Source organism: Tiliqua scincoides, chromosome 10 (genome assembly GCF_035046505.1).
Source record: "Tiliqua scincoides isolate rTilSci1 chromosome 10, rTilSci1.hap2, whole genome shotgun sequence".
In the NCBI taxonomy this organism is placed as follows: Eukaryota; Metazoa; Chordata; class Lepidosauria; order Squamata; family Scincidae; genus Tiliqua; species Tiliqua scincoides.
The window spans coordinates 17,279,424-17,423,602 of NC_089830.1; the positions used below are offsets into that span (position 1 = coordinate 17,279,424).

General features: G+C 44.5%; 2 protein-coding genes and 1 pseudogene across 5 annotated transcripts in view; 1 reads left to right on the plus strand and 2 right to left on the minus strand.

Annotated features, from left to right (window-relative positions):
• The first annotated feature begins 16,479 nt into the window (after window positions 1-16,479).
• Window positions 16,480-16,599, plus strand: LOC136662106 (5S ribosomal RNA; annotated as a pseudogene).
• A 20,539-nt stretch (window positions 16,600-37,138) lies between these two features.
• Window positions 37,139-111,413, minus strand: LOC136661365 (lethal(3)malignant brain tumor-like protein 4). 4 transcript variants are annotated; one of them, XM_066638558.1, is made up of 22 exons: window positions 111,250-111,413; window positions 88,792-88,955; window positions 84,115-84,271; window positions 82,951-83,059; window positions 78,499-78,646; window positions 78,078-78,132; window positions 76,953-77,041; window positions 73,013-73,117; window positions 72,336-72,465; window positions 71,347-71,438; window positions 66,517-66,668; window positions 64,511-64,587; window positions 62,885-62,970; window positions 62,064-62,174; window positions 58,228-58,342; window positions 58,017-58,116; window positions 55,951-56,115; window positions 54,596-54,730; window positions 52,878-52,939; window positions 50,901-51,067; window positions 45,942-46,004; window positions 37,139-39,624 (listed from the first exon to the last, which is right to left on the minus strand). In XM_066638558.1, the coding sequence occupies exons 2-22, from the start codon at window positions 88,906-88,908 to the stop codon at window positions 39,496-39,498; spliced, it is 2,364 nt and encodes a 787-aa protein (XP_066494655.1). In that variant the 5' UTR covers window positions 88,909-88,955; window positions 111,250-111,413; the 3' UTR covers window positions 37,139-39,495. The 4 variants fall into 4 exon arrangements, with proteins under 4 accessions (XP_066494655.1, XP_066494654.1, XP_066494657.1 ...); XM_066638557.1 differs by having other exon boundaries at window positions 72,336-72,471; XM_066638560.1 differs by lacking the exon at window positions 88,792-88,955 and having other exon boundaries at window positions 72,336-72,471.
• Window positions 111,414-126,622: 15,209 nt separating this feature from the next.
• The window catches only part of SRSF4 (serine and arginine rich splicing factor 4), a 20,029-nt gene continuing 2,472 nt past the window's right edge, over window positions 126,623-144,179 (minus strand). Inside the window, exons 2-6 of the mRNA XM_066638687.1 lie at window positions 134,920-135,062; window positions 133,835-133,947; window positions 131,115-131,329; window positions 129,682-129,771; window positions 126,623-128,016 (exon numbers count right to left, since the gene is read on the minus strand). Coding sequence (XP_066494784.1) covers window positions 127,227-128,016; window positions 129,682-129,771; window positions 131,115-131,329; window positions 133,835-133,947; window positions 134,920-135,062 — 1,351 coding nt within the window. The 3' untranslated portion in view covers window positions 126,623-127,226. The remainder of the gene's footprint in view (window positions 128,017-129,681; window positions 129,772-131,114; window positions 131,330-133,834; window positions 133,948-134,919; window positions 135,063-144,179) is intronic.

The window sequence follows — 144,179 nt, forward strand, 5'->3', positions numbered from 1 at the left end:
TGATACTGTAATTTATTCTGTATGGTCTGGTACAAGAGGAGGTTCGTCATGGGAGCTACACAATGAGCTCTCGCGCAGGTGACACAGTGACACCTCTGCATAGAAGCCTTCTAGCCTACCACGCTCGTCTCCTCTCTTCCACACTTCCTCTTCTGCTCCATTCTCATCTTCCTTTTCGAAAGCAAAGAGTGCCACGGGGGGGGGGGCAATTTGGTGTAGCAAGGTACCAAGTAATAGGGGATTACATTTGGTGCACTGCCTTCAGTGCTGGAAGGTCTTGGGTCAGAAGGAGATAGGGGGTGAGGGAGAAAGCATGCATCTGGTGTGGGGTGGTGGAGAGAAGGCGTCTCCCATGGCTCTCTGATTGAATCAGTAGATGGATGGGGGATCTGAGTGTGTTGGCATTCACCAACCAAAGACATTGGCTGGAGGCCTCTCATTTACCGCAGTGTTTTTGCCACCCTGAGCTTGGCAGCTGATGGGGCAAATAGCTCAGCTGTTCAAGTGACTGTCTGCCTCATTTTGCTGAAGAGGAATGCAAGTATTTTGGTTTACCAGCCAAAAGATAGGGGAGGGGGGAGAATTTCAGCCACACAGGAGACAATCACTCCAATTTCTTAACCGCTGTGTAAAAAAGACAACACAAAAAAAGAAAAGCGACGAGCCAAATCTTCCACTGCTCCATCTATACATCAGCACCAGGATGCGCTGAAGGTGAGTGACACCAAATCGATATGGGAAGAGCCATAGGAGGTTGGTGTGTTTCCCAAAAGGCTGTTTATTGGCATTCTCTTTAACCTAGAGACAGATGGCAGTTCTTGCAGAGAGGCTGAGAAGAGGGGTGATACTGCTCTATGGTATGAACACACCTCATCAGGGCAAAGAAGGGCCTTAGCTGAATGGTAGGTCACATGCTTTGCATGCAAGAGGTCCCATCCCTGGTGTGCCAGGTAGGGAAAAACACGGAGCACCATTGTCAGTCAGCCTTGACTATAGTGAACTGCACAAGCCAAAGAGCTGGTTCAAACGGCACTCCTGGATTCCTAGCAGGTGTCGTGTATTGCAAAAAGCAGCAAAGTTGTTGGGGCTGGTCCATGCAGTTGTCTACCAGTGGTGTTCTAAGAAAGCATACCATAATGTCTGCCTCCAGCCTTACTGTGTCCCCATAAACATCTTCCTGATCTCATAGCATCACCCAAAATCTTAGGACCATGAACGCCCCTCCCCCCATAATTTACTCATCTTGGCATCCAAAGAGCGCCACTGCCACATACATGAAGTGCTTGTGAAACTGTAGAAACAGGAAGATGTGGTAGGATGAGCCACTGCCAAATCAGATTAGATTTTAGTTGCATCGTTCTTGCCTTAAATCGTAGCCTTCTCATTGCTGGCAGAATTGTCATCATCTGTCGTGTTTCCCCTCTCCCCTGCACGGCTCCTTGTGCTCTGTCTCTGGAGTTGGCCCAGCGGCTTATGCTGATTATATAAGGTTAACTTTATTAGTAATTTGCTGCCCGGAAACCAGAGGCTGCATTCAAGATGGACAAGGTTCCCGGGATTGTATTCTGTAAATTAGAAATTCCCAGGGGGGAAGCAGTTAAGTCGATATGCAAGAAGCCTTGAGTATCCTTAGTGACAGCTGCTGGTCTGATGGCAGATAGCCATGTAATCAGTGGTGCAGTCATGTGGCATGGGGGGAAAAGAAGAGGAGAAGGAGGAACACCTGCCAATCAGCTGGCACCCTGAGCCAGGATTTTGATTGCGAGGATCTGTGGTCCTGTATAGCTGCTTCCACATAAGCATAAGTGTTATGTACTACTGTAGGTGACATTCAGAGGTGACAGAATGAGTGTTGCACTGTTCACAGACATAGTAAAGGGAAGGGGTTCTCATTGGAACCCCTTTCAACTCATTGGAACCCCTTTCAACCCCTTTCAACCCAGCCAGGGGTTCTGGTTGTGGGGTCAACCAGTTCTGGTTGTGAGTAGGGTAGGTGAAAGCAGGGCTGGTCTTGGGAGCAATAGGACCAAATTGGAAATTTTTATTTTTATTTTTTTATTTTGCCCCAGGTTCACAGCCCAGGTCTGTAGAATCTTAGAGATAGAAATGAAATCCATTATAGACTTTATATCTCTCTGGTAGAACGGAAAGCCATCAAAACGTGCTCTTAAAAAGTACATGTGGGTTAATGGACCCAATGGATCGAAGCTCATTTTAATATAAAATTTCAGAGAATGTTTACGCTGTTCTATAATTAACACATGTAATTCAAGTATAGTAAAAAAAAAATCTTTCAAACTCTAAACAGTGTGCACTTCTGGCTTTTTAAGAATTCAGAAGAAAATTAAAATCGTTGCTGCTCTCTGCAAAACCTGCAGTGAGGTGTCTGTTGCAATGTGTTGTGTGTGTGTGTGTTTGACAAGGCTAGATTTGATTTCCTTTGCACAGGGCCCCCTTAGGCACAGGGCCCAATCGGGGGCAATTAGTCCAGTGGGCTTAAAGTCAGCTCTGATTTGGAAGGCAGATCCTGCTTTTCCCCCCGTTCTTCTCAGCAGTGCATCCAACTCTCCCAGCCACTGAAAACAGGCAGAATTTCCAGCACCTTATTAGGGGACACCCTGCAGCTAAGCAAACACCTCCCATTGTCAACCCATCCACAAGGCCAACTGACAGCCCAATCCTGAGCTTCCCGGCTCCTGTGGGAGTAGTGGTGTCAATGTGGCTACTGCTGTATCCAGCAGGCACCAGGAAGCAGCTGGAGATCTCCTCAGGGGATGGGGACTTCCCTCCCCTTCCCCTGAGGAAAGCCCCAAGCTCCACAATGGGGCTTCTCAAGTCTGTGCTGGCTGTTTTGCTTTATGCCAAATAAAGGTTTTGTTGACTGTTGACTGACTGGCTGTTTTGCCAGCGCAGAGAGACTCTGTGTCATGCTGGAAGGCCCGACACATAGGTCAGGATATGGTGGAGCAGAGCACTGCCAATCCCGCCCCAACCCTGGTCTGCCAAATCCCAATCCACTGGGCCTTGTGCCCACTGGCTAATTAGCTTCCCTTGTTAAACTCACAAGTGCAGCAGGCAAAAGTCAGAGTCCAGTCCCAGTCCAATAAGGGCAGATTGCCAAAGCAGAGTCCAGAAACGATATGCCAGGTCACAGTCCAAGGTCCAAACTCCAGTCAGGTCAGGTCTCCTCTGGATCAGGTAGCGTCTCCCTCTGGGTCAGGGTAGCCTTTGGTCCTTCTGAAGCTGCCTTTTATCCTTGGATGTCTCATAATCCAAAATGCAGCTCAGCTGTGAGCTACCTTGCTAGCCCCTTGTTAAGTCCAAATTAGGCTCAGCTGAGCCATCTCTTCAGTCCATGTCCATTCAAAGTCCCATCAAGGTCAAATGAAGCTCAGGTGTCCATCAGAGTCCCATTGGCCTTGATTGATTACAGCTGTGGAGCCAGCCCTGCCCTTCCCAGAGCTGTCAACCAGCTGTCAAAACATGGAATCACTGTCAACACCACATCATCCACCTGATGATCTTCTGATCTTCCATTACAGCCCTCCCTGGTCCTCCTCCCTCCCCACACTCTGCCCTTGTTACTCCCTTCCCTGCCACCCAAAGGCCGCACAACAGCCCAGCAGTTGAACCCCCAGCTGTTGAACCTTCCTTTTCCTGCCAGTGCTGGGCCTAGCACCAGACTGGAATGGGCCCAGCACCAGCGCTCCACTACGGAGCTCTGGGTTCCATAAATGTGTTTTACAGTACATTTATGGCACCCAGCGCCGGCATACGGGCTCAGTGCCGACACTGGCCAAGTTCAGGATTGGGATCTGAGGCACTTGCCTCAGGAGGAAGATTGGGGGGGGGCACCCTGCCTGCCTGCCTGCCTCCACCCGTCTTCCCACTTCATGGACTCAAAAAAAAGAGAAGGGAATAGAGGGGGAAAAGGAGTGGATGAGAGTGGAGGACTGGTGCATCTCCTCATATGAAGATAATATCAAATGTGCAAACATGACAGGTTTACAAGCCGTGTCCATGTGAGACATGGTTAGCTGTAGACGTCCTTGCAGGAAATTGTGAGTGAAGGCTTCTCCTTGGGGCCAGAAGCTTACCCACCCCCACAGCCTTTTGAAACCTCCTGGCCCAGGACTCCAAGGGAGTCACGTAGGCGCAATTCTACTCTCTGTGTGGTGGCCAGTCGTTGGGAAACAAAACCCTACCCAGGCTCACAGCAGCCAGTGGGCAGAGTAATATCCATTATTAATAGGAGGCGTAATTGAGTCATGTGTTTTCTACAGGCAGCACAAGGTATTTCATGTCTGTTTGGTTTCAGATAATTCTATTATTTATTTGTAGATAAATGTTCATGCTATGGCCAAAAAGAAAGGTGTGGGGGGGGGGGGGAATACATACCCCAAATGTCATCCAAATATCAATGTGTTCCAAGGGTGAGATTAAAATGATTTACTCTTACATGTTGTGGTTCTATTTTTTGCAAGGGCTGCTCATTTTCTGTTCCTCACAGAATGCCCAGAAATTTTTCCTGTGCATTTTGCAAGCACAGAGTGAGACTCTTTACCTAATGAGATGGCTAAAATGACCACGTTCTCCACTTAATCGGTACATGCTGCCAAGCGGGGTCCAGTAAATGTATACCCGGGGAGCCTACACATCTGTAAGGCTGCAGCTGCCCTGCAGAACTCAGACATATCAGTTCTCAGTTGAGTCGATAGGCAAGAAGACTTGATCTTTCTTAGTGACAGCTGCTGGTCTCATTTACAGGCCAAATCCAGAGCAACTCCCCGCATGGTGATACAACTGGAGAGCGTGGTACCTGCTGAATCCAGTGGGGAGTTTCAGCCTCTGGAGGCCTCCTTGGGTAAGGGAACATTTATTCCCTAAGTCCCTGCCCTTCCTACAGTATCTAATTGGATCTGTGCCAGCTATATTGCTGGCACAAGTCCACTGGGAAGGGGATTAGGATATTGGTGCATGCTCCTGCTAATATCGCCCCTTCCTGGTCCCGATACATGCTCTTCCCTGGCCACATTGCCGGTGGCTGGAAAAGCAGCCTTTAACTCATCAATTCAGGTTGGCTCTCCTCAGTGGCATACTGGGGGGTGCAATATACACCAGGTGACGCGCATAGGGGGTTGACACCACTACTCACCAAAATTTTTAAAATCTTGGTATTTTTGAATAATGCCATCATGTTATATATCAATCAATGTGTAATATCATTCAGAATACAACAAAACAAATCACGTTGAAATATCTCTATTCTATCAAAAGTTATAGCCGAAAAACCCAGCGGGGCAGAGCAACGTACATTGCCACGCCCACAGCCTGGGGCATTGCCACACCCACTCCATCATAAGGGCGAGGCACTGGCTTCCTGCACTGGGCGGTGCAACCCCTAGTGACACCATTGGCTCTGCTCTCTTTGCAAAAGGTTTATTTCTGTGGTGCTGCACTCCCAGCTACTTTGATCCTTAATTTGTTATAATGCAAAGCAACTGCTAACAAAACCTGCTTTCTGTTGCTTTTCCATCTTGCAAATTTAGCCGATCAATCCATCCATGCTCAGATGATGAACAGGCTGTTTCTTGAATCGACAGCCCTTAAATAGAATTGTGGTTGCAGTGTGTGCTTCAATTATTCGGACATAACCCATGCAAGGAAAAGAGGCTGCAAACTGGTTTACAGGGATCAATGTATCAAGTTGCCAGGGGCAGGTTCTGGTGCAAATCCTTTTCCTGGGCTCCCCAGGTTGCACAGTTTGCACGGGATTTTGCTGCCTATACTGAGGATTTAAGGGTCACCCTGGCCAGATGGACCCTCTTACGTGCACAGCTCTGATGCCATCTCCAGCTCAGCAGATGTATGTGCCCAGCTAGATCCATCACTCCTCATCCTCCTGCTCCCTTGGTTCAAACATGAAGAGGACAGAGGAGAAAATGGAGGAGAAAGCATGGCACATTGGTAACACTCTAGCGCACTCCTCCTCTCTTCATCATACATCCTTTCCTACTCTTTTCCCCTCTTCCTTTTCAGATCTAGAGGGTGGGAGGAAAAGCAGCAGAGGCGGGCAGGAGGCAGCCAGGGGGGGGGGCTGCCAATTCATGCCTGAGGGATTCAAAGGGCTTCAATGGGCCTCCTGGCTGGACTGGCTCTGAGCCAAATCAGTGTATTAAGGAGAGTTTGGCCCACAATAAATCTTTAAGGAACTGCAGCCTTTAAAGTCTTTAAGATTCCACAGCTCTTCTTGGTGTGTATGTGTTTGCTCTTAAACACTAACATGATTACTCCATCTGGATTTTATTTGCCTCTTCCATGTTTCTTTTTAAAGGAATATTACCTTTATTTTTCTTTCCTTTGGGTTTTTTTTTTGTTTCTTTGTTATCAGGGCCGGCTCATCTATGAGGCCAACTGAGGCATTTGCTTCAGCAAGAGCTTGATGTGGGGCACCCGCTTCCACCTGTTCACTTGCCTCTCCTGCTCCTCTGTATCTTGTTCCTTGGACTGGAGAATGAAGAGGGGGCAACATGGAAGAGGAAGTGAGGAGAAAAGGAGTGGCATCTGATGCTCTGATCTACCCTTTCCCCTCCTCCACACTTTGTTGTCACACTTTTCCCCTCTTCCTTTTTCAATCTAGGGAGTGTGAGGTGAGAACATCACCAGGTAAAGGGGAGAGACATTTGGCATCCTGTCTTTGGCACTCGGGTGCCTTGGGCCAGCTTGCTGTGTACAGTCTGACCCCTTTAAAAAAAACCCTACTGAATAAAGGAAACAGGAGATCTGAAAATCACTACTTGAAGTTCCATCCTATGCAAGCTGAAAAGGCAGTAACTCCCATTGAACTCAGGTGGGCTCAGCGACAAAGCTAGAGGCCATAAGAACATAAGAACAGCCCCACTGGATCAGGCCATAGGCCCATCTAGTCCAGCTTCCTGTATCTCACAGCGGCCCACCAAATGCCCCAGGGAGCACACAAGATAATATGAGACCTCATCCTGGTGCCCTCCCTTGCATCTGGCATTCTGACATAGCCCATTTCTAAAATCAGGAGGTTGCGCATACACATCATGGCTTGTACCCCGTAATGGACTTTTCCTCCAGAAACTTGTCCAATCCCCTTTTAAAGGCATCCAGGCCAGACGCCATCACCACATCCTGTGGCAAGGAGTTCCACAGACCAACCACACGCTGAGTAAAGGCCCTGGAGCCTGGGTTGGCAATGCTGAGTTTGGAGATGTTGTGATGTCATGCAACACCACAATGTCAATTCTGGGTTCGCTCCAAAGTGGTGGCTTCGCAATTTGGCTGCTTCCTCTTTCTTTGGTGGGTCTCTCCAGGGGCAATTCTGTTGCTGTCACCACTTCTCAGTGCTTTGATGGCTTCCTGATTGGGAAGCCACATAAACACTAAGAAGTGGTGGTGGCCATTTTGGCTGGACCTCGTGTGGCACTCCCTCATGTGGCACTTTGGTGTAGTGCCCAGGGTGTGCTGCCCCCTTGCCACTGGGTGGATTTACTTTTGAGTACATTTTCTGAGGATAGTGCTGACAAGCGTGCTCAAGTTTTTGGGCCCTTGCAAAATTTGTGCAGACTGATTTTTATCCAGACCTCTCCTGTCTTCTGGGCAAACGCTGTGTGAGAGGACTGAGGGCGGGCGGTTCTGTGACAGAGCAGATTCCTTCAGTGTGTTCCTTCCACTCAAGCACGTTTGCAAGGGATTAGGTTGTCGTTTTGTATCGGTGCGTGCTGCGGCTCTGCTAGAAACACTCCATTCTGCAGAAAGCCAGGACTGACCTCTGTTTCTGTCAGTTAATTAATTAAGTGGAAGGTGCTTGCTTAACCGGGACACGCACATTTTTGCTGCATCCCAGGCAGCCTGCATCAGTCATTTCTCAAGGATAGAGCCTGAGTCACAGCTCTGGCAATGAAGCAACAGGTCTGATATAGCCTCCTGGCACTAAGATCAAGTTAGGGAAAAGCAACCATGAGTAAGCAAGGCTGGGTGGGAAACTTGCTCTCTTCCATTTAGATATGGTTGGCAACCTTCAGTCTATGGTATAAGCCTACAGCACCCGGTATGCCCAAGCGGTCTCCCGTCCAAGTACTAACCAGGCCTGACCCTGCTTAGCTTCCGAGATCAGGCATGTGCAGGGTATTATTTTTGCCACTTTTTTCATTATAAAGGAACCAAAAAAAGGAAGGACTGTTTCTTTAAAAAGGAAGTACTGCAATCCCATATAGCCTACCCCGGGAGAAAGTTCCACTGAAGTTCCTTTACTTTGGGTAGACATACATAGGCTTGTGCAGTCGGCGTAGCTCCAATCAGTGGAGTAGCTAAGGGGAGTGCAGGGGTGGTAACTGCATCAGATAGCAAGCTTTGGGGGGGGCAACAGGTTGAGTCTGACACTAGTGGCCAAAACTGTGAAAACCTTAGTAATTTTGAATAACGCCATCATGTTATATATCAATAGAAAGGCAACTGAGTGCAGAATACAACGAAACAAACCACACTAAAATAACTGTATTCTGTCAAAAGTTCTGGCCAATTAACAAGAACACTTATTTATTTATTTATTTAATTTAACTTTGATTTCATTGTGGGAGGGGCTACAAAATCTTCTTTGACCCTGGGTAGCAGATGCCTTAACTACATTACTGGTTTCAACTCAAATATATGAACAATCCATAAATGTAGGACTTCTAAAAATCAGTGATATCAGAATAACCAGCAGCAAGAAGAAAAAAAATCTCCGCAAAAGGAGAGACACAGTCAATCAAAAATGCCTCGTGGAAAAGGAATCTTTTGTCATTCTTATGAAAAACATAAATAGGGGTGGTACAGACGTCATCTGACAGGAGGGCTGGCCCATCCAGGAGGCCAACTGAAGCAGCTGCCTCAGGCAGCAGATTTCTGGCCACCTATTTACTCCCAATGCTCCTCCTTCTCCAGGGGAACCGAGAGGAGTTGGAGGGGAGTGCTGATCAAGAACATTTGAGAGTGGGAGGAGCAGAGGCTGGGACATTATCAGATGGGGGGAAGCATTTGGCATGCTACCTCAAGCATCAGGAGGTCTTGGGCTGGCCCTGCCTGGCAGGGAATTTCTCAGGCTAGGTGCCACACTGGAAAAGGTCGTCCCTTGTGTCATAAGAACATAAGAACAGCCCCACTGGATCAGGCCATAGGCCCATCTAGTCCAGCTTCCTGTACCTCACAGCGGCCCACCAAATGCCCCAGGGAGCACACCAGATAACAAGAGACCTGCAAGGCCTCCTGGGAATTGTAGTTAAGAACATAAGAACAGCCCCACTGGATCAGGCCATAGGCCCATCTAGTCCAGCTTCCTGTACCTCACAGCGGCCCACCAAATGCCCCAGGGAGCACACCAGATAACAAGAGACCTGCAAGGCCTCCTGGGAATTGTAATTAAGAACATAAGAACAGCCCCACTGGCTCAGGCCATAGGCCCATCTAGTCCAGTTTCCTGTACCTCACAGCGGCCCATCAAATGCCCCAGGGAGCACACCAGATAACAAGAGACCTCATCCTGGTGCCCTCCCTTGCACCAGGATGGTCAACACCAACCAAGTCTCTGAGGATGATGGAACACATAGAAGAACCTTCCCAGATGATCTCAGGAGACAGGACAGTCTCATGGGGGGAGAACCAGGCCTTTAAGAACGGAGGCCCTAAACTGTATAGAGCAGGGGTGTCCAAAGTTTTTGGCAGGAGGGCCACATCATCTCTCTGACACTGTGTCGGGGGCCTGGGAAAAAAAGAATTAATTTACATTGAAAGTTTAAATAAATTTACATAAGTTTACATAAATGAATATATTAAGATGAACTTATATGAGTGAATGAAGGTCTTGAAATAGCTTAAGGCCTATAAAAAGCCTTGCACAAAGCAAGGCTGGCCTTTCCTTTGCTGCTGCTACTGCATCACAGACATGAAACAGTAAGCAGTGGAGGAAACCCTCGTCCCACAGCTCATGCAAGAGGTCAAACAATTGCCCTCAGGCTGAGAGCAGTTGCATCAGGCCAGTGCAGGCTCCAACAAATCTCTAGAGGCTCATTGGAGACTGGGGGCTCCCTGAGGGCCGCATTGAGAGGCCTCGAGGGCCGCAAGTGGCCTCAGGGCCGGGGTTTGGGCACCCCTGGTATAGAGTATTAGAGGTATCACTTAGCACTGTGAATCATACCCAGGAAAGAACGGTCAGGCAGATTATTTAGCAAAGGGGTGACTTAGGCATCACCATGCCAAAATATATGGAACGGGGGGGGGGGGCTGAATTTTCTGAGCAGGGTGTGGTGTGCTGCTAGAGCTAAAATGGGGAACTCACAAAGACCTGTGCACCAGAGCTACAGATTGGAGCATCTCTCTAGGTCAGTGATTTTCAACTTTTTTCATCTCATGGCACACTGGCAAGGTGTTAAAATGGTCAAGGCACACCATCAGTTTTTTGGGCAATTGACAAGGCACACCGCACTGCCAGCATCCCCCACATCCCCAATGGCCCTACTAATATATGACCCTCCCCCAAACTCCTGTGGCACACCTGCAGACTATTCAGGGCACACCAATGTGCCGTGGCAAACAGTGGTTGAAAATCGCTGCTCTAGGCTGTGAAGGGCCCCATGTGCATGGGGAAAGGCTCCACTCACTCTGGGTGATCATTCACTGTCTTGAACTGGAACAGGCTATGAAGGCTTCCTCTTCAGATTGGAACTTGACTTGGGTGCTGATATTTCTTGCTGGCTCCAACTCGTGGCTTCCGCTCTTCTCTTACCACCCCCTGCCCTGGCTTGTGTTCCCAGCTCTCACATGATGGTTGTGTAGTACTGACTTAGTACAGTACTGACTTAGGGGAGCAGTGAGTGCCTCCAGAGGAAATTCCCCCATCATGTTATTAGGGCCAAGCTATACACTGAGCATTAAAAACACCGTTTATTTTTACATATGTCTTCATTTATGTAAATCGCAGCTGGGATGAGGGTACTGGATTGGGGCAGTGGGCAGAGAGGTTCGTTCTTTGCCCTGCAGTACTCCCCAGGACTGATCCAATTCCTCACAAAGACCTTTGGTTCCCCTGCCAACCCCCTGATATCACATTGGGAGCTAAAGCTGATACCAGTACTGAGAGATGGTTGGCACTAGCCCTGCAGGGAAGGGCTCGCTCTCTCTCTCTCTCTCTCTCTCTCACACACACACACACACACACACACACAGGCACATCAGATTGCTTATATATATATGTTTTATATATGTATATATATATATATATGTTTTCATACCATGACATCAGTGTGCATGGCACTTGACAATAGCAGAGAAGGCAGGTCCCTGCCCCAACGAGTTTACAATCGGTCATGTATGAATTGAAAAGTTGCACAATTCCTGGAAATGAAAAGCTTGAGTCAAAAGTACAGGTGTTGTGTGAGAAGGAGCTCTGTCCATGGTCTCAGGTGCTAGATGGACGTTTTCCCTCAGGGGTGGAAGAAGAATCAGGTTTCTGCATTCAAGGGATCTGTCTGCCTGCCTGCCTGCCTGTCTGCCTGTCTGTCTGCCATAGCAGGATTTACTTGGTACAAGTTGGCCACTGAAAACATGTGCCAGTCTTTCCCACGGGGGCCACGTACATGAAGCTCTCCTGCCTCCTGAAATATAGAGCAATCATAGCTTTTCCCAGGAGGAAAAAGGACCTTCGCTTTGTCCTCCGGTTGATTTATTTACACACTTCACACGGCCATGTCTTTCCATAAGGAGGCTGTCGAAAGAAGGCCATAAAAAAAAGGGTTGGCATGAATGGGGATGAGAAGAACTAACTGGGCAATGTTTCAGTGTCAACTCACCCCACTCTGGGGGCAGCCTGGCATGTGCTGCTGGGCTCAGAGAGCCACAGGGCAGAGTTTCTGCTTGCGCAGGGCTGTATCCACATCTCATCACTTCATTGCTTCCCAGACCCGTGTTTCTCCCTCTGAAAGGGGCACAGTAGGGGGAAGGCATTGCTTCCTTATTTTTTTGTACCACACCACCCCTGTCCCTTCCCACAGCCTACATCATGGAAAATGCTTCCAGGTTCCAGAAGAGACCACTGGCAGGCCTCCATCGCACAGCAGATTCCCCACTGCTCATGCCAGAGGCAGGCGGAGAACTGAACACAGTGTTCCTTCTGCCCTCGTCCTGCCGGGCTGGCTCATCGACCCTAGAGGTATCGTTGCCAGCCCGCTCTGGTTGACCCCTTATCGTGCCCCCTTAAGGTATTTTGGGTTGTTTGAGATTCAGAAACTCCTGCTGACAGCCTGCTTCTCAGATGTGCTACTTTAAACCCCACTGAGACAGGAGAAGATGTTATTGCCAGAAGGAAAATCTCTGCATCTCAAGGCTGCCAGTGAGCTCGGACATTCTCAAGCCACACACACAACACAGAGATCTTGCTGAAAGGCAGCTTTTCAGCAGCAGTTTTCATATTTAGCAGGAGGAGAGCAACAGTCACTCTTCCACAAGGATGTAGTAGCAGAGGAGTAGAACTCTGCAACTTTTACTACAGTAGGAGCATCATCAGAAGTGCTCAGGTGCGGCTATCAAACTTTTTTAGCTAAGAAGCAGCTTCAGGTTCAGTAGGACGGAAATTGAGAAAGCTGCTTAGGGCAATAACTTCCAAACTTTTTAGCACCGGAACCCAATTTTTAAAGTGGCACTCCAGTGGTACCCACCTAGCTGTATGAGCCTTAAAAAATTTCACTTTACCAGCTGCTCAAAGCAGCTTATCCTTTTTTTATCCTTTCTTACTATGAAATGGCCCACCTTCTGGAACATTTGTTGAGACCCATATTCATTGGATCAGGACCATTCTGATGGCTTTGCAGTCCCCTTTGCCTGGCCTTTGATAAAAACTGAGGCATGTTTACCTTGTCATGAGTAAACATGCACATGTGGCTCAGTTTCACTTTTCATAGGGCTCAACACATTTTCCTTATCAACTATCAGCTTATCGGTTTCTTTCAATAATCAAGTTGAGACCCACTGGTGGGTCCCGACCCTCCGTTTGGGAAACACTGGCCTAGGGCCATTTGTTAACAAGCAGGCCACCATCTTTCCTAAGGGAGAAACCTGTATTCAGCTCATGTTACATTAAGGCTACACCCCTGTGCATATTTACTTAGCAAATTGACCTAGTAAAATAGGATTAAGTCCTGTTGAGCACAATGGGACCTGAGTAACACATGAAGAGGCTGGCACTCTACTTTGCATATTTACTTCCACATTTTTCAGCAAAAGCACATACTTAAGATAATATCCAGTTCCTGCCCTTCTTTGGCAACCTCTGTAATTTGACTGGGCTTGATCCTTTTTGCCTGCACTGGGTTCAGATTCTGCGCTTCCCACTGGCTACCATGCCATGGTTGTGTTCAATGCTGTGGCGTAGCTAGAGGGGGTGCAAAGCATTAGGTTTTGCAGGTGCCTGAGTGTGCTATGGAAGCGACCCTCCCCCTTCCCTTTGTAGTCATTCCAAAGAGGAGGGGGAAGGGCCACTTGCACGGTGCGCTTATGTGCCGGCAAAACTTAATGCATTGCATCCCCTCTACTATTCCACTGGTCTGATGTGATGGAAAACACCACCATTGAACGAATGTGGATTCTTCTTACCTGTTGGAATCCAGCTTGTTCCTCACTATTGATCTGTCGTGAAAATCCCAGCAAGAAACAAATTGCCTCTCACTGTGACAAAACCAGAAAGTATTAACCTGGACCACATCCACTTGGCAACTCGAAACAGAGCTCTAAACAGAGTCATTCCTTTTCCCCCTCTGGGGCCAGCCTGATTGTCTTCATTCTGTGCTGCCCAGTAATGGCAGAATTGAATCGCAGCAAAAGCCTGGTAATGAATTGGACATTTCCACTTAACCGTCCTGCACTGTTCAATGGAATCGTGCTTCAAAAGACCACTTTGTCTGCGCAGTTGGCCGCCACCTTCCATGCTCACTGTATAGATTTTAGTTTAGCTAAGTATGTTTGCTTTGACAACAACTGCAGCAGGGAATTAAGGGCCCAATCCTGAGTTCTCACCGCTGGCACTCCACCAGTGATGAGTGCTGCAAACGTGCCATAAAGCACTTTCGTGGCCCTCAACGATGGTCCAATGCTCAGTGCTAGCTGGCGCTGGACTAGCAACTCTGCTACTCCACAGTCGCCCAAACCGCTGGATGGCGAAGAGGTAGGTGGGGACATGAGGGGGGGCGGAGAAGAGGCATTCCAGGGCAGGTGGAGGCAGAGAGAGGACGAGGCAAGCCTGGGGGAGGGAATGGGGTGGCAGGGCAGCGGGACTGGAGGAGCTCCGCTCCTCTGCGTCCAGAGCCGCTGTGTCAGGCTGTGGGTTCGACATGGAGGCTCTCAATTCTACAGCAGCCCAGGGTTGCCACAGAATTGAGCAGCCCCCATTGTGGGGCTACTTGCCTTACCTGGGGGAAGGAAACAAAAATCCCCTTTTCCTGAGGTACCCCCAGCACTGCCCAGTTAGCGCTCAGGATGCTGCAGCAGCCCCACACTCCGGGCAGCATAGGATTGGGCTGCCTGGCTATCATGTAGGCCACCAGGGGGGGGGAATCCCTCAGTGGTCCCTTTCCTTTCTTATTCGCCTTGCCTTTGTCCTCATTCCATGTAATTTGTTGGGCTAATAATGGAGCTCTGGGTCAATTGAGTTCTATGTGTTTCAAGTGCCTGTAACAAACAATACAAGGACATGCTATATATTAATTAAGAGCTCTAAACAGACCAAAGGTTTGCCATGCCAAAGGTTTGTCTAGTCTTCCCACTGGCTACCATGCCATGGTTGTGTTCAATGCTGTGGCGTAGCTAGAGGGGGTGCAAAGCATTAGGTTTTGCAGGTGCCTGAGTGTGCTATGGAAGCGACCCTCCCCCTTCCCTTTGTAGTCATTCCAAAGAGGAGGGGGAAGGGCCACTTGCACGGTGCGCTTATGTGCCGGCAAAACTTAATGCATTGCATCCCCTCTACTATTCCACTGGTCTGATGTGATGGAAAACACCACCATTGAACGAATGTGGATTCTTCTTACCTGTTGGAATCCAGCTTGTTCCTCACTATTGATCTGTCGTGAAAATCCCAGCAAGAAACAAATTGCCTCTCACTGTGACAAAACCAGAAAGTATTAACCTGGACCACATCCACTTGGCAACTCGAAACAGAGCTCTAAACAGAGTCATTCCTTTTCCCCCTCTGGGGCCAGCCTGATTGTCTTCATTCTGTGCTGCCCAGTAATGGCAGAATTGAATCGCAGCAAAAGCCTGGTAATGAATTGGACATTTCCACTTAACCGTCCTGCACTGTTCAATGGAATCGTGCTTCAAAAGACCACTTTGTCTGCGCAGTTGGCCGCCACCTTCCATGCTCACTGTATAGATTTTAGTTTAGCTAAGTATGTTTGCTTTGACAACAACTGCAGCAGGGAATTAAGGGCCCAATCCTGAGTTCTCACCGCTGGCACTCCACCAGTGATGAGTGCTGCAAACGTGCCATAAAGCACTTTCGTGGCCCTCAACGATGGTCCAATGCTCAGTGCTAGCTGGCGCTGGACTAGCAACTCTGCTACTCCACAGTCGCCCAAACCGCTGGATGGCGAAGAGGTAGGTGGGGACATGAGGGGGGGCGGAGAAGAGGCATTCCAGGGCAGGTGGAGGCAGAGAGAGGACGAGGCAAGCCTGGGGGAGGGAATGGGGTGGCAGGGCAGCGGGACTGGAGGAGCTCCGCTCCTCTGCGTCCAGAGCCGCTGTGTCAGGCTGTGGGTTCGACATGGAGGCTCTCAATTCTACAGCAGCCCAGGGTTGCCACAGAATTGAGCAGCCCCCATTGTGGGGCTACTTGCCTTACCTGGGGGAAGGAAACAAAAATCCCCTTTTCCTGAGGTACCCCCAGCACTGCCCAGTTAGCGCTCAGGATGCTGCAGCAGCCCCACACTCCGGGCAGCATAGGATTGGGCTGCCTGGCTATCATGTAGGCCACCAGGGGGGGGGAATCCCTCAGTGGTCCCTTTCCTTTCTTATTCGCCTTGCCTTTGTCCTCATTCCATGTAATTTGTTGGGCTAATAATGGAGCTCTGGGTCAATTGAGTTCTATGTGTTTCAAGTGCCTGTAACAAACAATACAAGGACATGCTATATATTAATTAAGAGCTCTAAACAGACCAAAGGTTTGCCATGCCAAAGGTTTGTCTAGTCTTGTTCCCACAATGGTCCATTAGCTGCCTCTGGAAAAACCCACAAGAGGGGGATGAAGGCAGTGGCGTCACTAGCAGGGTGCAGGGGGTGTGGGCCGCACTATGTGACGTGCACAGGGGGTGACACTACTATCGGCCAAAATTTTGAAAATCTTGGTATTTTTGAATAATGCTACATACCAGCTGGTGTGTAATTTCATGCAGAATTCAATGAAACAAACCACATTGAAATATCTCTATTCTATCAAACAGCAACTGTTACCCTGCAGATGCCCGATCTCGTCTGATCTTGGAAGCTAAGCAGGGTCAGGCCTGGTTAGTACTTGGATGGGAGACCGCCTGGGAATACCGGGTGCTGTAGGCTTATACCATTATCTCGGAAGCTAAGCAGGGCCAGGCCTGGTTAGTACTTGGATGGGAGACTGCCTGGGAATACCGGGTGCTGTAGGCTTATATCATGATCTCGGAAGCTAAGCAGGGCCAGGCCTGGTTAGTACTTGGATGGGAGACCGCCTGGGAATACCGGGTGCTGTAGGTTTATACCATAGTCTTTCGAGACTGAAGGTTGCCAACCATTCTATCAAAAGTTATAGCCAAAAAACCAGCAGGGGCAGGACAATGGTACATCACTGTGCCCACTGCCCAGGTCATTGCCCCACCCACTGTATGGGAGGCCTCCTGCACTAGCTTCCCGCACCATGTGACACAGTCATGCCACTGAATGAAGGCATGCTTCTCTCCCATCATGGTTTTCCTGCAGACCACCACTGAAACCAGAGCTAGTGCAAGGCCATTATAACGCTCAGAGACCTCCCCTCTACAAATAAGTCAAATACCCCTTTAAAGCCCTCCAAGCTTGGGGCCATCTCTTTGCTCCCCGCTCCATAAAAGGACCTGTCCTCTTCTTCCTGAGTGCTAAATTTACTCAAGAACCTGTGTCGAGGGAGTTGGTCAACAGCTTTTTTGACAATCAAAGTGTACATTGCCAATGAGAATCACTCATATCGACATGCCTGTTGACACTCTAAGAGTGCAGTCCTATGCACTTTTATTCAGAGGTAAGTCCCTGTGATGTTGATCTGCAAGTCACTGCAAGTCACCTGCAAGTCACCTGTTGACCTGCAAGTCACTTGCAGGGAGACCTGTAGCTCTAAAGCAAGGGTGTCCAAAGTTTTTGGCAGGAGGGCCACATCATCTATCTGACACTGTGTCAGGGGCCAGTGCAAAAAAAGAATTAATTTACATTTAAAATTTGAATAAATTTACATAAATGAAAATATTAAAGATGAACTTATATGAATGAATGAAGGTTTTGCAATAGCTCGAGGCCTGTAAAAAGCCTTGCACAAAGCAAGGCTGGCCTTTCCTTTGCTGCCGCTACTGCATCACAGATGTGAAACAATAAGCAGTGGAGGGAGCCCTCGTCCCACAGCTCACGCAAGGGGTCAAACAGTTGCCATCACGCTGAGAGCAGTTGTGTTGGGCCAGTGTGGGCTCCAACAAATCTCCAGAGGGCCAGAGGCTCATTGGAGACTGGGGGCTCCCTGAGGACCGCATTGAGAGGCCTCGAGGGCCGCAAGTGGCCCAGGGCCGGGGTTTGGGCACCCCTGCTCTAAAGCATCACTCACAAATAAGCTGCAGAAGTCAGGAAACAACTATAAAAGGATGAGCTGTAAGCGCAGATTTCAAGGATAGGGCAGAACTTGGAATGAATGGATGACCCCAGATGATCCTGCTGTCTCCATTTACCAGTTTTTTAAAAATCTGCCCCTGGTAAATCATTGTCCCCATTTTGTCCTCCTTTTTGCCTTTGGGGGATGCTTTTTTTTAATATCATCAGCGTCAGTTGCTAGAACTGTCATTCATCTGGGTTCAGCTCCTTCCCCAGGTCCTTGCACATTAAAATCTCTATGAGTGTGGAATAAACAGTGAGCCTCTCTTCTCTCAAATGCATGTGCAAGAACACTAAGGCATCATGGAGCACATGGGCAATCATTTCCCATTAGAGGTGGCTGCTAAGATATACAGTATTTTGATCTGTGGTACGACATTGCCAGACCACTTATGTAGATTGTTCCACACGCTGCTTTCTACTGCTGCTGCAAGTGATGGGAAGTTCCAGGGGCAGAAATCTGACCAGATTCTGGCTTCTTTCAGAAGAGAGATCACTGGAGGTTTCCAAAGTCATTGTCAATATTTGCTTTATTGACAACTGGACAGTTGGAGCCTTGGATGGAAGTGGCTAGCACGGAACTCCTTAGAAGGTTACAGCAGCTCCCCAGAGAACACTCCAAAGTGTGCACTCTCTCTCTCTCTCTCTCTCTCTCTCTCTCCCAGGAGCTGCTAAAAAACTGTCTCTTTTGTTACATACCCACATCTTCCTCCTGGAGGGTAGGGGAGGAAGGATGGGCCACTTTTTTATCACATTACCCCACCGAGAGGGTTCCTCGTCCACCTACCAGGGAGCATCCTGGACCATTAACAGATGTATCCACAGCTCAGTGGAAGAATAGATGCTTTGCATGCAGAAGGCACCGGTTTCAATTCCTGGCATCTCCCAGATAGGCTGGGAAACATTCCTATCTGAGAGCCACTGTCACTGTATATAATAATAATAATAATAATAATAATAATAATAATAATAATAATAATAATAATAATAATAATAATAATAATAATAATAATACATGTATATATACCGCCTTTCTTGGTCACCTATTGTATTGGCAACCTTCAGTCTCAAAAGACTATGGTATCGCGCTCTGAAAGGTGGTTCTGGCACAGCGTCTAGTGTGGCTGAAAAGGCCAATCCGGGAGTGACAATCCCTTCCACACCGGGAGCAAGTGCAGTCTGTCCCTGGTCTGTCTCCCTGGCTATGGGCCCTCCCTCTCTGCCTCTTAGCCTCAGACTGTTGGCAAAGTGTCTCTTCAAACTGGGAAAGGCCATGCTGCACAGTCTGCCTCCAAGCGGGCCGCTCAGAGGCCAGGGTTTCCCACTTGTTGAGGTCCATCCCTAAGGCCTTCAGATCCCTCTTGCAGATGTCCTTGTATCGCAGCTGTGGACTACCTGTAGGGCGCTTTCCTTGCACGAGTTCTCCATAGAGGAGATCCTTTGGGATCCGGCCATCATCCATTCTCACGACATGACCAAGCCAACGCAGGCGTCTCTGTTTCATCAGTGAATACATGCTAGGGATTCCAGCATGTTCCAGGACTGTGTTGTTTGGAACTTTGTCCTGCCAGGTGATGCCGAGGATGCGTCGGAGGCAGCGCATGTGGAAAGCGCTCAGTTTCCTCTCCTGTTGTGAGCGAAGAGTCCATGACTCGCTGCAGTACAGAAGTGTACTCAGGACGCAAGCTCTGTAGACCTGGATCTTGGTATGTTCCGTCAGCTTCTTGTTGGACCAGACTCTCTTTGTGAGTCTGGAAAACGTGGTAGCTGCTTTACCGATGCGCTTGTTTAGCTCGGTATTGAGAGAATGAGTGTCGGAGATCGTTGAGCCAAGGTACACAAAGTCATGGTCACCTATACATATATATATATATATGTATTTATATATATACATATATAAATAATACATGTATTTATATACCGCCTTTCTTGGTCGTCAGATTTCTCAAGGCGGTTTACATGGGCAGGCTGTTCTAAATCCCCGTAGGGATTTTTACAATCGAAGAAAGGTTCTTTCTTTCAAGAACCACAACACTGCAGATGGATATTTTTGATCTGCTATCACATTCTGGCCTCCGATTTCCTCCCACGCAAGCTGACAAGCAGCTCCTTCATCTCTCACATGGAGGGCAGCCAAGACGCTTCTTCGCTCACACCAAAGAGCAGGTGGAATAACACGGCTCAGCTTGTCAGCTGCTTCAAGGTCTCACCATTCACGGTGCCGGTGGCCTCGAACTCGCGACCTGTGGATGTTATCTTTGGCAAACGGAGGCTCTACCCGCTAGACCAGACCTCCTGCCTAGATATAGATTTATATAGCTTTGGTTCATTATTTGGGGAGGGCAACAGCTCAGTGGTAGGGCAGCTGCTCTGCTTGAAGAGCATCTCCTGTTCAATCTCTGACACCCCCAAGTAGGCAGAGAAAAATTCCTGTCTGAAAATCTGGAGAGGTGCTGCCTGTCAGTGTTGACAACACCAATCCATTGAGTTCAGGATTTCCAACTCGGACTAGTAGCAGCAGTTCCTATACTCCAGGGATTCGTTCTGTTGTCAAATGCCAGGCACACTGGCTGGGCAACGCGTTAGGCCAAGCCCCAGTGCCAGGGCTCATTCACAGCATCACTTTCCCAGTTCATAATGTCACCCTGAACCATAAAAGCTACCAAACCTAGGGCTTAAATCATAGAATCATAGAGCTGGAGGGCCCGTCTTCATTGGGCACCTTTTGGAGATGTTCTAGAGAGGATTTTCCTGCTTCCACCAGGGGGTTGGACTAGATGGGGCCTCTCTAGAGCATCTCCAAAAGGTGCCTCTGCTTGAAGAGCTCCAGCAAACACGAGGAACAAGTTCTTGCAAAATAAAAGGCTACTGCATGTGAGAGATGGAGTGGAGCCTTTCGCAACGTGTTGTGATGGTGGTGGTAGTAGGTGCGGGTTCTCAGGTAGTAATCCTTAGTATAGGATGTAGGGTTATTAAAAGCATGTCCTTATTTTTATTTGTGAAATGTTGGAGAGTATGCTTTCCCCTTACCTGGTGATGCATCAAACTCTGTTCCTCCCTGGATTGGAAAAGGAGGAAGGAGACAGAGTAGAAGAGGAAGCATGGAGGAGAGGAGAGGAGTCTCCTCTCTATTCACTCCCTTTTCCATTCCATTCAGCTCTTCATTTTCCAACCTAGGAAGTGGGAAGAACAGCAGGAGCAGTGAAGGCAGGTAGTGAAGGCAAAAGTGGGAGTCCTGCCAATCTGCTGTCTGCCATCTGCTGTCTGAGGCTGCTGTCTCAATTGGCCTCATGGGCGGGCCAGCCCTGTATCCTATATCTCTCTGAACACAGGCATGCCTTTCCTGGCCATCCCCTAGTTGGAAAGGTTTCTGATCCATGTTATATGAGGACACCTCCTAGGGATAATTGTTCCCATATGACAGCAACTGTGGGATACTTGACCAGGCACAGCACCTTGGAAAGCCGTTGCCATCTTCTCTGCATAATGAATCACACTTAATGAATCACACATTCAGGATGTAGTTGCCCACCGACCCCTTTGGATTCTGTTGGCCTGCCTCATTCTCCTTGCGAACTTAATAAAAACAGACCCTCTTTGGAGTCTGCCACAAACAGGGGGAATAAAAAGTGAGCTATGAGCTGCTTCAAGGACTCCAAGGATGCAGATTTCCAGATGGCATCCATTTTTAAATAGCATCTGGTTCCAAGAGTCAGAGGCTGAGCCATAAACAGCAATTGAGTGGGGGCCTGGAAGTCAGAACCAGAAAAAAAAAAATCAAGAACTGAACCAGGAAGACTTATCATTGCCCAACCTTCTAGTTATTAGCTCTGGGCATTGCCTTAAACCCAATGCCAGGCTCCTTCACAGCACCACCATCCAAGTTCATAATATCATCTTGAACCAAAAACAAACCAAACCAAAATACAACTCTGAACTTGAGGTTTAAATCATAGAATTGTGGACTTGGAAGGGGTCTTCAAGGTCATCTAGTCCACCCCCCCACTGGAAGCCAGAAAATCCTCTCTAGAGCAAAATTGGCCTGTTGAGCCTCTGCTTGAAGAGCTCCAGCAAGCATGAGGAACAAGTGATTGCAGAATACATGGCTACAGGATGGGGAAGGTGGAGCTTTCTGCCATATTTCCACCCAAGTAAAGTCTCAGTCCAAAGAGGAAGCTTTTACGGCCCTTCCTGTTGAGGAGAGCAAATGGCCAGCTTGGGTAGGCAGAGTCACGTTACAATCTGGGGCCCTTTCCTGTCTAAGATGATCCTCCAACCTGAAGTCTCTAGGACTCACATATGGGTCAGCTGTGCAAAGTGCTGAATACTTTTTTCCCCATGAATCGGAGCAGAATACAAAGCAAAAATGTCTTGATTTCCTTGCATGAATGAGTGCCAAATCCCCAAACACATGTTCTCTTTTCCACCCAATGATCCACACTTTATTTCCCTGTTGCCTGTCTTGTTTGTAAAAAATAAATACCTTTGTGAAGGGCAATCATTCCCACAGTCTTCCTCACTGCAAACCAAAGAGACTGCTATTATTCTCCATGAATGTAAGGAACAGGTTCAAAGTGTTTGACTCAATTACCAAAGTGCTTTATTATTATTATTATTATTATTAAAGACAGAGCCTGAACTTTCTTTTGTACCTTGGAGGAGGGCAGAAGAAAGGCCTGCGGGCGCCAGGATGCTGTGAACATACAGCTTCATGTAGGATTGCTGAAATGAATCATTTATTGAGAATCTACCTGTGCACCGTCCCTTGTTCAACTTGGGTTTGTGCTTGTTTCATTCAGCTTGTCATCAGACTCCCTGTAGTCTATTAGGAACCAGGCCACCTGTTAAGCCTGATATTATCTACCTCATACTGTGTATGAAACATGATACCATAGTCCTGAGCAGTGGCTCATTTAATATAAGCATCAATGGCATCCTTTAATTGACATATGGAATAGCCTCTTAGGAGTCACCTGGTCTATCCAGCTCAGCCAACACTGACAGTGGCTCCCGTTTTCTGACGGGTGACTTTCCCAACCCTAGTTGGAGCTGTAAGGATATTTTATTTTAACCAAGAAGCTCAGAGTGGTTCACATGGTTCCTTCCCTCCTTTGGTCCTCATAACAACTCTGTGAGGTAGGAGCTGGGATTTGAACCTGGATCTTCCAGAACCAAGTTCAACTCCTGAACCACTAAATCATCCTGGTTCTCATTACCACTCAGCTATATCCGATTCTTCAGTCCAACTCCTCTAAGCCCAGTACACCATCCTGGAACCTTCCGTGTGTAGTGAGCTACACCCTTTCTCAATTAGATTCCAAAGCCTTTTCTTTTGAAAGAAGCATAAGGGAAACAAATATATCCGATTAAAAAACATTTTGGATCTCCCAGTAGAGGACTCTGTTCATGTTTGGGCTTTCATGTGCTGAATATTCAAGCATTTGTCTCAATATATACAAATCAAACTAGGTTCCCTTAAAAAAAAAGAGGTTTCCACTGATTCGGCCTTTTCCAAATCACAATCCAGGCCTAAGAACAAAACAATCAGCACATAGTGAGACATCTGTAGTGGAAACACGAAAGATCCCTTGAGGAGACAGGGTGTGATGTCAACAGTGGCCCCTTGCTCTGACAGGTATAGGAAGCAAGGGGTTAACACCAAGGCCTTAGATTGCAGTGAGTGTGCTGCACTGCTGCAGCTGCTTAGAGGCAGCAAGGCCCCAAGGAATAAAAGCAGCACCTGCAGGAGGGAGAGTTTTGTGGGTAGCAGAAGGAAAGGTTGGAGGAAGGAGAGAGAAGACTGGCTGATGGACTCGCTGGCTGGTGGACTGACTAACAGAGTGAGGGACTAATGGACTGGTTGACCAATGGGCTAAGTAATTGACCGGTTGACTGACGGGCAAATGAACTACTGAGGATTGCTGGAATGGGGACAGCTGGAGACTGCTGGGTGGTGGAGAGCTGCGGGGGCACTACTGTATCCAGAAGAGCTGTTGCTTTGAGAACAAGGAGGAGGGACCCTGCAGCTCCACAGGCAAGCCACTTACTGTTTACCTTCCCCTTAGCACTGATGATCAATAGTAGTTTTCTGTACTGCTAGAGTGAGCTGGGTTTAAGCCAGGGGAACTAATTAGCTTAAAGTGGGCAGAACTTCTCTAGGTAAGGCTTGGAATAGGAATTTGGCATATCTGACCACTCTTTTTTTTTTAGAATCCTCTCTTCAGTCCAGTAAGTCTTCAGTAAGTTCTGGGACAGAGTGACCAATGCAGTGCACTCGAAATGCAGGCCTGGATCAGAGGGAAGGGCTCCATCACAAACACAGCGTCAGCCTCATGGATGGTTTGGCCCCGTGCAAATCCTCCCAAATGGAGGTGCTGGTGCTCAACTATCAGAACATAATGCAATTCACAATCCTTGCCATTAGGTGGCAGCAGTGCAAGGGAAACACATTTGCCAGCTTTCGGGGGACAAGATATCATCTTTTCAGTTTCTGAGCTGTATAAACTAGTGTTTCTCAAACTGTGGGTCAGGACCCACTAGGTGGGTAGCGATCCAATTTCAGGCGGGTTCCCATTCATTTCAATATTTTATTTTTAATATATTAGACTTGATGCTACCATGGTCTGTGACTGCATTTGGGGAAATGTTACAGACCTGTACTTTTAACAAGCTACTATGTATATGGGACTCGTCAGCCTAGGAAGGCAGCTCATCTAAGAGAAGGAAACTCTGACCTCAAACCTCCACTGCCTTGTGGCTACATCCAGTTCTGGAAAAGGCTTCAGGAGTCAACCTCGAGGCAAAATCAAGAGCCGGAGTCCCTTAGGCAGTTCATGGCTGAACACAGTCACGTTCTGGCAACTCCTGCGACGCCGCTGGAACCAACCGTATTGGCTTCTGCCTTTCCATTGGACCATTCCAGCGACGTGGAGAGGGGGGATTTGCTGCATGGGTAACAGCCTATCCTCCATACCTTCTTTACCCAGGCTTCGCGCACTGGAGAGGACACTCCCAGCCACACTAGACGCTGTGTCAGAACCACCTTTCAGAGCGCGATACCATAGTCTTTCGAGACTGAAGGTTGCCAATACCATGTATATAGTTTTAACACTGATCGTAAGTGGGACTTACTCCTGGGTATGCATGAGTAGGATCGCAGCCTAGGATTATAAAAATTTTTCCTGCTTGATAATGTTACTTCCAATCATGACATCACTTCTGGTGGGTCCTGACAGATTCTCATTCTAAAAAGTGGGTCCCAGTGGTAAATGTGTGAGAACCACTGGTATAAACCATTCTGTGGATTTTTTTTCATGTTGAAAAGTGGGGTGTAATTATTTTCCATCATCATTATCTTAGTTTAGCAGAGTGACAGAACATGACCTTGGCAAGAGATGGTGACAAGGTCAAGAAAGCAAGCAACAGGAGCGCAAGTCAATTTCATAGTGTGGTTTATGAAACCGCAGTCTTTTTAGTGTCTCCCACAATCCTGCTTTTGGTTGTCATAAAACCCCCAAAGCCATTCAGCACATCAAGGCGGGAGTTGAACGTTGGGCTGGGGGGAGCAGGACTGAAACCAACCTTGACTCCTCCGGAATCATGCAATAAGACAAAAACACCAACATTCTAGTTGCACAGATGCTCAAGTGAGATGAGATCAGCTGAATGCAAGCCATGCTCCTTGTTATTAGAGTGGCATAAAAAAAAATCACTAACTTAAGAAATTATTTTCTGCTTTTAATTCCTGGTTCATAATCTGGGCTGCTGTCCTTGGCCTAATTTGTTCTGCATGTGTATGAGCTTTTTTTTTTAATTGACTGCTTTAAAATATAGTTGCTGTATTTATTTCCTGGCGTTATCCCATCATGGAGGTCCAAGTCGCATATACTGAGATTGGAGGCAAACTGCCCATTCAGCCACTGACTGGCTGAAAATCTGTTTAGCATAACTGCAGCACAGTTAACAGTCAGACTGCATTACTACACATGCTGAGAAACCTACTTTAAATCTGAGCTTATCAGAATGTGCATAAGAGCCGTTTGGACGGAACAATTAAGGGAACTGGCCTGAATGCACCAGGGTGTGAGGGAAAGGGCCAGGTTGCACATGTTGGGAGTGTGGGGCTGGTTCAGAGTTTAATATATTGTCCGAATTAGCAGCAAAATATGAGAAAAACTCTTGAAGGCTTCGTTCCTACATCTCTGTGCATCACTACTGCAGTGCCCAACCAAAGGAGAGGCAGAGAACAGAGCAAGCACAGACTACAGAAAACCAAGAGTGCGTCCTTAACATCCACAGATATTTTGAGTAGCAAATGGAACATTTAAAGCCTTAAAACAAAAATGAAAGCACATGGGTAATGGTAGGCGCGAAACCATTGTTGAAGACCAACTGCTTGTCACAGTGTTACTCAGACTGTGGGTTGGGATTGACTAGGTGGGCTGCTAGCCAATTTCAGGTGGGTTCCCATTCATTTCCATGTGTATTTTATTTTTAATATATTAGACTCCCTGCTGCCATGGTATTTGACTGTATTTGGGGAAATGTTACAGATCTGTACTTTGAAGCGGCTACTACGTATATGCTTTAACAATAATAGTAAATGGGACGTATTCCCAGGTAAATGTGGATAGGATTGCAGCCTTTGGGGGATGTTTGGGAATTTTTTTTTTTTTTAACAGATCAGGAACTGCTTTAGAAAGTTGGGAGGGTTCTTCTTTATTTTAAATACATTTTAAAATGTATACTTATGGCAACACAATCCTGAGCTGCTCGGTGCGTGGGGCTGCCGCAGCACAAGAATGGCTGCCGCAACATCCAACGCACAACCAGGCAGCCCATGGTAACTCCTTGGGGGAAGGAGACTTTCACAGCCCCGTAATGGGGCAATATGATTCTACGGCAGCTCTGGAGCTGCCCCAGAATCGGAGAGTCCCATGTCGGACTGCGCAGTCCCACATAGGGCTCAGGATCTGGTGGAGCTCTTCCCTCCCTCCCTGCTCCCTCTCCCACCACACCACCTCTCCCTGCCTTCCCCCACCCTGGAACACCTTCTCCCTGCCTCCTCCCACACCGTCACTCACCTCACTGCTGCGAATTGGTCTGGGGGACCACCAGGCGGTAGAACATGTGCCCAGTGCCAGAGCTAGCCCAGCTCAGGCTTGTGCTGGGCAACTTCTGGTGCTGGGTGGATGGTAAAGGCTCACATGGCATGCTTGTACCAGTGTGTGCTGGTGGTCAGCCAGCGCATAGGGCTCTGGATCAGATCCTTAATTAGATTTGATTTTGTCATATGGGGGTGTTAAAATTTTTTCTGCTTATGTCAGTTCCAGCTATGACATCACCTCCAGGTTAATGACATCACTTCTGGTGTGTTCAAACAGATTGTCATTCTAAAAAGTGCTAAAATGTTTAAGAACCACTGGCTTGGCATACACAAGGTAGACAAGACTGAAATCCTTGACTGAACCAAAATAGTTTTGATGCAGATGCAGTCAAGCTTTTGAAGGCCCAATCCTGTCCAGCTTTCTAGCCCCTTTGCACCCGCAATGCATCTCCGAAGTAAGGGAACATACATTCCCATACCTTGAGGAAGCCTCCATGACTACCCTCCTGCCCACAGGCTGCAGCGCACACCCTGATGGCATGGCTGCATCAGCACTGGAATGCTGAATATCATTGGGACCTCACAGTGCAATCTTAACACTGCCCTGAGCTAGCACAAGTCCCTTGTACCAGCTCACAAGTGTTGCAAACGTGCGGTAAAGCAATTTCACACCTACTCTGGAGCAGGCTACACCAATGCACTGACATGAGCTGGCCTAGCAGAGCTGGACCTGTAGTGGGATAGGATGAGTCTGTGCCGGCCCAGGCAGGCTGGCACAGGGAGTGGGAGAGAGTGGTGGGAGGGAGGAATGGAGGTGGAGAGGGGCATTTTAGGACAGGAGGAAGGTGGCCCAGGGTGGATTGGGCCTAGGACTGACCAGGCCCAAACTCCCAGCCCAAACAGTATTGCAGTGTTCCATGGGCCACTCAGATTTGCGCCCTTGAAATCTTGGGTGCAGATCTGAGTAGCCCCATTGGACTGCCTGGGGCATTTCTTGGGGTATAAAATCTCCTTTCCTCCAATAAAATCCCCTTCCTCCAAGTTGTGCCCCAGCCTGTACCAAACCTGCACCGGATACAGCTCAGGCCAGTCAGCCTTCTGTTCCAGCATGTCACAAAACTCGTTATCAGGTACCAAGGAGCACATTGGTTGTGGTTGAATTGAATGGGGTTTTTTTGGGGGGGGGGGAACTCCACCAAAGTCTGACTTTGATAATATCATTGAATGGAAAAATTGAATACCAGCTGGGTATCCTTTGGCCAGACCTCCTGGGTTATGTTCACAAGGCGCCTGCTTTCTCCAACATGCTTTTAATTATATAGTGGCTTATTTTTTAAAAAAGTGATATAATTATGTCAGCCTTGTGCTGCAGTGGAAAATGCAATCACGTGATTGTGTTTGCTGTGCTTTTTTTATGGAGAATATTTTATAAACACACAAAAAGCCCCCCCATGAATAAGCATTAAAAATCATACTTATAGCATGCCTGGTAGTTATTTTCTTTTTTAAAAAAAAATCCCACTGGTGCCACTGGTGAGTATGTTTGCTCGTACTTCCATTCATTCCTGCCTGTGTGGTCTAGAACAGAGTGTCAAACAAGGCCTGTGGGTCAAATGTGGCCCCCAGAAGCTATTTGTCAGGTCCCCATTTATAATTGCCTCTCCCGTTAGGATAATTGGGCTTTCTCATATCTTGAAAATATGAACAAGATTTGCACATTTTCCCTTGTCATTTGCAGCTCATGAGTTCCTGTGTGAAAACAAAGTGCTTATTTCTGACCATTGTTTGCTTGATGATGTCAATTTCTGCTTAATGATGTCACTTCCGGCCCTCAGCAAGTACCGTGGCTGCTAACTTCAGCCCTCTGTATGGAACAAGTTTGACACCCCTGGTCTAGAAGGAATGCAAAGCTAGCCTATGCTGCACCAGTGGGCAAGAGTTTAAGATGCATGCGCGCTGTGCATTGCCGTCGCTACCCAGAATGGCTCTGGTGTTGAGTGGGAGGGGCTTCTTCCATGGCATGATGCGGTTCCTGCAATACTTATCCCATCCCCTTGTAGCTATGCTTCTGGGCAGTGGTTCTTGGATAGCAGAGGAAATGGGGGTGTTTTATGCAGCACCAGTGGGTCCATAAGCCATTGCAACAAAGCCAAGGGAAGACAGATGTATGGAAGAAGACAAAGACAACCCAAGGGCTCCATGACCTAGCTTTTATACCTTCAATTCCTGCAGGGAAGCACAGAGACTTTTGTGGGATGAACCCACCAGAGATCTTTCTTTTGCGCCTTGATGGCCCTTGATGGTCCATTCCTGGCTCAGGGTGGTCCTTGATGGTCCATTCCTGGCTCAGGGTGGCCCTTGATGGTCCATTCCTGGCTGTTCCTGCCAACAAATTTCTCAGTGGCTTTGAAAGTCAGTGCTTCCATTAGAATGCAGTTCTTGATTGCATTTAGGCCATGTTGCTGGTTAGGGAAGCTAAGATTAGTGACATCTTTTGCGTCACTCACAACTTCATTAACTTGAAGTTATGAAGATTCCACGATGTGGCTTGTTCACAGGTTCAGAATAAGCTGTGTGAGCAAAGTGCAAGGAATTTTCCAGAAGAAAAAAAGGCAAGGCTTTTCTTAGGCCTGCCAGTTGGGGTGGGGTATGGGGTGGGTGTGTGGGTGTTTGCACTGCAAAAACCACTATTTGGCTTCTTCCTTAAGACCTGAGACCTCCTGCCATCAGCCCAATTCAAAATAGCCTAATACCGGCCTGGGTCATGCACTCCTTCCATGCGTTGTGTATGCACAAACAGCATGTCAGGAAATGCTAGCTGGAGATCATATGATTTCCTTCTTTCTTTCTCTCTGAGCCCTTTAAGTGTAAAAAACTAGGTGTATCTATTTAAAGATAAAAGAAAAATGTAAAGGTTGATTATGATCGCTTTGTTCCATAACTAAGGATTAGTAAAATATAAACAGGACAGGAGGCTGCAAGGAGAACTTCCATAGGAATTTGCTGCAGTATTGGAGGAAATTAAAATGAAAGAGGGGGGAAAAAAAAATCCCAAGCCTTCTTGCTGCTCCTGGTGTGAGTTACATAATGTCCTCATCTATATTTTATAAGAGAAATATAAAATTGCCTCTGTATTTTTAAAAAAAGACTCGTGCTAAAACTGATAACGTTGGCTTATGCTAGGTTTTGACCCAAATTCAGGATGCTTCATTTATTGGAAGTGTAAATTATCTGGTTTTATCTAGCACTGGGGAATTTGCAGTCCTTTATTTTTAAAATGGATTTCTAGTACAAAACAATGACATCTTACACAGCAGTCATAAAATTGATAGCCAGCTTCTCCTTGGCTAATTCATTGTTCTTTCTCTTTCCCTTCCCACACCTCCTAACGATGCCATTGGTTGAGCTGCAGTGATGTCGTGAAATGTTCACAAACGTGATCGGGGGGCCAGTAAGGAGCAACCAAATGTGTGCAAACAGGTTAGCTCTTGTGAAGCTCCCTCGGTAAATTGCAGCTCTCCCCGCCTTTCTGTGGGTGCTCGCTACAGCATTGCACTGAACATGGAGGTCCGCAACTCTATTCCCTGATTTACTTACTATTTATTCATGTAAAATATTTATGTCCCACCTCTCCACCCCGGAGATTCATAAGGCGATTAACAATTTTAAAACACAAAGTCACAGCAACGCTGATGCTGCAGTTGACAACCGAATTTAGAACGGCAGCACCTCCTGATCCGTTTAAAGGGACTGAGCGAGGTGAGTGGGTGACAAAGTGGATTGATGCACTTTTGTGGAGAGGTGCCAGCAGGCTTGGGGTCCCCCCTGTTGCTCAGCTTGTGCTTCATGGGTAGGTTGACCACATATATGAGTACGCAGGGATGCTGATTATGCAAACAGATGCAGAGCTGGGATAGAAGGAGAAATTAAAATACCCAAAGACGGTGAGAACCAATTAAATTTAGTCAGCTGGCTTGGAAGCAATAATCTGAGGTTGGTTATCCCCAAAGAAACCATCTTTTCCAATTTCAGCTGTACTGCATAATCACTCTGAAGCCCAGTGCAGTCAGCAGGGTTTACTTCTGAGTAAGCCTGTGGGAATGGGTTGCGGTTCAATGGAGAGCCACTGCCTCTCAGTGCAGATTGTCCTATCTGAATGAGAAGTGTTTTCTGTGAGGATTTGTTGGAGTGTGATGTACTTTGCATTTTTTAATCCCATCCTTAAATACTAATGAGGTGCTCATCATCACCATCATCCAGTAAAAGCAATTCCCCTCTTGGTCAACAGAAACAGTGAACTCTGCACCCTCTGCAGAACAGAAAAAGGTAGCTGGACCTTGGAAAGGGCTCTTCTGCTCAGAGGTGACATGAGGGTTTGCATCACCTGGTGTGAGAGATTCATTGTGTCACAACCCCCTCCCCCCCCAGTGATGGTCTTCCTCCTGTACCAGACCATACAGGATAAATTACAATATCCTATGCACAGCCTTAATGCGGTGGCATCACTAGGGTTGGTGTAACCCCCATTCACTTTATTATTTTTAACACAGAACAGTACAGGTCCTCCAACAAATCAGAAGCTAACAAAAAAAAACCAGTGAGCAACTTGACAACTGAAAAGAGTTCAAATATTAGCTCTGATCTATGGAAATGAGAGCTGACTCATACTAACCCTTTATGGATTCCCTGCTGCGTCGTAATAACACTTCATTGGCTCTTGGAACATTCAGACTCGTTGGTTAGTTTTGAGTTAAGCAAAACCACTTTTTTGTTGCATAAGGCAGTTTTCTTTTTCTGGTGAATTGGCCATAGCTTTTGATAGAATACAGATACTCCAACCTGGTTTGTTTCATTACATTCTGCATGAAATCACTTTTCCAATGATGGCGTTATTCATAAACGGAAGTTTTCCAAAAGGTTTCCAAAATTTTGGGCACTAGTGGTGTCACATACACACACCCCTGAAGATGTCTCCCAGTGCGGTCTGCACAAACCCCCCCCCTGTGATGCCACTGCTTCCGTTGACAGTGGAATCAAACAGCCCCTAAGCAGGAGGCCAGAGTAGCTTTGAGTATCTCTAACGAGTATGTCTGATTGCTTAGCATATCCTTTCGTGCATTCAACACTTTTGCCCCCTCGTTTTAATGCCCAGAACCAGGAGATGGTCCCATCCCAGAACTGATGCAGTCATTGCCCCCTGCTCCTGAAATGCACCCATCGTCTCACCCAAGGGCAACTGCAGGGCACTGTCAGGCAGCTGTGATGATAGCAGGAACTATTGACAGCTGTTTATGTAACATCCTAAGGGCTTCTTATTTAGCCCTTGACCTTTTTTCTACATACAAGAGGTTTTGTCCCAGCTGCCAAGCGCTGCTCTGATTTATGCAGATTTAGACGCCTCTTTTCTGACAGATTCAGAGCAGTTTACAATCAATCACACAAACAAGGCATTTCTGATGGAAAGTGACACATCGTGCAGCTCTTCCTTTCGGTGGGCGCTCCTTATAGCCTGGCTTCTTTCTGTGATTTGGCTTCTTTCGTTTGCGCCTGTTTTTTGAACGCCCCCAGAGATTCGGTTTGCAGCCTTGAAACTGCCAGCTCAAAATGATCCCTAAATAGATACTACCTGGAGGTGGACGTTGCTTTCGTAATATGGAGTTCTAGTGCCTGGCTGGGAAGCTGGAGAGAGCCAAGGCTGCTGTTGAAGCTTCAGACGAGTATTCACAGCCAGGTTGATCTCCTTCCTATTCCCTTACCTGGTGGTCCTCTGGGTGTTCAAAAATCAAAATGCCTCTATAGATACAATGGCACGCACCATTATTTGCACTTACAGCCAAGAGACTATACAGGACTGGGCAGAGTAGATAAAGACATACAGTGCCAGCATCAAGTCCTCCCTGGTGCCTTCACTTCTCCGTGTGATGGATTAGATGCAGCGACTGCCACAAATACTGGGAACATCCAGGTGGGCCCTCTGATGGGCAAAGGACCTCAGCCAGTTCCCAGCCTAGTGAACCCCTGAAGATATGTGATGCACAAAGGGCTCCTTCACCATCATACCCAGGCATCAAAGCAAACAGCCAAATGTTTCTGCAAGTGCATCATTAGGAATTCCCTGGAGAGCTATCACGGAGCTTGGAGACAATGTCTAGACACATTTGGACAAAAGCCCAGAATTTGGCAGGCCTAACTCCACAGGCAAAGCTTGTGGATGCCAGTTGTCTTTTGGTAGAGAAGTTACACTGCACTCCCTGCTCTTGGAAAGGTCTTCCGCCTTGATTTAGTTCATGGTTTTGATGTTGGGAGCAGTAGGTGTCACCACCCCCAGGTCACACAACATCCCCTCACTCATCCAAAGCAATGCATGGCACCTGAAAGTGGTTTGGCAATGATGTGGTGTCGTTACATCATCGCAGCACCACTCAAGTGCTTCCATGGAGGGGTACCATTTGCAGCCATTTGAGGCCTGGGGTGGTGTCACCCAGGGACTTATCCTGGGCAGCGATCCACAGCGGGGGGAAAGGAGGCTAAAGGAGGGCAAGTTGAAGGAGGGGGAGCCCAGCCCCAGGGAACCCTCAGGGGAATGCCCTGTGGGGACAAGGAGCCAGCCAGAGAGGGTAAGGCTCCTGGGCCATCACTACAGCCATCCTACTCACCCATTGGGCGGGGCAGGGGCCTCCCCAGAAACATGGCAGCCCGGGTGCAGCTACCCCTTTCAACAGGTAGGGCAGGGCCTGCAGGAGAAGGACTTGAGATCTCAGGAGATCTCGGGGCCAGGAAGTGGCGGGGCTAGAAGGGCTGCCCTGGAGGGTAAGAGGAGACCAGGCAGTCAAAGGAGGAGGAAGCACCTTCCTGAGCTCCAGGAGGGAGGAGCTAGAGAAGGCAAAAGAGAGGAGGAAGACCGTGCCTCTTGCAGCTTGGAGGCAGACACAGCCAGGAGGCAGCCACAGGCTGGCCAAGGCCAGAGACTACGGCTCAGAGAAGGGAGAGTCTCCCCAGGACTATGGGAGAACTCATCTCTGGTGCTAGCTGGGCCTAGTTGGTAGTTAGCAGGGCCTCGCAGGGAAGAAGACCTTATGTTGCCTATCTATGGTCACCACAGAACCTTGGAAGGGTATAGGTTTAACAGATGCAGAAGTAAAAAATGAGACCTGGGAAGTAGACTTTTTCAGGGGTTCATAGGGAGCCCATCTGGGGTGCTGGGGGAGTTTCACAATTACCCGAGGATACAGATTTCTGTGGCTGCTCCTATTTTTAGTAGCAAGAAGGAGACTTGATTCTAATGTGGGGGTAAAGATGGAGCAATGCCCCAGCACACAAGGTCTCAACCTGGAAAGAGAGGCCAAACGGTGTCTCATACAGAGACAACATGTGTTTCAAAATGTATTTTATTCATATTACAGAGCAAAGTGAAATGTTGCTATTCAAGGTCTTTCAAGGCCTTTCCAAAAGCAAGTCAGAAAACAGCAAAATCATTTCAGATGCCAAAGTTCAGCCCTTCTCTGCTTCGCACGCATCTCTAATTCAAGTAATGGGTTGCTGCAAAAATAAACTCACCATCACATGACGGACTGTCAAAAACTTTTAAAGCTTTTTCTGGCAGAAATCTCTTACTAGGGCGTGGAAGCAAGACACCCAGGAAATCTCGCCGCCAAAGTAGCAAATCCCCTGGGCTGAATATTTGTGCTTTCCTTGTAACAATCTTGCTGTTGCTGTCACCGATTGCTTCCGCGAGGCTCTGATTATGATTCATTACCCGGAGCAGAAATCTACTACTGTTAGATTAGGAGGATGATGGTTTGTGATGGCATGGAAAAATTTTTAAGCTTCCTTGTTGGGGGGAGGGGGAGAGGTGGAGAGAAAGAAAATAAAACCAAACTTCGTTTTCTAAAAATAAAGAATAAAAGTCAGGAGTGCATAAAAATGCGGTAGTCAGAATGGAGAACTCCCTCCCTCTCTTTGCTTTGCTGGTCCATGAACAGCCATCCTTAAATCATGTCACTTATGAAGTGACGAATTTCATCTCTCAGGTATGAGTTAATAAAAAACAGCTATTCTTTTAGACAGGAAGTCAGTCGGGCTGCCATGAGAACCTTGGAATCAATCAGAGCTCATATGTGTTTGTTCTCCCCCACCCGTTAAAATGCATAAGGGATTCAAAAGGAAAGGTTTGGAATCTGACACATACGCTTGCAGAGACAAGAATCCATCTGCATTTTCAGAAGGCTTGCGTCATGTTAAATGGTTGGAACTAAAAGCATAATTGATACGCTTGCAAAAAAAAATGAAAAAGAAAAACAATAAACACTGTTATTAAACACAAGTCATCCACTTCCATTTAACATCCGTCTCCTGCCTGTGGTCATTGGGTTAAGAGACGATGGGTCAAGCTGCTTCTAAGTCCCTTGGGATGCTCATGTCCTTTTCAACTATGCTACAAATGTGCTGCCAGGAAGGATCTCCAGCTAGAAGATCAGGGTTAATTCGATTCTATGTAGATGTGGAAAGAATAAGAATTAAGCAATAGACCAAAAGGCTGACTTGGCAAAACTATGAGCAGCAGAAGACTAGAACAAATGAAAATATTCCTTCTTATCCCTCTTGGATGCTCGACCTCCTGCTTTATCACTTACACAGTGGCAGGTTCATTTTCACTCCTGCTCCACTCCATGCCTGAGATGCTCCAGTGGCGATGATTTTGCTCTTGGTTTTGAACAGCCAAGTTGTATATCTAGATTTGGGCTGCTGCTTTTATGTTTTAAAGTACGACTTTATTTTAATGGCGTACACATACATTTTTTCCCCTCTACAGACTCAGGAGTCTAGTTAAAAAGGACTTTTGGGATAGACAGAATAAATGGAAAGTGAGCACAAAGTCCTCTAACTTAAAACATGGAATTGGTTTTGTACCCATAATGTCATCATTCATATAATTTCATTGGCATCACCAGGAGAGGGAGGATTGTACACTGAGCATGGATGAGAAGGCCTACTTTTTGGTGGATGAATATGGCATTTGGCTGCTGAGCCCTTCATAACTCAGCACTGGCAGGCCCACGAAGTTGAATTAACAAACACACACACTGTATTTCCCCACCTTTACACCAGGATGTGCTTGGAATATCACCAGTAGCCCTTGGAGACTACCTTGGCTGAGCTGCAACCTCCATGAATCTCAAAGAACTGTGAACAGTCAGCTAGAGCAAAAGCAGCAACAGAAGGGCTTCTATCCAAGGAAATTTGGTCACAGTTAAGCCCCATTGAAATTAATGAGACTGAAGTGTGTAACAATTAACAGCCTTATCTCACTGATTTTAGTGGTACTAAGTCACATCTAGGGTGCTTAGATGCAACCTAAGGACATCCAGGGCTGTTTTCCTATTGAGGAGGCTGTACTCCCATTTTTCTTTGCAATAGACACTTTCATGCCACGTTTTCATGCCACTCTGTTGGGGTGCTCCCAAGTCAAGAAGCCAGAATGGGGGAAAATGCCTCCGAGTCCAAGAACCTGGAGTAAAATCCAATCCTATTTCTGCAGCTCCTGCTCAAATAGTTCTGTTTTGTGACCTATTTGAGCAGGAGCTGCAGAAATAGGATTGGATTTTGCTCCAGGTTCTTGGACTCGGAGGCATTTCCCCCCATTATGGCTTCTTGACTTGGGAGCACCCCAACAGGGTGGCATGAAAACGTGGCATGAAAGTATTCAGGAAACAGAAATCCTGAATACTTTTAAGTACGTACATTAATGTGCCTCTTGCAGTTGCATTTTGCATAGGTGCAGCTTCCATTTGTCAAACAGCTTTCTGCCCTACAAAAGGTGCCCTAGTACAATTCTCCTTACCTGTTCAAAGTATATCCAGAGAAAGTTAAGATGAATATGCTCTTTGGCAATTATCCCCTTACCGCATTTGAAATGTCATTTTTGAAAAATGCTGACCTCAACCAGCACCACAAAGCTGCACAGAATCCCTTTTTTTACAGTAATCATCCATATGGTACCCCATCCTCTGTTGCCTGGCACAAGTATTAATAGAGATTCTCTCTATCCCCTTCACTCAGTGAAGACTCTTCTGTGCAGAAGGCTTAAAGTCCTTCTTATACAAAAATAGAACACTATGAGACATATTGCCTCTGCAGATTTATTCAAGTGCTGTTCAGACTCAGCAGCCTGGACTGTGCACTCCTTACAAGTTTTATGTCATCTTGACTTTAGGAAAGTTACGGAGACACTTAGGAAGCTGGAGGTCAAACATGGAGACTTGGATGTGATGGGGATGCAACCAGAACCCAATGTTCACAGCAATGTCGTATAATTGCTTATAGGGCAGTTTAAAATGGGATACTTTAAGAGGAAGACCCCACTGAGCAACAGAAAAAAGAAGCTGGCTGTTGTTCGCTCCCCCTTTTCTTGTTGATGATGGATAACAACAGAGCAGCAGTCTTGTTATGGCATCCAGGAGACATCTTTCATTCACTCATGTTGAAACAATTACCAGCCCTGCCTATACTTTACATTTAATGGACATGAGGCCTGGTAAGTTCTGGTCTGGGTAAAAAGTGCCTCAAGCACCAGACTCAGTTCGTTGTCTGCTGTACTACTGTATGCTAGTGTATTAGTGGTCCCTTAGACATGCATGCAACAGACAAGAGTGTTTATATGGTAACATTCACATTCCTCAGTCCCAGCCCAAGACTTTCTAGTACCTGAGGCAGTGTATCAAATGCCCTGCATTCTATTACTGCTCCTCCGCCTCACATTTCCTAGATTTGAGAAAGAACACTGTGAAAGTGGAAGACAAGAGACACTCTAGCCCCCGTTTCTCCTCTCCTTCATACTTCCTCTATTCTTCCATTTCCTAGAGTTGAGAAGGAAAAGGACACAGTGAAAGAGGAAGTGTGGAGGGCAGGAGACACTCTAGCCCCCATTTCTTCTCTCTTCCATACTTCCTCTATTCTTCCATTTTAAATCCAGGGAGCTGCTAGCACAAGGGCAGCATCTTCTTGGACAAACTAATTTTCTTTCCTGAAGAAAGTTGATGTCTTTCCTGAAGCTTGCTGGCCCAAGTACCAACTAGATTGCTCTATTTTCAGATTCTTACAGCAGAAGTCTTGAATTTTTTTTTCTCCATTTCTTTATGGTGTATTTCAGCTACAGCTTCCACAGAACTGTCTCCTACACAGTAAAGCAGGAAGGTATCCTTCAGAAAGCCAAGTATAGCATTTGGAGGGAAAATCTCCAATCTCTTAAAGCTGCAAGTCTTCTGTGGGTCCACTCTGTGGGTACAAGTGCGTATACTGAAAGTTTGGAGCGTCAAGTGTTATTGATCTGCACCCTCAGTGGGACTTGGATAGAATCCAAGGCTTACTGAAGTGAACAGAGGATGCAGTGCTTAGTGGACTGAATGCTTACTTGCTTTCTTCTTAAAATCCTAACTAGATTAAATTATAAACCAGCAGTGCTTTCAGAGCAGGATGCTCTGATTATATCCAAGCTTCCTTACCAAAAAGAAAACAAACTCTTGACAGAGGTCTGAATGCAGACCCCCCACTCACCCAAATTTCCATCTTGCAATGAATTGCAAGAAGCATTTTTAACACAGTCCCATAGTTTTCTCCTTGCCTCTCAGTTTTTCATGCAGTTCATCCAGACAACTTCTTCACCCAAATGATTAACCTATCTTTTTATCAGAGTCTTTACTACCATTTCCAGCAGCCTTTATTAAACTTGTTGGAATCAAACCTTTTAAACGCTGCAATTACACAGCTTGCAGTGCAGTGTAATAATCTCACATCAACACTAAGAGAAACGGAATTCACCATGCCCCCATTCCAACTCCCACCCAATACTGCTGGACAAAATGCCAGTATTTGGATTAACTGAGAGAAGACAGAGCAAGGTTTAAAACAAGTGTGCAAAAACACACAGTCCTTTGGTTCCGCTGATGAGGAATTCAAAAGCACAGCATTGGAAGAATCCCTCTTCCCCCCCCCCTTTGTTCTCTTAAACCCAAATTTTGGGGCACACAGAAGACATCAATTATGCCAGCGACAGTTTGGGTTCTCTTTTTAGGCACTATTAACAGAAAAGCTGGTTTGCTTGAGTTTGGGTACTCACCAGCAGCAATACCCAGAATTCCTCTTATAACTGAAGGAGTTGTGTCAAGATCTTCACAAAAGATCCATATAACCATACCCAAATGCAATTAAGAAAAAATATATATACATATATATTTCATCTCTTCCTAGAAGGGAAGCCACCACATGTCTATACAAATGGCAGAAGGGACTGTATTTTTCCCAGCAGTCTTTCAGAAGGTTCCACCCGAGTCAGTTTGAAACTGGGTTAGGCCACTGCCTTTACAAGGTCCCAGCCTAGTCTATATTTGGTCACAGGGTTCTCTGCTGCCGAGCTGCTCCTGAGAGGCCTTTCTCAGTTCTGAACTTGCCACCCCACAGCTCAGCTTTGTCACAGAGGAGTTGCCTCAGTCGTCTTCTGCAGTTTTGAACATGAGGATGGCATTATATATTTTCAAGGCAGGCCCCAGCTTGATACTCAGGATCTTAACAATGTCCGACTGGTTCAGGAGAAGGAAGGCTTCACCATCTATTTGCTGTGGACAGAATAAAGAAAACAGAGTCAATGCGATACAGAGGAAAGGGTGGCCATTCTAGCTTCTGTACAAGTAAAATTAACCTCGGAAGACAAGGGCCTCAAAGGGCAGGCAGTTACAGTGTAGCTGTTACACCCCTGGCCATTCCCCCCTCCCCAGCATCCTTGCAATGTGCCTCAAACGTTTCTGCTTGTCACCTATTTCTACAAAGTTATGCACTCAAAAGATTTGTGGGGAAGCATTTAACAGCAATAAAAACGACCTAAAATGGTGTGGTATGGTTGCAGTTCAGTGGCAGGTCGCCTAACTTGCAGGCAGGACCCAGACGTAGTCCCTAAGGAACCCCATCAGCACAGCTTTCACCTGCAATACACCATCGTCCACCTCCAGTGACACTGATTCCACCAGCAAAAAACAGCAGGTAGATGGAAAAGGAGTATTTTTGCATTTTGTGCTGACTCGTGAGACGGACCAATGGTCTGATGCAAGGTAAGACAGCTTCATGAATTCATTGGTTTGTGTCCACCAAGAGAAGCACAGAAGTCTAAGGAAGAAGACAAAGCCATGTCTACCCCCACCCCCTTAAATTAAGCAAGATGCTGTCCAAGAGACAAGCTCCTTTTTGCTTGGTGCAGTCATGTACCATGTGATTTGAACTGAATGACACATGGAGAAACATAAGGATGCCAAATTCCTGCCTTGGCCTGTGCAAGGTACAGCACAGCTTGCACTGTGCAAACTTGAGAGGAATAGAGGTGATACTGACATCTCCCATCTCAACCACATATCTTGCTTTTCTCTTGCTCACCGATCTCTTGCCTCTGGCTGGGGATCTGCCTGCTTTGACTTTGCTCTTGCAGGAGCCATTCCTATACATCTGGAGTTCCCCAGAACTTTTCATTGTACAAGGCTCACTTCCATGATGTGGATGTCCATTCACACTGGCTGTGAATTGTACATAAAGAGATGCCAGGCTGAAGGGGGGGCCTGAACTTCTCCCACAAGAAGACTCAAGCTCCTGTCTTCCAGGTCTGCATGTAGTCTTCCTACTCTTGGGGCCACTGCCTCAGTGCCACTCTATCCATATTCCCATGCAAAACAGTTATTTCCCCAATGGGGATGCCCATAATGTTACTTGAACACTGTCCTGAAAACAATGTTCTGAAGATTGTTCTGTTCTACATGCAGAGACGGGAGGCCTGCAAATGCCTCTGACAGCCTCCTTGGCCATTGTATGAGGGAAAAGGAGAGAGAATCATGTACGTTCCATCAGCTTGCATTTGTGATTGGTGCTTTCAATGTGTCATTGCTAGGGAAGATTTCTGACACTGTGATAGATAAGGGACTGCACAGTTGCTAAGGTCTCTGTGGAAAGTCTGTTCCTGTGGTGACATTTGTTTTTCTTGAAATATTGTTAGCGTACTATTGAAGTGCCCACTAAGGAAACACAGGAAGGGTAACAGACATCTTGCTTAGATCAGGCTGTCAAATCTTTCACAGAAACTATAATCCTGACACCTCCCTAGGTTCCATGCTATACTGTAACTGAATCCAATCCTGTGCACATAAAAGTCAAATAACTCCAGGTTCTTCTCTTGCCTCCACTTGTATCCCCTCCTTCTGTTGTCTCCCTTGTGTCTATTTCTGGATGGTGAACACTCTGAGAAGGAACACTTACTGCACATTAGAAAGCATGATGCACAAAAATGGCACTATAAAAATCATCATCATCATGACTTCATAGCTGCAAAGAATCAATTTGCAGAAGTACAAAAGGCAATGAGCAGAATGCTCCTGGCATTCCTTCCTTTACCACACAAATTCATAGCACTTATACCTAAATGCTGCCTATTTAAAACTGATTATGTTGGACTGGGTTTGGTCCAACATAGTCAACTATAGATATAGTCACTGCCTTGGTTTTCCATCTGTATAAGGGAATATTAATAAATATTGTTTTCCAGACTAGGGATACTAAGGAAGTTAAAAGTCTTCATTCTCAGAGACTATGAGAGTGATATAGATAAGCACTTCTATAAAATATTAACATAGAAATAATGATTTGACAATCTTTATCCAATAAAAAGACACAGTGGGAATCTACTGCAGTTTAATATACTAGTGGTCTAGAGCTTCATGCTTCCCCAAATGAGAGCTTATGCAAATGTAGCTAAGGAGGATGAAAGTTTTGTACTGACTGACAAAAAAATATTTCTATGTGCATCAACAAGTTGGACTCTAGCAAGTAGCTAAATTGAATGCTTGTCTAATTATACAGGCATCGATACACCTGTTCAGCCGTTTCTTACTTCAAATCTGGTATTCACATTATCCTATAGGAAGTCACTTTAGGAACCACTAAGCTCTTTGGTTCCTATAATTGGGAAAGAGGTAAAACAAAGTGAGTGGAAAGGGAGCATGGGAGCTATTGAGATGCTCTGTGTGGCCCAGTGAATCTGACCTTTCTACCTGTTCTCTCTGTGATCCTTGTGGGGTGTGGCCCTAACCTTTTATCCTTCCCTTCTCCTCTGAACACTTCCTCTTGTCCTCTGACCACTGACCTGTTAAGATGGCGCACACCAGGGCTCTGATGCCCAGGCCATCTTGAGCACAAGGCATGCAGGGCGAGGCAGCTCCAGGCCTTGCCATCTCTAAGTAATAGCTGAACCTCTGATCCTAATCAGATGCTGTAAATATACACTCAATGGAACTGTAAGTGAGTAACTTCTTTTTTGCAATTTTAACAAGCCATTGCCTCTTTGTCTTTTTTTATTGATTAGCAGTCAGCCAGGTAAGGGACACAGCTGCAGGATTACAGGGGCTGCAGAAGTATGCCTTGGTGCAATCTGAACACTTTTCATTCTAGTGTGAGCCTAAATGTGATGATGCTAATTTTCTGCATGATTTTCTATATTTAAAATTTTTTAGAGAGACTAAGGAGCGTGTTTGGTTTTCCATATTACTGTATCTAGCTGCTGATGTCACCCGGGTGGGTAGACCTGGGCTCCAAAGACTTTTCAAGCTGTCTCCACCCTGTTTTGTCCCTCCCTGCCCCCATTCTGCTTGCCTGTCACACCCCCACTGTTTCACCCCTCCCCCTTTGGAAAGGTGCCCAAAAGAAACTTTGTACCCCCTGATAAAATTCCACTCAGAGGCCCTACCCTACAAAAAGCGGTTAACAAATTTCCCCCGTTGCACAAGTGTCTTACCTGTCTCTGACTGCAACCCTCCTGTCACTGTCTTCTGTGCTGTCTGCAAATGCTAACAGGAAATAGGAAGTGCTAACAGGAAGCGTTGTGTGATTTTCAGCCCTCAACCCACTTCCTGTTAGTACTTTCTGCTTCCAGTCAGCGCTTGCAGACAGCACCAAGACAGAATGATGGGGAGGAATTTGTGAACCACAGGTAAGTGAAACAGCAGATACAGGACCTACGGATATGGTGGGGGGCTACTGTATTGCAAAAGGTTTGTGGAGGCCTTTAATTCTCGTTCATATCTATTAGCTACGAGGCCAGATCTGAAGGTTCCACATGAACCTGCCAGACTTCATCAGAGGTCCTGTTTTGAGTGTCCCCATCTTCTGAGGTGAGATAGACAGTGGCTACAAAAGACAACCTTCTCATGGTGTCACATGAGACTCCCTCCTGATGTCCATTCATTGCAAGAAAACAAAGTAAGAGCAAATGACATTTCCACAGAGACCTTAACATTGCAGCCACCCACCAATCACAAGGTCTCAGACAACCACCACAGCAACCACCCAAGAAAAGTGCCAACCAAGGTGACAAATGCAGAGCTGGTAGGTAACTAGTAGAGATTAATGACTGGTAGGTGTCAAGCAAAAACAGTTTAATATATTAACCAAGGCTTTTAGTAGTATTTTAATTAACAACTAATAGAATAATCTTTTCTGCTGTTTTGCTGATGCTTATTTTATTGGATTTTTGTTGCTTTTATGGTTTAGCAATGCCATTTTAATAATACTGAAGCTTGCCTTGAGGATTTAGAGATGAAAGGCAGAAGAAAATCTATTTTAAAAGGAGAAGGCAGCAGTAGTTTCTTGAGTGGTCATCTCTGCAGACACATATAGTGGAGTTCTGTGTAAGTGCAGAACCTGACCACTTGTGACTGCAGAGACTATGAAAAATAATGAATAAATATCTATTCTAGCAAGACCTCTTCTGAAAGTGGCCCAGATGCAAGATCCACTCTTTGGCTATAGCTCACTAGCAGCTTTGCTCAATCAAGCTGGCTTCTTTTTAACATAGCTTGCACAATTTATTCGTTTTTAAACCATGGCCATTTAGTAAACAAACTTCAAAGAAAAATTAAAATGCAGCCACCCATCTTCTGAGAATTACTTTCCTAAAAGCAATCTGGGCAGCTCAACTACTGCTAATGGCCTATTATAGCAGAATTCAGCATTTCTGTCACCTATGACTTTTTCCTAGCCAAGCCTAACAAAGATGATGTCATTAAAATTGGTTTAATTCAACCCAGTCTGGCTGATAGCCTGATGAGAAATGTACCTATTTCAGGTCAGGAGAGGAATCTGGGGACTTACAGCCACACACACAAAGATCTAGATCTTTGCTAATAGGGCTAAGAAATGCCTTTCATGCAGAGGTTCTCTTATATTTTTCAGGGGAAGAGTAAATGTCCCTATTTTCCCCAACATAGCGTCTTTTCCATGGATATTTGCTGGTGTTCCTTTTTTTTTTTTTTAAGATTTTGAGCCCTCTGAGGGACAGAGAATTATATTTGCATTTATTTTGCTATATAAACTGCTTTGTGGACTTTTGTGGAAAAGCAATATAAAAATATTTTTAATAGTAATAATATTCTACATTTCTGGGGCCTACGACATTACCAGGACCTAGTTTAAAACTTGCCAGTGGAAATTTACTTACAATTTACCCAACTTTACACACCAACACACATGCACACATTCTAATCTGAATTAAAACCAGGTGGGACCAGCTGTCATACATGACCCCCAATGCCACTTAGAGCATTAAAAACTTTACCAGCAGAACGTTTTACTTGTTGGTTCTGCAAACATTCAGAATAGTTTTCTTCTGCTTCCCCAGATGGTAATAATTGCTGTGGAGCTGCACAGAGTTTTATGGATGACAGGCACCTCAGTAATCTTAAAGACTGCTCAAATTTTAGCAGAAAGCCTAGGGTGGGGAGGCGGGACGTAATATAAGAGGAAAACTCACAACCTCCAAAGCAACAGGCCCATTAGAAAGGCCTTCCCTTGGGGCTAGAAGGTTACAGCCAATCTTGAATTGTGACTTATTGCTTGAGTGAATAAGCTGAAGCATTGAGACCCTTTGGCAGAGACACATGATTTAGAATTTCACATTTTAAGCTAATTTAGTGCAGTGGTTCCCAAACTTCCAAGGAGAAGTGTGGGAACCACTAAGTCTCCAGGATTGCGCTGCTGCCAGGGACAAAAGGGGTTTTACACTTAACCACCTGTGGTGGCCGCTGGGGGTGTGTGGTGAGCCCCAAAAGCACCTCCTGCAGGGCTCCCCAAACCTTAGAAAAGTTAAAAATAGTGATTGGAAACCATTTCTGGTTTTGATCAAAAACTGGAAGTGGTTTCCAATCACTATTTTTAACTTTACTAAGGTTTGGGGAGCCCTGCAGAGGTGTTTGCAGGACTCCCCACACTCCCTGGAGGCCAGCACAGGCAGAGGTAAGTGAAACCCCCTCTTTCCCTGGCAGCGGCGCAATCCTGGGGACTGTGGCACTGCTTTCCCCCCTTAGGGGGCCATGGACAAGTGCTTCCCAGGCTGGCAGATCACAACCCACCAGTTGGGAAACACATTTAGTGATATCACATTTAGTGATACAAAAATGGATCCAAAAGTCAAAGAGAGACTGGTAAGGATCCTCTCTGGTGCTGAATATAGCAGTAGATGCAGTAGGAGAAAGACATAATTATTTGGCTACATGACCCATGTGCTGCTTTGTTGCTGTTTTGGTTTTCATTTTGCATGAAGAGATGTGGTGTGTGTGCGCACGCGCACATTTTAAAAAGTGGGTCGAGAAGGGAGTTACTGATGATACATAGGTGCAGGAAGACACCTCCCTCTAAAGGGGAGGCACATAATGTGAATATATGACTTCCACTATGGTGGGGAGATGTGGGTAGCAGGAGAACCATTCTGTAAGAGACTATTGCTTACTTTGGTCCTTTGGTTAAGTACAACACAGATAATTCTAAAGGTTATTTCTTGCATCTCCCAGGAACAGATAGCAAGATGCTATGATTTGCCATTTACCTTACAAAGACAAGACTGACCTACCTCTTGTCGGAACAGTGCAGCCTGATCCTTGCAACCAGGCAGACGCTGCACAAAGCCAGCCACCTAAACAAGCAACAGAAACAGTAGGTGTAAATATTAAATAGACCAACCAGCAACTCAATAAAAGCACTTTCTGCAAACCAAACTGGGACTGTATTACCAAGAGAGGTCATGTAGCACATCAGGAGAGGATGTCATTATTGGGACTTACTTGCAGCACCAGTAAAGCACAGTCCAGTTCATAAGGAGCAGTCCTGGATTCCTTAGGTGATACTCACAGGGTGGTGCTCATGGGAAAACAATCTCCCCATGTTCAGCATTTGTCACTTTAAAAAATGCTGATCTCATGGGGTCCTCAGCAGAGGGGCCAAGACCACTGGCATGCTTTTGCTCTCCCTCATCACATGGCTGCATGTCTATGGGGTTATGCCGAATCCTGACCCTGTTCCCGGGTGGTGCGGAGCACCCTCTAGCTGCTTTGTTCTACTCAGATTTGCATCACTGCCTGGTGGCTCGGATCTGAGTAGATGCATTGGGACCAGTGCAGCGCGACATAGGGGAAGGGGAAAGTTTTCCCCTTGCCTTGAGTTGCGCTTCTGGTCCCAGACGTGCACTGGATGCAGAGCCAGCCCGCCAGCAAGCAAGTTAGGATTGCACCCTAAAAGATTAATCCCAGGAAGAAAAGGAAATCTTGTTCTGACAGATCGCAAAACTCGCTGTGACCCACACGTCACCAATATGGGGCTATTAAGGGCGCAGTCCTAATCCCTTATGTCAGTGCTTTCCAGCACTGGCATAGCGGTGCCAATGGGACATGTGCTGCATCCTGCAGTTGGGTGTCACTCACGGAAGCCTCCTCAAAGTAAGGGAAAGTTTGTTCCCTTACCTCAGAGCTGCATTGCCCTTATGTCACTACTGTAAAACACTGACATAAGGGGTTAGGATTGCGCCCTAAATTTATCAGAAGCAGACTCGGTCGTCCCACCATGAACAAACCTGGTAATTTATACATGGGGATAAGGAACAATCTTGCGAGGCCCACATAAGAAGCAGAAGGGACAAAGCTGACATGTTGCCACAGAACAAGCTGGTAGGGGGCAAGATCGGGTTTAAACTGATAATACTAATTTTGAGAACAGTCTATTGTACATCCTATTAAGATCCATTAATGGTCAGTTAGGACACCTGGCAAAGTACTAAAGTGCAGGGAGGTGAAAACCACAATTTGGGAGGTATTTTTAAATACATTCCATTCTACTGCAGTTGCTGCCAGTAACACAGAAAAGCCACTAAGTCCACCCAGCAAGTGTTTTAAATTATGTTCCTTTGCAATCAAAAAAGTGGGTTCTTTATCAGCACAAACCATGACAGGATTTGACAGAACCTTTCTGAAACTCTGCAAATGGGAACCAGACTGAATTAAGAACTTTGGACAACCTTCCCACCTCCACATTAACTTCCCCTGCAGGATTAATTAAGAAGGAGTTAAAACTGTCACACACTTGTGAAACAAAGTCAGCCTCCTATTAAATAATGTTGGGGAAACATTAAGCTTTTGAGGGGGGGGGGAAGTAAGAAGCTTTTAAGGGGGGAGAAACACCCAAACTCAAATGACAGTTCTCCCTAGAGGCAAAAGATTACTGGGACAAAACTTTGCTAGAGGATTTGAATGGCTAAATTGCTGTTCTCACTTTTCTCCCCTCCCCCCTTGCCTCACCAGCCTTCCATTTTGTACTTTCCCACCCCCATGCCCAATTTGGCCTCTGTGGCATCACCAGTAGCTGGTGAGTTGCCAGTGTTTGTCTTTTGGGGGTTGCTTGGCAAAGATGTTGTAGTCCCGGTCGACTCCCCAAGGCAGCAGATGTGCTGAGAAGCCACAGGCTCTTACTTGGAAACAAGCCCTGGTGAAATCTATGGGAATTTTATCTGAGTAAACACGCACAGGATCAGGTTTCTAAGTCAAGTAATTTTTCAGTGATTTCACCATGATGCTCTTTCTGGAATGAAGGTCTTCCTGGTAAGTGGATAAGTGCCATGGATAAAGGAATTTCAACTCGCAACCTAGGATGATATGTGTGTGTGTTGGCAACCTTCAGTCTCGAGAGACTATGGTATCGCGCTCTGAAAGGTGGTTTTGGAACATCGTCTAGTGTGGCTGAAAAGGCCAATTCGGGAGTGACAATCCCTTCCACACCGGGAGCAAGTGCAGTCTGACCCTGGTCTGTCTCCCTGGCTATGGGCCTTCCTTCTTTGCCTCTTTGCCTCAGACTATTGGCCAAGTGTCTCTTCAAACTGGGAAAGGCCATGCTGCACAGCCTGCCTCCAAGCGGGCCGCTCAGAGGCCAGGGTTTCCCACTTGTTGAGGTCCACTCCTAAGGCAGTGGTTAGGAAAACTCTGGACAGGTCTGCTAGGAAGAGATGCCACCACCAGGATAAGGAAAATTTGAAAGGTTCTCACTACATCTTAACACATGTAGATAAACCCAATAATAATTTAAAAAGAGGTATGCTGGTGAGTTTACTATGTTTTTTGCAAAACTGCATAAAGTTATACAAGTGTAACTGGATTAAAGAGCTTGGTGGGCATGCACAGGTCTACTATTTGCAATTGTCATTTAAAGAAGAGTTCCACTATTTTTAAGTTGCTGCTCTCTTATTAAAAAGAATATGATAGAAGCAAAGTAAATTCAGTACTAAGAAAGCCCACATTTTGCAAACGCAGATAGATGATTGCCCTGTTACTCTGAACACAGTATCTATTTTTCTTCCCTTCAGAGCTCAGAGTAGTTGACAGGTGGTGTGGAGGAAGGAATCTAAGCTGGACAAACCTATATCTGTATCCTCCCCAATCAAAATAAGCTCAGTCTTGTCACTCCTTTTCCAGGCCAGAAGGAGCATCAAAACATAATCCATTTCTTTTAATGTGGCAACTCTAATGAACTTTAATGAATGCTGTCCTATCTTTCCCATTTCTTCCCAGAAAACAAACCAAAAAAATCTTGTTTTTTTAAATTCTTTAATAGGAGGCATCAACCAAGATAACTGCTAATTGCTCTGAAAAGAACTCAGCTCTTGCAGTTTGCAAAACAGCTGCTGAACTCTTTTACAGGGCCATTAGCAGTTATCTTGCAAAGTCCAGGAGCTGAGCTGTTTGCATAATAATAAGCAAGCATCTGGTCTTTGAACAGCATCAAGGCTTGAGGCAATTAGTTATCTGATCCTGCCATCACCTCTGTTCAGCACTTTGTGACCCACTAAAAATCAGATTACAACCCACCAGTGGGATCCTGGCCCACGTTTCGGAAAACACTGCTTAGTAATAGACTGCTAAGACTGCTTTTTGTGACTTAAAAAAAGAAGAAACAGAGATGGTTCATGGCAACATTCTCTGGCCAAGGAAAGAGCCCTGTGGCGGCAGAGACTGGAAGGTGGTCTGCAACCTGCCTATCTGAACAGGGCAGCAACTATGAACCGGGCAGAGGCAAATTGTAACAGTGTTCAAAGTGCAGCTGTGCTTTTGAATCCTGCCTAGTTCGCACCTCAGTCAAGCATCATTTACAGTGACATCAGAAGTTTGCTTGACATACGTAAGTCCCTGTGAAACCAATCAGATCTAAGTGCACTTTTGTAGTCACATGCCCATTCTTTATCATTCTGCTCTTGGTCTGCAAAATCAGTACCTTTGTTTCATCTAAAGATGGTTCAAAACAAAATGAAACAGAAGAACATTCTTCTCTACTGTTCTTACAGCAGGACATGCTAATGACAGGAAGACTAAGGTGGAATTTGATCCTAACTAAGTCAGGGACAGATCCCACTTCCTGGAGTATTTTTCATCAGGCTTAAAAGGTCCTGGAAGGGTTTCAATCCAATAACAGGGCACCTGTGTCTCATGCAGCAGGTACCAGGTTCAATCCCAAGTGTTTTGAATCAGGTAGGAAAAGGAAAGAAACTTCTGCTTGAGATTATGACGAGTCATTATCAGTCAGTATAGCCAGAGTGAATGGATTCATGGTGTGAATCAGTATCAGGCAACTTTGTATTTCATATTCATTCTAGAACAAAGACAAAACTGTCCGGGTTTTTAAGCCATTTCTGCCCAGCACTGCATATATGCAACAGGGATCAAATGTGTATGTCTGTGGGCTGGGCAGAAATGGGTTAAAGCAAGGCGTATTTGGCTCAAAACATTTTGAAGTGTTAGCTTTGCATATATTGTAACTCAATTTTCAAGGCTTTCCAAGTTATTAAGCATAAAACTGGGGAAGACACAAAATCTAACTCTATGAATACAGATTTTTTTTTTAAAGACAGAATTGCCTGTTTAAAAAAAAACCCTCCAAACTACAGACCTGTAAGTGTCCAAAAATGGATGAGAAAATGTCAGAGCCACCCATGTGAACTTTCAGCCATCCATGTGGCAACTCACACAGAATAACTCACTGCTACTTTGAATCTGGTTGTGCAGCAATTTCTAACTCCCCAGATATTAACGCAAAGGCTGGTAAATGGCACAGACAGGCTGCGTCACTCAGCCTCCTGACTGCAGGGAAAATGTCAGGGCTGGCAGTGAAGCACAGCATGGGCCTGGCCTGTAAAATCTTGGCAAAATGAGCCTGTCTGTCAGCAATCATGCCACACTGTGGGGATGCTTTGTGACAGCCATGCAAGCATGCGCAGGACAACTGCAATGTAAAGTGAGTCAGCACAGACAAGCCTATTGTCAGCAGAGGCCCCAAAGGGGGCAGCTGGTAAGAGTGTTGTGGCTGCACACAGAGGATCGATACACACACAGATCCATTCCTAGCCATGGGCTAAACTTTCTGCTGGGGTCAGCAGCATCCCTCCCCCTCCCGCAGAATTAGCCACAGCAGTGAAACAGACATAGAACATCCCTGCTGCTGCAGTATTTAAACGCCTTCCAATTAGATGCAAGGAAAAGCAGGCAGTGCAACTCACCTCTTCCACACTCCATTTGGCAACATTCTTGGCAGTGAGGCCTGAGACCTCCGGCAGCAGCTTGCAGTGTTGCTCCCAGCAGAGATGGAGGCGGTGGGTAGGGTTTGTAGAAAGGGAAGGCATGAAGACAGACTGGTGAAGGGCCTGCTGCAGAGCAAACGCTGTGTCTGGGGGGGGGGGGGAAGGAAGTGAGATCAGCCAAGGTCCTTAGTCAGGTGCAAGGGCAGGCACTTAGTTCCCTGGGCGAGCTGGCATTCAAAGTCTCCCTCCCCAATAATGTGGTGAAGAAAGCCCTGTGCGATTAGAGCTGCTCTTGGGGAAGAGATGTCCCGATGCTGACATGGGAGGGGTTGCCAGCATTCTGTTGACAGGATGGAGCAGGGTGGCTAACTGCATCTTCGCTTGGAAATTAATGGCACCCTTCCAGCTTACAGCCTGCTCCCAGCCCGCTACGAGCGTTCTGCGTGCCAGATAACGACAGGCACCGGCCACCTCCCAGGAGAGAAGACTCCAAGGTCAGGGAGGCTGGCATTTCTTTTCCAGATGCTCGTATCAGACTCCATTTGTTAAAAAACTGAGGCATTAAGGAGGGGAACACACCTTACTGTCTCTGCCCCTTCGGCTCTTTCCCCCCACCCCAAGATCATTTGATTATTGCAGAGTCATGGTGAAGTAAATATCTGTGAATGAATGGTGAGAACTGATGCCACTGCTTAACATGGCACAACATAATTTATTTGGTAAACAAGATTGGTTAATTATGGTTGCTGCTCCCCAACCTTGCCCCCCACTGTGATGTTTACAGGGGAAAAAAAGGTCCCAAACACAGGGAACTTTCAAGTTACATTTATCAGTAAGGTCTATGATGACACCTAGTGGCAAGAACTAGAGTTTACTGATTCTAAGACAGCATCAGTGAAATCCTGTGTGAGGGCTGTTTCCTTGACTTCACAAATTATTATTATTATGAACAGTATTTATATCAACTAAAAGTTCACAAAGTGATTTACAGAGAAAAATCAAATAACTAATGGTTCCCTGTCCTAAAAGGACTCACAATCTAAAAAGATGCAAAAGAACAGCAGCAGACAGACACTAGTAAAGACACTGCTGGGGTGAGGGGGGCCAGTTATTCTCCCCCTGCTGAAAAGAGGAGCACCCACTCAAATGGTTATAGAATAATAAAAAAAGTTCACTCAACTACAATACAAATTTGGCATGAGTTGGAAAACAAGACTAACGAGTCAGTGACTCAAACCTAAGTTCAGTTGCACTAAAATATAAATACTCGACAGAGTCATGGATGGGACATCACAGTGTGGATATGCTGGTAGGGTGATTATGTACTTGAGTTGTGTCAAAACAGAAGTTCAAGAGGTGATCTCAGTAAGGAACATTAACCCAGACACAAATCCTAAAGAGTGGCATCCCACAATGTCTTTCTTCCCATGGAAGGACTTTTCTAAAGATTCTTCTGCAGAAGGGAAGACCCCTTAGTGTGAACAAAGATGAATCCTACCAAGTAGTGATGGATTGGAACCTTGGACTTAAGTGCTTGGTGCAAGCTGTGAGGATAAACTGTGACATACTATAGTGGCAAGATTTGCTCTCAGTTGGAAGGATTAAATCAGGATTCAAAAATTCCTCGGAAAGCTTTTCACATTAATAAGAGTACAGCCCACAACCTAATATCCTTACAAAGAAAATAGTTGGTTTTCTGGCATTTAAGTGGAAACGTCTCTGTTACTCTTGAATGCAAATAGTTTACTTTCCAATGGATCTCCAAAAAGTAATCTGATCTCTATAGGAGCACTTACCATTTACTATAATGATAGGGTTGTGGGGGTGGAGGGGAGATCTAAATTGCAGTGAACACACACAAAGTAACCAGTTTTAGCTTGTTGCTGAAAATTCCCATTCAGCAAATATCACACTCTCATCACAGACAAATAGCTAAGAAATGCAAAGCCAACTAACCTCTGCCATCAGTTTCCTGCTTCACTAGTTGGAATTTGATATAGCTATGTGAGCACCCAATCCTGAAAAGACAAAATATGGATGTAATGGCAGTAAAGTATACATAAGACAACTGCATAAGACAAGGGCCCTCCCTCTCAAACAGCAATGATACATCTGGTCTAGCATCCTGCTTTCCACACTGACCAGCCACATGTTCTCTGGAATCCTGCATGCAGGGCATGACGGCAACAACTCTCCCCCAATATTCCCTCCACCCTGAATGTCCCATATCTGGCATTTGTTACATCTGGCCTCTCAACATAGTTATTACACAAAGACATCACAGATAATGGTCACTGAGTGACCTCTCCTTCAAAGCCAATGGCCATCACATCATGCATGCATTTACTCATTTATACCCCACTATCTCCCAGTGGGCATTCAAAGTGGCTTACAATACAATACAAAAATAAAGACAAATACAGTACAAATATAAAATATTAACATTAAATATAATCATTAAATATGATATAACATTAAATCAAGACAAATATAAACATTAAAGTTACCTAAAAACAATATTCAACCTGAAAATCTCATTAAAAGCCAGCAGCAAACAATAAAAACACAGTCCATAAAAACAATTAGCACAAAACCTTAACTATCCATGTTAAAAGCCTGAAACTCAGAAAGCCAGTGTAAATAGAAAAGTCTTTAGGCCCCACCAGATAACCTTCAAGGAGGGAGCAGTTCTTAAACTGAGAGGGAATTCCATAAAGTAGGCGCCACAACAGAGAAGGCCCTACTCCTTGCCGCTGCCCTTCCCACCTTCATAAAATGGCCCTCTCCAATGATCAGAAAGGATGTGATGGATTATGTGCAAGAAGGTGGGTTCTCAAATATCCTGGTCCCAAGCTCTATAGTGCTTTAAAGGTAAAAACGAGCACCTTGAATTGGGCCCAGAAATGAATGGGCAGCCAGTGCAGCTGCTGGAGTATTGGCTCAACAGAGTCAAACCACCATCTTCCAGCAAGCACATGGACCACTAATTCTGCACTAATTGCAGTTTCTGAACCATTTTCAAGAGCAGCCCAACGAAGGACATGTTAAAACAGTCTCATCACCATGGCCAGGTCTGCATGATCAGTGCATCAGACGAAGGGTGGTGGGCAAAGGGTCCCCTGGCCACAGCCACCACCTGGGAATCCAGGAGCAAATCTCCTCCTGATCAACTTTATTGGGAGATATGGGAGAAAGAGAAAAGCATTCTCTCTATCCCCCTGCCCCACAAAACAATTCCTTTTATAAAACTTGGCCCATATCCCCTCCTCAGTTATCCTTTTCTGTATTAAAAACTCCGAAACCCTTGTAGCCTTTCCTTATGGGGAAAATGCTCCAAACCCTATCTCCCGAGTCTCTCTTTTTCTCTTGAGGCTGGGATGCAAAAGGAAACCTTTTCTCATGATCCCAAAAGAACCCCATGAGCATATGATTACTGATTGCTTGGTTTTAGGGTGTCCAGGTTGGGCTCAACAGAGAAAAAAAATGGTTTTCACGTGCAGATCAACTCCTTAGTTTTAGTAACTTTTCTGAGAAGCAAGAAAAGAAATTGAAAACCTCCCCGTATCTTCAATCAACACCTTTTTCCAACTTTTCCTTCCTCCCTTCAAATGTAGATGCTCCAGCTGAGGAACCTTATTACTGGTGGGTTTGATAAACTGAACCATTTTCCTTACCGCTTTGGTTTGATTTTGGTAACAGCAGAGGATTCGCCATCTGCCCAGTCCTTCTCTTGACTGGTCTCAGACTGCTCCGACAGACTGTAGACACTGCTTCGCCCTGACCTCTCCCCATCTTGCATGGAAGACTTTCTGATGAGAAAACAGTATCTTGTCTGTAAAGCCAGTTCTCAAAATTCCATAATGACATGGCCATACCGACAGGAAACAAAATTCCAGGCATGGCCGTGCAAATGATGAGGTCAGATTTTGACATCAGGGATGGCTTGGTTTTCTACAGCTCCCATTGAGGGCCCAAACCTAGCCAACTTTCCAGCGTTGATGCAGCCATGCCAACTGGGAATGAGACACATCCTGTAGTGGGGGAGCAGTCACAGAGGCCTGTACTGAGGCTGCATCAGCACTGGAAAGTTGGTTAAGATTGGACCCTGAGTTCTGTTGGGCAAAGTAAATGGGCTGTAATCTGGACATAGCCAAGAGGGGAGGTAAAACCTGATTCTTTCTTCAGGCACTGAACTCACCACATGCTATGCTCCGGTCTCCTCCGGAGGGCTTTCTGAAGCCCAGAGAGGGTGGACCGTGCCTCTGTAAGCCAGTGTAAAAAGAAAAGTTTTTAGGCCCCACCAGAAAACCTCCAAGGAGGGAACAGTTCTTAAACTGAGAGAGAGGGAATCCCATAAAGTAGTCGCCACAACAGAGAAGGCCCGACTCCTTGCCACTGCCCCCCCACCTCCATAGGCAGCAACACCCATTAAAAGGACCCTCTCCGATGATCAGAAAGGGGGAGCTGCCTCTCCTGGCTTCAGAATAGCCCGGGAGAGGCAAAAAAAAAAGTCACTTCTGGTTTCCCAGTGGAAACCGGAAGTAATATTTTTTCTCCTTTTAAGGTAATCTAAGGCCCGGAGAAGCCCCTAGAAGACTTCCTCAGGTCTCAGAATGCCTTAGAAGGCGAAAAACATCACTTCCTGTGTTTTTCTGCCTCTCTGGGCTATTCTGATGCCCAGAGCTCCGGTCCCCTTTAGAGGGGTTAATGGGGTGAAGATCACAGATTGGAGTATCTGTATCAGCATGGGGTTCAAGAACGGATCCCCCATAGATACCAAGGCCCCACCTGTACTGTCAACACTGACTGGCAACAACTTCTAAGGGTCCTAGAGAAGGGTCTTTCCCAACCCAATCTGAAGATGCTGTAAGGGACTGGAACCTGGGAGCTTCTGCATGCAAAGTGCACCATCAGGGAGCTATGACCACCCCTGAAAAGTGCACTGCTGCACTGAAAAGTCACTAACAATGAATTTAAATTTAAGAGCCCAAATTTGCACAGGGATATTAAAACTTAATTTAAACTTCACCTGGACTGTGGGGAATCCTCCTGCGCGTCTATAAGTGGTGCAGAAATATCTGGCTTCTTGGGTTTCTGAACACTAGTGCTGGGGGATGGTTTCTCTCCACCAAGGCGATCCTGTAAAGAACTCTCTCTGTTGCGATTGATTTCTGAATATGGGCAGCCGACTAACCTGGGTCAAAAGCAGAAAAATGCTTCCACAAAAGAAATATTCACTATGCAAGCTGCTTCACCTTTCCCCTCAAAGGACTATCTACAGGAACTAAGAAATTCCATTTAACACAGAAAGAGTAACAAACAAAAGGCAGACATGTAGCCTAAAGGCCCTGGGGAAGCAAACTAACAATGTTCAGTAGCCACAGGCAACTGGCAAGAGAGGAAGTTTCCTTGCAGAGAATGAAGGAAGTCAGCTGCCAAAACAATTCTGCTCTTTGATAATACTGAAAGATTGCATGAACTGGGGGCAACATATATGAAGGCAGAATCTTTCAAAGAATTGAGTGAACGAGCACTTAATATTTTTTTCCTTAAGAAAAAGGCTAGCCGGAGGCAGGGAGCATGGGAGGGTCAAGAGAAGAGTGACACAACGTGAGAAACTGGGTACCTTCACAAAGAAGCAAAAAGAAAAAGTGGGGAGACGAGCTGGCACAGGCGCTGAAATGCAGTTGTGAAATGGTGTTTAGCCTTCTCCCGTGAGAACACATACATTTGTGCCACCCTCTTAACATCCAAAAGCATCTTCCTATTTGGGGGAGGGGAGTAGCCCTTTCACCATAGCTGTGAGAGTGTTAGGAAAGTCCAAAGTCAAAGGTGTGAGCAAACTTTTGAGTTCTCCAGAATGGTAAGCCAAACAGGCAATGATGGTGGACAACCCTGACAGAAAATGTGCAAATCATATTTTCAAAATATGAGAGAGCCCAATTATCAAGCTGGGAGAGCCCAATTTTATAACTGGGGGCTGGATAGATTGCTTCTGGGTGCTGTGTTCAGCCTGAGGGCTTTATGTTTGACTCCCCTGAAGCAGACAATTAAAAAGGAACTAAGTATCAACAAACAGTGATTGCTACAATATAACATTAATACAATTAATTCCTTTCCCCAAAATAGTATTTTTGAACAAGATCACATCATATGCATAAGTGGCATATTTGATACGCTGCAAAGCCAGCACTGCATAAAACTTTTTGCAAGGCATCTTACAACTCTTAAGAACTGCAGACCTTGGGGAGCTTTTTCAACGTGCCCAAATTTGCCCCGTTCTCTGCTTTGATCATGGTTTTGCTTACAATCCAGCTTGAAGATTTCTGGAGAACTTGAAAACTTGCTCATGAAAGCTTGTGATGTTTCAGTAGGGCCTAACAAAGGTATAATTCTGCTGTTGGCCTTTCTCTCCCCCCCCCCCCCGGGACCAAAGCACTTACATAAGATGCCAGCAGACTTCACTTAGAGACCTTTTGTCACCTCCGCAAGCACACTACCACACATGGCAGGGCTGGACTTGTTACTGAGAACCCCAGAGTCATGGTTTGTGCCAAACAAGGACAGCAAGCTCAAGGTTGAATTAATAAGCAGCCACATTTCTGAATAAACAAAATGCAAAAGTAGCTACAGGATTAGGAGTTGAAAAAACAACCAAGAGTCTTGTAGCCCCTCAAAGGCTAACCACTTTATTTCAACATAGGTTTTCATGGGCTTTAGTCCACTACTGTGGCTTGCTGGGGTTCTTTCTCCTTCCTAATAGAGTAGGGGAAAATGATCTCTTCCTGCCACTCCAGCTTTCTGCTCTTGTTGTGGGAAGAAGAGAATCTAAACAGAGTCAGCCATGTCTTATTTGGGTAGTTGTAAAACATAGCCAGATCCTGATGCTACTTGTCTGTGGTACCAGTAAGAGGTTTGTCAGTGAAACCATACAAACAAAACGCAAGAGGGAGCTCCAACCACAGCATTTCAGAGCTAAGAGCCACAGATTCACAGGGCAAGGAAAGTGCATTATTTGAACAACTGCAAGGCAACTGACAGGCAATGGTCACACCACCTGATGGGCATTATCCCATAATTTGGGGGTACACCTACGTGTAATGTGTTCCATATTTGGGTCCCTTGACATGACCCATTCCCTGACAACCAGGAGTAGGACAGCTCTGCCCAACTGTGCCCGATAGGTCCACAGTCCCTACAGAAACAAAACAAGTTTAGAGACAGGTTTAATTCAGAAGTGCTATTTTTAAACAGTCAAACAAAGGGGTGAGAAAATAAAAAGGTTCCATTTAATTTCTCCTCCTACCTAATGGGAGCTGTAACGTATGTCCGGTTTTTGCACACCAGCCTATAGGGTGAATGTCTGGACTATCAGTATCAACCCAGAAGTCAAAGGCATGGTCCCAGCCGTCAAAGTGGATCTAAGGAGGCGGAGAACATGGGGGGAAAAAAGAATTAAAAGAGATGATAAAATTTGTCTTAGCCTCTAGAACAATTTACATGTGCATTAATGCCCGTGGAAGCACATAATTTGTCTCCATGCTCATACTTTCCTCCATGAGCTTGAGTATAGAAATATCCCAGCAGAAAACCATGTAGATTTTTAGGGAAAGTGCTTGTTCAGAACTCACTGGCTTTTTTTAAATTCAGGGAACTTTTCAAGAAAATCCAAGAAAATGAGTATTTTGACTGAATGTTTCCTTGTGGGAATTTCCTGGGAAAGAAACATTAGGCAAGAAAATGCCCTCAGCCCCAGCTTTACTGTGTGACTTGACACTGTTGCTGAGGCACCAGGCTACACCTCAGTCAATACCTGAATCAAAGACCTCCTTGTGGTCAGTTTGAAAAATTGTCTACTGTTGCCATCGGAACAGATATTTTTGTCTGGTTTTGATTAACATTGCTTGGGCCCTGTCTCAGGAAAAAAAAAAAACTTCCTCATAGGTCCCTCTGGATTCTAAGGGCAATGAGACTCTGCACCAGGCGCTGATGTGATTTTCTTCTAGGAGCAGTGGCTCTATAGCAGAGGTGCCCAAACCCTGGCCCTAGGGCCACTTGCGGCCCTCTAGGCATTAGGAACTTTTATGCTGAACAGCAACAGAGAAATATGATAATATAAAATAAATACATGAACAAATCTCACACGGATCTCCCCACTATTTGTGACTGGAGAGTTGAAAGATTAAGAAAGTAGGATATGGGAATGACTACTGTAAGTATTTCAATAACACTCCTACATCATCTTACATAGGGAAGACAAAATAATGTAGTTGTGTGTTATACAAGGGACACTGAAGCACCTTGGAAAAATCATCTAGTTAGTACACTGCTTCCACTTTCATCCTTTCAGAGCCCCTGAAGGATCAAATGCATGACAACAGTAACAGCTGTTTTAAGAACAAGACTTAAGATGACAGGATTAAATCAGAGCCCACTGCCAAATGCTGACTTTCAATAAGGCACATCAGGTCTCTCCTTAAATTGGCAGTCATAAAATATACACAAAGTGAACTACTTTTTTAAAATTACACAACACAATGTGCTGTGGTAACTAAACTGTGGTAAAGTTTTTTGCACCTTGAACAATCCAAGTCTTTTTGATAAGACAGCGTCCTTCAATTTTGGGGTCAGGACCCCAATGGGGTCAACAAAGCCTCAGTTGTGAGGTCACAGCAACTCATGGGAATGAAAAGGTTTAAAACCACTGGACTACAGCAGAGGTGTCTCCAATCCCTGGCCCGCAGACCACATCTGGCCCTCCAAAGTTTTTGATCTGGCCTGCAGGTTCCCCAGCTTTTCAGGGCTAAAAATAGCCCGAAAGACATTCTTCCGGGTATATACTGCATTCAGCCCCTAGAAGTGTTAAATGTAATGCAAACTAATGGAAGAGTTTCTTTCCATTAGATTTCATTACATTCAGCACCTCTACTGGCTGAATGAGGAATATACTGGGTATATTCCTCATTCAGCCAGTAGAGGTGCTGAATGTAATGCAATCTAATGGAAAGAAATTCTTCCATTACGTTGCATTACACGCAGCACCTCTAGTGGCTGAATAGATACATATGATGCTGGGAGACCTGGAATATAAATAAAAATATAAATTAAATGTCTACATTAAATATATAGGGAGTAGAAAATGAAACCAAAAGTTTTTTTTAATTTGTGTCATAGGTTACTTGATGCTTTTTCAAAATCCATTCCCTCCTCTTCCTGTGCAAGCCAATTTTGCCCTGTGTGCCCTTCCTCCTTCCACTTACTGTATTCAAACTCTCAGCACATCAGTTCTCCATATATGTATTAATTATTTATTTTCTGACCCTTGACACCGTGTCAGATATAAGATGCGGCCTTAGTGCCAAAAAATTGGAGACCCCTGGACTACAGCACTACCAGGTAAAGGGGCAGGCATCTGATGCACCCCTTCAAGTACCAGGAGATTATGACCCAATCCTGCTCAAGTTCTTAACAATTGTGCTAAAATAGCTTTCACTAGTGCCAGGGATCTGAAGGTCTTAGGAGTAGACCTCTACAGGTGGGAAACCTTGGCCTCTGAGTGGCCTGCTTGGAGGCAGGCTGTGCAGCATGGCCTTTCCCAGTCTGAAGAGACACTTTGCCAACAGACTGAGGCAAAGAGGCAAAGAAGGAAGGCCCATAGCCAGGGAGACAGACCAGGGACAGACTGCACTTGCTCCTAGTGTGGAAGGGATTGTCACTCCCGAATCGGCCTTTTCAGCCACACTAGACGCTGTTCCAGAACCACCATTCAGAGCGTGATACCATAGTCTTTCGAGACTGAAGGTTGCCAGCTACTAGTGCCAGGCTTCATAGTACATTTCTCTGTTCTCTCATAAGAATATCTTGTTACAGTGAACAATGCTGGAAGGGCATTATGTGAGTGGCCAGCAGTTGGTGAGGGGGGTGAGGTGGGCAGAGAGGGTCCTAGGAGGGGGGCAGTATCAATGGTGGTGCTCCCAGTCTCATACTTTACATATGGGGTTGTGGAACTAAAAAAGTCAAAGATCATTGAGTTAAGGAATATGTGACAAGAAAGGACATCTTTCACTGTCTGTCCTATGATCAAAACAACTGGAAGAGTAAATACCTGGAAAGGCCATATTGCTTCAACATGGGCTGACAGTAGCTAATCGAGTCCCAGTAAACTATGGTATTTTACACAATAATTCAAACTACACAACTGTGAATATTAAAACTAGAAACACACCTTGCTGATAAATTCAAAGATAGGAACACACATGGACATACAAACCAAGTTCCACACAATATTTGGTGAGAGTGGTGAGCAAAAACATGTCTGACCTCTAGTCCACCACTCTCCTCTCCTCCACACCTGCTCTTCTGCCCTTTTCTCCAATCCTTTTTCAAAACCAGAGAACAGGAAGAGGAGAAATGGTGGAGGTGGTGCCTGGAGCATTGCTAGGTTAGTGGGGGCACACTGTTTCAGGTGCTGAGAGGTCTTGGGTAAGTGCCGTAAACTGTGTAAGAAGCTAGGAACTGAGAACACGGTTCTATTCATTTCCTGGTCTCTTGTGTACTTCCTTAATGAATAAGGCACCAACTGAGAAAGAACAGTGGTCTATGTGGACATCGCTTTGTCCCAGTAAACAGATTCTTGAATTCTAAATAACTCAGTGCTGGCCCACGTATTCTGTGAACGGAGGCAGACTTTCAATCTCTGAAGCTGACAAACTTCCATTTTGTACAATAAGTTGAATGCAAAGGAAATGTGTTTATATGCCCATTACAAGATGGTGAGTAGAGCCATTCAGCATAAGAATCTCAGGTTACCTTTGCAAGTCACCTTTAGGGTATGACAGCTCAAACATGGCAAATTTACATTAAGATTCATTCAGAGAAATTGCTCTGGGGGAATAAAAATCAATTCGGCAAATGTCATTTCACAATGAGCTACATTACAATAGCATCCAGCGTTACCGAGAAGGAGCACTGCAATTCATACAGGGATCTAAGATCAAGCCATCTTATTACAGTAGAACATGCTGGCTTCCTACATCGCTTAAATGGAATGCATTACATTTAAGAGATCAGATGTGATTTTCTTCCCTCCAGTCAGATATATTCTTAGAGCAGAACTGTGGCTTATTAGAATGGAGCACATACCTTGATGCGATGGTCATCCTTTTCCATTATAGTTGCCACCCGAATTAGCCTGGGATTTCTCTTGTCTACAGCCTCTAATTTCATGTTAGCCTGGAATCCATGGGGTGGGCGCTACAAAAGAAAGTATTTCAGATGGAGACATATCAGCACAACTCCCTGAATGAGCCATATACCACCTGAAGTGTATTCCCAGTATTACACCCTTTTAAACTAGACTAATTAATCTGCACCACCATGTCTAGGTTCTGAAGTCACCATTGCTAACATAAGTCCACCTCTTTATCATTCTTTAAGCAACCCAATTTCAAGGAGACAATGTTAAGATTACTGTTTAGTCAGAACTACAGCTCAATTCAGATGTAACACTAAACTATGGTTTAGTTAGTGTTACAAGAATGTGCTGTGGCAAGCCTTGGGCTTGTATGATCCCATCTCCTCTTCTCCCTTGCACACAATCAAAAGTTTCTGTTCCCAGTTTGAAACAAACTAGATTTCCTTTTCATCTCCATATGGAAACCGTGATCTGTACAAACCATGGTTTGTTAACAAATCAGGATACGAAGCCAGGATCAGAACCTGGTTAACTATGATATGCACAAACCATGGTTTCACATATTTGGACAAAAAGGAAAACTATGTTTTGTTATAAACATGAATGGAAGCTTTGAATTGTGTGTGGAGGAGGAGAGAAAGAAGAATGTGCACCCAAGGTTCAACGCAGTGCAGTCTTGTAATGCTAAAACAACTAAACATTGCATAGAAATTATAGCTTATGATGCTGTGGTTCACTTATACAAAGCTGGGAAGAAATCTTGACCAACCAGTTTAAATGCTCTTGCTGGGGCTGCCTGAGAACCAGTTTCTTCCAAATATTTCTCCCACGAGAAGCTTTTGAAATCCTTGTATTCTGCAAAGAGATTTAGTAGTATCCTCAGTCCAAGGAGAACTGCAAGCCACAGTAAGTAGAAACTAGCCAAATAATGCACAATTATGCGAGGAGCTTTAGCACTCAAGCTAGCTTAAATTAACTCATTAGAAATTATACCAAAGGGTATACAAAGTTAGTGCAAGCTTCCATTGTATGGGTTACATGTGTACACTTGGTACACATGTATTGTCAAACCATGGTTTCGCTTTACATGAAAGAGACTTGGACTTGTATCTCATTCTTCTACATCTCCTTCCACAAGAGATTTCCTCCCTTACATGGCAAACCACAGCTTGCCTTTCCACCTAAACAAGCAGACAATTCAAAACAGAATTTCAAATCATGACCAAGCTTTGCAGTTCTAGATTAGTGGGCAAAGGCAAACTATAGTTTGCCAGCAAAAGAAAAAGCATAGAAGGATGTAAGGGGAAGAGAGAGAGTGAAAAGGCTTGGCCAAACCATTAATGTCAAACCATTCTTTGGCATTGTCTTTTCAAACTGACTCACACATTTTGATATGGAGAAGCCAGAACACTTTCTTGTTGCACTTTCTTATTTCTTTCTGCTCCTTTTATCCTCACAACAACCCTATCAGGTAGGCCAAGTTGAGCGACAGTGACTAGCCCAAGGCCACTCAGTGCCTGAACTCAGCTCTCCCCATGCCTAGTCCGACAGGAAACAGCAGTACAGACTTTTAAGTCAACCCTCCAACCATCTGAGAATATTTACCCTCTTAAAGGCTTACCACTGGAGACAAGAATGTGGAATTTAAGGTCATTCAGTGGTGCTACACTGCAAGGTTCCAAGCTATTGCACCACCCCTTTAACTCCTGGCTGCTCACTCAAGGGGAAGAACTCTGGCAGACAACGGGCTCTACTGGGCACCACAATTATTGAACTCCCCCCCCCCCCAAAAGCACACTAGCTGCCTACTTGGATGCCTTTTTGGTGCTTGTTATGCCTTTTAAAGGACTGTTGGGCCTTTTTATGTTCCCTTTTAAACCAGCAAGGAGGCCGTATTATGTCTGCTGGGTTTTATCTGTTGTTTCATCCTTATACTATCATTGCACTGTTATTTTTATATTGCGAGCTACCCTGGGAATATTCATCTTGAAGGGAAGCACATGCATTTATAAAATAGTTAAAATAAGTGAGGATATCAGGATTCGACTGTACTTTTTAGACTTCATCAGATTAGCTTCCTGTTCCAGATCTCTCCCTGGTCCTGTAGTACCCTAGTCTGGCTGGTTCTCTTACCTGTCTTTTGCACCTTGCTGTTGCTGCAACTGCTACTCTGCATCAGTTTCCCAAACATACTCACAGCCTGCCTGGTACAGGAAAACATTCCAGTTCCTTTGCACAACATGTTGCTTCACTGCTCCACTTGGGCTCTCTTTTCTCCTTCCCAGAAAGAGTCCCATCAAAGTCAGGCTTTTTAACATGCAAGTTCAGAATCCTGCAGCAGTTCACACTTTGCAAATATTTCACTGTGACAGGAAGAGATGCACTTTCAACTTACCAGCTGGTGTTGTCAGAGGAGTTCCAGTTTCTTGGCAATAACCAACAGGTCGAATATATGGGCTACTAGCATCACACCTGCAGCAAAACAGAGAGTACCAGCTCCAGTCACATGCAGTATATGAAGGAATGAAGTTGAACAAAATCTGACTGAAGTTTCTTTTCTGGACCTGTAGAGGATACAGGACTATGAAATATGCAAAACTATATTTTCAAACACAAAATTTAGAACTGAGATATTTATTAACTAACTGTCTGAGTTACGAATCAGAAATTCAATCCATTCCATTCCTTCGGAAGGTTTGGGAATTAGGGGCACATTTTTATCTCCTTTGCTTCCAATGGATTAAAAAAATTGTGGAGTCAGAAGATCATCTATCAGCTCAATCCTAACCCTCCCTGGAATAGGTAGGCCAACTGGTACAGGTTAGGAGGTGAAAGGAGCACAAGTTGGAGTAAGGAGACTTATGTCCCTTACACCAAGTAATGCCCCAACCATCTCAATGGGGCTACTTGGATCTACACCAGTGAAACTGCTGGTGCATATTCAAGCAGCCTGGTGTAATGCTAGGCTGCTCAGGAGGGAGGACAGGATTCAACCTAAGTGCTGGAGGTTGGTCCACCCTCTTCCCAGACCCAGTCTGCCCACTGGTTCGCTCTCCCCTGCCCCAAAACACTCCCGTTCTGCCCTCCCCACGCTGGTTGCTCTTGACTGGTGCAAACTCACCAGGTTTGGGTGGTGTGGATGCGGGTTGTGGTCTCCACAGGCACCAGCCCAGTCAACTCTCTTGGAGGCATAAGGTACATTTGCGACACTCCTGGGCTGGCACAAGGGACTTGCACCAGCCAACGGAGTTTAGGGATTGTGCCCTAAGTCATCATACACCAAGTCTGGCATGCTTTCATAAGGAGAATTTCTATCAATTGAACTCACAGCTAAATAACCATAACAAAACACATGGATTCTGAGAAGAAGTTAGCATCTTCACTGGAATCTGCCTTGAATTCTATTTGGAAGTAAATAAGGATGTAATTTTAAATAACAGAATAATGAAATAATTTTGCTTTCTCCCATTTTGAAATTAAATCATTCCAAACCCCTGAAACCTGAAGGCTGTTTGCTTTTCATTGGCCAAATTCACAGTACCCATAAATTTATCTGAAATTCTATGATTCCGAGTCTTTATAATCTGCATGCAGGAGTTCCAAACAAATTTGGAATTTCACATATACTGCTTAGTTTGGCATGCTGAGATTCTCAGCTCCTTCTTTCTCTCTCCAAACATGCTTCTTGCCCTCAAGGTTGTGTAAGACTTGAAATGCGTACGCCATAAGGATGAAGGCTCAGATATTAGAGAGGGAATTGATAGCCCTCGGCAAGCATAAACTAACTGCATCGCACAAATTCCTATCTAACCTTCTCACCTGCCAACTGTTCCCTAAACTTCCAAACCTTACAGCAGAATTACATGTTACCTTGGCAACTGCATGTCCCCAAACATGCTGATGTAAAACAAGTGCAGGAGAACAGGGAGCATCTGTAGCAGAGCATTCATTCCCTGGTGGGAGGAAAGCAAACCAAACTCTTCCTACACCTGTGGTTTTCTCCTTCACCGCTGTTTTCCCCCCAATTGGGCAAAAAAGAGTAGGGCTAAATGAGCGGGGGGGGGGGTTTGAAATCAGAAAGAAAGGTTAAACCATTGGTTCTTTCACTATGAGGCAGCCCACTCCATGGGGAAGAACTTCTAGGGCTATAGAGGATCCTGAAGCAAGTGATATTTTCCTTCCCCATCAGTTTGGCAGAATACCTTATTGTTGACAACGTTCATTTACGGAATTACAAGTATTGCTGGCTTTCAGGTTATAACAAAATAACATACACAACTTGTAGCTGCTGAGAAAAGCAATAAAATATATAAAACTAAAATTATAAAAAAGAACTATGCACTTTCTAGCAACACCAATGACAACCACGAATTTGGGGAATTGTTTGTTTTTTTCCCTTACCAATAATCATAACTTTCATCCCAGTTGTCAAAATGAATTAGCAGCCGATTATCCAACATGTCTGCGATGGTTGCTACGCACATCAAAGAAGGATTCTTTCTGTCTACTGCCTCCAATTTCATTCCCACTCGAAAACCAGAAGGTGTGACTGGCTAAGGAACAGGAGAAATGGGGTAACCATTATCATGAGCCAGATTATTAGTTAGGTTCCCACTGATATCCTTGTGGGTTGAGCCAACAAAATAATATTTTTAAAAAAACAACTTTTCACATGAAAAGTTCAGAATCCTGGGAAACCTATCAGCAACAACTTTCATGGCTCAATCCAAATGCCATCAGAACAGGTACACGTTCCATTGCAAACATGCTGCAAGGCACACTGCAGCAGCCTGGAGGCCTGCAACACTAGCTGTGCCAGCCTGCAGCTGCCACTCAAGGGCCTGTGCCCGCTGGAGGAGGTAGGCTCTCTGCTGGGCAGTGGAGGGGCAGGAGGAAAACATAAGAACAGCCCCACTGGATCAGGCCATAGGCCCATCTAGTCCAGCTTCCTGTATCCCACAGCGGCCCACCAAATGCCCCAGGGAGCACACCAGATAACAAGAGACCTCATCCTGGTGCCCTCCCTTGCATCTGGCATTCTGACATAACCCATTTCTAAAATCAGGAGGTTGCACATGCACATCATGGCTTGTAACCCATAATGGATTTTTCCTCCAGAAACTTGTCCAATCCCCTTTTAAAGGCATCTAGACTAGACGCCAGCACCACATCCTGTGGCAAGGAGTTCCACAGACCGACCACACGCTGAGTAAAGAAATATTTTCTTTTGTCTGTCCTAACCCGCCCAACACTCAATTTTAGTGGATGTCCCCTGGTTCTGGTATTATGTGAGAGTGTAAAGAGCATCTCCCTATCCATTCTGTCCATTCCCTGCATAATTTTGTATGTCTCAATCATGTCCCCCCTCAAGCGTCTCTTTTCTAGGCTGAAGAGGCCCAAACGCTGTAGCCTTTCCTCATAAGGAAGGTGCCCCAGCCCCGTAATCATCTTAGTCGCTCTCTTTTGCACCTTTTCCATTTCCACTATGTCTTTTTTGAGATGCGGCGACCAGAACTGGACACAATACTCCAGGTGTGGTCTTACCATAGATTTGTACAACGGCATTATAATACTAGCCGTTTTGTTCTCAATACCCTTCCTAATGATCCCAAGCATAGAATTGGCCTTCTTCACTGCCGCCGCACATTGGGTCGACACTTTCATCGACCTGTCCACCACCACCCCAAGATCTCTCTCCTGATCTGTCACAGACAGCTCAGAACCCATCAGCCTATATCTAAAGTTTTGATTTTTTGCCCCAATGTGCATGACTTTACACTTACTGACATTGAAGCGCATCTGCCATTTTGCTGCCCATTCTGCCAGTCTGGAGAGATCCTTCTGGAGCTCCTCACAATCACTTTTGGTCTTTACCACTCAGAAAAGTTTGGTGTCGTCTGCAAACTTAGCCACTTCACTGCTCAACCCTGTCTCCAGGTCATTTATGAAGAGGTTGAAAAGCACCGGTCCCAGGACAGATCCTTGGGGCACACCACTTTTCACCTCTCTCCATTGTGAAAATTGCCCATTGACACCCACTCTCTGCTTCCTGGCCTCCAACCAGTTCTCAATCCAGGAGAGGACCTGTCCTCTAATTCCCTGACTGTGGAGTTTTTTCAGTAGCCTTTGGTGAGGGACCATGTCAAACGCCTTCTGAAAGTCCAGATATATAATGTCCACGGGTTCTCCCGCATCCACATGCCTGTTGACCTTTTCAAAGAATTCTATAAGGTTCGTGAGGCAAGACTTACCCTTACAGAAGCCATGCTGACTCTCCCTCAGCAAGGCCTGTTCGTCTATGTGTTTTGAGATCCTATCTTTGATGAGGAGGGCTGAATAGAGGTGAGGGAGAGACATTACAATGTGGGAGAGGGGTGGGGAAGGTGCCCATGGCTATTGCCACATTCTATCTTCCCTCCTGAGCCTGAAAGTGCAGCCCCGTTTTGCACAAGCAGATCCAAGTAGCCCCAAAGAGGCTGCCAAGGCTTTACCCAGAATAAGGGGATGAATGTCTGAGGAGACCTTCAGCAGCCTCTATTCCCACACTGGATGCAGTGAAGGGTTCACCAGCCCTGAAGGATCACTGTGCAGGACTAACATTAGGATTGGGCCGTTAGGTTGCAATCCTATATGCACTCACCTGAGAATAAGTTCAATTAAACTCAATAGGGCTTACTTCTGAGTAGACAGATATAAGATTGCACTGTTAGGGCAGCAGGACACAGCTGCTATTTTCCATTTGGATCTAAAACTCAGTTAAGCCATTTCTGCCAAACGTTGGATATACGCAACAGGGACCAAATGTGTACACCTGTTGGCTGGGCAAAAATGGGTTAAAGGCAGACAGCAAAGCAAATCTCACTTACAGCATGATACTGGACAAATAATCCAAGAGGTCATAGATCTCTCAAGATCCTGGCCTGGTTCCAATGGCTAAAATTTTTCTATGTTGAGCAGCCATGTGAACTAAGACATGTGGAAAAACGTGACCCAGGACACCCACAAATACATCCACAGCTTCTCAGGATCATTTCAAATGACTAAAGCTGCTGCTCTCGTGTAGATCTCCCAGGAAGCACCTCCTGCACTCATATACACAGTGGATCAGATGCTATTCACTGAAATCAGTGGAACCTGACAACCATTACAAGGTTACGGACTGAGTAAGATACTATGCAAGTGAATGAGCAATGCTACTTGATAGGGTGGAACAAGAAGTGAACCAAAGTCATTTCTTCAAAAATGATGGAATACATTGTGGAAAGGTGAATGTGTGAAACAGAAACATGTGAACAGAAATCTGTCTAAAGCAGAGGTGTCACTAGGGCAATACAGTGGGTGCATATTACACCAGGTGACGCCATTAGCGAGGGGTGACACTAGTATGTAAGGAGAGAAAGGGGTTGGATATGGTGTTGCTCGTGGCCAGTTCCCAAGAGGCTCTCTCTCCCACCTGTTCTCTCACTACCAGTACCCCTTCCAGCCACTCTATGTCGCTCTCAGTCTCCCCAACAGGCTCACACATAGCAGCTGTATTTCTTGATGGATTGTTTATGCCAATAAAGGTGGAATGAATGAATGAATGAATAGCAGCTGTACACATTCCCATCTAGTCCCAGTGCCTCCAGTTGTCCCTCCAACCACAGTTCAAAAGTGCAGGGCATCACCATTTTGAATTTTTGCTGATCCTGCCTAGCTGGCAATGGATCAACACAGAGGCATAGCTGGAGGGCCTGGGCCAGGCATGCCTGCACACTGACAAAGATGTCACAGAAATAGCTAGAGTGGTTGCTGGTTTCAAGAGTCCACCCAGAGAGAAGTGAGAGCTGCCAATATAAATGGATAAATCCTGCATTTACATTCCCCTCAAAAACAGTAGTGGCCGGCGTTTCTGTCCTTTCTGTGAACATACAAGCACATGTGTTTTTAATGTTCAAAAAGCCTGAATGGAAAATACATCAGCTGGGAGGCTGTCTTAGGGACAGTTTAAGGCTACTTTGAAGTAAGTCCCATTGGGGCTTATTTCCGAGTACTAATGCATAGGATTGCATGGTAAGTAGCTTCACCCAGCAACAAGCTGAGGGGTATGTGATAAGGATCTGGGGCAGAATATCCATACCAGCCTCAGTCCTACCTCTAACCTGCAATATTAACATTGCAGGGCTGTTACAAGTTATAACAGTATAAATACTGTTGTTAATAAGGCAGCCTCTCAGCTTCAGCATCCCAAACGTGTAATAGGGGATACAGTTTTCACATGAAGCAAGTCATGAGTTAAAAAGAGCAGAAATCCTCTCACTGGCATGTAATGACATGTTGCTGCTGATCAACAGCTTCATAAACCCTAGCTCTCTCCATTGATTTCTATGAATTCTTAGTTTTGCCCTAGAGATGAATGAAAAATAGCTTTCCTAATGAAAATGTGGAAGCTTCCTATAGAGGTAGTGAGCTTTCCTGTAGAACAGATATTCCCAAACTGGGGGTCATGACCCAATTTTTGGTGGGTTGTGAAACTGACAAGGTGGATTAGGTTACGTGCAACAAGGGTTAAACAACCTGCTACTTGGCAGGGCACTGCTGCCCAATCACCATTACAGCCAGAGGCTTGAGTGACTAGTAGTGAAACTTTTTTTAAGGTGGGTTCCAATACTAAAAGGTTAGGGAACCACTGTTGCTGAGCTTTCCTATAAGTTTCCTATAAGCTCAGGTTGCCAAACTAATGCAAAAGCTAAGTAAACCAGAAGTGATGATGTCATCACATCACTGACAAACTTACGGGTTGTCGAGCTCTACCCTGGGTGACACCAGTTCTAGTGACACCAGTGGTCTAAAAGCAGGTGCACGTTATCAATGCGTATTTTCAAACCAGGGTCCAAGCAGAGCTGAATGTTTGACACTAGAGAAATGTTTTATAAAGGAAGGACACAAACCATTCCATGTCACATGAGCTGGTGGTGACAACAAAAAGTGTTTCTTTGCTTAGCTGGTTGGCTGCTGAGTGTGAGGACACATAAACCTAAGAAACAAACTCTGTATACTAAACACAGTGTGAAAAACTAAATAGGTTTACTATGGAAACACTTCACATCTGATTTCCCCATTTTTTAGGGAGTTTAACTTCTAAGCACTTGAAAAGGACACGATGATATCCTGTTAAAGCTTTGAAAAGGGCTTGATCAATGTAGCAGGATGAAACTTAAAAGGACATCACAAATGAGCAATGCTACTCACTGTGCTGAGGACCTTGAAAAGAGTTTTGGGGGCAGCTTGAGCTTTGCAATTCTTCAAATATGCAGCCCAATTAAATTCCCCTTCCTTGTAACCTAGAGAGAGAGACGGAGAGAGATTAAATAGATAAAAGCATTGTTTTATACAGCAGCAGCTATATTCAGATTGGTTTTTCAGAAACAGAAAGTATGTGGGAAGAATATGAACTTGCATGATAGCTGCCTTTATGAAATGGGCAGGGGTTGCAGGCTTCAGTTAACACTTCATTTCCTTTCTCCTGTATTTTAAATACATTACTTCAGCTCTTAATTATTAATCTGAAACTTCAGAAGGCTTCAGGAAACAGTCATAGGAAGGGTGAACACAGGAACAGTGAACACATTTGCCGAATGACAGATACTGAAATAAATTCTAATTACTTTGGCATTTCCAGGGGTTTAGGATTAGACTTTTAGATTAGCAGAGTTTTTGCGCTAATACAGGTTGCTGTGATGTCTGAAGACAGACCACAGCTTTGGCTCCAGTGGTGCTGCACCAGGGAGACAGGAGTCAACAGGAAGTTAACTGAGAGGATGACTCTAGCAAAAAAAGTTTTCTTTTGTAAATGTTTTGTTTTTTTATGAAAAAGCTTCATAAATTATAGTAACAGTGGGTGCCCATCAAAATAAATGGCATATACCATCCTATGATATATCCCTTTTTCCTCCCATGTCATGGATCCCACTAAAACATCCTCACACTACTCCAAGTAGCATAACTGCACTCTGGAAGAAAGATAATTAGCCACCTGACACAGAAATGAATATATGTGACTTTTTTTAAAACGAACATCTGTTCTGCTGTGTGAAGTAGCCATCAGGTCTAATCTTAGTGATGAACAATTCAAGATGAAGATAATCTGAAATGCTCTGAAAAATTACATTTCATTAAAAATGGCAGCCTGTATTCAGCCATGTTGATAATCTTTGGTATGGGGAGGAGAATCCACATACCTTTAGGAGGGAGAAGCTTGTGACCTGTTTTTTCACACCAGCCAACAGGGTGAATATCCAGGGAATCAGCATTGACCCAGAAGTCATAGCATTCAGGATACCCATCGAAATGTAACCGTATTCGGTACCCCTGCACCTGCAAACATGAAACAATTCAGCTTTCTCCTTCTTTATCCCCCTTGGGAGCCTTTTATTTTGAAATCTGCACTCAAAAAATTGACTTACTTTCTTAGAGGAATTCCTGCCTATACAGAGTTTTCCAGCAGTGACACAGTTACCCAATTCTGCTTTAACTAGATGTAACGCCTGACTGCTTGTACAGGATTCATCACAAAAATTAACTTTGATACACATCCAAGAAAGAATTCTATAAAAAGCAAATTAAAGATTGTCCAGATGGTTGCCTCACCCAGCAACAGTTTTTCATCTTCCTATATCATTGACGTGTTTGATTAAAATAGAGCTATACAAATGTTTTTCAACAAGTGTTCCGTAGACATAAGATTTTTTTCAATTAAATGGAAATGTGGTACTGTCTTGAGACATGGCTTTAACTTATTGATTCAGGGGCGTGCCTTATATTTCCCCCACTACCTTCCTGTTATTTATTGCCCCTATTGCAGAAAACTTGTGAATCTCCAAATACTGTTGATTATATTACAAACACAGGCAAATACCTCAGCAACAGAAAGGACACAAAATAAAGATGGATGATCAGGATCCAGGCCCTCTAATTTCATTCCAACTTTAAATCCATTTTTGTTTTGTGGAAAGGACTGAGACTGCAGGGGAAAAAAAAAGAGAGAGAGAGAGAGCAAATGTCACTGTACACTTTAACAAAAAATCCCTTGTTGCAAGTTACTCAAGGGGAGGGGAAAAAGATAATGATGCATTGTCTGCATTATTACCAAGCAGTTCCCTTTTCAATAATGAAGATCACTTCAGGCATTATTCTTAGGGTGCAAACCAAACCTGCGCTGGAGCAGGCAAGCCAGGAGGCTTGCGCTGCATCCAACGCAGGTTTGTTGGCTGCAGCGACTCAGCCAGGGGTAGGGCAGCTCACCCCAATGAGACTCCTCAGACCTGCGCCACCTCTGGAGGTAGTACAAGTCCGAGGAGAGTGGAGCTGCTTCAAGCCGCTCTGTTTTCCGTGGGGACGGGGGTTGGGATCCAGCATAACTGCCAGGTTCAAGCCCCGCCCCCAGCTCCCCGCCCACCCCCGGGGCCACCCATCGCCTGCCCTCCCCCCACCCAGAAACGCCCCCTCCTGCCTCCTCCCCACCCCCCACGCCTACCGTTGCTGCTTGTGTCGGCATGGACGCGCTGACACAAGTGGTGGCGAGGAAGCCACCGCAGAAGCTTCTGCCGGCCAACGTGGCTTCCTCCCACGAAGGCGCAAACGTCCTTAACAGCACGTTTTGCAACCCTCCTATGCCAGCCCAAGGGACCTGGGCCGGCATAAGGCGCAGTTAGGTTTGCGCCCTTAATCTGCTAAATATCAAGAAGTAGTGTACCAATAAAAAGCAAGGCTAAAAAGATCCTAAACCGAATTTCAGCCTCAAGCATATTCATTTGAAGACTCTGGTCTTGTTTGGACACCATGACTAAACCACGGCTAAGGAAATTTAAGTAAGCTTTGGTATTATGTTTGAATTGACCAACCATGGTTTAAAGTTGGCTAACAAACCAGTATCAGAAACCATAGCCTAAAATGGACTTACAAAGCAGGGATTTTGTGTTAATATGAGTTGGGGTCATTCCTGAAGACAAACCATAGTTATGGCTCCAGTGGCTACTACACCATGGAGATAGAAGGCAACAAGAAGCTACCTGAGAAGATGAAAAATGAAACCATACAGCTTTAAGCCTTTTGCACATATGGAAGCTCAAATAATAGGTTTAGGTTATAAACCAGGGATCTCAAACCCCGGCCCGGGGGCCAGATACAGCCTGTGGCAAGCCTCTTTTACCCTGAAAGCCTCAGGCCCACAACTGAACACAACCAGAGCTGTGCTCTGGTTGCATCTGGAGGGTGTTCTGAGGGCCGGAGAGGTTAAATGATTGAGCCCATTCATTCATTTATTCACTCATCTAAGTTCCACCTCTAATTTATTTATTTAAATTTTATATTTAAATTTTTTTTTCTGGTCCTCAACACCATAGCAGATATTTGATGTGGCCCTCTGGTCAAAAAGTTTGGAGAACTCTGTTATAAACAATGGATCAGAACTTTAGTGTTTTGACTTTTTAAAGCATCTGACAGGGAAACTTGCTTTGAATTTGCACATTAAACAAACTCCTTAACATAGCCCAACTCTAAGCTCTTTAGAGAGAGGCCATAGCTCAAGCGGAACAGCAATGCCTTTGCATGCAGAAGATCCAAGGTCCAATCTCAGCATCTCCAGGTATGGCAGAAAAAACATTCCTGAAACAGACCTGCCTTTATAGAACCTCCTCTAACAGGTGGAACTGAGCAAAGCATACCATTGACAGTGACAAACCGATACAACCATTTCACTTGAAAGCCTTCATAGTACTGATGGTTGCCATTCCCTGTTCCCGCCATGATGTCAGTGGTAATTAGAGGGAATTCAGAATCAGACAGGATGGGTACCATAATCACACTCTCTAAGACTGGCTTCCTGCACATTTTTAGGATGACATTTTGTTGCTACTTGTACTCTCACTTGTAATGATTACTTTTTATAATAAAATAATCTACAACATGCTAAAAGTCAAGGACCCAATTAATTTCAGCACTACACTAATTAGCCAGGCTAAAACTATCTTTACACAGTCACTGGAGAAGATACAATACTAGCAGTGCCGAGCAATTTCATATACTTGGACACAAATTAAAACAAGGGTTGAGGACAAAAAGAAATACAAGGATTAAACTGCCTCTTGGGGTTGGTTCACACATTATCCTCTTGACAAAGGAACATGCATAATCGAGCTTGCTTTGTCAATACTGGCTCCATCCTCGATGGCCAATATAGATGCTGGAGATTCATTCTACCTTGCTCTTGCAAGGACAGTATCTACTGTCACAACTATTCATCTCTTGCAGCAGCACCAGACTGTTTTTGGAAGCAATGCCTTGATGTAACAGCTCTGCTTCTAGTTCACTCTGTAGTGAGTGAGGAAAGGAGTGGATTCACCTAATTCTGCTGCAGAGTGAATATAGGGGCGCCCAGGGAAGCCCCCCAGGAGGTGGTGCGCACAGGGGGTGTGCGTGCTGGGTGGGCACGGATCTGATTCGCAGATAAATGAATCCACAGATTTGGGATCTGTGGATATGGGGACCCCTCTGTATTCACTTGAAGCTTCCCTCACCTTCGGGGGGGGCCTGCGACTGAGGGGACAGGCATTCGCCCATATCCATGATTTCAGTTATCCACAGGGGAGAGGGTTATTCTAGAATGGAACCCCTGTGGATAAGGGAGCATGCCTGTACAAGTTAAAGCAGCAAAGGGTTCTGCTACATTCTTCCAGAGACAACTACAGGCAGATGTGGGGCATGATTAAAAATCTGTCCTGGCATTTTTCTTTTTATTCATGAGAAGATGAAAAGGCTATCTTGCTATGTCACCATGCAATGAAAATTTCTGGCAATCAGGCTCTCATGCAAGCACATAACTGAAAAAAGCAATCCCTGACATTGGCTCACCAATGTAAAAATACCATCAAAGATGCACACATGTGAAACCTTCAAATGACCACTGCTCAAGTTTCAGATTTGCTAAACCCATCACCTGAAGTTTCTTTAGTACTATGGTAAAACGCACAGCCCTACCTGCTGTGGTGTAGCAGCCCCATAGCACAAGAAGCCTAACCTCTCTTGCTCCTTCATGCAGCTGAGCTATTCCAGGTGCAGGATCTCTAGGCCAGTTTTGGAATAGTGACATAAGAACATAAGAACATAAGAACAGCCCCACTGGATCAGGCCATAGGCCCATCTAGTCCAGCTTCCTGTATCTCGCAGCGGCCCACCAAATGCCCCAGGGAGCACACCAGATAACAAGAGACCTCATCCTGGTGCCCTCCCCTACATCTGGCATTCTGACATAACCCATTTCTAAAATCAGGAGGTTGCGCATACACATCATGGCTTGTACCCCATAATGGATTTTTCCTCCAGAAACTTGTCCAAACCCCTTTTAAAGGCGTCTAGGCTAGACGCCAGCACCACATCCTGTGGCAAGGAGTTCCACAGACCGACCACACGCTGAGTAAAGAAATATTTTCTTTTGTCTGTCCTAACCCGCCCAACACTCAATTTTAGTGGATGTCCCCTGGTTCTGGTATTATGTGAGAGTGTAAAGAGCATCTCCCTATCTACTCTGTCCATTCCCTGCATAATTTTGTATGTCTCAATCATGTCCCCCCTCAAGCGTCTCTTTTCTAGGCTGAAGAGGCCCAAATGCCGTAGCCTTTCCTCATAAGGAAGGTGCCCCAGGTTCTACTCTCAACATTGTAGCGTGTGCTATTACACTGGCTCTCATGTCTTTTCTTATTCGTCTCAAACTCTGGTGCCAGGATGGCACAAAGTACTTCAACATTCTTTAATGCTGCATCCAAAACAAAAGGAAATACCCAAGAAGCTAAGCTGCCAACCTCTTTGAATAGTTTCAGTGGAGCAGCTGGCATCCGTTCTTCTTCCAAGTATGAAATCCAGTTCCACACATACTTCTTTCCAGGAATAACTGAGTAATCAAACACAGAATGGAAAAATTTTATGTTTCTTGAGGGCATGATGTTGAGCAGGGGGGGGTCTCTCTCGTATTCACACACAATCACCATTTCTACTTGCCGCATGTATGCTGTGTTTTCTGGTTCTGATTTAGAAGTAGATGCTTTTCCTTCTTGGTTTAGCTCCTCAAGAATTAAGGGAAGATGGTAACATATGTTCAACAGTTCACATGTACATCCACACACAAGTCCTTCTCTTTGTGCTAATTCAAACATAGAACTGTTCTTTGTCGAGTTATTATGAAGGACTTGTCTGTGGATATGTGCAAGCAAGTTACTGAATTAATGCTACCAAAAAAAAAAAATTAAGACAACCTAATAAAACCCAAGAATAATTTTGGATGCGTAGATTTGTCTCTGCCTTTTGAATGCACACGTGTTTTTATGCTTCTCAATAACTGAAACTGGTGCACTGATACAACAGAACCTGGCTGCCCAAGACAAAACAACAAGCTCTGTGACTCTTTCAAAATATTTGGAGAACTGGACAAGAGGGCAAATACTAGCAGCTTAAGAGCAAATCCAAAAGAAACAAAATGGCAAAGCCATCATTCTCTCATGGAGAATAAAAGGCTCAGGATTCTGGTTTCAGTATAGGAAATCAAAGAATAATTAGAAAGGAAAAAAAAAACAACAGAATTTGAAGATATAATGATCTAATTTAAGATTATGCCTAAATGCCAAAAAAAAATTTCCAGTCTTATCCTCACAGTTTGTAAAAGCAACTTGCCACCGTTTATTTTAATTGCATTTATCATATTTAGCCATTCCTAAGAGATGCCCTAGTCTGCTAAAGCCAGAGGAAAGGGCACTTTAATAATACATTTGACAGGCTGCAAATGACAAATGCAAAATTGTTAGGATGTTATTCATAACAATTAACTTTATTATTTGGGATATATTTTATGTTCTCTTGTCCCAACTTTCTTGGTTACAAAACTTACACAGCTGTTCAACATTCAGTAGTAAAAAAGCAGATTCTCGGCTTACCTTGCTTAACTGGTTTAGCATTTCTGCGGTTTTTCAAATTCAATTTATTCTTTTCCTAGACACAGATATGTTTAAACATTGTAAATGAAAATATACTGACATTATTGTTAGCTTCCTCACTGATTACATTTCTATAAAGGCAAGGAGACCACCATATTTTTAATGGACTTGCTTTACATTAAGCAACCCTTCCTAATATCACTAGAACAACAGCAGACTCTAATGGACAAGCAACTTAAAATACCTAACTATTCATTTAGTAGTTACTCTCCAAATCACTTCTCTAAACTTTCTATGTGGGAACATTTCTGAATGAAAAATTTCACAAGGACAAAATGTACATGGTTAGTAGCAATTATCTGCAGAGAGAAAATGTAGCCTCTTGGGTAAAATTTTATCTAAACAAAGTGTGCTCCATTACCTCCTCCTCATCTGCATTTTCTTCCTCATCATCAGAATCCAAAAGCAGCTTTCTCTTCCTTCGGAGCCGCTTGGAGGATCTGTCAGTTTCATAAACCTGGCTGCTACCTGTCCGGTTTCCACAGTCAGCTGGGATGTCCTTAGAGGCTCTACCAAGAGACACAGCTTAAAATAAATTATTGTTACAGGTCTTCCCTGCTAATTCAACAGGTTAGGAACTGGAGCACTGTCAAAAAGCAGAAAAAGCCAGAAATCGTAGAAAAACAGAACCCAGTCTATGTTTAGCTAACAAATGTAAAACAGAGTAACTAACAAACTCTATAGTATAGTTGGCCCTCCAGTCCCTTTTATTAAAAAAAGCAGTAGTTTAGTTTCTGCTCCCCCCCCCCATGAGTTAGGGTAGGGGAGTAACTGCTCATAGCCAACTTCCCAGACGCAACCCCTTCCCGCTGGGAGGAGCACCTACTGAGGTGTTGAACTGAAAATCTGGGGCAAGGGCTCAAGATTTTGCTGGCCAGAAGTGCTTTGCTGCCTTGCAAATTCCAGCACAATCACCTCTCCATGATGTGCCTGGAGTGAAGCATAGGGATTGGGAACACTGACAAGGCACTTTGCTGCAGAGGAAAAAAGGATACTGAATCTGTCGGTTATGGCAGTACTTGAGCTCTTGGAAAGGCAGCCCCTCACTCTGGCTGCCTTTTCCACCAGCAAGTGCAATGGGGCTGGACAGATCTATTAGCAACACAGCCACCAACATGGCTTCCATCCTTGCTCCTCAGGAAGGGATTTCGGTGAGGTGGCAGATGTGGCATGACGCCGCCTGTTTTTTCTCCCCTCTGCCCAAAATGGACTTGCATCACATTGGATAGCTTAAGTCAACCAAGGTTGGTTGAATCCACTGAGTCAATTGAGGAAAATAAGTTGAAAGAGCAAGGCACGTGTTGCAAGAATGAAAAGAAAGCACTGAAAGTGCAGATAACCAAAAAGTGGACAATCAAAAAGTGGGATACCTGTTTTAGATTTATTCCCACAAGGGGCACAGGATTGCCCACACAGCATAATCCATTCTATTCCTGCAACAATTCTGTGAGACAGAGAGACTGGCCCAAGATCACCTGATGAACTCAAGGTTAAGGGAAGATTTAAATATTTGTCTCCAACACTCTAACTACACAAGTTCCCTGGCTCCCAAAGTACAAAGTGAAGCATACATGTGAGGTTGTAAGAAGTTTACCTCTGAGCCTATGATGGGTAGTGTGGGATAGATCTGTGCTCTTCAACCTGGAAACAACTGTGTCCCAAAAAAGCCTTCCCTGTCCCGAGTGGCGCTTACCATTCTGTTGTGGCGCTGCAGGGGGGGGGAGGCTTTTTCCAAACCCTGGATTGGGCCAGAGGGCTGAGGTTTGGAGAGCCCTGGTAGAGATGGTATAAGCCCTGGTACAGATGGCCAAACAAAATCTTAAGGAATGCTTTCAGTTATATGGATGTCATAAGCCTCTTCTTCTGAGGCCGCAGTCTGCATCCACCCCTCCATACAATCTACACTGGCTAAGCAACACTGGGTTTTCCTGTAGCGAAGCCCAATTCCTGGAACTTCTTTCACAAGGAGACTTTCCCTACTCTCTCATTAATAGAGTTAGATGGTAGGTTAAGATCTTATCATTTAAATGGGCATTTGGGATAATGAGTTGACTTATTCTCTGTATGGTTTTGATGGGCTGCTTTTGGTACTGCTCCTTCAATGATATTGCTGTTCTACTACACTTTAATTGGAATTTATTTTTCTTGTGAAGCCACACTGAGAATCCTGAAGAACAGAAAGGTGGGGAATGAATACTTTAAATACCTGCAGGCATACATATGAAAAATCTTAATTGTTTTTTAATAGGTAGGATGTACCCCTGAGGGCTGGGGGATAAGAACAGGCCCTCAGTTTGGCTGTACTTGTCGTAAGAGGCGACTAAACAGCCACCGGGTAGATGGGACTCGGCAGCCTGGGAAGGCAGCTCATCTGAAAGAAGGAAAACTCTGATCCCAAACCTCCACTGCCTTGTGGCTACATCCAGTTGTGGAAAAGGCTTCAGAAGTCAACCTCGAGGCAAAATCCGGAGACGGAGTCCCTGAGGCAGTTCATGGCTGAACACAGTCACGTTCTGGCAACTCCTGCGATGCCGCTGGAACCAACCGTATTGGCCTCTGCCTTTCCATTGGACCATTTCAGCGACGTGGAGAGGGGGGATTTGCTGCATGGGTAAACAGCCTATCCTCCATACCTACTTTACCCAGGCTTCACGCACTGGAGAGGACACTCTGTTCCAGAACCACCATTCAGAGCGTGACACCATAGTCTTCCGAGACTGAAGGATGCCAACAGCAGGTAGGATGGCAGGAAGAAACTCTTTACCTGACCTTATGAGCTGGATTGGCACACACAATGGAAGCACAAGTGCCCCTCAGGTGATCCCTGTGGCAGTTCATCTCAAAATAGCTGGTTTAATAGACTCACTAATTAGCAATTAATAGACACCAAAATCATATACAAGAATGTACTTGATGCCCAGGTCAACCTCACAGAAATGCAAGTTTCCTTGAAGCTGTGCCTAAAACTTCCCATGAACTGGAGGGAGCATATTTCAAACTGGAAATACAAAAATATGCATTGCAAAGTTTAAAGAACATTTGCATTTCCATTCAACATACATAAGCTACTGAAAGAGTCAGGTCTGCTTTTTCAGTTCCCCTTAAAAAAACTCTATTACATTTCTTGTAATACAACATGCCCTTCTTACACTTCAGATGTACAACCTACAAGTCCAATTTCTTTCCTGTCACATCCTATTTGATAGCTGGTTTTCTTTTGTGTTTTCACAAAGAAACTGAAAGATTACTCATTCTTCTGCCAAGACCAGATGTCAGGAAAAGGGTCTTGTGAAGTGAACAGGAAGACATCCTCCCCATTTGAGTGAAAAGCCTTCATTTCTATACTGAATTCCTTCAGTTTGCTATTTTTCCCTATCCATTTTTATGGATTACCTCAATGTTTCAACATTCACTATAAATCAAAATTTGGACTATGAAATAGTTGGCAACCTTCAGTCTCGAAAGACTATGGTATCGCGCTCTGAAAGGTGGTTCTGGAACAGCGTCTAGTGTGGCTGAAAAGGCCGATTCGGGAGTGACAATCCCTTCCACACTGGGAGCAAGTGCAGTCTGTCCCTGGCCTGTCTCCCTGGCTATGGGCCTTCCTTCTTTGCCTCTTAGCCTCATTGTGGCAAATATCTGAGGTGGCAATACAAATAGGTGAAGTCAGAAGTTGCTGAAGTTAATGAAACTTTTTTCAGCCTAAATTCATTCAAACATTCCTGGTGACTTTAAACAAGTGTTTTTTTTGAGGGGGGCTAGGTCTATGTTATTCTAAACGTAGGCCAACCCCCCCCCCCCCCAAAAAAAAAACTTTTTTAAAGTCACCAAGGATGAATTTAGGATACTTTTGTGGTGCTGAATCCAAAAATGGCATCGCCTGATTGGCTCTAGTTTTGGGGGTACGACATAGCGTGGTTTATATGTGGTTTCAAGCAGCTTCCTAGTGAGAAAGCTGACACCATATCATTCTCATGAGAAAGCTACCTGAATCAGCATATAAAGTGACTATGCCGTGCCACCCAAACTGGAGCCAATCAGGCAAAACCAATGACATTTTTGGATTCAGCACACCAAATTTGTCCAAGGATAGGTCTAACTGTTTCTACAACAAAACGTGTGTGGGCTTGTGTATCATGTTTAAACCAGCAGTTCCCAAACCAGGGAGTCGTGACACCCCATTCACTAGTCTTAAGGGGCACGTTGCAACTGCAGCAATGGCATTCCTGCAATCATGCCACTGCTGTGCAAAAAGGGTTTTTTACTTACCAGGGGTTGCTCTGGCCCTCCAGAAGATATGGGGAGCCTGTGGCCCCTCCATGCCTCAGAACTGCTCCAAAATGTGATTGCAATCCACTTCCAGTTTCACATTTGAGGTGGGGGGAGGCTCGAAGCGACCTCTGGTAAGTGGGAAAAAAACCCTTTTTGTGCAGCGGTGGTACAATTGTGGAAGTGCTGTCACTGCTCCCTTCTCCACAGACTTACAAAGTCCCAAAGTCTCCCGGAGAATTTGGGAACATCTAGTTTAAACAACTGAAATACTTGAATAACCGGAAATTCAGACCCCCCCCCCCCCAAAAAGAGAAAAAGTGTTCCTTCCACAGAGAGTGTGAGCTACACCATCTGTACTAATATTTGCTCTTTTAATATAAAAAGATAAATATAGATCTTTCCAGATGCCCCTTGTGCTCCTGATGGCTTATAATATAAGATGCTAATATGACATCTTCATGTGTTCATTCACATTTGAAGTGCAGTGAAACACACACCTGAAGTTTACAGAAACCATAATAAAGATGAGCAGAGATGTCACCTGTCTTTATGCTCCTGATGGGAATTCTCAAAGCTGTCCATTGGCCCAAAGCACCTGGTCTTTTCACAGGTTTGCAACTCAGATCTGGGAACGTTGCTGCCTTTAGACTCTGGAAAAGAGATGATTGGCTGTGAGGAATACAAATGAAAGTAAATTTTATGTCTAGGTTCTCTCAGCACTTTTAACGAATTCCTAACTTCATGACCTGCAGGGGCATTAATCACCCAATATTTAAAGACTGTGCCATGTCATTCAGGCCAAAGTTACACATGTCCAAAGGCTCTGTGATATTCTAATTGTGGAGAAATCCTTCAAGGCTCCAGTTAGCAACCCCTTCTCTTCAATTCCCAATAACCTCAGAGGCCTGGACACACTCCCAGAGGCTCTGCAGACTTATGCCAGCCAAAGAGCTAACATAGGTCTGAAGAGATTCATTGGGGATCAGGTGGTCTACAGGAAGTTAAGGAAAAAATGTCTTTATTTACCTCTCCCAGGTTGTCTGCTCCCTAGAAGACCCGCAGCATGCAGCAAAGGCTGCATCAGCGGCACTGCATGCTCTTTGCTAGCCAAGGACAGAATTAGACTCACTACTTCATAGGGTTGCCAAGAGGCTAGAACCTCTTTTAGGACTACAAGACTATGAACATCTTGAGCTCCTTGAGCAATGATAAGATGAGCATGTAACATAGTTTACAAACAGAATTAGTTACAGTGCAATCCTATGCATATTTACTCAGAAGTAAGTCCTACCCTGCTCAACAGGGCTTACTCCTGGGAACATGCACACTTATTCAGGAGTAAGCTCTCCTGAATTCAGTAGAGCTCCCTTGTATATGCATACAACTGCCATGTTAGTTACCTTACTGTAGAAAAAAAAAAACAGTACTCGTGGTGATCCACATAAAAGTAAAATATAGGCATTTTGCATGCTGATTCTGTGAGTGGATAGGCAGATGATTATCTTGTCCAAACAAATGCATCCCTTGAACAGGCTGTCTTAATATACATATAATGTGCGGAACAGAGAAAAGCTGTTAAGATTGGAGGTAACAACTGTCTTTACAGAATGCTGATAATAATACCAGGAGTGTAGGGTTTTTCCCCCCTAACTCAGCATCATACTCTTTCTCTATCACACATTCTGTCCCTCAGTCCAAGGCTCACCTTTGGGATCACAGGCAGTTATGGCGTTGGAAGCAGAAAGGGTAGACGAGTGGAGGGTGGCTGAACTGGCATTTACTGAGGAGCCAGAGAGGGTTTTGGCATCTCTTGCTTCAACTTCGGAAATGATTTCCAATGTTCCAAATTCACTTAAGCGAAACTGCAGAGGGGGAAAAAAGCGAAGTAAACATGCAACCAAAGAGCTGCCAACATGTTTCAGAAGGAAGAATGGCTGTGTGTAACATTCAACAACAAAACAAAGCTAAAATGCTAATATCGACAAGGAGCACTGCATTAAACACAGTGTCAACTACTGTGGCTGACCTACTGCCAGTACATGGGCAGAGATTTAAAAAGCGTACTGACATAATTCGTACCTACTGACGTAACTACGGTTGTTATTGATAATAATAATAATAATAATAATAATAATAACAATAACAATAACAATAATAATATTTCAGCGTTCACACAAGAAGCTGCCATTGGTCTAATATGAATCAGACCTATGGAACTGAGACAAAAGTGATATTACTACATATGTGCTTAGAGACCTTTTAGTTGTAGAGACTTGTAGGACTCTGAGTGGCAGCAAACACACCTGTGTAGTGCCAAATGCTTGAAATCAAAATCCTGAAAGAGGAAACCATGATTGCAAACATCTGGTATCCTGAAGGAAGGCTTTAGCAGTCCAAGCCAAAGTGGCTTTCCTGGTACATTCCTTAATCTCTACAACAGCATCCTCTCGAGGAGTACATCCAGTGGCAATCTAAGAATGATAGTGCCTATGCACAAATCAAGATATGAAGCATTCTTTGATTATGAGTAACCTACAGGTTGAATCTTATTCACATGGGTTATTCGCATGGGTTCTGTTCCAAGAAATCACGTGGATGGAATAAATCGCATTAAAGCAAATTCATTTAAAAAACAATGTCCTTTTGCTCAGTGATTTAAAAACAGCCTTGCTGACCTTTTGTAAGGCACACAGAGGCAATCAGTCTCTCTCCAGGCACTTAGAAAGGCTTCATTCCAAGGCAGCGACCCCCCCCCTTCCCTAGGAGTCCAGCGCAGGAAAAGAATGGAGGAGGTGATAATGACTTGAATTCTTTCACGTGCTCAGGTGGAAGGGAGGGGTCACTTGCCTGGGAGTGAAGCTGTTCGAAGTGTCTGGAGAGAGTGATTGATGAATTGTCAGCCAGCTGCCCTCTCTTGCATTAACGTGGCTATTGTTAAACAATTTTTCCTTTATTTTAAAGGGCCCTTCTCATCACGTTGAGATAAAACCACAGGTAAAAAAATCCATGGATAATTAGGTTATGCCTGTACATGGTGTTATTAGCAGGCATATCCGTTAAATTATCCATTTTATGTTTCTTCTTGTCCCTCAGTAATATTTAACCAACGCCTGTCACAATTTGCCAAACCACTAGGCTTCATCCCCTCTCAACAAAGAGGGCACAATCCAGTAAAAATGAAATACTTTTAAGTCTGCAATCCTATACAGTCTTGGGAATAAGCCCCACTGAACACAATGGGGCTTACTTCTTAGCAGACAAGCAAAGGATTGCTCCTCTGAGTTCAACTTAAGAGAAGCAACCACATGCCTAACTCTTGAAATCAACAGGACTTCAAAAGGACAGGACAAATCAAAAGTGTTTCACTTTAACTAGATGGTGCCCACAACATATCCTGATACATGAACATCTCAACACGTGGAGTCACATCAGTTACCGAGAGCAGAACAATATTTTTAAAAGACAAATGTTCAGAGGTCAGAAGTATGAAAGATCCCTGAAAAGTAAGGGGGCTTTTGGTTTGCACTTAAGCACTTCTAAATACTCAAAAAATACTAAATATTACAGTATTACTTGTTTGTAATAAACTTGGTCCAGACTTACAAATCCCAGAACACAGCAATGTTTTTACTTCGAGAGCAAAACTGCAAGCCAGCAAACCTACTGTTACAACTAGGTTTTGTCTTTTCACAACAGAAAGGGATATATAGTATATTTGTGAAATATTCCTTATAAACACAAAAACAAAGGGTTCCCATGCAAATGTTACAGTATCTGTAACTGCTTGGTGCAGATATGTGCCATTAAAGATAAGAGAATATTAAATATAGGCAGAAATCCATAGCGGTGACGAAATATTCAGGGTACGGAATTTCAAGCATTTTTTTTAGATCACACCCTCTTGACTAAGTACTGTTCCATATTTCAAAACAAAGAAATAGGGTAAGGAGATCACAGGAAAGACAAAACAGTTCTACTGATGATGCAACTTAGAGTCCAATCCTGTGCTCGGCGGCACACCTTCATGCCGCCGAGCACTGTCACAAATGTGCCATAAGGCACGTTTGCGAGCCTCACCACCAGACTCCCGCCTGTGCTAGCTGGTACTGGGCTAGCATGGGGCGGTCACCCAGTCTCCGTGGCTCAGTGGTCTCCTGGACCACTGAGCCGCAGCACCGTAAGCGGGGAGGGGGAGCAGGCGTTTTGGGGAGGGGAGAGGCCAGCGGGGGGCGAAGAGAGGGCAGGAGGGAGGCGCGCCTGGGGGAGGGTGGGAGGTGGGTCAGCGGAGCTCCGCAGGATCCAGGGCGCTCATGGAGGGCTCTGCGCCCTACACAAGCGCCTTTACCTTACCGCCGACCTTTTGGTCAGTGGTAAAGTGAGTAGCTCCATTGCGGGGTTGCTTACCTTACCTGGGGGAAGGGGATGAAAATCCCCTTCTCCCAAGGCGTCCCGCGCGGTAGCCCGGGGCGTGAAGGATCTGGGGCAGCCGTTCTCGAGCCTGGGCACCCCAGGAAGCTCAGTATTGGGCTGATATTTATTACCTAACCTCCAGAGCTGCAGGTTTTATCCAAAGCTGGAAGGAATCCTTGCAGAAGTTTCTTCTTCAGGATGAAAGAAACTTTAGGATACAATCTTTTGCACTGGGACCTTTGACTCAGATTTAACCTTTTTCATATCATTATTAAGTAATATTGGCTAGCACTGTGACATTTTTAAAAGTGGTGAATATATGTTAATAAATAAATATCCGAAGATCACATTAACAGGTGCAAATCAGACTACACTCTAATAATAAATGATACCTGTACATTCGTATAGAATTTTGAGCATTCAAAGTTCTTTACATGTATTACACTCTTGCAATCCTCACAACAGCCCTATAAGGTAAGTATTACAATACCCATATTGTAGGTGGGGGGGAGAGCAGAGACTGAAAGGGAACTCCTTGCTTAAGGCCACCAAGTGAGTTCCTAACACAGGCAAAATCTGAACCAGAGACTTGAATCCTGATTTTTAGATCAGGCACTATGCTACACAAGTCAAAGGAGAAAGTTTGAATATAAGTACAGGTGCCCCAAGAAACCGTTTTTAATGAGAAGGATTTCAGGTTAGATGGAGATAAACTGCAAAGCTGAAGTCTACTCTCATGCCAATAGGTGGAATTTTGCTTCCCATGAGGTGGTGCACACATGGTATCAAGTTTCAAGTCAGTTTCCCTCACCAACCCAAACTTTAACAGACTGTTTCTATCTCCTTTCTAATGTAACTGCTCCTGACTGCCAAGCATCTTCCTACATATCAGAGCAGAAATCCATAAGGAAACATATCCACAGGGGTTCTGTTCCCAGAACCCCATGAAAGTCAAAAATTGCGTTAAATAAAATTAATATTTAAAAAACAACCTCCCTTCACTCAGTGGTTTAATAGCCTTGCTTACCATTGTAATACGGGAGAGCAGCAGCAGGCAGGCAATCAATCCATCAACAGCTTAGTTTCAGTTCACTCTGAGGCAAGTAACCCCCTCCTTCCCCCTGAGCATGCAAAAGAGCACAAAATGCAAAGCGGAGGTGATAATCATTTCTACTTTGCATTCTTTCGCATGCTCCAGGGGGAAAGAAGAGGTCGCTTGCCTCAGAGTGAACAGAAACTAAGCTGTTCTAAGCCCCTGGAGAGAGTTTGATTGATTGCCTGTCTACCTGCTGCCACTTTCTGGCATTACAATGGTAAGCAAGGCTGAGTAAAGGGATGTTTTTCCTTTAATTTAAAGGGCCCTTCTCATCACGTTGAGATAAAACCATGGGGTGAAAAATCAGTGGATAATTAGGTTATACCTTAGTAGGGGCCTGGGATCCAGCAGGGCCAACAGACACAAAGGAAAAAATAGTATAATGCTTTATTTTGTTTCTTTGCTGCCGCAGGTTAACACAATCATTGCTCTGCAGTGCACCTGAGAGCTCAAGGTTATGGACACACTTGACAGTCTTCCTCTGTCTCACAAATTACTTTTAGTGGGATTCCTCTCTGTAGCATTGTGTACTTGTATGGCTGCAAATATACGAAACTAGACTGTTCTAACACATTAAAAAGTGTATGCCACTTTTTAGTGGCCATCTTCTGGAATCCAGAAATTCCAGATTAACTGTGCAGCAGGAAAGAACAAACAGTTAAGTCAGCAGGCATCCAGAAAGCTCAACAAAATACTTTTTTCCATTTGGTGACACCATCTTCATTTGCTTTTGTCACCACAGCTGCAATTCATGTCACAGGGCAACACATTTCATAGCTAGCCTTTTCTCTACTCTGACAAAAGAACATTTGGTAACTTAATATGTTGCTAAGTTAGGAACTTTGTTTACCCTATCCCTGGGTTTTTTTTCCTTACTTGTATGTTGCTACCCGGCAAGGTGGCAATGCCGTCTTTCCAGTCTAAGGCACCCATTACATCGAAGTCTGCAGTCTGGGCGATGGTGGTTTTTTTCTCCGAGAGATTCTGTTCCATCTTTCAGGTTAGCCTTTGTTTTTTTAATTTTAAGAAACAAAACTAGGCTTGAAAACAAAACAAAAAAAAGGCACAGAATCAACAGGCCAGTCGTTTACATTTCACGAACTATTTAAGAGGTGCTTTTAGAAGGAAAGGCCTAAGATGAAAAAGTGTCAACCTCCAACAAGTCACATCTTCATACTGATATTACAAATATTAAAGGAGGCATTTTTATGATTTCATTGTCACTAAGGGCATGAGCATTTGGGAGCCTGGTTCCCTCAGCAAAGAGCAACAGTTCTTATTGTAGGTGGAAAAGCTTGTATATCTCAAATGTTTAGAGAGGAACCATGACTTGATAGTAAATCATAGGCTTTGCACATTGGAGGTTCCTGGTGCGACCAGTTTAAAAGATTATATGTAACAGGCCTGAAAAAGCCTGCTAGTATCTATACTTGAGAGACTGGAAAATAACTGCAAGTCAGGGTGGGCAGTGTTAGAGTAGATGAACCACTGGTCTAACCCAGCATATGGCAAATTCTGTATTTATGTCAGTAATTTTCAAAATGTGTGCCATGAGAAATACTTTAACAAATTAAAAGCTCTTGTGGACCAAAATGCTTCTCCATAGAGAAGACTCTCACTATGCATCTGATAAATTGAATTACATCCACTGCTCTGGTCTTAAGACCTTCTAGGCAGCCTCCTCTGAGCGAAGGTAATTCAAACACATCTCTGAATTGAGTGTGATTGCATCAGTCCTTCACTCCTAATGTAAAGATGCAACAGAATGATCCACCCACAGAGGTGGTTCCCTGTGGTGTATCTGAATGAGTCTCTGCTCAGGAAGTAGCCACCAGATCAGGAGGCACACTCAGAAAGGCTGGCACAAGAACATAGGGAGGAGAATTCTAGGATAATTCATAGAGAGGGCGCAATTCTAACCACCTTTCCAGCACTGGCATAGCTGTGCCAGTGTGGAATGTGCTGCATCCTGCAGTTGGGGGGGGGCAGTCACGGAGGGCTCCTCAGGGTAAGGCAATGCTTGTTCTTTTATCTCGGAATTGCATTGTTCTTATGTCAGTGTTGTAAAGTGGGTTAGGATTACGCCCCAATACTCTTATTGCAAATGCAAGAGTGAAGCATGTCCACAACTTTGGTTCAAGTAAAATACTTCAACAGTACGAAACTGCTGCCAATCAGAGTTGATTGGGAATACTGTTCTATACTTTATATTCTTGTATGAACAAAAGAGGCAGTTCTTCAAGTTTGCACTACTGTCAATTTTATACATCATGAACCTAGCTTTAATTTACGGGAAATAAACAGGATTTCCAGCTATCTTTCTATTAACCTCCCACACTGCTAATGGCCTAATAGCTGTTTCGTGCCTTCAAAATATAATGCAATACAAACCCTTCTTAAATTACTATATAATAATTATATAGGTATTTGCAGGAAAATAACTGAATGTTCAGGTAATATAACTTACATATGACGGTTAGAACAAAAAATGCCTCTTATTTTTAAAATTACGAATCTGGCACTGCATAATATTGTGAGTTTGACTAGGTGATCAATAGATGTGGTTAGTTTCACCATACAGAGTGGTAGTGTGTGTGGCACACAAGTAGTTCAAAACAATGGATGTTTCAGATACTTGTATAAAGCAAAGGGTAATGATTGAATTCCTCACCACTGAAGAAATTCATCCAATTCAGATCCATACTCGACTCCAAAATGTATAAGGCAACAACACCATTGACTTCAGTACAGTGAGACTTTGGATGAGACCAGCTGTGCAGCTAGAGGGGGTGGAAAGCATACACCTCCGCTTTGCTCCCCCCACCTGGAATGGCTCCAGAAGGGCCGCTTGCAGACTGCAGTGAGGCTCCCAGCAAAATTTTGTGCTTTGCACCCCCTCTACCTATGCCACTGGGTGAGATGGTTCAAGACATTGTTGACAAGCGTCAGAGTAGCTTCTGGAATACTATGAAAATTAGGGGGAGATTTTTCTGTCACACATTGTAACAGGCGATGAGACCTGGATCATTATGACCCTGACATGAAGAGATAGTCGATGGAATAGCACCACAAGACTTCTCCGCGCAAAAAGAAATTCAAAAGAGTGCCTATTGTGGGTAAAGTCTTGACGATAGTGTTCTGGGACAAAGATGGTGTAATGCTTGTAGACTTCATTCATTCATTCATGGCATTTATACTCTGCCTTTCCTCCCAAGTGGACTAAAGATGGCTTACAAAAGGACAGGTACAAAAAAGTAAAAAGACAATAAAAAAGTAAAAACACAGTTAAAAGAATCCTACTCTGACCTAAAAAAAATGGAGAAAGGCACTACGGCACTCCAAAAATGGAGACAGGCGCCACGATTAACTCAGAGTAATTTGTGGAAACGCTAAAAAAGTTGAAAGTTTGCCTTTGTAGGGTTTGACCTGACAGAAAAAAAAATGCACATCACACTGGTTTGTATGCAAAGGAAGCAACTGCAAGACTAGGATGAACTGTTCCTCCTCACTCTCCTTATAGCTGAGATCTGGCACCTTTCGATTATCATTTTTTTGGCACCTTGAAGGATGCACTCCATGTTTGCCATTCTGCGGGCAACAGTGAGCTGAAACAGTGTTTGGGATGATGAACTGCAACAAGGAATTTTATGGGGTTGGAATGTAGCATCTCATTCAGATTGTGCAAGTGCATAGAAAATGATGGCGACTATGCTGAAAAATAACAGGATGTTTATGAAAGATCAGGAATATTTCGTGTAAACGTCATAATTTTAGCAATTAAACTTTTTGAGAAAAATAGGAGGCATTACATTCATATCAATCCTCATATTATAATGAACAGAACAGATGGGGAAAAAATAATCACCTCTGCAAAGAAAAATTTTCTTCATGTTTTTCTTGACTGACTGCAATCCTACCCACTCACCTGAGAGTAAGCCCCATTGACTATAATGGGTATTCTGGGTAGACACACATAGGATGGGCTGTACATCACACTAATCTGGTCAGAAAAATACAGGTAGGACTGGTATCCACAGATCCAGTCCTTGGATCCGCTTATCCGCAGTTCCCCACGGTCCCCCTTTGTTACCCGTTACCTTTGTTTATAAAGGCCCATTAGCTTTGTTTATAACAGTTGTGCAAAATGGCTCTTGCTTTAACCAAGCAAGCAGGCACATAGCCCCTTGCAATTACTATATACTTCTTGCTTTAACAGACAAGCAAGCAGGAAGGGACAAGCAAGAAGGGACAGTGAACATTAACTTCCTGTCCACCCTGAGGCTGCAAATGTGGTTTCTTTCAGTTTTCCATTTTAAAAGGCACACAGAGTAGTCGCTGTACCATTTTTTTTCTTTCATCTTCATGAAATGATCTATTGCTATATTAGGGGCTTTGTTTGCATCTTTGTTTTGCATCTCAGTTTGAGATGTGAATTTACTGCAATTAAGTAAGAGATTCACTATAGTTATAGAAAAAACAAAACAAAGCTGGGTGTCCAGCAATCTTTGACCAAGGCCACATGAATATATCTCAATGCCTCCATAAAATAAACCCTACTTCACTAGATAGTTCTAAAGATTCCAGCACAAGGATAGTTGCTCTGAGTTTGTAAAGGCACCACCCTGCTGCTCTTTCAGGGTATTTTATATGTCACAGCTTACATTTATGTCATCTATAACAGGGGTGCCCAAACCCTGGCCCAGGGGCCACTTGTGGCCCTCGGGGACTCCCAATCCGGCCCACAGGGAGCCCCCAGTCTCCAATGAGCCTCTGGCCCTCCAGAGACTTGCTGGAGCCCGTGCTGGCCCGATGCAATTGCTCTCAGTGAAAGGGCAACTCTCACGTGGGCTGTGGGACGAGAGTTCATTCCACTGCTTGCTGTTTCACATCTGTGATGCAGCAGCAGCAGCAGCAAAGGAAAGGTTGGTCTTGCTTTGTGCAAGGCCTTTTATAGGCCTTGAGCTATTGCAAGATCTTCATTCATTCCTATAAGTACCATCTCTAATATATTCATGTAAATTTATTCAAATTTGAAATGTAAATTAATTCTTTTTCCCCCAGCCCCCAACACAGTGTCAGAGAGACGATGTGGCCCTCCTGCCAAAAAGTTTGGACACCCCTGATCTATAACGACAGAACAGTAACTTTGTACTTATGTTTATATTTCATCCTGGGTTAACTGACCAGTTTATTTGCTATTCATTTGCTATTTTAACAAGTATTTGCAGATAGGTGTTCTAATAGCATGCAAAAATGCAAACAAATTTTTACCAAACTTTGTTACTCAAATCCAGTTTTTCATTGTTAACTATTAACAACAGTCAATCACTGATGAACATGCTTCAAAATGCCACTCTAGATAAATACTAGATTAATAAAAAAAAGTATTAATCCATTTTCAAAAATCTGAACTGGATTTTTAATATTTCAGTTATACCAAGTTTGTTCTTTCTGCAAACATGTATATAAAAAAGAGACACAAGTCAGCAAGCGAGCAATAACTGAATATGGCTCCCAGCTGAGTGTACACTCAGTAGCAAATCAGGATTTGCCTTGATTGAAATGATCTAAAGCAAACACATTGAGGGGCAGCCCAAACCTGTACTGCCCAGTGCTGCCGCTCTAGTCTCAACATTGGTGACTGCTTTTCAAAATAAAGAAAGAGCTGTAGGAATATCTATTTTTTGAGGTCAGGCATTATAAATATAGCACAAGTTAGGTACAATATCACCATGGTGTGATACTGGTGTCCAGGAAAGCCATCACAGATGTTGAGCTTTAGTCCTGGGTGCAGGAGAACCATCTTAGATTTCTACAGGATCACGTATTCAGCCCACTTGGTTGGTTCTGGCCTGTGAATTCTTTTCATGGTTATGCCCATGTTTTTGTATAATGTTAAAACTATGTTTGTATACCAGCTAAGGAAAGGTATTCATTGATCGACTAAGGACAAACCACATAAATAGCTTACTTAAAGGTTAATTTGAATATAAGGTTAAGGTTATATACCAAAGGTTAAGGTTATATATGCCAAAGGTTAATGGCTACAAGTTAATTTGAATATAATTTTTTTTAAAAATAAAATGCAAGATGGTAAGAGTGACAGTCTAATCTTATTTTGGGTTCGCTTTACAATGTTCCCTGAAATTTTTAACCCTTTTTTGTTTTCGGGCAGGGCTTCTTCCCACCCTTGCTGTCAACACTTCTGTCATCAGAGATGCCAGGACTGAACCTGCGATCTTAAATGTGCAAAGCATACAGTTCTGGAACTGAACTATGGTTCAGTGTTTATTTTACTTTCAATTACATAAGTAAGATACAACATTTTTGTTAGTGATTAAGTCTGATAAATTGCCTTGATTTCAATCAAATCAGCCTGCTCTAGACTCGCCTGCGGTGTCATCTGAAAAGCAAGAATTTTAAGCATTAATTGTGCATAATAAATTTTGCTCAACTTACCCTCATTCTTTTATTAATTTAAATCACTGTTCTTTCAGAATCTCACCAAGAAAGCATTTGCCCAACAATTTTGCTGAAGACTCTAAGAACTCTCAATTAATGTATCCTTTTTCTGAGAATATCTAAACTCTGACAGGATATTGGTCAAAACAAAAACAATATAACATCAGACCTGCCTCTCATCAGTGACATCAGTGAGAGAAGGGCAAGTAGAAGGCAGTTTAACAACAACATGTTGTTCAGACCAGCAGGCAACCCTGAGGACTTGAAAGGGGCTGTATTCTTGCAATAACGCATGGATGACTTTGACCCTTTGCTGTTAAGGGACGCCCTTGCTCATCTGGATGAATTTTTTGTGGTTCACTTCTTTGGCAGAAGTTTGGTGGCAGTCTGAACTCCTACCTGACAACCCTCAGATCCCACTGTAGTCATGGCATACTCTTTTTCCATTCAAAAACAGAGGCCCTGTTGACACTGCCCTGTCATAAGAGGTACAGCAAATTGCAAGAAGAGACTGGGTCTTATTGCAGCTACTGTGGAACTATGGAAGAGGTTCACAAGGCTAGGCCTCAATGTGTGTTTTTCCAGCATCTAGTCAAGACCAGACCTTTTGGGAATGACTGTGGGCTCATTTAATAAGAGTTGTGAAATTACTTTCTTCTGCTGTGACAGTTTTTGATGTTTACTTATTGCAAGTCAGTTGAAATGTGGTGCACAAATACTTGAATTAACAAATAATTCCCCACTTTCGATGACAAGGGGAAGGAGACAGTAAGACAGAGCAGGACCTCTGAGAGGAATTTTATCTGGGGGTACAAAGTTTCTTTTGGGCCCCTTCCTGAAGTGGGAAGGGGTGAGAGTGGGAGGGTGGGCAGAATGGGGGCACAATTGGCAGGGGGAAAGTGGTAACAGTTGGAATAAACTTTGGAGCCCAGGTCTACCTGTCTACCCAATGCAGAGCTCAGGTCTACCTGCCTGCCTAGCACTGGTAGCTAGATACAGTAAATACAGAAAACCAAACACACTCCTAAGTCTCTCTAAAAACTTTCAAATACAGAAAATCATTGCAGGAGATTACTATCATTGTATTTAGGCACACACTAGAATGGAAAGTGTCCTGTGTACACCAAAACTGACTTTTGCAGCAGTTGTGTTGCTGAGCTCCTCAACACTCCTTCATGGTAAGCGGATCCACAAGCCAAATAGCCACTATAGCAGGTCCGTTTGCTCCCAGATGTGACACTGTAAAGTAATGTATGCATTCCTGGGCGTGGTGTGTATCGCTTGTGGCAGCAGTCGCTGCCATGTGCCCACAATAATGCCTCCAGCATCCTGGGTGGACAGTGAGTCTGGGTGAGATTGGAAAATGGAAGACTGCAGAAAATTTCTGGGCCCCCTCCTTTGGCTCCTGGGTCCCCTTTCTGACCTTGGACCCAGGTACAAATTATTCCCTTTACCCCCCCCCTTCCTAGGCCCTGAGACAGAGTAACACCTACAAGTTTTTTCCTATTAGTTCTAAAAATTAACTCTTAATCTAAAATAATTTCAAAGCCCTTCTTGGAGTATGAAAGTGTTAATTTAACCTATAGATGCAATTTAAAACTACAATAGGCAATGCGCTAGCAGGTAAATTGCATAAAATAACCGCATAGCCGCAAAGAAAAGAACTAGATAAAAAATTAAGTATTCTCAATAACTAGCTTCTATGAATCCACTAAAAAAATCTAGTAAAATATATGATAAGGAATGTTATAATAATATTGCATTCTTTTTTATTAATATTGCGCTGGCCTTTTGCGCCGGTCAGAGAGGCACTGGGCGCGTGTGGCAGTAAGTTCCCCACCTGGACTCAGAAAGGCATTCTGGGGTGGGGAGTGGGAAAGAGGCAAATGGGGAGGGTGGCAAGAGGCAGATGGACTACGCCGCGGGGGGGGGGAGGGTTTGACAGCAGAGGCCCTTGCCGGATCTATCCTTCCCCTCCTATGTCTACTGACATAGGGCTGCATATTCTTGTGTCAGCAATTTTGCTGGTGCAGGACTGAGTAGTCCCACAGCAGTTGCTAGAACTTACCCTGGGGCAAGGGGGCAAAAGTTCCTTTACCTCAGGGAGACCTCCAGCAGCCTTGCTGCCTGCGCTGGATACAGCAGCTGCCATTTTTGCATCATGGCATGGGCAGTTCACTTAGTTTCAGACTGCAAAATAGACAGCAAAAAATCACACCAGGTTGTGGCTTGAAAAATTAGTAAAATCTTAAAGAAAACAGGAGTATTCTTACTTCCACATAAATATTCTTTCTCCAAATAAATTTAATTTTTTTCTTCATATCCGAAGAACTTCAGAAAAACTGTTTTGAACCAATATGGACAAATTTCAGGTGAATTTCTGTAAGATGCCTCTTATACATCAGTACAGGGACTACAACACAACTTCTGTATTAAAGCCCTGCAGCTATTGTGTGCTCTAACAAAGCAGGTGTTTAGTTACTGTATAAGGGCCCAATCGTAAAGGCCCTTAGCTCCAGTGCTGAGCTTGTGTCGAGTGTGGTAAATGTGCCATAATGCACATTTATGGCACTTTTGGAGGACAGAGCACTGGAGCTGGGCCAGCATCAGTTGGTGCTGGGTCCAGGGCCAGAAGGACGCAATCCAGAGGAAGGTAAGAGCTCTGGGCAATGGTGCGGTCTTTTGAGTTGGGGAGAGGTATTCAGCAGCGGGGGGGAGGGTCTGGCAGGGAAGTGGGACCAGCCAGATCCTATCCTCCATGTGAGGCTGCAAAGCCAAGACACAGATTCTCAAGTCTGTACTCACAAAACAGCACACAGGAGGCCGGCCTTGCCCAGCGATAGGATTGGGCTGTAAGCCTCACCATAAACAGTACAGGTTTCAGCCTGAAAGGAGGAGACAACAACTGATTGCAGAGAGACACAAGGAAGAGGCAGCACAACAGACAAGCAGATAGTAAGAGAGACAGAGAGGGCCACGTGAAAGATACTGACAAACAGCTTATGCAAGCCTGAAGATGGAAGCAGACAAAGAGACAAATTATGTCCACCAAGAGAATGCATCGTAGATGGGAAAAGGGGGACAAAGAGACAGGGGAGAAGATGGATTCTCTCATAGTCTAATGATTAAAGGAGCGAGGTGGCAGGAAGAGGGGGAAGGGGTTTGTGTACATTGGAATTTATCAATCAAAACTCTGGTCTACAAGTTTTATCATTTCTAGCTAAGGACATGTCATGATTGTTCATCAAACTGCAGTCAAACACTGCCAAGCACGTACAGTCATGCAATTATTTAGGTAGTCCTACTTAGATGTTTCATTTTATCTATGTATCTAGTTGTCAGTTATATCAGCCATGCGTGAACTCAAACTATATTGTTTGGGAGTACAATTTCCATATGCCATTTCATCACTTTGGAAAACTACAGACTTTCTTGGGTGTGTCATTTTATTGGTCATTTGCCTTGTCCCATTGCATCTTTCCTTTTCCTAACAAAGCTTTGCCTTCTATTAGCAGGTTTTGTCTCTGCTCATCAGGTGTGCAACTAGGATGCCATACCTCACTTCAAGTTCAACTGCGTGACAAGTTATTGAACAAGGTAAACCTGAGGACTCTCATTAAACATGGCTAGTCACGTATAACTCAAAGTGAGATTACTCTGGTCTATATATTTCTTCTATGGCTTAGCAGGTGACAAGTGAAGTCATGTTTTTAATTTACAGCAGCAATGCTATGTATTGAAAGACTGCAGTGCAATCCTAGGCATGTCTACTCAGAAGTCCTGTTGCACTCAATGGGATTTACTTCCAGGTAAGTGCATATAGGATTGCAGCCCTAGAGTCAGTTTAAAAAAAATTCCCACAGAAAAGCTAGCACCAGGAATCAAGCAGCAGCAGCATAACCATTTAAACACATCACATTAAAAGAAAGCATTTTAGAAGTATTTTAGAAAGCGTTTACAAACTTACATTTGTATGTTTCCCTTCAAAGTTAACAGCACAAAACATCCATTCAGTGGCACATAACATATTATGGCTGGACTTGAAAAGTTGATTATTCTGTGGTATAGTCTTAGCAGGGTATGACCATGGAGGCATGGCGGGTTCGGGGGGGGGTGTGTCAAAACTATGCAAGTAGGCAAGAAAGGCACAGCTCAGAGTAGCAGGAAGAGCCTAATTCTAGTGCATCTAATGTTCACATTTCGCTATTAGGAAGCCAGCACATCACAACAACCTTATTTACACTGTGAAAATAAAACATCTAAAATATTTATTCATAGTCATAAGAACATAAGAACATAAGAACAGCCCCACTGGATCAGGCCATAGGCCCATCTAGTCCAGCTTCCTGTATCTCACAGCGGCCCACCAAATGCCCCAGGGAGCACACCAGATAACAAGAGACCTCATCCTGGTGCTCTCCCCTACATCTGGCATTCTGACTTAACCCATTCCTAAAATCAGGAGGTTGCGCATACACATCATGGCTTGTACCCCATAATGGATTTTTCCTCCAGAAACTCGTCCAATCCCCTTTTAAAGGCGTCTAGGCTAGACGCCAGCACCACATCCTGTGGCAAGGAGTTCCACAGACCGACCACGCGCTGAGTAAAGAAATATTTTCTTTTGTCCGTCCTAACCCGCCCAACACTCAATTTTAGTGGATGTCCCCTGGTTCTGGTATTATGTGAGAGTGTAAAGAGCATCTCCCTATCCACTCTGTCCATCCCCTGCATAATTTTGTATGTCTCAATCATGTCCCCCCTCAAGCGTCTCTTTTCTAGGCTGAAGAGGCCCAAACGCCGTAGCCTTTCCTCATAAGGAAGGTGCCCCAGCCCCGTAATCATCTTAGTCGCTCTCTTTTGCACCTTTTCCATTTCCACTATGTCTTTTTTGAGATGCGGCGACCAGAACTGGACACAATACTCCAGGTGTGGCCTTACCATCGATTTGTACAACGGCATTATAATACTAACCGTTTTGTTCTCAATACCCTTCCTAATGATCCCAAGCATAGAATTGGCCTTCTTCACTGCCGCCGCACATTGGGTCGACACTTTCATCGACCTGTCCACCACCACCCCAAGATCTCTCTCCTGATCTTTGGTGTTACATAAAAAGGTCCTTGTGTTTGAAAACCAAACCCATGTGCAGGACCCTATAACCACAGAGTTTCTGCACATAGATATAAGTGGGATTTTTCAAGCATTTGGAATTTCATGCAAAAAGCCAAGGCATACAGAATTATGTAGATGTTACTACAGTACTTTGTACACAATTGCCACAACACAGGTGATTGTGAGAATCAGCTCCAAAGGAAAAGCACAGCTCTACAATATGAAAATATTATGAGTGTTAGTGGGAAAGGCATGCTAACAGAGGGAACAAAGTAATCCGCCATTAAGAAATGCTTCATACAAGCATTATGGCCTTCTATTCACAATCATTTCAGCTTAGGTACAGTATAAAAGTAAAAAAGAGTGACCAGTTTATGGTATTAGTTGAATTAACAAAAATTTCTTTAAATTAACGTATCAACTTAATTACATATTATAAAGACCTTGGCTTGATTTACTCTTGAAAACTGTACTTGAGTAACTACCTAACACAGTGTTAGGAATGACACAGTGTCATTCAAAAGAATGCTAAGACAGAAGTAATGATGCACTGACAGGCCATACGCCTTGCAAGAAGGGTAAGCATAGGATTCCCATCATAGACAGTAGTATCCAGTTCTTCCTTTCCACTCGGTTCTTGCAAACTTGGATGCTCTTGGGTCACAAGAGGGTATTTCCTAACAACTCCACATGTAAAGAAGGTGACAGCCATTTCCATCAAATAAGGATCTGGAAGCCATCATTCATATTTCTATCACCTCAAGACTAGACTGCTGCAAAGTGTTCTATGTGCAGAGGTGCATGAAGGTTTTTCCAACACTTTACTTTAGATCAGGGGTCTCCAAACCCCGGCCCGGGGGCCAGATGAGGCCCACAGCAAACATCTTTCCGGCCTGCGGTCAACCTCTTGCCCCCTGAAAGACTCTGGTCCACTCAACTGAACATGACCAGAACTGATTGTGTCTGGAGGGTGTTCTGAGGGCCACAGAGGTTGAATGAATGAGCCCATTCATTCATTTATTCACTCATCTAAATTCCATCTCAAATTTATTTATTGATATTTTATATTGAAATTTCTTTTCCGGCCCTCCACACTATGCCAGATATTTGATGTGGCCCTCTGGCCAAAAAAGTTTGGAGACCCCTGCATTAGAAAATGCAGAACATGACAGCTCACTCCCCCCATAATACGTCACGAGAGCAAATCATATCAATAGTCCAACACCTACACTCGTTCAATGAAATAAATTTATATTAATGTATAAAAGTTACATTCTAATACAGAGATTGCATCTTCTTCCTCTGTAAATCCCATTCACTTTAAAGATCAAAGGCATCTTTTTAAGGATACCATTTGCACACAAGATTCAAACTGCAAGGGTGTGCTCATAATGGCTGTCCCTGCTACAGCGTTCTCACCCCTGAACATAGCCCAAATCTGAGCACTTTTCAGAAGCATTCTGTGTCATTGTGTCTTCAGAAGTCATGCAGACTCAGAGGGGTTTATTCTCTTTATTCTCCCAGGGTAAGGTCTGCTGGCCCCAATGGGTCTCCTTGGATCTGCGCCACCTCTGGAAGTAGTGCAAGTCCAAGGAGAGCCGAGCGGCTTGAAGCCGCTTCATTCTCCACGGGGACGGGGGCTAGGATCCGGCTTAACTGCCGGGTCCCAGCCCCGCGCCCAGATCCCTGCGCGCCTGAAAAACTAGTTTAGTTGAATTAATTATAGTATAATAATTAATTATATTTATTAATTAATAATAACAGCCTGAACAACTAGTTTAGATGAATTAATTATAGTAAAATGATGGGAAGACCAGGAGTGCCAGTAGTGAAACCGGAGACCAAGATACTGGAATTCCTTAACAAGCTGTATTGATTTTCCATTGAAAAACCAAGACAGTGGTTTCCAAGAGTGCCCAAATACCACAATCTTGGATTTTTCATAATTTAGCTGCAGGGCGTTATTGGTCAAATATTCTATGCAGGTGTTAACCAGTCTTCGTAGTCCTATTTTAGTTAGTGATACCAGGGCCATGTCATCAGCACACAAAAGTAAAGGGATATCCACTGAACCTACTTGGGGACAATACATATCAAAGTTAGCTAAAAAGAGAGCCAGATCGTTGACAAAGAGATTAAACAAGGTGGGTGCAACAACGCACCCCTGTTTGACACCCTTGTTGACTGGAATTGGGGTCGAAAGGCCACCTCTCTGGGATAATTTCATTTGGCATGAAGTATTTAAATGAAGGGCACAAATTAATATTAGTAGCCTTTTGTCCAATCCCATCTTCCAAAGTTTTTCCCACAGTCTCTGTCTATGGAGTCAAAGGCCGACTTTAAATCTAAAAAGGCCACATAAAGTTGAGATTTATTTTGAATCCTTTGTTTGGAAATTAGATGGGATAATACCGCACGCTGATCAACTGCGGACTTGTTTGGCCTAAAACCTGCTTGCTCTAGGCCAGGGGTGCCCAAACCCCGGCCCTGGGGCCACATGCGGCCCTCGAGGCCTCTCAATGTGGCCCTCAGGGAGACCCCAGTCTCCAATGAGCTCTGGCCCTCCAGAGATTTGCTGCAGCCCGCACTGGCCCGACACAACTGCTCTCACCGTGAGGCCAACTGTTTGACCTCTTTGTGTGAACTGTGAGATGAGGGCTTCCTCCACTGCTTGCTGTTTCATGTCTGTGATGCAGCTGCAGCAGCAAAGGAAAGGCCAGCCTTGCTTTGTGCAAGGCCTTTTAAAGGCCTTGAGCTATTGCAAGACCTTCATTCATTCATATAAGTTCATCTTTAATATATTCATTTATGTAAACTTATGTAAATTTATTCAAATTTAAAATGTAAATTAATTATTTCTTTCCCCGGCCCCTGACACAGTGTCAGAGAGATGATGTGGCCCTCCTGCCAAAAACTTTGGACACCCCTGCTCTAGGCCTATGATGTTATGGTCAGAAATCCAGGCCGAAAGTTTCTTCAGTAGATGGGAGGCATATATTTTCCCTGCGGGGTCTAAAAAGCTGATCGCCTTTAACTGGAAGGGAGTTTCTTATCACCTTTTTTGAAGATAGGAACCAAGATAAATCTGGTCCATGTGTCTGGAAATACCCCAAATTTATCAATTCTAATAAATAGTTCTGCAGTTATTGGGGCCTACCACTCTGGTGCTTCTTTATAAGTATCAGTCAGAATTGAATCTGGTCCCGATGCTTTGCCCCGTTTTAACTGGTTAATGAGTGAAACAACTTCGTCCACTGAGTCTGCAGGTCAATCTGGAAGATCTGACGGAAGTGATATATTAACTATGGAGATACGCTTAAATTCATCAAAGAAAATTGATTTAAAATGTGCTTCCAACATTTTTGCGGGAATTACTGAAAAAACCAGTTAAGTTTTTATGGAAACAGCCTGATATAATTTGGCAAAAATTCTTGACGTTTTTAGATCTCACAGCAAGTGACCATCTTGCTACTGCATTGCTGTAGCAATGTAACAAAGCTTTGATAGCTTCCTTGAGTTGGGCAGATTACAGAATATAATTATTGCTTTCAGGGATATTTTGCCCAATTATGAAAGACATTAATTTAGCTACAAATGCAAAACTTATCACAATTCTAAATGCGAAAGGCTATCCTGTATTTTCATGATGCATCAGGCACTTAGTATTGGTCAGCATTACTGTTTCATTATAAAACAAAACCTTTCAATATGAACAATCTCCTCCCCTTCACCTGTATCTGTGGACTTGGTTTCCAAAGTTTCAGGTAACCACAGTTCCCTAATTTTCCCCAAAACTTATCTGTTTTTGTTTTGTTTGCCCATTTGCAGCCCTCCAAACAGCTTCCTCTTCGCACAAGTGCTTTCCCTCCAAGGCAGCAATTTGGAGGGAAAGCACTAACAAGCAGGTGAAAAAAAGAAGCAGTAAATTTAAGGTTTGCTGCTATCCAAGGTTTTGGGTATCCTTGGTAGCAGCAGGAACAAACATATTACCAGCAGATACGGGGAAATATGTTCCTGCTGCATAACCTAGCATTCAAAAAAATCTAGACCTCAACAGACACACTTACTTAGCTCAATTTATGAAAACATCTTTACAAAACCTGCCACTCCTTTTAGAGATTAACACTTCATCACAGACCAAAGACTTTTGTGATGCAAATTAGCCATAGATGAAAGATAAATAATTGGTTAATCAGCCTAGACTATAATAATGCTTCAGTCACTACATTCTGGAGGGTGAACTAACAGGAGAAAGGAGTTGGAAATTCCAAGGCAGTTGGTTGACAGTTAAGAACTTCACAAATAGCTGATGGTTAAAACAGAAATGGGAACAAGTTTGGGAGTTTTAAGGTTCAAGTCTGAGAAGTATATAAACACTGATGTAGGAGGCAGTTTGCTTTAATGCCCATTGCAGTGTGGTTAAGTTGTAAATCTACAGAGGACATGTAGAGATAGAAGTATGCCTAATTACGGCATAGAAATTTCTCTGCCCTTGACTTTAAATACCAACGTATTTGAAATGCTGAAACTATTTTAAAAAATACTCTTCACATACTAAACTTTTTTAAGCTACTTTATCAAAATGTAAAGGTTAAAGGATAACATTTGTTTGGCAATGTATGTTGGATATAGAAGAGTTTAACATGGAAGGCAAGTTAGAAACATAAATTACTCTGTGTTCTTCTAGAAAACAGGAATTTAAGGCTGCAATTCTATGCAAAATCAGGCATGTTTGAAAGTCTTCTGACATAAAGCATGTTAGGTGTATCAAACTCAGTCTCTATTACACTTCAAACTATATGTGAAGACAGATTTTAATACCACATTTTCTCATTTCCTCAAACTTATTCAGTAACATAAATTAGTTCTCACTATCTACTAGGATTAAGTTCCAAGAAAATCTAGTGGATAGTGAATTAGCAAGTACTGAACCATTGATCCTATGGGATAAATGAGATTAGGTGCAACAGGTCCAACATGGAGTGCTTTAAATGGCCAGTGGAAGCTTCTGAAGCTTCTCCTAGCCATTTTAAATGGACCTATGCTGGTTGCAGGAGCCACTTTGAAGGTACCTGCAAATTATCTCTGCTGGCTTCCTCAATCCAGCAGAGACTTTCTCAGGGCTGCAGGGACTTCAAAGTAGCACCTGTGACCAGGGTGGAGCCCTTTGATATGCCAAGCCTTCACCATGGGGAGGGTGAAATTAGTGACTAAGAGGTGAAATTCACGAAATCATTTGAGTTGCCTAAAGCAGGGGTGTCCAAAGTTTTTGGCAAGAAGGCCACATCATCTCTCTGACACTGTGTCTGGGGCGGGGGGGGGGGGAATTAATTTACATTGAAAATTTGAATAAATTTACATAAGTTTACATAAATGAATATATTAAGATGAACTTATATGAGTGAATGAAGGTCTTGAAATAGCTTAAGGCCTATAAAAAGCCTTGCACAAAGCAAGGTTGGCCTTTCCTTTGCTGCTGCTACTGTATCACAGACATGAAACAGTAAGCAGTGGAGGAAACCCTCATCCCACAGCTCATGCAAGAGGTCAAACAGTTGCCCTCAGGCTGAGAGCAGTTGCACTGGCTGAGGCCAGTGCGGGCTCCAACAAATCTCTAGAGGGCCAGAGGCTCATTGGAGACTGGGGGCTCCCTGAGGGCCGCATTAAGAGGCCTCGAGGGCCGCAAGTGGCCCTAGGGCCAGGGTTTGGGCACCCCTAGCCTAAAGTATGTGGGGGGAGACACATTAGCCAGCACACTTTGGAGAAAATGCACTGGCTAACTTTGCTCCTCCCCCTGCTTTAGTCAATTGATTGAGAGCCCAATCCTTTGCATGTCTACTCAGAAGTAAGTCCCATTGTAGTCAATGGGACTTACTCCTAGGAAAGTGTGGATATGATTGCTGCCTTAGTCAATTTCACCCTCCCCATAGTGAAAGGCTCCGCATTTCAAATAGCTGCACGCTGGTCACGGGTGCCACTCTGAAGGTCCCTGCTGCCTCTGGAAGGTCTCTACTGGTTTCCTCAACCCTCTATCTACTGGATTAGTTTCCTTAATCCAGCAGAGACCTTCCGGAGGCTACAGGCACTTTCAGAATGGTGCATGCGACCAGAGTGGACCCTTTTAAATTGGCTGGAAGAAACTTCTGAAGCTTCTGCTGGTCAGTTTAAATGGGCCTGCGCTGGTCATAGGCACAACTTTGAAGTTACCTACAGCCAACATCCTGAAGGTTGCAGGGACTGCGTGTAGCGAGACACCTCATAAGTAGCGAGGTAGGTGTCAATCCTGTTGCGTGTGAATTTGCGAGTCATGAATTTGCAAGCAGTGGGAACTGACTGTAAAATCTTCAATCCACTTAAGCTCATTATTAGTTTTCTTCCATTACTGTAAACTCAAAATCATTTGTTCTATACTGGATGCCAAGACTCCAAGTTATATGGTATAACCATCCATCTGAAAAACCTCTTTTCCAAAAGATCTGGCATGTCTGCCAAGTTTGGCAGAGAAAGCCAATTAGAGCACACTTCAGAAGACATATGAAGCAGCTTTATATACAGTCATACCTTGATTTTCATCACTCTGCTCTTTCAACAACTTTCAATTATAACTACATTTCAAATTTCGCTCACATCCTTTCCTCTTTCATCCCACCTTTCATGATGTTTGTCAACATTCTTATATTTATTGTTCTTTTATTTCTGTTTATCTAGGTTTCACATGTGTTATATTGTTAGTTATTTACATTTTTCATTGGCTAAAATAAATTTGCAGGCTAAATAAGGCTATGCTTTGACATTCATCTTTTTCTTTTTTTTACTTTCGTCTGTGCTCTGGTCCTTAATCAGATGAAAGTGCAAGGTATGCCTGTATCTTAAAACAAACAAAAACCCCACCCAAAAACCCCCCACAGATAATTAGCCTTACAGAGACTCTGGGATAGCAGTTCTATATTAAAGTTTACAATACCAATATCTAGTTTTCAACACCAGAATTCTTGCCTGCCAAAAAAACTAAAAGTTAATACTAAATTTTCAGTCAGGTTTCAGGGTCTCAAACAAGGAACATGAGCAACAAAGCCTAAGGGTGCAATCCTAACCAACTTTCCAGCATTAAGGTAAGGGCAATGCAATGCAATGCATTGCCTTACCTTGAGGAGGGCGCTCTGACTGCCCCCCAACTGCAGGATGCAGGCTGTGCATGCCCCACTGGCACAACTATGCCAGCACTGGAAAGTTAATTAGGATTGCGCTCCAAATCTTATAATCCATTTACTACCAGCGCAGTTTGCAGGAAGAGGGAACTACCGGCTTTATCTGTTCTATTCCAAAGCATTACCACTTGCTGATAGCCAGCAGGCATACTGATACCTCCACTTTGGGATGATCGAGTGACCTGAATAGTCAATAAGGTCCTCACAGGACCCCATAACTCATGAGGGCTTCAAGCAATTCATCAATCAATGAAGGCTGAGCTGCTAAAGGGTGCCTTGAAGTCCTACTTCAAAGCCCTGCAAGCCAATGTCCTGCCTTGACACTTCCCACATTTCACCTCTTTGAAAAATGTGTAAAATGTCTGGACATTATAGTACCTTTAAAAAAAAAAGGCAGTGTAAAGGGATAATGGCAACAAGTTAAGAGCTTGTGTGGGGTGCAGAATGTTCATTTACTTGTTTAAAATATTTATACCCCATAGCTATCCATTTAAGAACAGAAGGTATAACACCAGGATTCATGTTTATTGTTCAGAGGAGCAACTGATTGTAATGCACTTTCCTGTACATTACCATTCATTCCATTAACATTTACACTGCCATGCTGTAGCAATAAAAGGTAATATCATTCATAAAGCAATAGAGATTCATGCTAATCAGAGCAAATGAGAAGCAATTTGCAGTCTGACAAGAATTTATACTGGAGTTCTATACAGCTCCAAATACAGGGACCAGTTTCGCCATCTTGATTTATGGAGAGTTATGTTTTGCAAGAAGCATATTTTAGTGGCAAACACTTGCAGTCTACTTAGTTCAGAGATGCCAAAACGTGTATCAGATTTCTACCCACTCACACCTCATATCAAAAACAAAGACTCATATCGATTTCTATGGAAAAATGACTCTTCTTTAACAAAATTATGATTGCTAAAGCTGACCCATATATACCTTTTCCCAGTATACTAGTAATTACCTGGCAAAACCGCCCTCATTAGGTTCCAGGCATATTCCTGATCATTTATTATTTGTACCTTTGAAGCATTCCATTTTTCTACTCTCAGATGAAATGTGGCTCTAACAGTGCAATCTTATGCACATGTACTCAGAAGTAAGCCTCACTGTGTTCAAAAGGGCTTACTCCCAGGAAAGGCTTATAGCAGTGGTTCCCAACCTTTCAGAGCTGCAGACCACTGATGCAAAAATTTGAATCAGCATGGACCACATGCAACCCCCCCATCTCAGTACAGAAAAAATACAATTGAATTTGAAATAATTAGAGAAGATTTACTAGATATATTATTTACAGAGAAGATTTGAGGGTTGCTACGTTTGTTGCCGACTGCGGCTATAGGCAGTCCATAGTCCACCTTCTCTGATGATCCATGGGAAAGTGTCTCCCGAGCAAGTGCTCCCTCAACAGACTATCTGAGACTGCAAAGAATAGACCCATAGCTGACACTTCAGGTGAAACTGATAAAAGATCATCTTTATTTTCCTCCCTGAGACTTTGCAGACCACTTCTTAGGGTCTTGAGGGCCACCTGTGGTCTGTGTACCACAGGTTGGGAACCAGTGGTGCATAGGAATGCATAGTTACCTGGAAGTAAATCCCACTGAACACAATGATATACACTTCTGAGTAGACATGCATAGGCCTGCTCTGTTACAGCCCAATCTTACTGACTTTCCGCACCAGTGGATCTTGTGATCTGGCCTTTTGGGTTTAAATACTGACAATTTTTTTTAACTTATACACATGCGTGTTTGTATATACAACTGCAATTCTATATATTTACCAGGGAATAAGCAGCATGAAACACAGTGGACCTTACACCTGAATAAACTACAAAGAATTGCACTGAATACTTCTCTATCTGCCCAACAAGGTCAATACTTCATGCATCTGATGAGGCAAAGTCCAGTCCTTAAAAAAAGTCACAATAAATATGATTTTAATGTGTGACAAGACCCTTGGTTGCCTGTGATATTCTTGATTGCATCTGAGTTTTGCATACAAATAGCTCCAATTATTGCATTTCAGTTTTGTGATAATGGCTAGCATTTGTGTAGCACTTTTTCTACATGCATGAAGAGCATGCAAATCACTTCAAATGTACTGTTTTGAATGCAATCCTTACAACAACCCTGTATGACAATATTACTTTATTCCCATGCTGCAGATTGAGGCTTGAGGTTATGTCAAGCTCAGCTGGAGTTGTTCGCTTGAAATCACATAGCAGAAGCTAATCCACAGTTCTTATTGCAATCCTATCCACACTTACTTGGGAGTAAGTCCATTATTCTCAATGTGACTTCTGAGTGAACATGCACAGGACTGCAGTTAGCTAATATACTGCAGCAGCTCTCCTTAACATTTTTTTTCTTCTTAGGGCCAGCTGAGGATAGATACACACTGCGCTCCACAAAAACCTTTGGCCACAAATGAACGTGTCAGTTCTTAAGATGCCAAAGGACAGAGTGTGTGTCTCTGCCTTCCCAAAAGATTATAGATCTTTTAACACAGAGACTGGTGGGGAAGGAAAGAAGAAATAGTCTCACACACCCAAAATTAAAAAAAAAAAATCTACATGAGGGAAATTATTTATAATGATTGGTTTGTATTTTTTACAGGATGATTTTAATGACCTGATTCTCCATTTCATAAATTGTTTTATAGCTGTTGTTAGTCACCCTTAAGGCCTTTGTGGAAGAAGAAAGGCGGAATAAAAACAAAATCATCTAAAAAGTTCATATATGCAACTTTTCTCAAGAACTGTGATTGGAAGCTCAAGGAGGATGGGAAATTATATATTTTAGTAATATATTTGTACACACACGAGAAGCCTAAGAAAGATGGCAAACTTTATATAATATACAGACATAAATATATGGCCATATGTAAAAACCTGCAATCTTTAAAAAAAAAAAAAAAGAAGTTCCTGTATGCGTGTATATGCACATAAGAAGCTACACACACAAACACACACACACACACACACACACACACACACGGGAGTTCTGAGCAGGATGGCAAGATTTTTCTTTATAATACACATACACTAAGACCCCTACGTATGTACTGGTTCTATACTCGAGGTCTATATGGAAGTAGAAACATGTATATAGCTTGAAACTTCCAGCTCTTGCAATCCCAATGCTATCATTCCTGTGTAATAGCACCACAAAAAGTTGCACTGTAGCACTGTGAAAGTGCCAGCAGCCACCTGTAACTTGGGAAGCCAGTGTATATTTAAAATACACATAGGCCCACACATGTGAATATATTGCCTCATTTGATGAGAAAGCCATATATATTATATTACACATACACATATGAAAAGTTTCAAGAAGAAAAGCATACACACACTCACATGTACACATATATGGGAAGTCTATACATCTATATATGTGTGGGGGGATAGGAAATTTGTGTGTACTGTATCTGCATATACAGAGAGTGTGTATGTATATATGTGTGCGGATGGATGGAAAGTTTATATGTGTATTTAGCATGCGTGTGTGTGCATGTGAGTTGATGGGAAATTTGTGTGCACCTGTATATACAAAGTGTGTGTGTGTGCGCACGCACACGTGTGGATAGACAGGAAGTTTATGTGTATGCAGTGCGTGTGTGTGTACTGATGGGAAATTTGTGTGTACCAGAGAGAGAGAGAGTGTGCGTGTGGATGGACAGGAAGTTTATGTGTACATAAGTGTGTGCGTGTTGAGAAATGTGTGTGTACCAGAGAGAGTGTGTGTGTTGATGGGAAATGTGTGTGTACCAGAGAGAGAGTGTGTGTTGATGGGAAATGTGTGTGTACCAGAGAGAGAGTGTGTGTTGATGGGAAATGTGTGTGTACCAGAGAGAGAGTGTGTGTGTTTGTGTATGGACAGGAAGTTTATGTATATATGTGTGTGCGCTGAGAAATTTGTGTGTACCAGAGAGAGTGTGTGTGTTGATGGGAAATGTGTGTGTACCAGAGAGAGTGTGCATGTGCATGGACAGGAAGTTTGTGTATATAAGTGTGTGTGTGTGTGTGTTGAGAAATTTGTGTGCACCAGTGTGTGTGTGTTGATGGGAAATCTGTGTGTACCTGCATATACAAAGTGTGTGTGTGTGAATGGACAGGAAGTCTATGTGTGTAAACTGTGTGTGTTGATGGAAAATGTGTGTGTACCAAAGAGAGCGTTTGTGTGTATGGACAGGAAGTTTATCCGTGTGCAGTATCTACTCTGCGTGTGTGCGTGTAGACACGCGCGTGTACAAACAAGCGTGTCTAGATGGGAGGCTTGGGTGTGCAGCCACCGTGTGAGTGAAACTTGCGCCCTGCTCCCCAACTCCTCAGCCAGCCAGCCAGCCGGGCTCCTGGGGAGGCGAGCGAGGGCCGACTGCCGCCCCGAGGGGCGCAGAGGAAGGAGTGCCCCCGCCACAAGATGGCGGAGGGAAGCCAAGCCTAACGGTCTGAGCAGCGCGCGCCTGCGGGGGGCTGGGACAGCTTCGGACCCCCTTTGGGGGGGCGCCCCACAGCGCGCGCCCCTCCCCCACTCACCTCCTCCTCGCGCGCCGTCCGTTCCGCTCCCCCAACGGCTCTTCTGAGGCGCGCGCACCCGAGTTTGTTTGTTTGTTTTTTAATTTGGAAGGGGGGGGTTAGAAAGCCAGCCGCCCACAGCGCGTGCGCGGGGATCGCTGGGGCGCGCGCCCCGTTCCGGCCATCCAGTGTGAGTGGGGGGGGAGAAGGGGCGGGGGAGGAGTTCCGCGCGCGCATTGGAGGGTTCGAGGGAAGGGGCGGGGCCTGTCTTTTGGCGGGAACGCGGCTTCCACGTCCTGAGGCGAGTTCGGCCTCACTCGCAGAGAGGGTGGGGGGAGTCCGGTGAGCGCAGCGCGACGCTAACTGGCAATCAAGCCGTCGACCAATCAACGCCACATCCATTAGTCAGCAGCAAATCAATCAATCAACCAATAAACACCAAATCAGCCAACAAACCAATACATACCAGATCAATCAATCAACCAATAAACACCAATCAGTCAACAAACCAATACACACCAGATCAATCAATCAACCAATAAACACCAATCAGTCAACAAACCAATACACACCAGATCAATCAACCAATAAACAGCAAATCAGTCAACAAACCAGTAAACACCAGATCAATCAATCAACCAATAAACACCAATCAGTCAACAAACCAATACACACCAGATCAATCAACCAAAAAACAGCAAATCAGTCAACATACCAATACATACCAGATCAATCAACCAATAAACACCAAATCAGTCAACATACCAATACATACCATATCAATCAACCAATAAACACCAAATCAATCAACCAAGAAACACCAGATCAATCAATCAACCAATAAACACGAAATCAGTCAACAAACCAATACATACGAGATCAATCAACCAATAAACACATTGTTGCAACAGACTGAGGGCTCAATCCTATCTAATCCTTTCCAGCACAAGTGCTGCCGTAATGCAGCCCCAAGGTGACGCCTCTGCGACTGTCCCTCCACCACAGAATGCAGTGCATGCCCCATTGGCACGGCTGCACTGGCATTGGAAAACTGGATAGGATTGGGCCCTGACAAAGCTGAGACGTTGGCCTGACTCTCAAAACCCATGCCTTCTCAGCCTGCCAACAACTTTTATTTAATGTCAGTGTAAAATATTGATATACCATTTTTTTAAAAAGACATCTTGTGGCTGTTCACAATGCAAAAGCAGAAAAATAATTACATTTCATGACATAATCCTACTTATTGTGTCCTTCCTTGGTTCTTGTAGCAATGTCTTTTGAGCCCAATCCTGAGCTCCGGGCCACAGCAAACTGTCGCCTCACCGCTTCGCTCCCGCTCCTGCTAGCCCAGTGCCAGCTGATGCTGGGCTAGCGCGGGGCGGTCGCCCAGCCTCTGTGGCTTGGTGGTCTCCCACACCACCGAGCCGCAGCACAGTAAACAGAGACAGGGGCGGGGAGAAGGCATTCTGGGGAGGGGAGAGGCTGGCAGAGGGCAGAGAGAGGGCGGGGGGAGGCGTGACGCGAGGAGGGGAGCGGGCTGGAGGTGTGCCCGGGGAGGGAGGGAGGCGGGTCCGTGGAGCTCCGCTCTGCAGGATCCAAGGCGCTCCTGGTGGGCTTGGCACCCTACATGATCACCTTTACTTTACCGCCAACCTTTTGGTCAACAGTAAAGTGAGTAGCCCCATTGCAGGGCTGCTTACCTTACCCGTGGGAAGGGGACGAAAGTCCCCTTCTCCAGAGGCACCTCCCACGGTAGCCTGGGGTGCGCAGGATCTGGCAGAAGCTGTTCTTGGTGCCGCCAAGGCTGGGCGCCCTGGGCAGCTCAGGACTGGGCAGTAAGTCAGTGCAGGTCTTTCAACCCAATCCTATGCAGGACTACCTGAAAATAAGTCCTACTATGTTCAGTGGGACCCATTCTCAGGAAAGTATTCATAGGGTTGTAGCCTTGGTTGCTGAAATGAGCACCAGATTTTAATGGTGTTGTTGTTCACATAATACCAGAACCAGGGGACATCTACTAAAATTGAGTGTTGGGCGGGTTAGGACAGACAAAAGAAAATATTTCTTTACTCAGCGTGTGGTCGGTCTGTGGAACTCCTTGCCACAGGATGTGGTGCTGGCGTCTACCCTAGACGCCTTTAAAAGGGGATTGGACAAGTTTCTGGAGAAAAATCCATTACTGGTTACAAGCCATGATGTGTATGCGCAACCTCCTGATTTTAGAAATGGGTTATGTCAGAATGCCAGATGCAAGGGAGGGCACCAGGATGAGGTCTCTTGTTATCTGGTGTGCTCCCTGGGGCATTTGGTGGGCCGCTGTGAGATACAGGAAGCTGGACTAGATGGGCCTATGGCCTGATCCAGTGGGGCTGTTCTTTTGTTCTTATGTTCTTAGTCTTTTTAGATAGCCCTTTTGGGACAGGGAGCCATTTAGCTATTTAATTTTCTCTGAACACCACTCTGGGAACCTTTTGGTTGAAAAGTGGTACATAAATATTCTTTGCAATAACTTTAAAAACTTGGGTTTTGAACACAGGGACCAAAAAAAATATGTATTTTATTTTCCTAGTATCTCTGACTGTGCAATGTCTGCTGTTGTAGATTATGTCATATGGCAACCCACACATTCATCAGGGATAGGCCATGTAGGGCACAGGTCAAGAGTCCATCAGACAGTCCACCAGGCTTGTGCCACCCCTGCACACTTACTAGCAGTGACAACAGTAGTGCTTAATCAGGGGTGGGCAGGAAGTGCCATGGGGGCTCAGCACAGGACCTGCCACTACTGCCCATATTCTATCAAGTCTATGATAGTTGTGCTCCTTGGATGGAGAACTGGACTTGAATATATGAAGCCAGTACTAACTAATGCCAGGTTGCAAGTGGTCTTGGGGCAAAGTGCTGCACTGGTGCCTCCACCTGCCGCCAGTATTGGGGGTTCCAGGTTCAGCCTATGCAGGTGGGCGCTCTGATGAGTATGGGCTCTTAGCCAGTGTCCAGCCTGACCAACCTTCATGCCACCCCTATATGGAGCTGCCTTATAGCAAGTCAGACCATTGATTGATCCAGTTTTGCATTCTCCACACTGACTAGCTGGCGGCAGCTCTCCAGGCTTCCAGACAGGGGTCCTTCCCAGCCCTACCTGGAGGTACCAGAAATTAAACTGGGGACTTTCTGCATGCTGAGCAGCATTCTATCACCTCTTCCCAACTTGGAAGTACGGACATGCTTTCTTAAGAGTTAGACCGGTGATTTTCAACCTTTTTCATCTTGCGGCACACTGGCAAGGTACTCAAATGGTCAAGACACACCATCAGCTTTTTGACAATTGACAAGGCACACTGTGCTGTCAGTGGGGGCTCACATCCCCCAATGGTCCTAATTGATAAATTACCCTCTCCCAAATTCCCGCGGCATACCTGGGGACCATTTGCTGCACACCAGTGTGCCACGGCAGAGTGGTTGAAAATGGCTGGGTTAGACGCTTTCTTAAGGGTAAGACCAGATATAATTCAACATACGTAAGAACATAAGAACAGCCCCACTGGATCAGGCCATAGGCCCATCTAGTCCAGTTTCCTGTATCTCACAGCTGCACACCAAATGCCCCAGGGAGCACACCAGATAACAAGAGACCTCATCCTGGTGCCCTCCCTTGCATCTGGCATTCTGACATAACCCATTTCTAAAATCAGGAGGTTGCGCATACACATCATGGCTTGTACCCCATAATGGATTTTCCTCCAGAAACTTGTCCAATCCCCTTTTAAAGGCGTCTAGGGTAGACGCCAGCACCACATCCTGTGGCAAGGAGTTCCACAGACCGACCACATGCTGAGTAAAGAAATATTTTCTTTTGTCTGTCCTAACCCGCCCAACACTCAATTTTAGTGGATGTCCCCTGGTTCTGGTATTATGTGAGAGTGTAAAGAGCATCTCCCTATCCACTCTGTCCATCCCCTGCATAATTACGTGATTGCGAAGCAGGTGATTTGGATTAAGTATTTTATCCAGACTCAATTCCCTCCCCCAAAACTTTCACTCAGAGCTTTTGTGCATATGGCACAGTGTTTCTGATTTCCAAAGTCTAACACACTGCCATGATTGCCACTTTTAATGTGCCGTGTGTTTGTTATCTTTCCAGTTCAAATTGTTCACCTCCATAATTGCAAATGTTTTATTCGTCGGTTACGGTTGAAAGTTAAAACAATAACAGTGCTTTTGAAAAAAATAAAATAATTTCCCCTACCCCAACTTGTAAGAGACATATAATGCACTGAGGGGGGAAAAATATCGCAAGTAGGCCTGAAGCTGTGACAATTTAAATGAAATGGGATCCAAAGAAGATTATAAGTGAGAAGTTAAATGGTTCACTTGAAGGACACATAAAAATAGTCTTGATTGCGAGAATGAGATACTTTTAAAACCTGCTATTAAAATTCACCAGAAACAAGCACATCTTTTGCTAATCTGCATGATGATTTGATGTTAGCACTTTGAATATGTCAGTGGTTTGTATTTTTAAAGCACACACTGAGACATATGTTATATATACACACATATTTTATATATGCATGTATACATTTTATATACTACAGTATATACAGAGAGGGCGGTGCATATATTTACATTTATTTATTTAATATCATAGAATCATGGAAGGGGCCCAATAGGTCATCTAGTCCAACCCCAAGCCTTAGGCAGGAAATCCTCTTAGAGCATCTCCAACAGGTGTTTGTCGAGCCTCTGCCTGAATGTCTCCAGTGAGGGAGAGTCCACCACCTTTTTCGGCAATCTGTTCCACTGCCGAACCGCCCTGACCGTCAGGAATTTTTTCCTGTGTCTCATTGAAATCTCCTCCCTTGCAGTTTGTACCCACTGGTTCTAGTTCTACTTTCAGAGACAGCTGAGAATAAATTATTCCCTTCTTCCATAGGACAGCCCTTTAGGTATTTGAAGACAGCTATCATATCCCCTCTCAGCCTTCTCTTCTCCTGCATCTTTCTTCCAGTGGGGTGCCCAGAACTGGACACAGTACTCCAGGTGAGTTCTGACCAATGCAGAGTAAAGCAGAACCACAGCTTCTTGTGACTTGGAAGCTTAGTTCTGTTAATGCATTTACAGAAATTGCATTTGCCTTCCTTGCAGCCACATCACACTGCTGACTCATGTTCAACCTGTGATCCACTGCAACTCCAAGATCCCGCTCACATGTAGTGCTGCCAAACCATGTGTCTCCCATTTTATACATGCATCTTTGGTTGTTTTTGCCCAAGTGCAGAACTTTGCATTTATCCCTGTTCACGTCACCTTATTCATTTCAGCCCAGTATTCCATTTTGTCCAGGTCTTCCTGAAGGCTTCTACTGTCTTCTATTGTCTTTGCTACTCCTCCCAGTTTGGTGTCATCTGCAAATTTGATGAGGCTCCCTTGTATCCCCTCATCCAAGTCACTGATGAAGATATTAAAGAGAATATAGTTTCATATGATTTAATTCCATGCACCATCATCCTGTTAGATCCAACAAACTGGGGCAATTATACCCCTGGCAGGTTCACTTCTTTGCCATGAAATCTGTCTGATGTCTGCCCAAATGCAAGGCAGTTCATACAATTTTGCAATGAACTTTTAGTCTCATGCTGTTGACCGGGTGATATCGCCCTTGAAAAATGGCAGTGGTGGAGAGTTCTGATGCCACTGAGTTGGAGCCCCTCAGTTAGGGGGTAGATCCGTTCCAACAGCAGAGCCAAAATGAGATTTCTTATTGGAATGTGATACTTACCTCCACTCTTCCTCCTCATTCTCCTCTCTGGATTCAAAAAAAAGGGGGGGGGAATGGTGCAGAGGAGAAAGCGTGGAAGAAAGGAGAGTAGTGAGTTTGAAAAGTTTTAAATCTAGGGAGTGGGGGGAGGAGGATTGACGGGGGTGGTAGGTGTTACCCTGCTGGGTGTGCAGGGTGATACTGATGCTGTGCAAGGATGGACAATGGTATTTGGGATTTGCCTCAGTCACTGGGACTGTCACTCCATAAACATCTTTACTGTAGTCTTGTTGGTGTCCCTCTTTATGAGAGCAATGCAGACCTACTCCAGGCAAAATGGGTCACAGATTGTGGTTCTAGTTGTCTGGGGGCCCAATCCTGCCCAACTTTCCATCGCTGATGCACTCAAAATGTAACCCCAAGGTAAGCCTTGAGGAGGCCTCCATGAGTGCTCCCCCTCTGCAGCACGCAGCACACACCCTGTTGGCTTGGCTGCATCGGTGCTGGAAAGTTGGATAGGATTGGGCCCTAGGTGTTTTCGTCACTGGAACAATAACCAGACATGGTTTAACTTTCAGATGTTCTATAGAATGAAAGCGCCCTGGCGAAAGATCAGAACCATGCTGTGGTCGTTTGAAAATATTCCCTCTAGCCGTTTGCCCAAGGTCATGGATTAAAACTGGTGTCAACACTACAGCCACTTGCTTCCCCCATACTGCGATATTTCAAACCAGCCTGATGTGCAAACCAAGCCAAACAGCTTTTTCCAACACACCAAAGTATGTCCATTTTAAATAAATCCCCAGCAAAGTATTACCTGATGCTTTTGAAGGTTCAGGGTGCACAAAATACATATTCATAGAGTCTTTTAAATGCAGATGAGTTAACCAATAGGTAGATATACAAGTGAAATTATCGTGCTGGGCTTTATTCTTTCTGTTTTTGTTTTTTTTCCCCTGCTTTTTTTCCCCTTCCAGATTTGCTCTGCTTTGCCAAGGGGAGAGGGGGAGAGAATCCTTTTATATGTGGCCACAGCAGCACTTCTGTACCTTTCTGCCCTATCAAGAAAGTACATTCTCAAGCAATATTTTTCAAAGAGGGATTTTTAAAGCCAAGAGATAAGGTGTGTGCTTTGCCGCTGTCTATATATAAGCTGTTAAATTCTTATCACAAACTGTTTATAGGTTGGGGATTTGGACTACATAAACAAGCAGGTGCACATTTCTTCCAAGGTTCTTGCTCTCCTAGAGGCACTGGGGAGACCACGTTCCCTCGGAGTGGTGACCTATTCCATGTCTTTCTGCACTTAGACTTAATAAGAGAAACACTCACAGGAGGGTTTGTATCAATCTGATTCATGGAGATAGTTCACAAAGCAAGGATAGGTAGCTGTCAGGCCTGCAAGGTCTGCTTTATTTTTGACTAGAATCCTGAAGTCAGGACAGATGGCCCAAGATCAACTGGAAAGGACCAAGATCTCCTTTCACACTTCACCTTAAAATCCAGGTAGGAGGAGAAGTGGGTGGGCGGCTGCTGGCTGGCAGTACAGTACTTACCCTCTGCCAGTCCACTGCCCAGCCTCATTTGACCTCATGGATGGGCCAGCCCTGTCCAAGGTCCACCAACCAGAGCCAGGTGCAAAATAGTGACTCAGGGCACAATCCTAACCAACTTTCCCACACCGGGGTAAGGGCAATGCAGCTCTAAGGTAAGAGAACAAACATTCCATTACCTTGAGGAGGTCTCCCCACAGGATGCTGTGCATGCCCTCCCCACAGGACTACCCTCCCCACAGGATGCTGTGCATGCCCCATAGGCACAGTGCTGGAAAGTTGGTTAGGATTTGGGCCTTGGAGGACTTAGGGCCTAATGCCAACTGCATCTAGCTGTGGGGAGGCAGTCATGGAGGCCTTATCTTGTCCCCTTATCTCAGGGCTGTATTGTGGCTGCATCAGTGCTGTCCAGTTGAATAGGATTGGGCTGTTAGGATTAAGAAGGAGAATGACTCAGGAATGCATTTTTAGTATTGAAGCAGAACTGAGCTAGCCTTCACTTTCACCGAAAATGTATTCTTGGTCTGTTCCCCCCCCCCCCCAAGTTTCCTTCACTTCAGTCTAATTAAGGGAGAGGAACCCTTTCTGTTGTTGCTCTCAAACAACTGGAGGTTAGAAATCCTTGCTGATAAATTGCAGATTACTCAGAGATCCAACAGAGGATCCCAATCTGTCTTCTAGGGCTCCCTGATTTACTGTGAAATAGTAGTGGTGGAAGGGGCTGAATCTTTCAAACATCCTTGCTCATCCAGTATCTCCAACAGGTACTTGTGTTTATAGAATCATAGAGTTGGAAGGGGTCTAATAGGTCATCTAGTCCAAACCCCTACCCTAGGCAGGAAATCGTTAGAGCAGTGGTTCTCAAACTGGTGGGTCGAGACCCACCAGTTTATATAACGCTTCCCCCGACCCTTTAAGGGGCAAAGGAAGGGGAGGCTAAGGGGGGTGCTTTGCACTTACTTTCAGAAGGCAGGGCTGCAGCAGGCTGCAGGAGGTGCGGGGAGCCCTGCGCAGCCCCGCACAGCGCTCCTCAAGGCTTAGAATTTTCACGAAAAGCAGGCACAAAGCACTTCCATTTTGCAGGAGGTGGTTTGCGCCTGCTTTTAGTGAACGTTCCAAGCCTTGGGGAGCTCTGTGCAGGGCTGCGCAGGGCTCCGCGCACCTCCTGCAGCCTGCTGCAGCCCTGCCTTCTGAAAGTAAGTGCAAAGCACCCCCTCGCCCCCCTTGGCGATGCGATCCTAGCCCCTCCCCAGCAAGAACTTACTGAGGGAGTAAAGCTACCTCAAAGTTTGAGAACCACTGCCGTAGAGCATCTCCAACAGGGGCTTGTCGAGCCTCTGCTTGAATGTCTCCAGTGAGGGAGAGTCCACCACCTCTCTTGGCAATCTGTTCCACTGCTGAACCGCCCTTGACCGCCAGGAATTTTTTCCTGCTGTCTCATTGGAATCTCCTCCCTTGCAGTTTGTACCCACTGGTTCTAGTTCTACTTTGAGAGATAGCTGAGAATAAATTATTCCCTTCTTCCATAGGACAGCCCTTTAGGTATTGGAAGACAGCTATCATATCCCCTCTCAGCCTTCTCTTCTCCAGGCTGAACGTTCCCTCAACCTTTCCTCGCAGGGCTTGTCCTCCAGCCTCCCGATCACCCTTGTGGCTCTCCTCTGAACCTGCTCCAGTTTGGCTGCATCTTTATTAAAGTGGGGTGCCCAGATTTGAACACAATACTTTAGGTGAGGTAGAAATACTCTTGCAGTTCTTTCGAAAGCATTGCATAGCTACAAAGTTCTACTATTCCAGTGGTTTTCAGTCTTTTAGACCCATGACCCACCTTAATCATAGAGCTTGGCAACCCAGAAGTTTTAGCAGTGACATGATGACATCATCACATCACCACCGAAACCTCCTGGTTGCCAGGCTTTCACATTTTTTAAAGCAAAATGACTGCCTCTGAAGTGTGTTTTCATCAGTGAGAACGCAACACGATTTGGCCCACTCTGGGCCAAGTTGTTCCATGTGCTCGCTGATAAAACACATTTGCTGACAAAAGCGCACTCTGGAGGTAGGCTTTTCATGGAAAAAATAATGTGAAGTCGCAGCAACCTCAAAGCTTGGCAGAGCTTGGGTGGTTTTCCACGACCCACCAAAAATCAGGTCATGACTCCCTTGTGGGTTGTGACCCACAGTTTGAGAACCACTGTACCCAATTATCATATCACTAAGGGCCCAATCCTATCCATCTTTCCAGTGCTGATGCAGTTGAGCCAAAAGGGTTGTGCTGCATCCTGTGGTGGTTGGGGGCCATCATGGAAGCCTCAGAGTACGGAAATGTTTGTTCCCTTACCTTGGAGCAGCATTGTGGATGCATCAGAGCAAGAAAGTTGGATAGGATCAGGTCCTAAGGCTATAATCCTACACACCTGGGAGTGACTCCTATTGAGTATAGTGAACCTGAAATACCTAAACAGGCATTTCTGTGCGTGAAATGCACAGAAATTAAGTACAGATCGGACTGTGGTTAGACTATGCCCTAATTACATTCTAGTTGATACTGTAACCCACTACTCTTCTCCAGACTTCCTCTTCCTCCGTCTTCCCCTCTTCTTTTTTCAATTTAGGGAGTGGCAACTGTGACTGGTGAGCCTCTGGGTAAGGTGGCAGCATTTGTCATACCACCTCAGACACCATGAGTTCCTGGTCACCACTGGTTGAAATAGACAGTACTGGGTGAAATGGACAAATGAATGGTGGCTATAAGGCATAAAAATGTATTCAACTATTAATTTGCCCTGCCATAACCCACCACCTTGCTATACTGAAGCACCAGTTTAAAAAAAAAAAAAAAACCAGCACCACACCCACACACACATTCGAATCTCTGAATTGGGGCCGCAATCTTGAAAACTTGTCTCACCGTTCTATCATGTAGACAGGGCTCATGACGGGGTAAAGAGGGTAATTTGTTCCTGGGCCCAGGGGCTTAGGAGCCAGGGGTTCAGAAATTTTGGGTTTTCCAATCTCACCCAGACTTGCGGCCTATAGGATGTGTGTGTGTGTGTGTGTGTGTGCGCGCTGGGGCACTACTGCAGGTGTGTGGCAGTGGCTGCTGCCCCAAGCTGGGCCAAAAAATGTATACATGACCCTCCTTAACACAGTGCCAAATCTTGGAGGAAACTGGCCTACTCCAGTAGTTCTTTGGTTTGTGGATCCACTTAGCATAACACAGTGTATAGGAGCTCAGGGATACAGCTGTGGTTCAGCTGCTGCGGTTTGGGTACCCACAGGGCACTTTCCGTTCTAGTGTGAGCCTAACTACACTGCTGCCAATTTTCTGCAATGATATTCTATATTTAAACAATTTTAGAGAGATGTAGGAGTGTGTCCAGTTTTTCCATATTACTGTTATCTAGCTGCTGACATGTTGTGGGCAGGTAGACCTGGGCTCCAAAGACTTTTCCAGCTGTCACCCCCTCCCCACCACATCACCCCTCTCCCCTCTGATCAACGTGCACCCTCTGATCAAATTCCTCTAGGACAGTGATTTTCAATCTTTTTCATCTTGCGGCACACTGGCAAGGCACTAAAATGGTCAAGGCACACCATCAGCTTTTTGACAATTGACAAGGCACACTGGGCTGTCAATGGGGGCTCACATCCCCCAATGGTCCTATTGATAAATGACCCTCTCCCAAATTCCCGCGGCACACCAGTGTGCCATGGCACAGTGGTTGAAAATGGCTGCTCTAGGAGGCCTTGCACATAGAACGACTAATACCGGCCTTAGAAGAGAGATTGCATTGCTCATTGAGTCAAACATACAGATCAATTCATGGAGCCAGTTGCAGGCTGGCAAAAAAGCACCAGACATGGCTGATGGGGGTAACGCTGTAGCTGAGTTTGAAAACTATGGAGCCAAACATCCTAACGTTCAAAGGAGGGAAAATATGAAGGAAAGCCCTGCATGGGTTCTGCTTAACGAGTTCTGCAGTGGAGGATGAAGGCAGATGGGCAGACAAGCCCTGAAAGTTGTATGCGGGGCTAGTTGTTTTATTTGACCAGGATTAAGCCTGCTAGCCTGAAGCTTCAGGCAACAAAGGGATTATTTTCGTTTTTGAAATAATTTCAATACAACGCAGGAACAGAACAAAGTTGTGTGCAAGGCATGGGACTGAAGATAAACACTGCCAGGAACCCAAGCCTGTAGGGGAGCCCTGAGTGGGGAGGAAGGGGGGGGGAGAGAGAAAGGATTCTTTGAATGGCTTTACAGCCGATTGCAGAAGCAGCCCAGCAAAGAGGGGAAACACTGATTGTTGTGCCTTTTAATATACGTGTATATATATATATATATGTCTGTGGAATCTTTAAACAGAAAGGAAGCCTTTTTATGTGCTTAAATCCTGCTTGGAGATTTGGGCTGCTAATACCTTCCTTTATTTTGCTTCTTTGTGGTGCAGGAAGAAAGCAACGATCTGAATGGCATAAAAGGCAGAAAGGTTGGGACCCTTTAAATACACTTCGATAGAGCGTTTAGGCAGGTCTTATGGAAGCATTACCTTCCCCCCCCCCATCTCCCTCTTTTGCAGAGATTAAACATTCTGTTAATGCGAAGGGCACATATTCAGGGGATTATCAGGGAGGCACCAGACCAGCCTTTTCACAATATTCCTGTCAAATGTATCATCATTATTGGGTCTTTTTTCTCCCATCAAAAGCATCTGTTTTTAAACAGCTGAAGTCAAACTCATTGAGCTGCCACAGCGTCTCTTGCAACTGTTCCCAGAAACCCACTACTGAAAGTTTGTCTCACCGTTGTGCACCGAGAAGTCTGTTTCAAGTGGCCTCATCGAAAGTCTAAGGCAGCCATTTTCAACCACTGTGCCTTGGCACACTGGTGTGCCACGAGTGGTCCACAGGAGTTTGGGGGAAAGGTCATTCATTAGCAGGACCAACGGGGCATGTCAGCCCCCCACAGGCAGCATGGTGTGCCTTGCCAATTGTGAAAAACGTGATGGTGTGCCTTGGCAATTTTAGTGCCTTGTCAGTGTGCCATGAGATGAAAAAGGTTGAAAATCACTGGTCTAAGGGCATTCCTACACATGCTTCTTGCAGCACCCATCAGTGGTCCTTCTCCTGTCTGCCCCCCACCTGTGATATTTGCAAAGTTCCTTCCACCCCACCATAAATTGTTTTGTGATTGTTGCATTGCACTCTGTCTCATCCACACTGTTGCATAGTGGACAGCACAGTTGACTGACCCTCCCTCTTTTCACCACACATCTCAAAATAATAATGATGATGATGGTGATACAGAGATCCATGTTTGGTCACTGAGCTGCTGTTCTCAAGAACTTGATTCCTGCTTTAATAAATGTAACAGGTTAAGCACAGAGACAATACAGGTGGACAGCAGATGGATGATCTGTTAAACATCCATTACAATAAATATTAAATAATGATGTCACAGGCCCGGTCCAATCCTCAGCAGCACCTGGAGCGGTGCTGTTCCCCATGCTCAGTGGTATGTAGTGCAGTGTTTGCAGTCAACCCCCAGCCCTGGTGCCAAATGATTAGCGATGCCAACCTCTCTTCTCTGTTCCATAATTTCCCATTTTGTCTCCATTTTCAAACCCAGGAAGAAGTGGTGGCAGGGCAATCCCTCCAGTTTCAGCAGGTCTTGGGCCAGCTCTGCAGACTTGACCCTGGGCACAAATCAAGGTCTGGATGGGTTTGTAACGTAACTGGCTTTATTTCCACCACCTGCTGCGGAACTGTTTTTATATCACACACAGCAGGATGTGGCCAATCCTAATGCTGAGGTCCCTAAACTCAGAAAGTGCCTGAGCACCAAAGAAAGATACATCCAAGGAGGTTTTGCAAACAGATTAAAATTCTGTTTGCTTCTATTACAGCTCTGTAAAGCGGGTCAGCTTCCAAAACTGCGCTGAGCAAGCAGCTTTCAGAGACATTTTCCAAGAAGCCTGTTTCCACTTCTTGCCTCTCTGTGTGCTGTTTGCTGCTTTCATTTTATATTGCAGGCTAATTTATACTTTTAAGATGGTGCTTCCCCACTCCCAAGCAGTGCTTTCCGCCTTGGCTTCTTTACCCAGAGATCAGGAATTGGGGAGACTGGGCAAGGCCTTCTAGAGTGGAACGGAGATTTGGCAGTGACTTACTGTACTGCAGTTCCACCAAAATGATTAAATATTGTTTGCGCATATGCTTCCCGGGTTGCTGAGTAGAACACTGAAAGCGGACTGTCAAAAAGTTCTGCTCCATCAAGTTCTGCAAATAAATCATTGCTCAGCTTTCCTCTATCATTCTCCCATCTTTCACGTGTAGAGAGGAGCTTTCACACACAATCCTTCTTTCTGAAGTTTCATCTAAGAACAGACCAATGGACTATCTAAACTAGCATTCCATAACTGTGTTCAGCTAGATGCCTTTGACAAGCCCAGGACCTCCTCCCCCTTATTACTCCTTTTCTCCTCCCTCCCTTCAAGTTAGGATACAAGGAAGCCCAGGACCTCCTTCCCCCATTTTATCCTCACATGCCTGGAGTTAAGCTGAGACAGTGGCTTAAGGTCACCCATTTATAGCTGAGTGAGGAATTAGATCTCTTAGTCCTAATATGCTGTCAGCGAGCCCACCAAGCTCCAGAGCTAGTTGTCTGGAAACAGCTGGGGACAGACTGGGGCCAGATGGGAGAAATGCCAAAATGCTTTTCATTTGTAATGAGAGGCTTTCCACTTACTACAAAGTCACATTTTGCAAAGAAGGCCACAAGTATCACAGCTGATTACCTTTCTGCCCAGCTCACAGATGTACATATTTGATCCCTGTTGCGTATATGCAACGTTGGGCAAAAAAGGTTTAAGTCCTGTGGAAGAAGGAGAACACAAATCCCAAGGAAGTCCCTCATGCACTTACTGGGCAGGGATGTGCAAACATCTTTTCAGCTCCAGGAAATCTTCTAAATTCTGTGGTTTATGCTTGGTTCTTTTCTTTGGCCTTTTATGCGCTTTTGAAATTTTCCCCACTTTGTTAATGGCTTTATAGCCCACTCCTATGGGCCATGGTGCGGGGGAGGGGACAGGGTGCCAAGAACTCCTGGTGGTAAGTTACCCCGAGGAGACATGGTGCTGCTTCCCTGCCCCATTGGATCTAGCAGTCACCATTTTGACGCTGCTGTAGCCCTGGACACTAGGGAAGCTCAGAATTGGGTTGCACCAGAACTGCTGTAGCAGGACAGGAGGTTACAATTTTTAATCAATATGTTTTCTTATTTGGGCCAGTTTGCATTCATAATGTAGTATGCAAGCCTGTGGGAGTTTCACAGAAGTCTTCTTTCCAAGGTGGTTGTTTGCAAGAGATCAATGGAAAGAGGCATCAGTGCAAGACATATATTGAGCCCAACTTATAATGACTCCCTTTTATTTCAAGGAGGGAAGAGTTTCTGCCCTGGCACCCTGATTATCAATATCTGCTCAAATAAAAAAAGAGCTAAAGACTGCTAACCACCACCTGTGTGTAAGAAGAGTCCATTTCCTGAAAGTACCATTACTAGAGTTGAAATTTATCCACACACTCATGTATCAGGAACACTCAACACATTGATAAAAGGAAATGGCAGATACTCTTAAGATTCATTTCAATCTCTCATGTGTTTTGGGGACTGTGTTCAACACTCTTCCTTTCACAGTGACTATATCGATGTGGCCAAGAAATGCCATTGCTTATTCTGATGAGAGTGTATGCATAGAAGCTGTCCACAGACTTTAAGCCAAGCACCCTTTTATAAGTGCTGCAATAATTGCTCTTATAACCCTCTTTCGGCCCACAGATGTTTGCTTTGTTTTGATGAAAAGCTGAATTGCACATGCACCTTGTCAGCACCTGCTGGATAACAGGAGTTATCTGCTGGGATACTATTGTTTGATGCCAATTCTGCCTGACAACAAAAAGTTGGACTATGTGACCATCAAGAAATTCTTATGCTGTGATTTTTCTCAAAAAGCTTTTGCGACTCAAAGCATTTCTTTACATGACCATTGGCTTAAATGAAAACCATCACAAGACACTGTCAAGCAAAAATAGTCTTTTATTCAAATTTAATGGAAACAGGGGTCCACTGTACTTTGCAAGACGGGGAAAAATAAAAAAATATAAAACAAGGATATTGTCACAATACCAGAATGTGGAACTCTACTTTTTTTTGTCCCTTCCTATGGTTTACTGTAGGTATCTATTTTCCTGACTGTGCTATTCACAAACTCTGCAAGTCCAAAATATGAAACAAAAAAGTAATATGAAATTTAAGACTTTGCACTTTTCACTAAATGGCATACATCAAAGGGCATCAATTTAAGGGCAAATTGTTGAAGTTACCATACCTACCTAGGAGTCATCATTCCAATCTTAGAAGCCCATCAAAATCCAGTGCTCCTTCTCTGTGGCTATTCTGGAAACACAGGATGACGCAGGGTGTTTGAATGAGGCTCTCAACCTCTTGCATCAGAATGTGCTACAGAGAGGGAGCACTGGACCGAACAATTACAGACACACCATTGGGGAAGTATTAAAAATGTACAGCAGTGACATGTGTTCTACTCCAATCACTTGTGCTACAACTACCAAACATGTACAAAAAGACTTCTCATAGAGCTCTAAGTGTGGTTGCAGCAAGTTTAGGACCTGGAACGAGACCTTGATCTAGATCGGGAATGCGATCTAGTGGCAGACCTTGATCTAGATTTGGACTGGGATCTTGTTTTTGAAACCGATTTAGATCTGGAGCGAGATTCTGATTTGACATTTTGTTTAGACTTGGAATTTGACCTTGACCGGGATTTACGACTAGTGTCCATTTCCTCACCCTCACTTTTGGCTTCCTTTTTGTCAGATTCTGCTTTTATATGCTCCTTCTCCTTGGACTGAGACCTGGACCTAGACCTGGATCGTTCTTGGTCTTCTCTCTTTTTCTTCTTGCTACTAGACTTGCTCTCTCGCTTGCTCCGCCTCTTGCTCCTTTCACTCCTGCTGTGACTCCTGCTCCTGCTCCTACTGCCATCCCTGCTCCGCTTCCTGCCTTTCCTCTTGTCCTTGCTCTTGCTATGGCTCCTGCTCCTGCTCCTTTCTTTGCTCCTGCTCCTGGTCTTGCTAACACTCTTCTCTCTCTCCTTACTCCTACTCTCCCTCACGCTCCCCGCCTCCTCTTCTTCTGCTCTCTCTTTACTAACACTCCTGCTCCTGCTTTTACTCTTACTCTTTTCCTTGCTGGGACTTCTGCTCTTTGCTTGCTCATCATCATCATTTTGAACCACAACCTCCGGCTTCTCTTTGCTTTGGGATTTCTCCGCACTTCTGCTGCGGCTCCTGCTTTTGTCATCTTTACTTGGACTCCTGCTTTTCTCTTTGTGACCCCTGCTACGACTTTTGCTTCGACTGCGGCTCTTGCTTCTGGAGTGGGATCCAGACCTGAAAAGCACAAGTGACACAGGGGCTAAAAAACCACCTCGCAAGTATCAGTAATATGGAACACCTGCTTCTATCATGCAACAGATTGTTCATTTCAAACCAGCAATTATAAGCCTCACCTATTGACACTACAGATTGTTTCGGTCAGTTTTGCTCCATGGGCTCAATATGTTCTCTCCTTATACTGACTGTCTTAAAAGGAGATGAAACTTTTCATGTTTTTTATCTCCTTCTCCTTCAGAAATGTAAACCAAGCCTATCTAGCTGATAAAGCACAGAAGTGTGTGGTAATGCAGAGCAAGCAGAAGGTCTGGCAGAAGATTTAAGTGCTAACAAGCTGGTGAAATACAAGAAGGGGCCAGAAATATGAAAGCAACAGATTTGTTTAAATTGGTTTGGATGCTAATGAGAGTAATAATAATTGGGTCAGGATTTCAATACAATTTTATTGTATTGAATCATGGAAGAATCATGTATAGAACCATGGAAGGGGCCTAATAGGTCATTTAGTCCAACCCCCTGCCTTAGGCAGGAAATCCTCTTAGAGCATCTCCAACAGGTGCTTGCCGAGCCTCTGCTTGAAGATCTCCAGTGAGGGAGAGTCCACCACCTCTCTCGGCAATCTGTTCCACTGCTGAACGGCCCTGATCGTCAGGAATTTTTTTCCTGGTGTCTAATCAAAATTTCCTTCCTTGCAGTGTGTACCCACTGGTTCTAGTTCTACTTTCAGAGACAGCTGAGAATATATTATTCCCTTCTTCCATACCACAGTCCTTTAGGTATTTGAAGAGGTATTTGAATAAATTATATTTTTAATTTAATATTATTTTTCACACCACCTTTCCTCCATGGAGCTCAGGATAGTGTGCATGGTTCCTTCCCTCCTTTTGTCCTCACAACTACCTTGTGAGGTAGGTTAGGCTGAGAGATCAACTGACCCAAGGTAACCCAGGAAGATTCATGGCTGAACAGGGATTTGAACCTGGCTCTTCCAGGTCTAAATCCAACTCCCAAACCACTATACCATCCTGGCTCATCTTACACAATCCATTTGAACCCTCACTGTGTCTTAATGTCTTGATCTGTTTGCAGAAACCAAATGCCTGCTCCAAGAGTGGAATTAATAAAGCAAAACAGGAAACCCCCAACCCTGAACCTCAGGAAGTCTGAATTTGTATACGTCAATGTTAGATTACTATAATCAGCAAACTTATTCTGCAATAAACAGAAGCGGGCCCTCAAAATTCACTGTAAATTCAGAGAACCAAGATTGTGCAGCTTAGCATCTATCAAAACTTGCTTGTTTGGGTTAACATTCCCCGATCATACCCTTCCACAAATATCCAAAAGGGGCGAATACATTAAGCCAGAGGTTCTCAAACTGTGGGTTGTGACCCAAGAGTGGGCGGCAGGGCTGGAGATGCCCAGAAGCTGCAAGGCATGGCTGATCATTAGGCATTCTGAGCCAAGTCGCACTTCAGGGTAGCGCCTGCATGTGACCCATTTCATGGCCACATTCCACCCTAGAACTCTTTGCGGCCCTGCATTCTAGGGAGCAACCTGGAAACCACAAGGCATTCTGGGGCTCAATGCAACCAAGAATGTGGGCCATGGTGGCAAAAAGTTTGAGAATCGCTGCATTAAGCCATTGCTAATTCACAGTACCTGGATCGTGATCGGCTCTTTGAATGGCTGCTCTTACTACTGCCACTACGACTCTTGCTTTTGCGAGAGTGTCTGCTCCGAGAGCGAGACCTGAAAGGAAAAATAATATATTACAATTCAAGTCTCTCTGTGTTCATGACAATTCCTGAGCACAGCATAGTACATGCTTTTTGAACTGAAAATACACACACACAAAACTAAAAATATTTCAACAATAAATGTAAGCTGATGCCAAAGACCTTTTTCCAGGTAGGACCCCATGGACAGTTCTGTTTGCATTTCCAAAAGAGCTCAACAAGAAAACAGGTATTCTTACACTGTGCCACACACAATGTGTATCTTGCACAGCAAGATTCCTGTAAAAGATTCCTACACTATCCTCAGGGTTAAGCTAAACCAAAAGTTATTGGCAGAGATGCAAGCAAATTAAGCGAAGAGGACGTGAGTGGGACCTCAGGGACCTTGGGGAAGGAGGATGGAGATGCAAAAAGGGTTACTCCACTTTTATCCGGTCATGATACCACAAACTACAAGGGTACAAAGCCTTCTGTCACTATTCTATGCCAGGTAAGAAGATTTAATAGGCTGCCTGCTTTGCCTTGTCACCACTAGTCAGCCAAAAAAAATTTAATGCACCTGCTTTGTACTGCACTACAACACTGTGGAAAGCAGGCCAAGAGTTCTCAAATGTTGCCAAACTAGGCTTCTCAATTGCTAAAGCCTCCCCGAGCACAAGAAAGGGGGGGGGGGAAAGAGTTCAGCTTGTAATGTTCCCTCTTGCTCTTGGCATGGGATCAAACAGAGCAGTAAGAAAAGAGAGCCAGAAACAAAGCTTTTCGGGGGAAAAACACCTAGGTGGATTCATCACTAGTTATTAACATTTACAATAAGCACAACTTGGATTTCTAACACCATCAAGACACAAACTGGAGAACAGACTGAAGTTTGAGCCTCAGTGCTTCTCGCACCAATGTCCAATTTCAGTGAGACTACAACACAAGTGGAAAGACTCAGCAATGAATGAAGAAAAAACTGGACTACTTAGCATCCTGTTATATTGGATTAACGGACACCAGATTTGCTAAGAAACCCTGCCCAACTGTAACCCATTTACAAATACCTTAACACAAGTTCACAAAAACTACTGCATTGCCAAAATCCCAGTGAAGTAGATTATTCCCATTTTAACAAATGAACGAAGATTGAGATGCACTGATCTAGTTAAGCCCATGGCTTGAAAAAGATGGCGGTTGTAGCTCTGTAGGCAAGTAGAGCTCCAGGATAAAAGAAATACCCATGTCTATTTCCATGGCGCCAACTCAACCCGTTTAGTGGAGCTCCACCATTTCTGCTCAGACAGCCGCTGGGAGCGCACTATATTGTTTTCAAGTTATACCAAAGTACTGATCTTCTGAGGAGTGCAATAATCCTACCTTGAATGAGTGCGACTTCTGGAATAGGAGCGGCGGCGCCTGGATCCAGGCCGGTCTTCTACTAGCCTTATCTTTCTACCATTTACTTCTGTCCCGTCCAGTTTTTCAAGGGCTCTTTTCATGTCAGAATAGGATTTGAACTCAATCACACCTTCATTCTTTCTCCCTTTGTGTGCGTCAGCATATGTCACTTCACCTGCCTGACGCATATAATCCTAGGAAAGGGGAAAGCATTGCCTCTGAATAAACTGATGCTGCTTTCATTCATCAAGTTTTCTTATCACCAATTTTATATCAGTTGTTATTAAGCAAATACGATCTCTGAACAGTAAAACCATTACTATTCCTACATCCAACTATCCCCTTATCTGCAGGGGTTCTGCTCTGGAAGCCCCACAGATATCTGAAACCACTGATATAGACAATCCCCCCAGCAAGGGGAACTCTGCTTCCCTTGCCTCCGGAGGGTTCTCTGAGCACAGCATAGGCTGGGACGTCTGTCCCTGGCATCTGCTGAGCTCAGACTGAGCTCTAAATCTAAAAACACACAACTTCTGGTTTCACGGAGAAACTGGAAGTGCCATTTTTTAATGCTTTACAAGGCAGTAGGAGGTCTGAGGAAGCCCTCCAGGGACATCCCCAGCCTATGCTTTCAGAGACCCCCCCCCAAGACAAGGGGAGCAGAGTTTCCCTCAGTTCCAGAGGGGATGTGCGCGCTGGGAGGAGCCAGACCCGATCCGCAGTTAAATGAATCCGTGGATATGGGGGCCTCCCAGTAAGAGTTGATGGTGACCAGTACCCAAACTTGGTAGAATGATTTGCATCACTCCAAAACTTTCTGATTTTGTATTACCTAAATACGCAGTGAACTCTAAAGTGAAAGTGGCAATACTTGCGCTACAATACACAAGAATGGAGGTGTTTGTGCGCTCCACTAATTTTAGGTGAATTTACACTTCAAATACAAGGTGAAGCTCCTTCAATCATCTCATCAAAAAACGCTCAATCCATTTTCTTGTAGGCAAAGCAGCACTACTCCTGTTGAGCACCAAGAGGCAAAGAGCACTGCTCCTCTCTGAATAGCTAATTCTAGCTATGTGCACATTTTTGGAACCAATAGATCATTTATAAAAAAGGGATGCACAGCTGTAATGTTATTGTTCTGCTCCCTTACGCAGGTGCTTCTGGCAGGACACGTCTTTCTTATTTTGTGCTCTATCAATGACACACCACATCTTGCTGGAAGGCCTGTAGAAAACCCTCATGAATTGCCCACCACCCAGCTGTTGCAGCTAAGATGGTCTACCTTTCCTAATTGTTGTTATAGGGCCTCTGAGAAACCAAACTGCCTAGAGCAGTGGTTCACTGGTGGGTCACGACCCATTAGCCAGGGAAGCACTTGTCCCTGCCCCTTTAAGAGGTGGGGAGGGTGGAAGGCAGCAGCTCGATCCTCAGGACTGTGCTACTGGCAGGAACAGGAGGGGGTAATTCTACTTACCTACAACCAGTGCTGCAGTCCTGGGGGAGGGGGATCTGCAGGGTGCAGGGAAAAAGTCTAAAAAAAAACAGGCACGACCGATTTTGGCAATGAAACCAGAAGTGCCTGCTTTGCTTTCTTTTTAAAAGATTTCTGCAGGCATGGGAGCCCTGGGGAGGGCTCTCTGCACCCCCAGACTCCTTCAGGACTGCAGCACTGGCTGTAAGTAGAAATACTCTCCCGCCCCAGCAACAGGACGATACTGAGGTCGAACTGCTGCCTTCCCCCTCCCCCACAACAACTCACAGTGTTCCCAACTCTCTAGCAGGAGTTTGGGAAGCATCGGTCTAGCAAGAAGGAGCTACTTAAGCAGCTTTTCAACAGCCTGAGCCATACGTGAGATTAAGGGTGGGCTTCTGGACTGCTTCAGAAACACTGTCTTTTCATTTAACAGTGTAAGGCTTTCAAAATAGTAAACATTTATAGCACATGTTAAAAGCCACACTGGCTATCAGTGCTTTGCTCAGGGAACGCATCACTCGTATAGTTCAGTATAGTGTTTTGCATACTACATGCACAAGGATTCCAAGAGAAATAAGAAATGGTGGTTTACTGCTTATCAGGGCAAGATCCAGCATTCAGATCACACAATTTACAGTTTTAGAGCCCGATCCTGAGGTCCACGGTGCAGACTTCAGTCACAAACGTGCCAATGGCACGTTTGCAGGACTTACCACCGGGCTCCCACTGGAGCTAGCCCAGCGCCAGCCTGAGCTGGGCAGGCGCGTGGCGGGAGCCCAGGTTCCGCGACTCGGCAGTCCCCTGGACCACCGGGCTGCGGAATGGGAGGTGGGGGCGTGAGGGAGGCATTCCGGGAAGGGGGGAGGCTGGCAGGAGGCACGGGGACGGGGACAGGTGGGAGGCAAGTTGGGGGAGGGGGAGAGGTGGATCCGAGCTCCGCAGGATCCAAGGTGCTCGGGCAGGGCTGCTTGCCCTACACGAGTGCCTTTACTTTAGCACCGACCTTTAGCGCTAAAGTGAACAGCACCATTGTGGGGCTGCTTACCTTACTTGGGGGAAAGGGATGAACATCCCCTTCTCCCGAAGAGCCTCTCGCGGTAGCGCTGGAGGCGCAGGATCTGGCGGCAGCCCTCCGTGGAGCCGCCGGGTCCGGGAACTCTGGGCAGCTCAGGATTGGGCTGCCCAACCTTTAACATCACTGGTGGAGACAGGAGTGGCTTACCTTCAAATCCTGCCAACTGCAACGGCTTGACAGATTTTCAACGATCAATCTGTACTCAGTACGGGTCGGAGGACCGTACTTATCTCTTCCACTTCTTCTATAACCATATCCACCTTTAGGAGGCGATAAGCAGATTCAATACTTCAGTTAAGGTAATGGAGGCAGGAAGTTAATCTACACCCCCCAGAAAACAAACAAACACTAGTCTACCCAACATGTCAGTAAATACATTTAAAAATTCCCCCCACCCATTAGACCGAACTACATTTTATTATTATTATTAGTAGTATTTATATACCGCTTTTCAACTAAAAGTTCACAAAGCGGTTTACAGAGAAAAATCATTTGTCCTTGCTTAAATTATGTTACAGAATCAGACATTAATAAGGTCTACATAGCCATATAGATATAAAGATATATATATGTCTAGAAAATTAGCAGATAATTACAAGACTGTACATTTTATATTTACTATTAAAATTGAACATGCAAATACATTTAAATTAATTACAGATTAATATTTTTGAAAAAGAAAATAACCAAATCACTATAGTCAGTTACTAATGTTACTTACATTGATTTAAAGTTTTCTGAATATTTGACATGAATAAAGGTTTTCAGGCACCTATTTCAGATTAATCACATCTGTCTCTAACCCTTGGGGTCCTCACCACCCAGGTCTAATGGGAAAAGGTTGCGGTCGTCACATGGCTTCCTTTTTGGGTCAGCCAAGGGCCACAAAGGTCAAAGAGCCACTCATGGAAAGGCAACCCAAGGTCAGCAAATGGAACAGGCAGTCATCTTAGCCTCAAAGGACTCTTAATTGAAACATTGAGGTCTTTGTTAAGTCTATGTTAAACAATCACATTGCAAATAAACCATTCATATATTTACAAAATAAAATAATGAAAATTAAAGTTCATTTAGTTAATTACATTAAAAAGTTGAATACAAATTAAGAGCTAAACAATATTACTTTAATAGAAATTACAGTAGTCAAACTTTGCATCTTTTAAATTACTTTTTAAAATACGTTTTAAATAGAAAGAAAAAAGTCACCAATACAACGGTATGTTAGTGCTTACTGCGTCCAGAACCGTAACTGCTGTCGCGTCGAGGGCCCCGGGCATGCTCAACAATTACACGCTCCCCACAAAGATCTTTGCCATTTAGCTCATACACAGCGTCATCAGCATCACGCACATCATCAAACTCAACAAAGCCATACCTAGGGGAAAACAAAAGCAGCTCAAGAATCAATTAGGTTGGCGGATACCTCAGCAATTTCAGTTGGCAGTGACAGGGAGCATTTACCATGACACCCTTGGCAAAATGGGAGCCAGTGGCTTCAGCAAGCACCTCTCTCCCATGTAACTTACACTGATCCATCTTGGAGACAAAACATTCATTAACATTTTTTTTTAATACCCCACCTTTCCACCTACAAGAGTGGTTTACAACTATAACTGAAACAATATTTTAGTATGAAGAAAGGGCAGTGACCCAACCATTTTCTTAGGACATAAAAGGTCAATATACCACCAAAGAAGACTTTTAAGTAAACATATTTGGGGACGACAGCATTTCCTTAAATCCTAAGAAACCATATGGCAAAAAAAAAAAAAAAAACACATACACTCAAAATTCTACATTTTTTAAGAACATAAGAACAGCCCCACTGGATCAGGCCATAGGCCCATCTAGTCCAGCTTCCTGTATCCCACAGGGACCCACCAAATGCCCCAGGGAGCACACCAGATAACAAGAGACCTGCATCCTGGTGCCCTCCCTTGCATCTGGCATTCTGACATAGCCCATTTCAAAAAGCAGGAGGTTGCACATACACATCATGGCTTGTAACCCGTAATGGATTTTTCCTCCAGAAACTTGTCCAATCCCCTTTTAAAGGCATCCAGGCCAGATGCTGTCACCACATCCTGTGGCAAGGAGTTCCACAGACCAACCACACGCTGAGTCCCCCCTCAGGCATCTCCTTTCTAGGCTGAAGAGGCCCAAACGCTGTAGACGGTGCCCCAGACCAGCAATCATCTTAGTTGCTCTCTTTTGCACCTTTTCCATTTCCACTATATCCTTTTTGAGATGTGGCGACCAGAACTGGACGCAATACTCCAGATATGGCTTTACCATCCATTTGTATAACGGCATTATAATATTAGCCATTTTGTTCTCAATACCTTTTCTAATGATCCCAAGCATAGAATTGGCCTTCTTCACTGCCACCGCATATTGGGTCGACACTTTCATCGACCTGTCCACCACCACCCCAAGATCTCTGTCCTGATCTGTTACAGACAGCTCAGAACCCATCAGCCTATATGTGAAGTTTTGATTTTTTGCCCCAGTGTGCATGACTTTACACTTGAAGCATGACTTACATTGAAGCGCATCTGCCATTTTGCTGCCCATTCTGCCAGTTTGGAGAGATCCTTCTGGAGCTCCTCACAGTCACTTCTGGTCTTCACCACTTGGAAGTTTGGTGTCGTCTGCAAACTTAGCCACTTCACTGCTCAACCCTGTCTCCAGGTCATTTATGAAGAGGTTGAAAAGCACCGGTCCCAGGACAGATCCTTGGGGCACACCGCTTTTCACCTCTCTCCATTGTAAAAATTGCCCGCTGACACCCACTCTCTGTTTCCTGGTCTTCAACCAGGTCTCTATCCAAGAGAGGACCTGCCCTCTAATTCCCTGACTGTGGAGTTTTTTCAGTAGTCTTTGGTGAGGGACAGTGTTGAACGCCTTCTGAAAGTCCAGATATATAATGTCCACGGGTTCTCCCACATCCACATGCCTGTTGACCTTTTCAAAGAATTCTAAAAGGTTCAGTTACCAATTGTCATATATATCTCTATTTAGATACAGCTGGCTTCCTTGCTTTTTTCAAACTGTGAGTTTTAGGAAACATTCTATATGACAGAGAAAACTGAAGGCACACAAATGGGGAGAGCGCGCAGGAGAACTGCCCTGAGACATTCTCAAAATATATTTTTAACCAGGTAGTGAGAGTATGCCCAGTGCTGAAGGAAACCCCAAAATTTTGCTACTATAAGTAACCAAATTAGATTTCTAAGAAGTGAGAGATTGCCCCCTCACAAACCTAAGCACTCATTATTTCAATCATTATGCACCTTTTAACGGTACCTAGCAAAGCCAGAACTTCTGCACTACCTCCAAAAAGGGAAGTAAAGAGCAGCAAGTATATTTACAAACAATAGCCTGACTCTGCCATTAGAAACTCCTGTGAGGAGAAAGAGGCAAGAGCCAGAGGCAACTCTGAGATCTGTAGCCCTACCCTCCTATAAACATCCGTCTTGGCCACTTTCCACAAGGGGCAATTTACACCAAGCCTGTGGCTTAAACAGCCAGCGGCTTCTGCTTTCACTGACCTAGGCTGTCACATAGACTATTAATTTAATGTTGATTAAATATTGTTCTAAGAGTTACTTTGTAAACTGCCTTGGGATTGAAGGACAAAATACAGTCAACATTGTTTATAAATAAAACATTCAAGGGCACAATTCGGATGAAGCAACAAACCATGATTAAATCATGGTTTTGTGTAGAGAAGAGAGTAAGCCTGAGCTAGGACCATTTTCTTTGGGAACATCTGCTGTTTCTGCGCAGGGTTGAAAACAACCTGTGATTTGTTGTACTGTCTGAACCATGCCAGGATATCAAATAATAATTGCTTCATGCTTTCAGTTTTGCAGAAGCTGTGATAGTTTGATGCCCTGACAGTATTTAACCTGCAGCACATTCATACATTCTATACTATGCTTACTGACAGCCCAATCCTAACCAACTTTCCAGAGCCAGCGCAGCCCTGCCAATGGGTTGTATGCTGAATCTTGTGGTGGTAGTGAGCACAGAGGCTTTTTCAAGGTCAGTGAATGTTTGTTCCCTTACTTAGGGCTGCATCAGCACCGGAAAGTTGGTTAGGATTGGGCAGTAACTCGCTTTAGGAAAGAAAAGAACTCATATTCTCAGCAACTGAAATGAGCATTTGCTTCAAGTAGTTTGTTCAGGCCTTTCACACAGGTACAGGACATTAATGCATTATCTTTCTGTGATGATATCATGGATCCTCTCGTATATCCTGGAAGGACTCTGTTGGGGCAAAAACCTAAAGAACCGTGTCCTCATTGTTAGTGTGTTCAATACCAACAGCCTTCCGTCAAAACTTTATAAACCAAAGCTTTGAAGCCTGTTGTACACTTACCTGTGAGTAGGCCCCACTGGACATAGCAAGACTTGCTTTTGAGTAAACACGCACAAGGTTGCACTATCAGTCTTATATGAAGTAAATATGCTTAGTTTCAATGTTTAGCTATAAGAGTGCTCAAAGCAAGATTGCACAGACTCAGCGGACACAACTTATGTATATTCTCTTCTCCCAGCCCCTTCTCCTCTCCTTGCCCCATTGCTCTGTTGGAACCCACCCATGTTTACAAGACAAAAAAGCCCTAGAAAAAAATTATATATACATATCATTTACAAGAAATAATCCAAAAAAGACACTCAAACTTTTATCTCCCAATATTACACATGCTTGCAAATTACAGGAGCTCTTTGCAGGGCAATTAGCAGCTATCTAATTTGTTAATAGTCTCAGGGCTTGAGCAATCATTGATCTAATCTTTCCATCACCTATGTTTTCATTAGAGGCTCTGCTCCATGCTATGCGGCCCACCAAAAATTGGGTCATGACCCACCAGTAGTTCCCAACTCACAGTTTGGTAATAGCTGGTCTAGTATGACTAGTTTTATCCAGTCCAAAAATAATGACGTAATAATCTCCTATAGACTGAGCAGATAACCAGTAATTTTGAGCAAAGACGGGAGGGAGGCAAACTAGGAGCCGAGATTGGGGGAACTGGAAAAGGAAGAAAAAATCTCCCGCAGCATACAATTTTCTTTTAGTTTTGAATCATCTGTAAGCATAGCCAGAATAAATTTTGAAGACAAGATTGAAAGTTAAATAAAGCTAACAAAACTATCGTTGAGAAAACCAAAATACAAGACGTTTCTCTTTATGAAAGCATCAGAACTATACTATGCTGACAAAAACCTATACTATGCTATACTTTGCTGACAAAAACCATTTCCATGGTTCTAGGGAATTCATGCACACAAAATGGAAGATAACTCCCTATTTGTATATTAAAGCTGAAAATAATTTTAATTGGGTTATTTAGTACTGATAAAGGGCTCAAAAGTCCTGAAGTTAATCTTGCACTCCCAGCACGAAGGCAGGACTCCTCTATACAAAAATACAAAGATGAGTCCATGTAGTAAAATGCATTTAGCCATGATCAATAGGAACCACAGAAAAGAGAACAGAAGGAATGGAACTGCATTGTGTAAAAAAAAAAAGTGTAAAACACAACAAATATTTAATGCATTTTTATCCTGCTTCCCCCCCCCCCATCAGTAGACACCCAATCTAGTGGCTTAAGCAATTTTGCCACATCTTGTCATGCAGGCAAAACTAACCCCTTACGGTCACCAGCCATTTTGAGGGAAATTCCTCCCCAACCACAAATATGGCAACCAGATTCATAGTCAAAACCTATCCAACAGGGTCTTTCCTGATCCCAAGAAAATCCTCAGCATTTTAGAACCGGTTCCCACACACATGCACACCTAGCCCAGGGAAGGGCAACTGGCACACCAGGGCCCAGATCCACATTTACTAGATATTCAATCCAACAAGAATTTAAAAAATATTTTTCAATGCCATGGGAGGCTGAGTAGCTTCCATATCACCACAGCTGTCAATTTCTGAATCTTCATTAAGTTTCATGGCCAGTCACTGGACAGAAATCTTCTGTTTTCCTGAAAACTTTTTGATCATATGGTTCCCCATCTCCCCGTCATTTTGGTCTTTTGTGACTTTTGTTGATTAGTTGCTTCTTTAATTATGTTACTGTTGGTGCTACTTGTTTTTCCCGTCCTTTGTTTTATAACTGCTTTCAGATTGTTTTGTTACAATGGAAGAATTACTCTTTAAGTTTGACAATAAACTTATGTGTTAAGATACTGTACTTTCTGTTCCAGAAGATAACCCATTCATAAACTTTCCATTCACATGATTCCACTTCCGTTCCAAGCATAGTTCAAGAACTGCTACAGAGTTCTCAAACTATATACCCATAATTCTTACTGCTCAAAGTGCACGACTACCTGATAGCAAAATTGCTTAACTAGCTTTTCAGTGTCTACGTTCTATATCTTCACTTTGCTGCAAACTCATGCTCCTCAATAAATAGGTAACAAAGGAATTGGACTGTTGAATAAGATCAAGGTCTATCTAGGCCAGGGTCTCCAAACCCCGGCCTGGGAGCCAGCTGCGGCCTGCAACAAGCCTCTATCTGGCCCGCAGCACGTCTCTGGTCCCCTGCAAGCCTCTGGCTTGCTCAACCAAATGTGACCAGAGCTGTGCTCCAGTTGCATCTGGAGTGTGTTCTGAGGGCTGGTGAAGCCATGCACCTCCCCTCAGAATGCCTTCTAAGGGCCTAAAAACATCACTTCCTGGTTTTCCTGAAAAACCAGAAGTGATGCTTTTGGGCTATCTGAAGGTCGTAGGCTTTCTGAGGCTTTCTAATGTATTTATTTATATTTTATATTTAAAATTTATTTATTTTTCCAGCCCTCAACACCATGCCAGATAATTGATGTGGCCTAAAAGTTTAGAGACACCTGATTTAGGCAAATATTCTGTTTCCAACAGCTTCAAGACAGTTGCCTCTGGAAGTTCACAAGCAGGGCAAGGTAATGGCCACCCTGCTTGGCTTCAGTATCTGGTAATCAAAGATTACATGGCAGCAATTCTGAACGTGGAAGTTCCATTATCATGATCATTAGACTCATCTTTTCAAGTGATGAGTGACCGTCTAAGATGTACGTAAGGAGAAAAAAGATAGCACCCTTCAAATTAATAATCTGAAGATGTCTCAACCTCCCCCCCACCCCAGTTATCATTTTTCTAAAATAAAATGCCAGATACTTTGGTTTTTCTTTCAAGAGAAAATGCTCCAGCCTCTTTATCATTGCCCTTTTCTGTATTTTGCAGAACTATGATATTCTTTCAAGATGAGGTCACAAAAATATTATAAGAAAACAGATTTAGGTCAGATACGAGAACGAATTTCCTAATTGTACTGGCTGCCTGGCACTGCAACAGTTGCCTTGTGCTGTTGGGCGCATTCCCTCAATGGTGCTTTCAAATAGTGGATGGGCAGCCTCTTGTCAGGGATGTTGTAACAGCTGCCTGCACTGAGCAAGGTGTTGGACTAGATCAGTGGTTCCCAACCTGGTATGTGCACCCCCAGGGGTACTTGCCAGGACCTATGGGGGTACTTGAAAAAGAATTGAATAATGGTGGAAAAAAGCAGGTCTGTATTAGAATGGCTTGTGGGGCTGGCAAGGCAGGAAGAAAGGAAGCTAGGTGGCTGCAAAAGCCCCAGCAACTGATGGTTTCTGGTCCTCAATTCCTATATTATCAGACAGTAGTTGAAAACATATAAATTTGAAATAACAGCAACTCTGTTCATTACAAAATTTTTGCTAATAATGAGGGGTACAATTTGTGGAAATGAGCTGCCAGGGGGTACACAAAATGTTGGGAACCACTGGACTAGATTATCCCTAAGGCACATTCCAACTCATCCTATGAAAAGTACATTATTTCAAATGGCAAGAGACATTTTACTTTCACTTTTTCAATTCCTAGTGTTTAATTTCTTAATTCCTTTTTTCACACTGCACAAAATTTAACTGACAATACAGATAATTTTCAGTAACTTTTCATGATCCCAAAATCTCCAGCAGGAAGTCACACAGTACTACTAATTCAGATCCCAACAATGAGAATGGGTAAAGAATTACGTGGTCCAGTGTGGATCAACTTGTGCTTTACAAATATTATTCCAGAGGCCTAGCAAAGAGATCTAGTACCCAGGACCCCCAAAATACTTAAAACTCCCTGGGTGTAAGCACAGTCCGGGTATTAATACTCCCTGGGGGCTTGATGCTCAAAACACTCCTCCTGGGGTATGTGGGGGGTGGTCCGAGGTGCAGGGAAGCCTCCTTGGGCCTTGGAAGGTCTTCTGGAGGTGTTAAAAGGCACTTCCAGTTTTAGCGCAGCCTTCCCAGGCCTCAGACGACCTCCAAGAGACACCCCCCCAAGGAGTGGTACCTGGGGCAACTTACCCCCCCTCCCCTTAGTTACTCTACTATATCATCCTTTTACTGTCCATTCACCCAGTTTGGGAAACTCCGTTTGGAGCTCTTCATAGTCTACTTGAGATTCAACTCACTGAATAAATTGGCGCCATCTGTACACCTGGCTACCTCAGTATCCAACCCCAAATAGTATATGAAACAACATCAAAGGCAGGATTCTTTCACTTCGTCAGACTTGCACACACATAGGTATAAATTTCAGGTGCCCCTCTACCAGGAAATATGTTTCCCATACTACAATGCTGTCCTTCACAGCAATGTGAGACCTCTCCACTTTTTGAGGCAAAACCTAAATTGGTCTTCTAAACCTGCAGCACTCGTCTCCTGGCAATGGCAGAATTACTATAAGGTTTTGAAGATCACAGTAACTGCGCAACAATAAGCATATTGAGATTAAATATTCATGTCCTGCAATGCCTGTGATCATTTGGAAGACTCCTTAACCCATTTTTGCCCGGCCCACAGGTGTATACTCTTTATCCCTGTTGTGTGGATGTAACATTGGGCAGATTTGGCTTAACAGTGGCTCTCTGGGGAGCCGTGGAAACCAACCAGGGGAGCTGCGGTGCCCTTGCAAAAAACCTGTTGCCAATGTATGACTGCAATCCTAATGGGGAGCCAATGGCCCAGTAGGTCAAGGGAGCCGCCAGTTGAAATAGTTTGGGAACCATTGCCTTACATCAACTATCTACTGCAATGGACTCTGGAGGGCATCCTCTTCCTTGTCCCCAATCCCACTCTAAGCAGGAAAACCGGTTGTCCATGTGCAGTTTCAAAACGTTTACTTACAGCAGAAATGCTTTGCTTGCATCAATTCCACAAACTCCTTAAAACCTCTGTGAGAAAAGCTAGGTACTTCTCCTGAGGTTCCAATCTGATGCTTGCACAGAGTTACCATACCTATGAGTACATGGCAGGTCTCATCCTATGTATACTTAACCAAATAGAATTTGCTTCTGCGTAAACATACGCAGGACTTATTGCAACTATGTAGCCTGACGTACACTTGTTTAAGAGAAATGAACGCGAAAGCACAACATTTCTCAATGTATGTCCTCCGCCATACCACTTTGCATGTTCCACCTATTGGAAGCACCATAGGAAGTAACTGGCAATGATGTCATATTTGGATTAGGAGTACAGATGCAATAAAGGTGCATGTGAGGGCTTTTCCAAGGGTGCAAAAAGCACACACTGGAGCTTTCTCCATGAAGTTGAGCATCCTACTTCTCCGTAATCCATTGCATTGTTCGTCTTGCTGCCAAGTGGTGCGGTCTGGGGGTCTCGTGTGTACCACCAGACACCACCTCACTGGTTGAGAAACACTGTGATAGAACTTACTCCCAAATAAACATGCACTGAATTGCACTGCAGGTTTGCAGCCTGACACACACTTACCTGGGGAGTCACTGGAGCTTATCTCCAGGCAAACATGTACACAATTGCATTGCAAATCAGGAATAAAGTGATGACGTCAACCAACTCAGGTAAAACACGCACAGGATTGCATTATCAATCTGTGATTTGCCAGTAAGCACCACTGAGTAGGGTGACCAGATACAAAGGGGGACAAAGCACTTATACTTTTAACCACTGTACAGAAGAGGGAACTTGGGCAGGTTTAAAAAACTGAACCTGCCAAACTCCCTCTTCTATGCCAAGGTTAAAGGCAGTGGTTCCCAAACATTTAGCACTGGGACCCACTTTTAGAAATGACACACTATTGGGACCCACCAAGGTTTACAAGTCTTAAAAAAGAACTAGAAAAAATATTTCTACTTACAGGTAATATCAGAAAAAAGTGTTCAAACATTTCATCTCTCTATATTTACACAAGCTTGCAAACTACAGGAGCTGAGGGCCCTATCCTATCCAATTTCTCAGCATCAATGTAGACGCAACACAGCCCTGAGGTAAGGGAACAAACGCTCCCATACCTTAAGAAAGCCTCAATGATTGACCCAACATCACAGAATGCAGTGTACAACCCACTGGCATGGCTGCATCAGCACTGGAACTTTGGATAGGATCGGACCTTGAGTTCCTTGCAAACTGCAGAAGCTGAGCTCTTCGCAAGGCAATT

Coding starts and splice junctions, on each gene's coding strand:
- LOC136661365 (XM_066638557.1), bottom strand. CDS start 88,908: ATGGAACAGAATCTCTCGGAGAAAAAAACCACCATCGCCCAGACTGCA. Junction 58,343..62,063: donor AGGATGACCATCGCATCAAG/GTATGTGCTCCA, acceptor CCGCCTCCTTAG/ATCCACTTTGACGGCTGGGA. Junction 58,117..58,227: donor TACGTTACAGCTCCCATTAG/GTAGGAGGAGAA, acceptor TTGTTTCTGTAG/GGACTGTGGACCTATCGGGC.